Here is a 144,179-nt window from a genome sequence, read left to right as displayed (position 1 = left end):
AAAATGTTGTTATTATTATTCTTTATACAGTCTGGTATTGGTCTAACAAGCTGGTACAGTTAGTTGTCACGGTGTATTAAATATAATATTACTACCTATATACCTAGTTATATTATATCAATGCTGGTGTATTGGTGTTAAAGACTTTGTATTATACAAATAAGAATTTGCAGGGCTGGACATCAATAAGTTAAAAAGTTTATTTTATTTTATTATTTCTTTTTTATTTAACTAGTTACTTTTGGATTTTCATTAACTTAGGCACTAAATTTATTTTATAACTCGACATCACTTAACTTAACTTAACGAATGATTGTACATTCGAAGAAATAAGTTATGTTAATTTATTTTATTTTTAATTGTATTACATTAAACACTATATATTCTCCTATCACTTCTCAATAATAATACTCGAATGCTCTGCATACATCAGAAGATATTCAACATATTTTTAAGGTGAGTGGTATGGACAGTTATTTTGCCAAAACATACCAATCGTTTGTCCATCATACTGGTAGATCTAGTAATGCGATACAGTGGCAGATCCAATAGGGAAAGGGGCATTCAGATCAGATCACTTTTTGCAATTTCCGAGCCGAGGCTGTGGCTTGTACGCGCCTGTATGGGATTACTCCACTATTTCTTTTAGATACTGTCACACACACTAATGATCACTTACCACGCCCACATTTACAAGAGCCACATGCATGCAATTTGAAAATTCCCCATTTTTAACTTTTTAAAAACAGTTCCTAACACCGATCCAATCAAATATGTGGTTCAAAACAAATTCAGTTTTCTGGGCTGTCGTTTTTTATTTGAATTTAAATATAGGTTTTTTATGTGGACGTGTATAAATTGTAGATAGTCGTCAATACAATATATTTGTTTTTTTGTATATGGCGTCCGTACGCCTTTTTGGCAGAATTTCTATTGGGCACAAGTAGGTTTCTGCAATTGGGGGATGGCGGTCTCGCAGTTTAGAAAGTCTAGAAACCTAACCTACCAAGAGACATTATTTAATATAATATAGGTGGGAATATTTAAAGCTGTAAATTTTTAACACGTTGTCATGCCAGTGAAGCATGATTTGCTGAGGTGACATTAATATTTTGCTTTATAACACCGCCGTACGCGTAGGTAAAGTTTTTACAAATATAGTAATATCAACGTTTGGGTAGCTAAACTGATTAGTTCTTAACATCCGGTATTGAATATCTGATCGTGTAATTTATATATTATACTTATGTATAATTCATATTATGAAGTTTTTTTATTAAATTATTTAAATAGTGTTCAAAAATGATTTTAGGATATTTTCTGTGACCCATTACAGAAATAATTATTTTTTTGCGAAATGATTTTTAATTGTTAATGTTAGTAAGAATTTTTTTTGTGAAATATTTTTTAATTAATAACTTATTATAGAGTATAGACCAATCTCAATAGTAGTAATTTTAGCTAAAATCATTGAAAAAATAATTAAAAATCAACTATTAGAATACTTGGAAAGAGATAAAATAATATTTACTGGACATACGGGTTTAGAAAAAATTAGGAACAGAAGACTCATTTCATTCTTGGACTTGGAAAAAGCATTTATTTTTTAAAAAGTATAGTTACCATAATAATTAATAACAAATAAATCATATATTCAATAAACAAATATATTATTCATTCAGAAACAATATCATTTTTGTGCAATATTCATCAATCCATTATCATACAATAATTGTTAAGACTCAATAACCGTTCACCTATACTATCTTAAATCGTGTCTTACACATCATACATAACATTATACTGTAGCAGGGAGTGGCGCAGTTCTATACCTTGCGCCACGCGAGGAGGCATCCGGCAGCAGACCAAAACTCGTCTTTTTTTTGCGCATCCCCACCATATAACCAGATCACCACCTGTCGTTTCGGCGGCAGGTGTGTACCATATACCAGTGGCCGCATGGAGGGGGAAATTTGGCCTCGAGACGATGGAGCGCCGTCATTTGGATGTGCGTGCAGGATGCATTCTCTCGTGGCGTGGAGTATATAAAAATGTAATAGTAAAAGTTTTCAAGTCTGTCTACCGTCCCAAGTTCAGTTGTAGAACATATCGAAATAATAGGTACCTAGTGAAAGTTCTAAGCTTTTCAAAATCAAATATTTGTTTTGCGCTAGTAAACGATCTCGGCATAAAAATACTATTTTTATCAAAAAAAGGGGGCTTAGGTTTATCACGAAAACCAGTATTTTAACAATACGTAGACATTTGTGACATAGATATTTTCCAGCTAATCTATACCAATTATTATGTTACTTAAGAGGATGTGAGGCAGACAGTTATTTTAGTCAAAACATACCAATATTTTGTTCATTATACTGACCTAGTAATGCCATAATACTTTTTAAAACGGATTTAAATTTGTTATTACCTCTACTAGAGATCGGTTATTCCACTTTTCCCAATTTCACCCCCAATTTTGAGTATAGCCATTCCGCAATCTATTTATTATTATATTATACAGTACATTATTTTACATCATTCATCGAAACAATAAACGTATTATAGAAGCCAGTAGGTATACAATAAAAGGTATTTTTAATTTATTTTAATTTATTTGTTTTGTGAATGATTCATTATGAGTACCTATCAACAACTATACGATTATGTATTAAACTTATTATAATGATGACATTATAATTTTTTAGTTATGTGGAGTACCATAAACATTTTAAGTTACGTATTATTTGAATATAAATTATTAATGTATAATATTACTTCGACATTTGGCTGAAAATAAAACAATAGATTTTTATTAGTTATTATTGTCTATTTACTACAAAATACAAATTACAATATAATAATTTTCACATAATAATGAACTATAAAAAATTTAACCATCCACCCGATTATTTTGTATAACTAGGAACATCATTCAATTTTTAAACAACTACATTATAAAATATTATGTTCTAAAGAATCAACAATTTTAAATAAATCTTATAAGATTATATAGAAAGAACAATGTATGTTATTGTTGATATTATTGATTAATTGTTGCTTGACTGGACTAAAATAATATTTCTGCAATATGTCAAACAAATTATATGAGTCATACAATTTATAAATATAATAATATACAGCTGGATACTAAAATTAATTTAATTCAAAAAAATATTCAATTTTATTCAAAATCTCTAGGTAACCAGGGATCTTTTGGTACGAACGTCTCTTGAGGTGGCGTGTTGGGTTCTCGGGAAAAGTAGGTACGTTATGATAGGTAGGAGACTTAAAGCTTAGGTTTGTATTGTAGTTTGGAGGAAAACCTGTATAATGTATATATCAGGGCTTGAAACCAAAAATATTTTTGAAGATTTCGATTTCAACTATCGATATTTATTTTTTTTAATTTTGATTTCAGTTTCGTATATTGGTAATTTTTTTGTTTTGTTTTTGATTTTGAATATCGGTTTTATTTTTTCCGATTTCAATTTCGGTTTCGATTTTTAGTATGATTTTTTAAGTTTTGTTTGCGGTTTCGGTATCGATTTCAGATTTTAACGGTTTAACCAGTGTTCAAAATCGGTATCCAATATCAGTTTCAAGTCCTGTGTAATATAGTTTGGCTATTTGATCAATTAATTGAATTTTAAAAGAATGTTTGAATTTCTGCTGATATATATCAACACAATACACAGATATAATAAAAATATTATAATCATATTATAACAATAAATAATTTCATACCTTGTACTATATTAATGGTGCCTGAAGTCACTCGCATAACCCAAATTGCTGCACTTAAAATTGTAAACGATATTAAACTATTATTCTTAAAAGAAATCATTTTTATTTAATATAAGAAAATAATGAAAATAATGAAAATAATGAAAATAATGTGAACGTTGAACAATAAATAAAATAAAAGAACGTTTCTCGATTTCTCCTATAAACGAACTGTTCCTAATCCATAGCTCATAAGCACAAAATAATTAATAATGTTCACAAAAAGTCGTTATTTAACACAAATAGAATAATATTATTTTCCCTGTTGTTGCACGGTGTTCCACGCATTTATTATTTTTTTAACGCCTGAGTAAATAATTTGTATACGGTACATGCAGTTGTCACATAGACGGGAAATGAATGTGGGGCACTAATTTATCACAGTAAAACAAAAAATAATAATAGTATAAAATATATTAGAAGCTATAAACTACTAAACTAAGTACTAATGACTTGAAATTCTAATAATACTAGCTGTGTCCCTCATACTCCACCCCCGTGGGTATTTGTTTACAAATAGTGGAGCTGTTGCTCGTGCAGTCGTGCATAAGATTTGTTTATTTTATAAAATGAGTATATAAATATGAGTTATATTTCGGTAAAGGTAAATAAATAAACAATAAATGAATAAACCAGTAAGGTAGGCGGACTGGTGGGTAATTACAAAATTACCTTTAAATTAAGCCCATAGCCTGGTCGACGATGTACTCTTTCATTAAGAAAAAACATCATGAAAATCGGATGAGTAATTTCAGAGTAGGTACATTAGACACAAAGATTTCATTTTCACATATATATTTAGCACGTAAATATATGAATATAGAAGTATATATTTAGATTCTTGAATTTACTTCTCAGAACAATTCATATGTAAACGCTGATAAAACACAAACAAAAGAAAAAAGTCAGGTTGCAGGTAGCTTGAAACCCACAGGTTCTATAGATACTATCGCGGTCGGTCACGGGAATACCCGAAATACCCTATGCAATTATACGTAAATAGAATAGCTTTATTTTTTAATTTTTATACGTAATTTATATAACTTTATACTCATTTATCCTTTAGTAAAAAGTACACTTCCTTTCATGTGGACTCTTTTCGTTGTCAAGCATTTTTTTATTTTACTGTTGTCAAATATTTATAAACAAACGTTGTCAATTTTAGATGGTCTCTTACTTCGTGAAATTGTTATGAAAAATATGATTCACAGTCCATGTAGAGATTGGTGCAAAAAAAAAACCGAACAAGTTGAAAGCATTTTCCAAAACCTATTTAAAATGTAACTGTGATTGATGAATATGGTTATCCTACATATCGTCGCAGAAAAACTGATGGTCATGATCATCCTCACGGTGGAACAGCCGATAATCAGTATGTTGTCCCTTACAATCCCATATTGCTGAAAAGGTTCAGTTGTCATATAAATACATAAATAGTGTCTACTATTAAATCTGTTAAATATTTATATAAATATGTATATAAAAGATATGAGATGCTGCGTCGGTCATAATCACTCATGAAACCGAAGGTAATAAAAGCTTTGTAAATCATGACGAAATTCAAAATCATATAAAAATATGATAAGTCAACCCTATTGAAGGATGCAATCAAATTTTAGGCAAGCCCTTACAGAAAAAAAGCCATTAGATCATGCGCTTGCCAGTACATTTACCAAATCAACAATCTGTTATCATTAGTTAGGAAGCCACAGACGATTATATAATGAATTCATAAGAAAAAAACTATGCTTATGGAATATTTTAATTTAAATCTACGTGATTAAGAAGCGCGATAGGTACGTATGCTGGGATTCCATCACATTAAGTTTTTAAAAAAGAATCTAATAGTTCGAAAAGATCACGGCAAATACGTACGCAATAATTTAATGTCATTGGACGGATGTATTCAATAAGTCCAAGTCAAACTGAATTGTATCATCTTCGTTTGTTGTTATTAATAGTTAAAGGTACTACGAGTTTCAAAGATTTAAGGACTGACTTCAATAAAATCTGTTGTACATTTCATGGAGCATGTTTAGAACTAGGCCTTACTGAAGACGATGGAGAATGAAAACGTGCGATGACCAAAGGTAAAATATGGATGATATGATGCCATGACAATTAAGATGTTTATTTGCAAGTATTTTAATTCAATGTCACCCATATAGTCTGGGAGAACTATGGGAAAAGTTTAAAGATCCTCTATCACAAGATTTTCAAAGAAATCATTCTGTTTCAAATTCTCATTGGAAAGCTTACCATGAAATAAATAATTTACTGCCTCACAATAGGCGTGACATCAGCGACTTTCCCAGTACGCCATCATTGACTGACTATGAAATGAGTGATGGTAATCCAAATATGGACAAAATACTCCTTCAACTTTACCAAGAAATTAGACAGCGTCACTATATGCAGTTAAAACAAAGCAAAAAGATATTGCTAATATAATTTTAGAGATCGTTTCAGTGGAGGATAGATCTAAATATCCCAGTTCATGTTTTTACATGGATCGACCTGGTGGATCAGGGAAAACTTTTGTTTACACGACTCATTACATGTCATTTACAAGTGTTTCGGCAATATCGCTTCCTAATGGAATAACTGTACATAATGTGTTTGGATTGCCTGTTCCGCTTTTTTCGGACTCCACGTCACATATCAAAATTCAATCTACAGAAGCTAAAGAATTAACAAACTATGGTTTTATAATTTGGGACTAAGGTCCGATGGCGCCAAAATACTTTATGGAAGTAGGCGATAGAACTTTCAGATATTTCATGAATAATGATTTGCCGTTTGGCGGGAAAGTTATATGGATTACTGGTGATTTCAGACAATTATTATCTGTCAAGATTAATGCTACACGTAGTGAGTTGGTAAACCTATTGTAAGAGTTTGGTAGATTTTACCCTACCAAAAACTACCCACGACCAAAGGGGAATACTTTGGTCGAGACCTGTGAGCCGCACCGCGTGAGACCCGAGGGTCAAGTCGGTGGAGCTCACAGGCTTTGTTACACGCATGGGCTAATGAAAGCCCAAGATTTATGGGGGGAAATAAGTTAAAATAAAATAAATAATACGAATGCTTTTTTTACGGGTAATCAGGTGAGTGTATTGTACACAAATAAAATAGTTATTAATTTATAAGGTGGCGCACGGCAAATACACGAAATATAAGGTGGCACATGGCATATACAATTTAAATAAATATAATATAAAGAACGAAACATAGGGACATTTTTCCCGGCCCACAGGAGGCTACACACAGTATCAATCACAGTGTGCCCTCACGGGGTTACCGGGAAAATGTACAGGTGGTTTGTTTAAACCGGGGAAAAATTACAGAGGGGCCCGCGTCTTGCAATGCCTAATATTTTGACAAATATTAAACATATTTTTCTATTAAGAAAATGCACGTCCGACGTGTTACTAGTTGGCAAAAAAAAAACGTCTGTTCGGTTTGCCGTGGGCAAAAGTAGTAAGTGGTCGGTGGCCAAGCAGTCAGGCCGTTGCTGAACTTGGTGTTGGGTCTTGATGGAGTGGGGCAGGTCAGTGTCGTAAGTTTGCGAGAATTCATACAGTAATTGGGATATAGAGACAGTATTGCCTGCGGGCCGTGCCGGCGGACGCGATGTGACCTGTGAGCAGCACCGCGTGAGACCCGAGTCAAATCGGTGGAACTCACAGGCTTTGATACACGCATGGGGTATTGAAACTCCAAGATTTATTTTGGGGAAAGGGTGGATGAATAAAGATATAATAAGTTATAATTTTAAGGTAATCACGTGGGTGTATTTTACATAAGTTCAATAATAAATAATCGAATAATAACATTTTCAGACTTTCGTTACAAAATACAGTATAAGGTGGCACATGGCAAATATAATATAAGTATAAGATGGCACATGGCAATTACAATAAGTATAAGAATTTTCAGCACATTTTGTCCGGCCCACTGGAGGCGGCACACCATATTATTCATGGTGTATCCTCATGGGGTTACCGGGAAAATGTATGTGTGGAGGCTCGTTACAGCTGGGATGTTTCATACCAAGGGGAATGGGGATAAAAAAAGAAGGACCCACGTCTTGCGACGCCTCTAAATCGTGCATTGAAAGGGGGGACCAAGGGGAAAATATAATTATGATACATGGACGTGACTGCTGCTGACTATATCGACGTGGGTGACGGATACTTCGCCCGAACATCGGGCCTGTAGTCGTGTCTCAGCCCATCATGTTGTTGTAGAACAGCACGTAGATATTCATGTACAGGTGTCGTTGAACCGATTCAGGGCCGTGGAGCGAAAAACTGGCCACGAGGTGATGTATTGCCAAAAAAATAATATTTCGGAGGCCGATCGGGAAGACGTCCGCTTCACGGGCCGTGCGAAAAGTAAAAAAATGAATAGACAGTGAGACGTGAATACGCCGTCAGGCCGCTTTTCTGGTCGGAGCTTTCTTGCCGTGGGTTGTCATGGTGGGGTGTATCAGTGTGACAGTGTCGTGTTGATGCGGGATTTGTTACATTATTAGTGTATCGAGACAGTATTGCCTGCAGCCGTGACAAACGCGCTGGAGGCGACGGGTGGCGGACAACCGCGGCACGTCGACGACGGACACTGCATGATGAAGGGGGAATGGGGAACAATTATTGCTTAACACTGTGGTCATTAGTGCATTAGCGCGTGATATCTACGTTTTATTACTAATGTTTATAATAATAAAAGTGCGTTGACTTGTCAACAACGTTAGCAATATGTCTGTTCGGGAATAATATTATAATAAATAAGGCTAAAAATTCCGTGACGTTACAATGTATACTTAAATAAACTTAAAGAATGAATATACCAAAACGAACATACTCGGGTGTTAAAATTCAAACGCAATTAAAATATATTACACAATATAATATAATCTTAGGTAACCATACATTCCTTAACGATTACATCATTTAAAAAAACAACACATCTCTACAATAAGCAATTAACAGCAGGAGACGGACTAAAAGATGACCATATATGGGTATAAAGAAATAATAAAGATAAAAGAACATTACGCCACACTAATACATTATTACGCAACCGGCATTCCATCGCATTAAAAAACAGCATATGATATTTACACCTATATATGCGCACTTTACAACTTCCGGTCAAACAACCAAATATCAGTGTAAAAACTATGCGCAACAAGTAAAATACGATGGCAACTAACATGCAAAACACCATTATCGTACCAATATTTCCAAAAAACCATCGACAATCTGCAAAAACACAACATGAATGCAGGCGCATGCGCAGCTTACATAACAAACTTATAGCTTCCTTATATAAACGCAGGCTCTGGACATTCATAATGTTATCAATTATAAGCGGCCATTTTTTTGGAGGAAGTTAATATCAACATTATTTTGTGATAATATTGTTTTGATTTTTATTAGTTGTTTATTCTGTGTTATAACGGTCGACTTTTTGAATTTGTAGTGTATTGACTCGAGATTTAAGTTTAAAACCAATTAATTTATCCAGCTTAACTATTTTCACTGAATAAATTGTATTGGCTATCATGTTGCTCGTATGTGTTGTTAAAAATTGCAGAAATGCCAAAAGTACAACAAAGGAAAAAAATTGCAACCTATTTAGAATACCCAAAGATTTGGATCGGTAAGTATAATGGATTTATAAGATATTCAACTGCATTTGAAAATGATATGTAATACAACAATATAGTTTAATTTTCAATTACCCACGGGCCATGAATAATATTTTTAAATTTAAACAAAATAACTAAAAACGTTATTCTTCGCTTAAATATCTAATTTTGTCATCATTTGAATATATATAATAAGCATATAGGGAATGTTGTATGAATCTTGTTTTACATTTTCTACCCTTAACTATTAAAATTGAACATTTTATATATTTTTAACTACAAAATCACAAAATAACATTATAAACAACAAATAAAGAAAATCTTTAAATGAGAATACGTTAGATTAAAGATAAATAACTAATGTCGAAAAAATGTCAACATCAAACACTCATAAAAAACTAATTTCACTCTCATTTTTTTATTGTTTAACATAAAAACTTATGGAGAATCATGTATTAAATTTTAAAACCTTATATATAGAGAAAGATTTTTATGAATTTTTATCTCAAATTTATTTGCATATTTTAGTAATTTTAACGAATTATGTCCAAAATCAAACTTCTTAAAACGCCTTAAAAAAATATTGTAGATTGACACTCAAAATTTTTTAAATTTAAAATTTAACAACAAATTATGAGAAATCTTGTATTACATTTCAAGATTTTAAACATAGCAAAAAAATGTTTATCAACATCAATTTTTTAAAAAAAACTAATAAAAATTTAAATTATCTTATGTATATGTATAAATAGCTTAAAAAGAGTGAAAATGTTTGAACAATTGTATGGCGTATAAAAAATGTTTATATAAACATTTTTGGTAAACATGTTATGTACCTATCTATTGTTATTTTCGAATAACCCCAAAAATCAAAATTAATTTTGTCAAAAACTAGTTTATCGTAAAAATGTCTGTTTTTCCTTAATATTTTAGATTCATAGCAATGCCAAACTACTGTCCCATACACGCCGGAACAGAACGGGCAGGTTGAACGTGAAAACAGAACAATCGTAGAAGCAGCCCGTACATTCGGTACATACAATACTAACACATATGTTACAAATCGAGAGTATGCAGACCTGGACTTACTCTACAAAAACTCTGGCCTGCATCAAGTTATCGCCTCATCGATGGACAACTTTCATTGCGAATCGAATAAGTCAACTGCAAGAATTCACACCATCATCTATCTGGAGGTATGTTCCAACAGCTGACAACACTGTGGATTGTGCATCACGAGGACTGTACCCTTCGGAGTTACTTCAGCACTCCCTTTGATGGACAGGACCAAGTTGACTTTCCCAGGACCCCTCAACATGGCCACCAATGAAAATTCAAATGTATGCTGATGGAACCAATGTTGAAGAACGTAAACCCATTCTGGAGGTAACCAACAATGTGCACATATTTAATAAACTTCTGCATCGTCTCTCATCTTTGCCAAAAATAATACATGTTGTGGCGTATTGCCAAAGGGTTTTCAGAAAATTTATATTAACTACTATCAATTTGTCTCCATCTGAACAAGTACAGGCACTACAACTTATTATTCAATCAGTTAAAAAACAAATATTCTCTTACGAATAGGGACATTCTTTTGTGTAGATTATGCAGGTCCTATAATGTTTAAGTCTTCCACGACTCGCAGAGATGTGCGAAGTCAGGCCTATATTTTCCTTTTTGTGTGTATGACGACAAAGGCATTACATTTCGAGTTATAGTTCTGACTTACGTTAGAAACATTTCTCATAGCCTTCTGTCGGTTCATTTCACGACGAGGGCTGGTTGAACAAATGCACAGTGATTGGAACAAATTTCGGAGGCGCAGCCAACCTATTCCAATTCACGCATTCCAAGGAGTTTCAAGACAAATGTCATACCTATCTAATGTCTCGTAATATAACTGGCACTTTAACCCTCCTTCCACAACTAAATTTGAAAGACTTTGGGAAGCTGTTGTCGAATCAATAAAAACCTTATTGTATCGAACGCTTAAGCTTCGACGGCTGAAGTATGAAGAATTATCTACTCTTTTGAGTCACATTGAAGCCACCCTGAACTTTCGTCCACTAGGCGCCAAAAGTGCAGATCCATCTGATTTCGAAGCTCTCACTCCGAGCCACTTTCTTACACTCATGTCCAGTACTGCCCATGTGGAACCTAACTTGGTCAATGTTCCACTGTCCAATTTCCAACGTTGGAGAATGATCAAGGACATCCATTCTCATTTTTGGAAATTGAATACTTGCAAACGCTTCAAAATCGTACAAAATGAACAACCCATAACCCAAATTCGAAAATGCACACTTTAGTCTTCAACAGGAAACCAACAGCTCTCCTCTTATGGAAATTCGGACGGATTCTTCAATTACATCCCGGAGAGGATGGGATTGCAAGAGTCGCCACCGTCCAAACAGCGACTGGGATCCTGAAGAAACTTGTCATTAAGCTCTGTCCACTTCCAGTATGTTAAACGCTGGATGCATTTAAGGGGGACAGTATGTTCATGCTGCTGTCGTCAACATTTCTGTCACTACATCTGTAAATGTGACAACGAACAGCACGCACAATGGACAACTCTTTTTTCCCCGCTCTTCGCCGTCGCATTCCTACGCATCACACACATGATCCACTCTATACAAACGTATTTCTAATGTCTTTGCTAAATCAATGTAAACACCGTCATAGTTTATATATTTTTTATTTTGTTTCTTTTTACATTGTGTTAACACAACCAAAATAGTTCGTATTATAATACTGTATTATTATTGCTCTAGGTGTACTGGAGATGCTCGCTATTAAGGCAGCCCCCAAGTTTCGTGCATATTCATTTTTATATACACGTTAAATTTTTTTAATCATTGTCGTCATCAATATGATGACACAATAATCATTGTAATTTTCTCTGGTTTCGCGGATACTGTATCTGCAGATCATTTATTCAACGACTACCAATAAATCATATATCGTTTAAAATTCGGTGAGTACTTATTTATTTGGTTCCGTTTATAACACCTATCATCTCTGTTAGATAGTTCAGACTGACTATAGTCAATAAGAATTGAGCGTAAGGTGATCATTTCAATATAATCTGCGTCATTTTTGGCATCATTCTTCATTAGCGTAAGTCCACCGTTGTGTAAGAGGCCGCCCAGGTTGTCCAGGTGGATCGGCCAACCATATATACCTCCACCTCAGTCACTGATGCGTAGATATTCTGGATCGTTCAATGGATATCGTGACAACTGGACATACTTCCATAGCATAAGTTAGTTGTAAGATTATATCCAATTGTTGTGAGCTCTGTGGTCATTGCACTATACCGATCCAATCACAGAGATACCCCCTCCATATATATATATATGCCTATCCGTGACTCCTTCAATCTTTCAAAATACTTTCAATCACAAGTTCAATCGATTACCCTACAGATGCGCAGGTAGATTTGTCCCCATAACTTTAAAATAGAAGTTCGAATGATTAGAAAATTCTGTAAATGAGTTTCCAAATTATTGCAAACTATTTGCAAAATATTAACACTGAACAGAGATCGATCGGACATTGTTGGGGTGGGTTACGTGAAGTTGCCCCCTCCACATTTTTAAAAAATTCCCAATGCTAAAGTTAAAGTATACAAATTCTAAAAATAGATTTGAAAATTACGGCAATGAATTTGTACAGGTTTTAAATTGTTCGGACAATGTTTGGGGGCCAACTATTCTGACACAAAAAGTATTACTGGCACCCGCAAATTGATTTTGGATTTTACGAGTGATGGGAGGGTGTATACATTTTGAATTTGTGGTTACAAATTGGTAAAAATTGTTTAACAATGACTGAAGTGGTTTTTGAGTTGAATTTCAATTTGTAATTTCATCTCTATTTTAATATTAATACTTTATTACAAACGCATCCACATAAAAATTATACCTGTGTGCAAAACCTCATTAAATAATATAAATTAATAATATTTAGTTATTAATTATTATTTAGTACTTATCAGATAGACATTTATTGTTCTTTTTTTTTTAAAGACGATAAACTTCAACGAAATATTTACTACATAGAAATATTGTATTAAGTATAAACACTTAAGTCTATAACTTAGTTTTTCTATGATAAAAAAGAAAGTATGCTAGCAAAGTATAAAACAAAATTAAATTAACTTCCAACTTTTAACTAATATTGATATACATAATGCATATATTAACTTCAATGGTTTTAAAAAAAATCATTTGATTCCCCAGCCTTGCTAATCTGTATAGATAATAGATAATTATTAACTAATAAATCTTTTAAAAATTATTAAAAGATACCTATATTAATTAGTTTCCAGTTTTGTGAATGTATTCGACTTCAAGGATGTTTTTAAAAAACTTACTCTTGAAAACAATTTTCACAAAAAAAAATCTTAATTTCAGAAATTTAAAAATGTGATGAATTTGTATATTTTATGCTACTCCGATACTTTTAAATTATTAAATAATTTAATAACTAAAAATAGTTTTAATTTTATTAAAAATTGTTTTGTATTTTTAGAGAAATATAACAATTATATACTTAAGGTTACTTTAGTAATGTAAATACACACTTTTGAAGATACTTTCCTTACAGCTATAATAATTTATGAATACAACTTTAAAATGGAAACAAATACCATCAAAAATAGATTGGGAATTATTGAGATAATAGCCATAAATTATCTCGAACAAGAATACATCAACATTTAAATTTTTTTAGTTATGTGTAATATTATAAATATTTTAAGTTAAGTATTATTTGAAAATAAAATATGAATTCAACATTTGCCTGAAAATAAAACAATAGATTTTTATTAGTTATTCTTGTCTATTTACTACAAAATACAAATTACGATATAATAATTTTCACATAATAATGGACCATAAAAAATTTAACCATCCACCCCATTGTTTGTATAATTAGGAACATCATTGCATTTTTAAACAACTATATTATAAATTATGTTCTAAGATTATATATAGAAAGGAAGTTGTTGATAATATTAATTCATTGTTGATTGACTAAATCAAAATAATATTTCTGCAATATGCCAAACAAATTATATGAGTCATACAATTTATAAGAATATATTAATATACTTCAGTTAAATATAGAGGTAGGTACTTAAATTTAGTTACAATAATTTAATTTACAGAAAATGTAATGTCTTATCTTAAACCAAAAAAATATCCATTTTTTTTTAAATCATTAGGTAACCAGATATCTTTTGGTAGGTATAACAAATTTCATTACATACATCATAATATTGTATACAATTAAAATATAATAAATAGCATACATTTTGTTTTTATCTAAAGTTACATATTATCTCATAATATGTACGTGGTGATAGGTGGGAGACTTATGGGTTAGGATGGTGTTGTAGTTTGGAGTAAAATCTGTTATAATAACAGGGCTTGAAACCGATATTTTTTATTAACATTTCGATTTCGGTTTCGGTTTTATATATCGGTATTTATTTTTTCTGATTTAATTTTTGGTTTTGAATACTGGTTTTATTTTTTCCAATTTCAATTTCAGTTTTAATTACCAGTGTTAATTTTTTTAAATTTTGTTTTCGATTTCGGTATCGATTTCGGATATTAACAGTTTTAACCAGTATTCAATATCGGTCTCCTATATCAATTTCAAGCCCTGTATAATATAGGTTGACTAAATAACTATTATAATACAAATATTAAAATCATAATATATCAATTAATAGTTACAAGCGTTGTGCATCAGTTAAATTTGAAGTCATTGGCATAACCCAAATTACTACACTTAAGATTGTAAACGCTATTAAACTATTCTTAAAAAAAATCATTTTGATTTAATATAAGAAAATAATGAAAATAATGTGAACGTTGAGCAATAAATTAAATAAAAGAACGTTTCTCGATTTCTCCTATAGGTTATAAATTAACTGCTCCTAATCCATACCTCATCAGCACAAAATAATTAATAATGTTCACAATAAATCGTCTATTTATTTAACAAAAAAAAGAATAATATTATTTTCCCTGTTGATGCACAATGTTCCACACGTTTATTATTTTTTTTACGCCTGAGTAAATAATGTGTATTTAAAATTAAATTCAACACATGGCTCGATACAGTTGTCACATAGACGGAAAATTAATGTGGGGCACTAATTTATCACAGTAAAACAAAAAAATAATAGTACTATAAAATATTTTGGTATCTATAAACTACTTAACTAGATACTAAACACTTGAAATTATAATAATACTAGCTGCGTCCCGCGTGCTCCGCCCCCATGGATAGTTGTTTATAAATAGTGGATCTGTTGCTCGTGCAGTCGTGCACTCGAGCATAAGATTTGTTTATTTTATAAATATATATGAGTTATATTTCAGTCAAGGTATGAATAAACCAGTAAGGTAGTCGAGCCACACACCGGTGGATAATTACAAAATTACCTTGAAATTAAGCATATAGCCTATAGGTCGACGATGTACTCTTTCATTTAAAAAAAATCATAAAAATCGAATGAGTAGTTTCAGAGTACATTCGACACAAAGATTCCATTTTCACATATATATAGCGTATATTTAGCACGTAAATATATGAATATAAAAATATATATATATTATTTAGGTTGTTGAATTTTACTTCTCGGGACAATTCAAATGTTAAACGCCGATAAAACGCCTGAGTAAATAATGTGTATTTAACATTAAATGCATGGCTCGATACAGTAGCATTATACAGATAAGTAATGGGGGGCCCTACTTTATCATAGTAAAAATCATAGTAAAAAATAATACTATAAAATAATTTGGTGGCTAGTTTTAAACTACTGAAGTAGGAACTTACTACTTGAAAATATAATAATATATTTTAAAAGAAAATAACGTAATACAAATAAGGAATTATAAAGTATAGCATATCTGCATAAATCATGTAGGTACCTCTATGCTTATATTATTTTTACTTCAATTGCTCCTAAAATATTACATATTTATTTTTTTTTTAATTGACAAAATATATACAAAGATCAACGGGACAAGGACGTTAAGATGAATTATGAGCTATGTTCAATGTATACATTATCATATGTCATCAAACATTTCAAAGGAACATCTCACAAACAGTTATACGATTATTCTATTAAGTTATTTTAGAAAATCCAAATGCATTATAACATAAATTATACTATTTAATAAATAATAATAAAGAATACTTTGAATTCGTTATAATTGTCCTATTATAACTATCAAACTCAAGTCTCACGCTGTATTTCAAGCTATTTTTCAGTTAGTTATGACTTATGACTTTATGGTGTACTATAAGATTCCTATTTGGGTCCCCTGTTATTCATCTTAATTTTAATTAATGAGTTTTCCATTATTTTTGATAACACGGAAGATATATTTGCATTTGCAGACGACGCAAAAATATTTTCTACAATATTAATTCTCCATTATGATGGTTTAAATTTACAAACAAATTTGGATAATTTTATTGAAATTGGAAATTCGTAATTTGTAAATTAAGTATTGTTTATTATTAATATGTTTTTATTTATTTAAATGATTGTCTCATTGTTACTATTATTATTTAAATGTAGTCTTATTATTAATATTTTGTATCTGTTATTTTCTTTATTTTTTTACATACATTTTTAACGGAGGTGATAGTAACCCTACACCTGCAGCATCCCTCACGCTTTTTGTACAATCGAGTTTTTTACTCCAAATTGGTATACCGATCATCTATTCATATTCATTTTATTTTCAAAAATTCAGTTATTTTACACCTCTCGGAACAGCTAAATGGTTTTCAATGAGTGATTATACTAAGTGGCGTATTTAGGATTTTGCTGCCATGGGTGCACATTTTTTTTAATGCCCATTTCCCATCCCTAGGGTTTTTTTTTGGTGGCTATTTTTCTCACCCATGAAAAACTTACAACACATGTGATATGGTAGTAGTATCATGCAGTATAAAAATCTATTGAGTGCCCCAGAATGTTGAATATCGTGGGTACTTTCAGTAGCAACAAATAACAAAATAATCAAAGCAAATTTAAAAATAAATATATTAATTTTTTTTATCAATTTATAAAATTGTGAACACATTAAAAATTAATATTTCTTGAGAAGGACATCGATAATAGCCACATAATGAAATATGGCCAAAATAAACATTAAATCCATGGTGAAAATCAATATAAATATTTATGGAAATCGACCAAATCGTCAAATGATAATAATTTATAATTCATAATTTAAAAAAATATCATGTATCTAGTCATTTTTTTTGAGTTACACCAAACAATCAAAATTAATTTTGTCAAAAACTTGTGTCTTGCTTAAAAAATTTCCGTTTTTCTTTAATTTTTTTTTTTTTGTTTCCCTCGACGCTTTTGAATAATACTGTGATAATCTTTAAATTACCAACTAGATTCATTTTTCCACTAGAACAGATACTGATGTTGAAAATTGAAGCATTATTAATTCAACTATTGATCGTGTATATGTTACAGTAAATTATGTTAAACATCAAAATAACGTTATTTTCTAGCAAATGACAATAGTTACCTAGCAAACTAGTAATTATCATGGTTTATTATTTTTTTGGTTTGATTATCGATAATTTCTACACACGATGGAAAATGTTGTCATATAATGTTATCTTAATGGTTTTAATGGTTTTAGATAGTACTTCGGACCAGGGGTAGGACACTTCTCGGCGGCGGGCTGATAATAGAGAATCAACCACTGCAGGTCCGCAGTAGGGGCATGTATCTGGGAAAATATGAAATCTTAACGTTTTCATTTTTGGTAGCACTGAATTTGCCATGATACGACGTTTTATTGTTATCTCAATTATATTAACGTATTGGAATTTTTAAAAATAATTCTATATTAATAGTTAATACCACTTTTTATTTATTTTTGTAATTTAATTGTATCAATATGAATGAAATACCTGAACATGTATTCACATAGTCGGACATGTTATTTTATTTCAAATTTTTTAAAATCTATGGTAAGTAGTAACATAATTAAGGTACCTAAAAATAAAAAAAATTGTATTTATAATATTGTAATAAATATTTGTATTTATATTCAAATACTTAGTGAGTAATCGCAAAGGGCATTTTTATACTAGTATTTTAAAAGTATTTTTAATACTGCTTTATTCCAATACTAGTATTAACTATTAGTTGTGTCCGGATGTCCGGTGAAGAGTTAACTCATTGTTTAAAAGCAATTAAATTAAAATAGTACATTTTATCGTATAAAAGTATGCCATATTTATTTTTCGTATATTAATGGTCAAACTGTTAAATGAACTGGCCCTACTGCGGACCTGCAGTGACTGACTCAAGCCTTCGTCCTATGCTGCCTGTATAAATTTTTATCAGTGTCCATTCTGATTGTTATATTCTGTGCTTCGGACTAAGATATTTTCTAAGGTAAACGGTCACTTTGTACGGTCCATTGTTCAAAATGTATAACGCGGACACTTTGTACGGTCGGGTAAAAAGGTACATTGCAGAACGCGGACACTTTTTACTATTATATACATAAAGTATATATATTATAAATATAAGTTATAAACCAAAGTTAGCAAGTAAATAATACTATATATTATATATAACAAATTTTACTAAGTTTTTGGACGGTTTTGTGAGCAATACAATTGGATGAATGTGGCAATAGACTTCATAAGAGACAAAAATCCTATACTGCTGGCAATAATAAACTATTAAATTTATGTAACAAACATAAAAAAAGGAAATAACAAATATGGAATTTTTAAATTCCATATATTATACATGTAGTTTTTAAAGATTTTTTTAAATATTAAAGAATGGAAATTTTATATTTTATAGATCGTTAATTTTGACGAATTATTTCCATATTATAGGTAAAAAAATATATTTTATTTGTCATTATGACATATTTATACTGTACACATTTTTAATTTGCTTTAAACTAATATCTAATATTATAATACAATTAAGATTTATAATAATATTATTGTTTGTTTAATTTTTTTGATCATTATTAATATACGATGAAACAATTTACTTTTTATTTTTAGTTTTTCTATTTTAATAATTTACATTATAATTTATAATATTATATATACTTACTACTTAGGTATATAACTTATATTTATGATATATATACTTTATGTATATAATAGTACAAAGTGTCCGCGTTCTTCAATGTACCTTTTTACCCGACCGTACAAAGTGTCCGCATTTCGCACTTTTAATGCTCGACCGTACAAAGTGACCTAGAACCATTTTCTAATACCTACAATATCTTAGACCTGTTTCTAACAACTAGTTATGTTTATAAATAAGGTTAGTGGGGCTTACTAGTAGAGGACTCTATTGTTACTATTTTAGATAATATTTTTGTCAGTCTTTCACGGTACGCATCGGATCGACATCGTTATATCGTTAAATATTCTTAAGACATTGTGTTAATTTTCTTTAAGTTGTATAATTAATAAAATTCAATATGGATGAACTTGAAATGGAAAATAAATTTAACAATATTATATATGATATAGTTAAAAAAACGTAGCGATAATAACTCATTTCTAACCATTGATGAGTACAATATTCGTATTGAACAATTAAAACATTCAACATTTGTGTTTAAAACGCCAGGAGAAAAAAGTCTATGAAAGATTATCGATTAGTACGTAAATATGATATTTTAACAATAAATAATAAAAAGCGTCTTATTAAACCTATAAATAGCGATAGTGCGATACTCTATTACTTTATAATTGACGAGTTATTCAATATTTTGCATTCCACTCATTCTACTATTGGTCATGGTGGAAGATGTAAGATGGATTCTGAATTAAAATCAAATTATTGCAATATCACGAACGAAACTATTATGGCATATTTAAATCTATGCACACATTGTCAAAAAAAGTCATCTAATCCTAAAAGAGGCTTACTTTCGAAACCTATTTTACATTCTACTTTTAATTCAAGAGCTCGAATCGATTTAATTGATATGCAATCACAAAATATTAATGGATTCCGCTTAATTTTAAATTATCAAGACCATCTTACAAAATTCGTGTTTCTCAGAGCTTTAACGAGTAAACGTGTGGAAGAGATTGCACACAATTTGTTGGATATGTATACAACTTTCGGGGCACCGGCCATTCTACAATCAAACAATGGCCGAGCATTTGTTAATTCGATAATTAATGAGCTTCATTCCATGTGGTCAGATGTAAAAATAGTACATGGCAAACCTAGACACAACCAAAGCCAAGGGTCTGTAGAGAGAGCTAACCACGACGTCGAAGACATGCTAGCAACATGGATGGCACAAAATGTATGCAAAGATTGGCCTTCGGGGTTAAAGTTTATACAATTTCAAAAAAACCGTGCATTGCATTCAGGTATTAATATTATTTTGTAATATTTAATATCGTTAAATATTTTTTTTTTATTGAATTCAATGTTATAGGCATTGGAAGATCTCCTTACGAAGCAACGTTTGGATGCAAAGCAAGAGTTTGATTAGCATCAGTTGGCATTTCAGTGGACGAAATTTGTAATTCAAGTATGAATGAAGATATTGAAAAAATAATGCTACAGCCCGAAAATAATGAGGACAATGAAATCATTCTCTCGAAATTCCTTGGTTTGCTAATTTTTTTTTAATTTTTAATTTAATTTAATTTTAAAATTTATTTTTTGGACATTACAAACAAATATTAAAAATAGGATGGTTAAATTTTGATTCCAAAAAAATTCAAAAATATGCAAAGTAAAACTCTTTATTGCTCGTTCAAAAAAAAACTAAACATCTTAAAAACGTTTACAAAACTTGAACTATACAGGTGTAACAAAAGAAAAGAGTTTAAAATATTGATTATAATTTGTAACAAACGTTATTGCATTAGTCTTTCTGTTACACCCTGTATACTATATAGTAAAATTGAGTAATAAATAATAATTATAATTTGTTCTACACCCAACCTCTACATTTAGAGGATTTTATAATTATTTTAAATATTATGTTTTATTTTAGTTAACGAACGTCAAGAAAATATTACAAATGAAAGAAATAATTCAATTTAATGTTTAAAAAAGCAAGCCGAAAAGATGATGACACAAACAAACAAAAAATATCAAGAGTTGGAAGTCGGAACAACTGTTCGTATTTCCATACCTGACGTTGACAAAACACGTGAATCCCCATGAAATTTATTAGCAGTTATTTCTAATGTTGACAACGGTTTTTATAAATTATGTAAGTAAAATAAAATACAAAATTTAAATTTATAGGTATTTTGGTATTCGTGTATTTATATTTGAATAAGGTACCGAAAATGTTTTCTTAAACACAAGTATAAGATATCTCAACTTGTGCCATGCAAAGAAATTTTGCTTGATCTCAAACCTCTGCTTGAATCATCTAAAGAAAAAGAAATAACACTTCAAGAAGCAGCATGATGTAATAGTCTTATGGACACACAAGGCTATCAAAGATGGTACTGTAAGATGAAGTGTAAAACAAATAAATGTACCTGTCAAGTAGTTGGGAAATTATGCAATTCAAAATGCCATGGCTCATTATCACGTGAAAATAAATAATAACAAATAATAATACAAAAATGTAAATACAATTAACTACAATGATTAGCTAATATTGTTTGGAATTAACGTTAATCCTTAGTAATTTTAAACAATGTAAAATATTCATTATTATCTATTAACGTTAATTGGTAGTTAATAACGTTGATATAAATTTAACGTATTTTACTGTAACATTTATAAACACACACACAATTCGTGCGTGTAAGTATTTAGTACGCACGCCAGAAGTGAATACGTAGAGGAAATTCTATAGCGGTAACCGTTGGAAAGTTTGATAACGGAGAAATTCCGACTGTAAGTTATAAGTTATAATATTGGTTTCGTGGAAATATATATTTCATGCGATTTATATTTGTCTTAGCAAATAACCTAAGAATTTATTTTATATTTCGTATCTAGGTTATTCCCCGCATTAGTTATTATTTTAAAATTAAAAAGGTTCCTAGGTATTAAATGTTGACTAAAATGACTTTTCAATTCTATATCTACAACGATCAACACACATTTTTATAATGTGTTAATTGTAAATAACATGAAACGATTATTTTTCAAACGCGATCCCTGGTAAGAATCAACATGCGGCAGGTGTTTATGTAATTCAAACAGATGTATAATCGTTATTATACGTGGCCTAATATACAGTAGGTTGAATTAATTTTAGTAAGACAAAAATGCATTTGAAAAATATGTCAATGGTTGTTTTAAAATATATAAATATACTTAAAAAGTTTCAAGTACCTAAAAATAATATTTTTAAATTACATGCAATTAACTAAAATCGATATTCTTCGTTTATTCCCCGTAGTTAGGTAATACCACTAATAATTAAATACCTATTAAAGTATTACCAATTACCATAGAACACAGTGTTCCATGTTGTAACTTGTAATTATTTTTCCTTAAAATTAATTTATTATTCCATGCTTATCAATAATGTTTACGATAGTATTATCGGTGTTATTTGTTTGATACTTATAGATATTAAATACTATAATCAAGCTGATTTTTATATAAAATATAAATTATAGTAATTATTCAAAAGTATAGAAAACTGTGCTTAGGCGACCCTTAAATTGGTTTTAAGTAACACTTATATGATTGTGCATACGAGTACCTAACAATATAATAAAGTTGCAGTGTATGCATATGAAATAATAAATAATAATTTACAAGATGTTACGAACAAGCTGTGCAAAGGAAATTAATAATATTTAATGTATACAGACTGGACCTGCTGTTTTTCTCCCATCTAACAACACTAGGTAATAACATTCATAAACCATAATTTTTTTTTATCATTTTAAATAAAATACTAACACTAGGTATAAAAATACTAGTTAGTTCATATTTATTTAATCGTTGTCCACTCAATTTACAATTCTGAATAAACTATACTAACACATTTAAATAATATTTTGAACAGGTAAATATTACATTACCTATGATAAATAAATTGGCTTTGAAATAGTTTTATTCATGACCAATTGTCCCACATTTTATAATAATTTTCAGTGATGCCGAACACTATAATAAATATTCAACTAGCTATTTTAACTTAAATGGGCGATTGGTTAGTGCGTAAAAATAATGATTTATATTTTGTGCGTATTAATGATCTTAATCCTAATTTTAGGACTTCAGCGTCACTGTTAATATTGTGAACCATTATAAAATTTTACTTTCATTTATAAGCCCAGGACTATGAAAATCTATTCCAAAATGATGATACAGTTAAATCAAAATTGTCGTTTTGCAGTTTTGCAAAATATGAGTAAAGATATAACATGTATTCAAAAAATTGAAACCAACTTTCCAATAACCCCAGACTTAAAACAAAAGTAAAATTTTTAAAATGCTGTTAATAATATTTTAACTCGGATTTAGTACAAATTACTATTCAAAGACAACACCAATCATTGACAGAAATAGTTTATATTGAGCAATTACTTAGTAGTCATTTATATATGTATAATAATAATTAATCACATACTTACTTACTATTTTTTAATTTTTTTTTTGCTTTACGCAATTTACACAATTTGTGTAGGTATGTGTATTAAACACAACATACATTTATCTTTTAAGTTGTAATGATTGATGTTGTCACCTCACTTAAATCAATTATAAAATAGCATACAAATTATAAAACATTAACACTAGCAATATTTTTAGTTTTCAATAAATATCATTGGTAATGTGCAGTTAGTTGTCCAAATAGATTTTTTCCACTTCTTGCAATTATTAACTTGATTACACCTAAAAAATTTATTTGTCATTATAATAATTAAATAATATTACAATTAAACAAATTTATACTTACTTAATTTATTTTGTAGTCATATTTAAATCCAATATGTGAAGCAATATTCTTATTTTTCACTTTTACCAAAATATTGGTATTTTTAAATGTAATTGGAAATAGTAGTATGAATATCATTTTAACATAGAGGATCTTCCAAATTATATGTGATAGTAGATTTCACTGTGGTATATTCAAATTGCGATTTGGAATCATCATATATTATGTGTATGAATCATTTTATAATCACTTTTTGTTATGAATTAAAAAGTGGGGATCAAATCATCTGTCTAAGTATGTTTGTAGTGAATATAAATAATCTAGGACTATCTATGTACCAAATTGAAATAACGAAATAAACAAAACTCAATAACTGGCTGAAACATCTTAGTTGTTAGTAATATTTCTATGTAGTGCTATGCTACTTGATTATATAACAAGGCATTTATTATCCACTAGGTTACAGCGAACCATACGCTATACATTTAAACAACAATTATAGATGTATAAATGATTAAACTGAAATCAAAATGTTTTAACTTAATGATATATTGTATTATTTATTTAATTGTAGAAACTACTAACTAGTAAAACTTACCAACAATTTGTACATAATATTATTTATATTATGTACCTACTCACCAAGTATCCAATTGTCATGTGATTAACCAATTTAGGTACTTTCTTTTTTAATTAAATTATTAAATAAAATACAATATGTGGTAGATAAGAAAAAATATATTCAAGAACCTTGTATAATGTATATATTAAACTTGAACTTAATTATAACATAAAAAGTGCATTATTAAAATTTAAACACTTAAAAATGATATATATTAAAAAGTAAAACTTTATTAACATTAACGACTCGATTCTAGCCAATTCAATAATTATTCAATCGTATAATCACATTGTGCTTATAATCTTATAAGTTTATAACATAACCGTTTATCAGATACTCAACGTATTGCCATGTGCTTCACGATAACCAAGTATTGGGTATACTTCATATCATGTAACCATGAACAATGATATCTATAATCGTGCATAGAACAATACAAATAACAGTTGATGTGAAAATAGTCATTGTAGTGAGTAGGTACAACGATTATCATTTATCACCGATATACCTTGTGGTTGAACAATATCGAATTTATTACTTATAGCTTCTGGTCTTAGTAACTGATAAGTATTATTATGACCCGTGCCGTAAACACCTTCAATGGGGTGATCTACATATGCGAACCCTGCCAAATTGGCATTATAAAATACATTTAGGGGCCCAACTTACGTTTACAGTAGGTACTTACTGAATTGATCTAAAAAATGTAATATTTTTTAACCTAGGGCATACAAATTCTAATTTTCGCGGTAGGTATAACACATTTATACACAAACACCTCCCAAAACACCCCAACTTTGAGGAGTTATATCTCGTCAACGGATTAACGAAAAATGAAAATTCAAACGTGATAATTCATAAGAAAAAAAGCCTTACTAAATTATGAAATTTTTAGTATGGGTTGCCATTTGAAAATCAAAAGTTGATGGTGGTTTACCTAATAAATATAAGGGTGAAAATATTAAAAAAAATTATATAATTCTAGAACAGCGTAGATCTAAAATTTTGAAAAAAAAAAAATTTGAAAAAAGTGAATACTTTTTGAGATAATGAGTGTTTTACGCTTAATCAATCACCCTGTATAATATTATATTTGTATTATTATAGTTATGCCTATATGGGCTTACAGCTCTATCAGCTGCCTATATTATATTATATATTTAATTCGGTTTGGCCATATGTGCTGTACATATATTATTATAATCATTTATACATTTGTGTTACTGTGATTTGGTTCTATATTTTGTACCACTAATTATTATTGAAATCGTGTATTATACAGCAGCTCGCTTACCAGTAACCGTTTTTTATTATAAGTTTAATTGTTATACACATCCACAAACATATACACATTTCTACACAAATGCAAATAATTGCACAAAATGCATGACATAGCGGACAGTCCCGACCACTACTGTTCAATCTAATACACCACTACATACCCAGCCTTAGGACTTAGGTGTAAGTGGGATAAAAAGAAGAAGTCGGTGTCCAGGCGCACGTATTAGTGTATGCTCCCGGCGCATACAGATTGTATAAATATTATATAGTACTACTAGCTGACCCTGTGCACTTCGTTGCCCTTAAAAAATGACAACCTTTTAAAAAAATTGTGATTGTTAAAATCCTTTTGGATGTAACTCGCAGCAGTAAGTGCAATCCAGCCACCCTGGTAGGCAATCCGACTACTTCTCTTGTTCAGTCACCAGTGTCCCATCATCTTCTCTGAGAAAGTTCTCTCGTTTCTTATATCCTCCTCTTGCTGTGTTTATCTTCTGATACAGTAGTCGTACATTCAGGGGCGGATTTACCCATAGGCCACCAAGACACGTGCCTAGGGCGCAATATTTTTTGTGGCGAAATTTTTAGTTGATTTTCACTTTTTATTTTTTCATAATTTCATAATTATATTTACGTAAATTTATATTTTATATTAATTTTTTTTTTGTATTCAACTTGCATGAAACTGGATAATGGCTCACGAAATCACGTCCCAGAACGTTTTAATTTATAAGCTATAATAACCTTGCCATTTGAGTTTAATCCTACGACCGGCGTGCGCTGCGCCGTGTCACCACCGCTAGAGGTTCGACATCAACATCGGCTTCTTTGTTTTATTCGGTTTGTTATATTGCACTATGCTATCAAAATGTATAGTTCTTAACTGTTCATTTAGTCTATTTTAAAAACACCACCTTTTCTCTTCAGCCTTTAACTTGGACATATCATATCGACTATCCAGTTCAAGACTGCAACAACATCTTGTGTGGGAACATTGTACATTTTACTACCAAACCTCTTTCCCAACTTTCGCATTCAGATCACCAAGTACAATTTGAGTTCTTCTCCTGGGTATAGTATTTAGCGTGGTTATTACATCTTCGAAAAAAAGGACCTTCTCCTCTTATTGTTTATCTTCTGTAGGTGCGTGTAAGTTAACGAAACTAATTTCGAACCACTGCATCGACAAAGTTAAAACTGATATTCTAGGATTTACATCTTTGAAGGCTTTTATTGATGGGATTAAGCTCTTATCTACCGCGAAACCTGTACCAAATTGGCGTTGATTATTACACTTCCCATAGACCTTTGTCATGTCCTCAATATCCATTGATCCTGTCTCATTCCATCTGATTTCCTGTAGGGCTACCACTCTAAGTCTATACCTCTCAATTTCAGATACAACACCCTGTGCGTCTCCCGTCTTAAAAAGGGTGCAAACGTCGAATGTTCCAAAATCTAAACCATTTTTCCAATTTCCAATCGTTTTTCCATTATCTTCACTTATCCAAGGCAAATTTGAAAGTACCTGAACAACAGTTTTTTTACAAAGCAGGGCTGTTAGCTCTACGCTAAACCCCCAACCTGGAGGACCAGAATACCCCAACCACTTAAGGTCAGGGTACGGCTATTGCAGAGTACTCATTAAGGTACCCTGGGCGATGGGAGCGCCAATTTCCCTACGCCGAAGGAAATCTGTAATTAAATCAGATTAAAAGTATGCTTAAGTTAGGTACAAACCTATTGTAAACCACTGTGTGGCGGGGAGTATAAGACCATTCCCCCGGGGGTTGTTACACCTTTAGCCATATTTCTCGAGGGCGGCTACTTCACGCCTTAGTGACGCGGTCGCGGTTGACGTCAGGGCACCCTGGCGCCAGACTGGCGGTCCCCCGCCGGCTACTCTCGTACGAGGTAGATCGTTGGGTCTCGCTGATCCGCGTCGGCGAGCGCTGGATTAGACCCAGTCAAATTCCTCCCCTTCTACTAAAGCGCTACTTCCACAGTCTCCGCGAGGCCATCCACATAAGTCACGGGCGCGCGGCCGGACGCACGCCACAAAGCTCAATGGGCACTGGTACCGTTCGGGCGTTAGCAATGTCGGGTTTTCAGTGGGGCTCTCCCATCGACCCGCGGAATGAGATTGAAGGATCCATCATCCAGAGTACTCACAACGACTCTTTTCCCACTAGCATCGGCATCGGGACAGTTCTTACGCTGCCGCGGTTTGACCTTTTTTGAGTGGTACGGTTTTCTTTTGCCGGGTGCCGTGTCCGTACCGAATGCTCGGGTTTCGGTGCTTGTCGGTGGGTGTCCCCCAGCCGGACTTCAATCTTGCACGCATTCGTACACGAGTTGGTCGGGCCCGTGTGCTCTCAGTCAGGTTCATGCTAGAAGCGCCAGCGCGCCCGCGGAGGTCCGCGCATGCTTCGCCCACCGTGAGCTGGCGCCTCTCGCCCAAGCCCACTGGTTTGTCGCAGGTGGTATGGTACCCCCACTCGGGTAGTTTTTTTTTTTTACAAACCTATATTGAGATTGACTATTTATCTAAATATCTTGCAAATAGTTTATTTTAAATCACGATTATTAAATAATTCTTTAAGAATTTCAACTGATAAATGCATACTTTGCATGCGATGCCTACCAATCTAGGGAACTTATGGTTCAAATTTCAAGTTATAAAAGTTAGTTATAAGAAACAATTATTTAGCTCTTATAAATTAAACCAATATCAATTATATCAATTAAAATTATTAATGCATATTTTACTAAACTTTTGAGGCCAATAGTTAATAAACTAGCGAACCAAAATTGATGATTTGACTATCAAAATTTAACGAAAAAAAAGCTTTGCCAAAATCCATTAAAAAATATAGTAGTTACCATTTGAAAAATAAAGTTGATTTTACTATTGGTACAACTGCGTATTTAAAAATTTTGAAATTGTTGTAAAAAAATTGCCTATTGAAAATAAAGAACCACGTCTTTTTTCGTTTTAATGAAATTCTATATCATTTATCCATAATCGTTGAAAACCCCAGCGTACAATGACATAAAATATACTCTGTATATTGTATAATAATAATGTATATATTATTACAAATCTTTTTTATTTATTATTAAACAATTATTATCAAGTATAATAGAGAAAATCGTAATAAACATTTTCCAGACTTAATGGAATACGTCACGCAAGTCTGAATTTGTTATACGACAAAAATTGCCACTATGGCGTCTTGCTGGCATTTTTAATGACATAAACAATTAGAAAATATTCGAATAAAAACAAATAATATGGGTTGCTATGGGTTATAGGGTTTGAGAATAATATTTCTTTATTATTTTTTTTTTATTTGAATATTTTCTATTTGTTTGTGTCTATAGAAATCATTAATAAACAAAAAATTCTATCGTAAATCTCAAAACTCCTGTTTGAGCACCTCCCGGGGGTGATCGATTTCCTTTTTAAATAAGCCTAAAACGTATTCTCAGACCTACAAAATATACACAGAAATTTTGATCAAAATCGGTCGAGCCGATTTGGAGGAGTTCAAGCACTAACACTGTGATACGAAAATTGTATATATTAGATTATAAAAAATATTTTAACAAAAAAAAAATTAACAATTAGTTTTATTTATGTATATGTCTACATATATACTTTCAGATTCTGAGCGGAGCGAGGAAGCAAGTGGTTTTACAATAGTGTTTATTTTTTTTTTCTACACAAAATAGAAACCACAGAAGTGCTTCGATTTCAACATATAGCACCTTATCTTTTAGCAAATTAGATCGAGATGGAACTTTAGAGAGGTTATTTCTTTTTCTCAATAGTTATTTAATGCCACGGGAAAAACTACTGACAAATTACAAAAAACCGCTTAAAATGGGATTTTGATTTCTAACGATTTATTTATCACCGTAGCAATAAATAAAAAATTATAATATTATAATATAACCAGATTGACAAACCGCTTGAGCTCAGAATCGTTTTCCTTATACAGTTATATTATATCATTGAATTCAAGTTTAATACAATCCATTATACATTGACCCACTTGCAACATACTGTACAGCAGAGCAACATTCACTTACCCGCTTTTTTTTTTTATATAACTGCTTGAATAAAAATATAGTCACACAGGCTACAGTATTGTTTTAAAAATATACCAGGCAACAGTCACACAAGTAACAAGACGCTTTTTAACATCGTAATTAATCCACTCAACGTAAATAACTACAAATTCTGAGTTGTGTTTTTTCAAAAAAAATAAATAATGTCATTCATAAAAAAATGATGAAATTAAATTTTTTGTACCTCTAAAGATAACAGTTTTTTTAAAATAATCTAGCTCCGATTGTAGGCATTGATAATATACAAAACTCACCTGTCTAAATATTGTAATAGCTACTACCTACCATTAAGAATCTTTTTGTGTACAATAAAATATACAGTCTACTATATCGTAACAGAGTCATAATCGAACTATCATTCAAATTATGAACAGTAGATTGCATATAATAATCTAGTAAGATATAGATAAACCAATTCGGAGTTTACAAATCGTATATTTCATAATTATTTTTTTTAGACTTAATTAAATACAGTATACATATATTTTACTAGATATTCAGTAACCATAAATGTATATAAGATCAGCAATATAATGTTAATATAATGTTATTAGAATACATTTATTAATTTAAAGTGAGCTGCTAATAAATAGCAATATTAATGATAAATATAGAAGGAAAGAGGGAAATTGTGTTACAATGAAGCTGTTGAGCAAATTTGTAATACAATTGTAATGTGTGAGGGATAATTATTACAAATGACTTAGTTCAATACAATAACATAAATGAGAAATAATAGGTTAAAAAAGGGGAAACAAATAAAATTGATTTTTATTCCCCCCATCATGAGTGCAATAATTAGTACGATAAAAATCTATAATAATATGTATGACATATCGTTAAAATTCAAAATATTTTTGGGCCCGTAAAATAGTGAATACTTCTTAGCTCAAATGTTTTAATGCAACCATGTTGGGAGAACAAAAACTTAACAATATAATTAGAACGAAGTTAATAATATATAGATTAATATTAGACAAACTAAATAGACAAAATGTTGAAACGTTACTCCGTTATAACGGTATACAAACCTACAAAATAAGCTGATTGTTTACAATCACAGAAGATTTTTCTGTTACTTGGATTACCTGCAAAAGCAATTGATATTAGATTTGTTGATTGCGTTCATTAGATTGTCCAATGAAAAACTCGTAGATATCGATTATATAGCTACATATAACCTTGTAACGGAGTACATTAGGAATAGCATACAAACATTGACAAAACACTTTAACCACACCAAAAACACAGAGAAACCATGATATACAAAATAAATGAATGTCAAGTGAAACCTAATTTAACGTGTATGAAGGCGTATGTAGTTGATGTGATTTTGAAATAACAAACTTAGACTAATAGCACCAACCACATGCAGTGCACAAACAGAGACGTCTGGCATAAATACCAGTTCATTTAAATTGGACGATTTATCAATGCAAGGACATCTTGTGAGTCAACGTTCAGCGTTCAAAATCAGCAATTCCAACAGTACCAGGCGTTTCATTTCCATCTCGACAGGATCTTACGCAATAAGTACGGTTTGAATTTTTCCTGACCACGAAGCAAGTGACACCGAAGGCGTAAAGAGTCGGGACTCGTGTTTTCCACCCACAACCGTACAATGCGCACGATTGTTCGTATCGTTACTATCCATCTATAACTACAAGAATAAAGAAAAATGTTCTACGCCACAGTTTCGAACCGAATCATCCTCCTTCTCGATAGGTTACAACCAAACGACCAACATCATCGGCACCTCCACCTCACATGATGGTCAACAATCAAAAATAAAACTAATTACTTTCCCCATTAGCCTCTGAATTCATGTCGTCCACTTCAGACGTGACCCTCGGTGACAGAATACTTAATCAAGCTGATTTACTAAGCTCACCTTCAACTTCCTCCCAACTTCAATCTTCAGCAGAATCACCACCAACCACTGACCACAACTCCAACCTGAAAGAAACAAATTCCAGCCGTTCTTCTTGTGAACCACCTTAAGTCTTTCAACCTGCCAAGCTTAACACCAAATTTGGTCAAAATCCAATGCATTGACCCTGTCATGTTCACAATCGTCTAAAAGTACTTGCCAGGCAGAATTTTTAACGGTTCTCAGTCATATGGAAAAAAAACATTAGAATAAGTAATCAAGGGCCTGCCCACCATTTCCTCTGATCTTTAACTCATTGAATCACTGAAAAACTCTTATCCAAAAATTACGAAACTTCTGCTGCCCGTAAATTTGTCAAATTTGGATGAAAACTATCTCTAACATCCCGGCCAGCAAGTTGGGAGGTTAGAAGTTGAAGCCTATAAAGCAACCAACCCTGCCTATAGTGCTTTAATACCAATGATTAAGCCATTCAAGCATCTATTGCGGATTCACCCCTAGGTGCGTTAAATATGCTGGATGCCAATTCGAAAAAGACTACAAAAAGACTCTTAAACGGTCTTCCAAGTGCATCAATAGCGAAGGATCTCAAACAGTAAACTAAAAACAATTTTCAGAATTCTTTAAGTGAAGAGCCGCAAAATTATCATCTCTACCCAACAATAAACTCCAGATACTTCAATCAACCCACCCCCTTCAATCTCCAGCAACCAACACTACTTTTACGAGGGACATAGATCAAATCAGATCTTATTCATATGCTATCGACGTTGGCTCCCAGTTATCTAAATTAACTAACCAATTTGTTGATCCAGGTGTCATTTAAATGCATACAAGTCTGCCCTAAGACCTCTCAGCCGTCACTGCCAACATCAAAGACGCTCTTATCTTTACACTTACTGCTCTCATCCCCCTTCTTCTATCTTATAATGTCTGACACCAGAATTACGTTTTGGAACTCTCAAAGCGTTACTCGGAAGCGCCTTGAACTCCTCGAAATAGTTTAAAGGAAAAATCTCGACATCATCCTTTTGAACAAGACCCACCTGTCTTCAAACCGTGAATTAAACTCCTGAACTTCATCATATACTGCTCCAATAAACCACCAGTAAACGGCCGATCTATAGCGGGAGACACAGTTGTCTTAGTTAATAAAATTTGTATGCACTATTACATCAAGACCAATGCAACATCCATCACTAATAATATGCCAATCCAAGTCAAAACAAAATATGAGGAATTTATTCTTGTTGCTGTGTACAAAATCCCAAGCATTTGCATCCTAACGGAAGACTTAGATACCGTTCTAAACTCAAGCAAAAATATTATAATATCAGGTGACCTTCATGCCAAAAGCCAAGCGTGGAATAGCAAGTCCACCAATACTTCAGTAAGCTCATTCAGATGCATTAACTGAATACTCAGCTCTACAGTTTTAGCTCCATCGTCGCAAATCCAACATACCTAAACCATAGTCCTAACATCCTCGACATTGCCATAATAAAGGCAGATATTCTTGCTATCTACTGGAACATCTCCCAAGTCAGCTCTCATTCCCTTCTTAATATTCACCACCACTCTTCTCATTTGTCTCCACCAACACTATTTGAGACGGCGCGGTCACAGCGGACCGGCGTCCGGAAAACAACGCGTTCGGTTTCAGTATCACGTTTTATCCTTTATTTTCATAAAATATAATTTATATACTAACGGGGGGCAGCTAGGTTCACGGGTGCGACGGCCGGCCTAAATAGATGGACCGTCGCTGTGAGAGCTCTGTGCGACCGGCAGTTATTTACAATAACGGGAATGTTTTGGTGGTATTGGCGTTTCACAATACCGTCGTGTGGGCGGGGTCGATATATCACTGCGCGTGACTCGCAGGAAGTGGCTACAATGATATATCGTACCCGGGTTTTGACACAACTCGATCCAGTGATCAGTGGGGGGACGAGGGGAGGTACGTTGACTTCTGATCGATGGATCAAGTGGTGGCTTGTGTCGGTCGTCAACACTCGCTGACTACGGAGTTCCTGATACCATGCGTGGCAGGCGTCTTGGTATCGTCGGCGTGTATGCAGACGGTTAATCATGCACTACTTCGGTGACTACTGGCTGCGACCCTGGTATTTCAGGCATGCTGGTGGATCGTGGTTAACACTCTGGGCGTGTCGCGTGATCCTGGATCGGCTCGTGATGTGTTACGGCGGACTCTTGACGTCGGGCCGTATATGGTGGTTGTCGTCGGCAGGCGGCGTCGGGTGACTTAGGCGATTCCATCTTGTATCAAACTAACGGCTGGTTCTCGTCGTTCTGATATTCTGCTGCTCGGTAAGTCGTCGCTAGTTCGTAGGCAGCTGTTTCATCAGGTCTTCAGGTCTTCGTTCCTTCTGGTTACTGTGATATTGTAGATATGAAAGTTGACGAAAGACTGGTTTAGTGTGCGAGACTACGTCCGGTATATATAGTGCTTTCCGTACCCAATAGTAAACCGTGTACATCCGCCATGTGCGGTTGTGTTGTATTCGGTACGGAAAGTGACATTTACTCGCATTGCTTTGGGGTTGTGTGTGCGGAGTTGGTGTCGTTCGTTTCGTGACCGTCTCCCCTACATGTAGTCCTCGAAATTATGTGTATGGGACAACTTGAGGCTCTTTAATAAGGGTTCAAAGTTGTCCTAGTCGTTTGTGCGGTCGTATTGCTCCACGATTGGTGGTCCTGAAAAGGACCGTTTTTGTATTGTGCGTTGGTGTACTGTTACATATTATATGTCACCGACTGGCTAAAATATGAAATGGATATGAATTCCAAGCCCTTTTTTCTGCCTGCACTATCCACAGAGAACAAAATAAAACCAGCTATCCAACCACTCACTGATATTGTCTCTGACATTGTTAAAATTAATTCTGTAATGTGTGTTATACATAAACCGACTAATAGGAAATCATATCTTCCGTTGGCGATCCAATACCAAGTTACTAAAAAAACTATTTGGCAGAGTACGAGGAACCAAGACATCAAGACGATATTCAACTACCCATCTTGGTTGATCAATAACCTCCTCCGATCAAACCACGAAGAATAATGGTCTAAATTCCTTCGTTCAATAAACGTCGGTCCACATGGGCGATAATGAAGGATGCGACCCGCACGCTTGTAAATTATTAAAATAATTATTTGTTTACATCAAAACCCAATTTAAATACAATTTTCAATTATTTCTTAGAACTGGTAAGATCCGAAAAACGTATTGTTTATTAAAATGGGTTCCGGTTCTAAGCACTGTAAATTATGAATTCCAAACAAGGTTCCGGTTCTTAGATTTTATCCAGGAACCAGTTCTTTAGGTTCCATTTGTAGTCCCTGGACTTCTTATACCCCCTCACCATCAAGAAGTTCTGCCATAATATCAATACCGGAGAATGTAAGAATGTAATGCCATGGAAATAATATTTTTACGGTTTTTATGCTAAGGTTTTATTTAGATTGAATTTAAGTGATACAACTTGTCAAATATAAATTATATACATAGGTTTTATATTATCATGGAAGAAAGATGTATAGAGATACATTTGTCCATGATTATTTTCTTTTTACATACATTTATGACATGATAAAGACTAAATGCGTATTATATAGATTCTATACTCTATTCAACTTAAGACCCATCGACGGCGGCGGTCATCTACCGCACTTGTTACCTCAGTCCACGTACACTACCAACGATCGACGACGGACGACGAACGATGAGTTGCAGGTGCATGTAGTCAAATAATATACAATACATTGTAAGTCAACCGTTCACGTTAGTTGTCAAGGATGAACTAATATGACACTCTAACTGGCAACGTGTTCGAGGTGTGTGCTCATTATGAGGCCACGCCCCCTGCTCAAAAGTTGGCCTACCGTTGTGTAGCAGGCATACGACGTGCGTGCGCTTTGGTATCATTAAATATTTAAAGTTTAACGTTTCTGAAGTCAGGTAAGAAGTTTCACATCAATAAATTTGCTATAAAAAAAATACAAACTACACTTACTTTTGGTACCTAAAAATAAAATAAATAAATATATTATTAAATTAATATCTATTATTTTTATGGGAAATCTTCTATACAATTTTTTTATGTTATCTTGGTATAAATTTCCCCCTTGTATATATAGTCTATGCCTGCAAGTTTACCAACTTTTTAGAGTATGGTGAAAACGTAGTTCTATAGTTTTAAGTCGTGAAACACCACGGGTGTATACGTAGTGAACTGTAATGCCGCAACGTGTTCACCATACTATGTGTGCAAAAAAAGTGTGTAAACTTACGGTAAAAAGAGTATAATAGAGTCGAAGCTGAATTTTATATTTTAAGAATATTAATTGATAGACGTATTGATACTCTCACTCAACTCTCCAAAATACATTTTAAAACCATATTTTCCAAAGCAGAACTGATAACGTACCTTTTAAATCTGGAATAAAATAAAAACTGTAGTTATTATTTATAAAATATTTATAATTTTTTTTTCTGCTATAAAGTCAAAGGTTGGACTAAAAATTATAAACACGAATTATAAGACCGATATTGAAATTTAATTATGGTAAAAATAGTGCTGACTGCCAGGGATCCGTATAACACCTCACCATACTTTTTTTTTGTAACGTCGTCCATCGGTAACATACCGCTAATCACTATCTCAAGTACCCGTTAGCATAGGCGCAAATTAACTACACAATTTGGGGGGGACTCAAGCCTCCTATAGTACTAATAACTAGATTTTGAACTGGGGGGACTTGACAGACATTTGGGGAGCCTAAGTATACCCAAGCCCACTATTTGCGCCGATGCCTGTGAGTGGTAGGCCTATATTATTATAATTAGTTAGTGGCATAATTTCAGTTTTTAATAGAAGGGTGAAAAAGTGTTGACTAGTCCAAATGAGTAATTTAAAAAACAACTACTTGCAAGTACATATTAATATTTTATGTTTTCTTTTTCTTTCATAGAACACATACGTACAAAGGTACATACCAACTTTCGTGCATATCAACTCATGCGTATAAATATAAATATGTTCAAACTATTAATTAGTAATTACCAATTTATTATTTTTTTATAATCAGACAGGGGCAAATGCCCACCTTGCCACACCACTGATTAATGATTACAGCCAATGGACACAAGATACCGCAAGAACCACAGGAAAATAAAAATCTAATTAAAAATTACATTTTGTTTTCTTAAATATTGTAATCTATTCGACTTTTCCGTAAATTAATATTACGTTTTGATAAGCACTCTGATCTATTTGCCCTAATCCAATTTGAAATAAATTCCCGCCCACCAAGAATCTGTATAACACCTAAAATAATTTTTTTTGTACCTTCGTCCATCATCGGCTACCGCTAATCGCTATCCCAGGTAACCGTGAGTGGTAGGCCTATATTGTGGTAATTAGTCAGTGGCGTAATTTCAGTTTTTAATAGAAGGGGGCAAACGTTTTGACTAGCCCAAATGAGTAACTTAAAAAACAACTGCTCGCAAATACATGTTAATATTTTATGTTCATTTTCATTTTCCTTCATAGAACACATACATACATGAGTACATAACAACATTCATGCACATCCACACATGCATATAAATATAAATATATTCAAACTATTAATTAGTGATAACCAATTTATCATCATAATAATTATTATTTAGTACCTACTTAATTTAATATTTTCCTATGAATAATAAATATAGGCAAGTGTTTGCTCTAATATATTATAATACTAGTTAATCAAAAACCACCGAGCACCAGTTGTATAACTGTATTAAGAATTAGAACATTATTGTTAATAACCAATAAGGTTTTATTAAATCACTATTTGCATGAATAAAATAACACTACAGATAACTAAAGCCAATCATTTATCACCCATTGTTTTAATTTGTATTGGATTCACCAATATAGTGTCGTGTTGTGGCAGGAGGAGATTTGCCTATTTCAATTTAATACACACATGTCACTATGGATCTGTGTACCCCTGTTTAGATCCCCTGATTCGCTGGATCACTGTCCTATTTCGGCATCTTGAGTCAACACCAATTACCCTAATTATTATTTTGTATTTAACTATCGTAATTTATTCAATATAAACATCAGTTGTTGCAGCATTCAAAGTTCAAATACTATGTTATAAGTTTATGAACCTCTGTTTGACATTGATTATTTAGATACTACATAGATTTACTATTATAGTATTTAAAATCAATTTTAATTTTTAATATACACTATTATTTATTACACTTACATTTCATGTAATCTTGTAATAATCCTGTAAAAAAAAAACTACATTGTAACAGTTTTGGACTATTGGACTATTGAGGTTCGATTTATCTACATAAGCATGTAGACCTAAGTCAGTTACTCTTTGGTTTAATATTCAATAGATTCAACAAATTATTCATCAGGGGAAACATTTTAATTGAATCTCCACATTGATTTGAAATGTACAAGGCATATCTAACTTATGTCAGTATACGTATACTTTCTCAGTAATCTATATACTTAAAATTAATGTTTGTGTGTTTTCGTGTGTGAAAAAGAGATTTGGTGCAGAGATAGATTAGACCTCTGGGAAGAAGATAGGCTAATTTAAAAAAGTTTAAATTCCAACCGTGCAGAAAATGGTCCATCGAAACTGTGGTTCAAACTTGAGACATTCTGTACTAAAATACATAGAAGTGCCATTGCGCCAACAGGCTTATCGCTTTAATAACAATTATTATTATTAAAAACCAATTGTTGGTTGGAATTTACCCTTTTTAAATTCCTATACCTGGTCTTCTTCCTAAATGTCTTATCTATTTCTGTACCAAATTTCATCGCTATTGGCCCAGCTGTTTAGGAATGCATAAAGGACACACACACACACAAACATTAATTTTTATACACATAGATTATTATAGTATATGTTATTGGAAAAGTATTCTGTAACGAGTATTTTACTTGGCCCGATTCATAAAATATATTCTACTCTATACACTTATAGTGTGTACACTTTATGACCTACTGTAATAAATATATAAAATAAAAAATGTTCACATCATAGAATATTAGGTTATAAACTGCGTCAAACAAGGAATGATATTAAATATTTAGATTTAGTATTAATAAGTATTCTGAGCGGAGCGAGGAATCTAGTGGTATTACAATGGTGTTTATTATTTTTTTTTTATATCCTGTATACAAAATTTCTACCAGAAGCAGTGCTTCAATTTCAACATATAGTACTTAATCTTTTAGAAAATTGGATCAAGATGGTATTTTAAAGAGGTCATTTTTCGATTTTCTCAATAGTTATTTAATGCCACGGGAAAAACTACTAATAAATTACGAAAAACCGCTGAAAAAGGGATTGTAATTGCTAACGCTTTGTTTAACACCGTAGCAACGAATAAAAAATTATAATATTATAATATTAATTTAACTTAAAGGCCATAATAAATAATAACAATTTAAAGAATCCAGACTGATAAACCGTCTCCGCTCAGAATCGTTTTTCTTATACAATGATATTATATCATTGAATTCAAGTTTAATACAATCCATTATACATTGACTCACTTGTAACCTACTGTACAGCAGAGCGACATCCACTTACTCGCTTTTTTATATATTTCAAAGTTTTATAATATAAATATTATTGATTTATGTTGTATTTTTTACACTGATCAAAATATTGAATAATTGATTAGTTTTTACTTTTTATTTTATTTTATAGTTTATATCAGTTAATGTAATTTGAATATTATGAAAAGCATGTTTCAATTATTAATATGGTAAAAAATTAAACTTAACGATTATAAAAACATTTTACATTAAATTAAATTAAATTGAATAAATACGTACTATACGCTACTTCGGCTATAAAAATATAAACAATAATAATTATTATTTTATTTTAAATTGACTTACCCTAAATTATTAGATACGAAATGATAAAAATTTAGAGAAAATTTAATGGAATTTTTAATAATACGATTGATAAAACTCGATTTTTTTTCCAACGTTGCCAAATTTAATAATTTTTATCGAACGATAGGTTGAGCTTAAAATTGGAGCATTTTGAAATTAAAATTTATTCGGAAAAGAATCTGAAAATAGCTACGGTAGGAGTAACAATAGATAACAGGGTAAAAAAAGAAATACCATTAAAACAAATAGACAAAATATTGATTATTCATAATATTTAATAAATATATGTGGTATACAGAAAATAAAAATTCAAGTAATTTATTAAATTATTTAGAGATGGCTGGCTTACGCTACTCTGCTATAAATGATATATAGATAACTCACTACATATTAATTGAATTGTTTGTATTATTTTTATTATTGATTTTAAGCATCGGCAACTATAGCCATTAGTTATATTCCATTTTGTGGGGAAGTCAATGTGACGCGCCAGGTATGGTGTTGTGCAGTAGCTGTGCATTGCCAGTCACTGATGAGTTATGATGTGGTTTTAAATAAAGACATCACGTTGTTTTATGGTTACAAAATAATGTCGTATTATTGACGTACACAAACGTAACCATAACGGAATTGCGACCCGGAGGATGTCCCGATGAGTGTAAATTGTAGGGTCCGACAACGGCATGTGTAAAAAAATATAATTTGATATTTTCACGGAAGAACAGTGCATCATCGGATGGTATGAAACGGAGTTAATAGTCGATGTCAACGACCAGTACTAGTAAAGCACGACTTGGTCCCCTGTCTCAACTTGCGTTAGGTTAGGTTAGGCTAACCTAACCTAACCTAGGTAACCTAACCTAACCTAACCTAAGGATAACCTAACGTAACCTAACCATGATCGGTCATGGTGGGAGAGTCAACAGTGCCTGTTGCATTGGTTCCATGCAGAGGTGATTGACAGAGAAGTAGACTGGTCGCTATCGTACTAGTACATAATACTCGCGTTATTAGTGTGGGTGCATAGAAACTTCGCCAGTGACAAAAGTCCGGTTAAATTGAGTTCATGTAAACTCCGCCGGTAAAAAAATCAAGTAACAGTATACACTATACAATTAATATAATATACAGATTATTAGTAGAGAAATATCATTTAGTTTCACATAAGTAAGGCCTTAATACTGGCGCAGTTTCCATATACCCATTACAGGTAATAAAATAAAACTACCTAGTGGATTTTACATTGACCTTTTCATTACCTTTTTATCTAACCGATATTCTGGCGGAGTTTACAAACGCCCCTTAGTGTACCGCATCAACGGTTGTTTGAGAATCGCGTGTGTATGCGGGTCGAGGATTCGTCTCAAAAGCCCGGGTACCTAACCCATCCGAGAGCTATCGGTGCCAGACGATGCTTGACCACAGCACACATTAGTGACTGGCACTGACTGCGACCAAGAACTACGCCACACCGGGTCCCTGTTTTAAGTTTATAATAAACTATTATTATAACCATGAATGTTGATTCTAAATGTATGTCAAACTCAGTATTACAAACTTCTTGTTTTTCTATATTTTATTAGGTGGAAAGAACCCACGTATTTTTATAAGATTATTATTATTAACTTATGACTTCTTTCAAGAATAATTTTATTACGCATTTTATTTATATAAACATTACTGAATCTTTCGACTAATGATATGGCAACGTTGTATGTAAATTCGTTCTCAATCGTTATGGTATTTTGGGTTAGCTAAGTAAGATTATTGTTAATTTTTCAGTGTTTTCAAGCGTTCAAACAGAAGATATAACTTTCGATACCAAAATAAGCTAACGCTTTTAAAATATGCAATTAATTTGATTAATTTGAAATTGGTCAAAATATTAAAAAAAAATACATTTTAAAAATGTTGGTTTATTTGTATAGTTTATGAACCCATAGACACTGCAGGGTAACAATCAACATGTTATAAAGGCGCTTAGGTAATAAATAATAAAAGTTAAGTACAATATTGGGTGACAAGCTCCCTAATTGATTCATACCTGTAATACTACTGGATACCTGGGTAAAACGAGGACTAGGGGTAAGATGGGATACCGTTGTATCTCGGAAACTATTGGGTTTTTGGAATAAATGTTGGTCACATTATAATATAATTATTATATTATTTGATGTCGACCAATAATTCAAGTGATATGGTGCACGGATGCTTTGAATTTAACGGCAATATGCAATGTAATATTTTGGGTACATCAAATAATGAATAAGTAATTAAAGAATTGTTTATTCTTAATATTACTCTTGTATAACTTTTAATGGCTAGTCTTGTTAGATTTCGATTAATGTGACTTTGGAAGAGTTTATCCTTATTTTAAGAATAATAAACACGTTAAATTAAAATATTACTATTTGGGATAAAACGGGAAAAATACAATGGGCCAAGATGAACCATGTCTTATGACTATACCTATATGTTGTTATTTATATTTTTTTTAAGTTTTTAATTCAGATTTATGTTTATCCTTTTGTATGAATATACCTAGTCTACTAAAGTAAATGTTTTATGAGCTAATACAACTATAGGTATCATCAATTAGAAATAATATATTAATATATTACGAAACTTATAGGTGTCCCATCTTACCCAGGTTTGAGGATGGTTACAAAAGTTATGAGATACAAATTAGATAGATTGAATAAAATTGCAAAATTAAACATATAAAAAATAATATTAAAACATTTAAGACACGTACATTTTTTATCTAGAAATAAAATAATTAACATATTATTTTATAAATGTCTAATATTGTACCTAATGATTCAGTCTAAGAATTAATATATTATATTATCTAATATTTTCTCTAATATATTTTATAATTTATTCCAGAACTTACAACGTACCTTCTGAATCTGGAATAAAATAAAAACTGTAATAATTAATTACAAAATATTCTTATTTTTTTCTGCTATAAGGTCAAAGGTTGAACTAAAAATTATAAACAAGTAGTTAGAGATAATTAGCTAACATTTTTTTTTTTTAAGGAATCCTGAAAATTAAATATAAGTCCTTAAAAATCACATCAACTATCTAAATTATATTTAATATAATATATACAAAAAACATTGTTGTCTCTAACTCTATACACATGTATGATTCGTCTGATATAATATCCTATAAAGTAAAATTATTACTAAAAATAAAAATAACTTACCGTATAGATCTGTAAGAAATAAAATATACGGTAATAATTTATAACGATAATTATACAATGTTCATAAAATATTATGATTTAAGATGAAAACCTAGTGATTTATTTTAAAAGATCTCAATAAATCGAAAACAAATATTTCAGTACCTAGTTTTACTATTACTTTGAAATGTAATAGTTTTTGGTCGAATAAAAAACAAATTTAAATTTGATCTTAATTTGTATTGTAAATTTCTAACCTGTTTAAGAAATATGAAATTTAAAATAAAATCATTTTGAATAGGTTAGGTTAGTTTAGTATTCATACTCAAAATCTATGCACTTATCAAATATACTGAAAATAATACTGAAATTGTAATGAAAAGCCAAGTCAGGAAAATATAATCATAGCTACACACAATTTACCATAATTTATAGCTTTTATAACATCAAACGAGTGTTCCAGATTTAAAAACTTATTTATATAATTACTAATTGATGATAAAAACAAATTTTAGAAAAAAAAACCAATTATTTATGTTAATAATATACTAAGAAACTTTCAAACAAAAACGAGTTATAAAGATCAATAATATAAAAAACATAAAAAACATTGTTAATACCTTTAGCTGTATAATAAGGAAAAAATAATAGTAATCATATTATTAATATCATATCACTTTATTTGTCTAAAAATTTTAAATCAAAGGCCCAAGAAGAAATAAGTACTGTTAATTATTAACCCAATAAATATTATTGTTGAAATATACTTAACATAAATTGAATTAATAATAATAAACTATCAATGATTAATCATCATAATAAACTAATAACAATAATATCTACTATATTACTATATACTAATATTACCTTTTTACTCAAATATTTTATAAAACTATGTGGATATGAGCTTTTAAGTTATCCAAGTATAAAAAATTTCGTGGGCTTGGAACCAAAAGATATGCTATTTAAAAATATAAAATTCTTCATGAGTGCATTTTATAGCTTGTATAACTGTATTATAGATTATAAGTTATAACACTGTTGTTTACAACCAATAAGGTTCTATTAGATCACTATTAACATAGACAAAATAACACTATAGATAGGCAACGCCAATCATTTATCCCTCATTATTTTAATTTGTATTGGATTATCTAAAACAGTGTCGCGTTTTGGCAGGTGGAGATTTTCTCCCGTCTCTATACTATTGTCTCTAGTAACTATGAGCCACTATAATAATAGTGAGTTAAATCCAAATTAAAAAAGGTGGACAAGTGTTACATAAAATAAATCGTGCCTAATAATAATTAATTAGTATGTATCTATATTCTATAATATTTTCGAACTGCAATCAATACAATTTATAAGAAACCCTGCATTAAATTATAAAATAATTTACTGACTAAAATTTTTTATCAATATTAATATATTTTAAAAAAAATTTACAAGATTCGAAAATGTTTTATGATAATAACTAATCATTTCCAAAAGTGTCAAAATATTTTGAACATTTTACCATGAATAAGAAATGGCACATTCACATTTGGTGAACATTTAAAGTATTTACTATGATTAGTTTTTGAGTATTATCAAAAAAATAAAATCGGACTTGAGTAAAAATTGACATTTTTCCTTCATTTTTATTATTTTTCTCGATGATTTTGAAAATAACTGGGAATTTTCAATTTTGACCTCCCTAATGCACCAACTCTGAAAAGATGATAAATTTGAAATCGATAGCAATATCTCATATAAACAGGCATGTTAATAAAAAAAATTATTTAGCACCTTTTAGTTTCAAGCTCACAAATTTTCTTAATACAAATTTGAAATTTCACAGAAATAAAATCATTCAACTACATACAAACTACTTACCTAGTTGCACTAGAAAAAAAAAATAGTTGAATGTTATTGTTACTAATTTAAGTTATAAAATATGATAACTTATTGTTTATTATGATATTTTATCAACATTTAATTATATTTAATATAATATTATAGTTGGAGATTATTTATATAATTTACGAACTTATTGTTTTTAATTTAAACTATACAATTTGATTTTTATATAATAAGTACATTTACAGTAACTGGGATCAAAAATATATTTTATTATGTTACGCTCTGCTGTACATTAAGTGTCTAGAAATCCACTGTAATATATAATATGTTAAATTTGAATTTAATAATCAATGTTTACGATAAACGATTCTGAGTGAAAACACATGTCAGTCTATAACATTATCAAGTAAATAATATAATATTATAATTATGATTAAAGTTATATTTAATTTAAGTAATATTTACTATTAGGAATTAGTATTTAGTACTAAGGTAGGTTAAATTCTTTTTTTTAAATATACAATATATACAATATAATATGCACTCTAAAAGTCCCAAGTACCCACGAATAATATTTAAAATTACATAAATATAATTAAAATTGTTAATCGTGGTTTTAATAATATGTAAATTAGTCCAAATTTGAACTTGAAATTAATGTGAAAAATGTTTATACATTTTTTAGATTTTTTGTTACAATATCAATTATTTGTGAGAATCCTTGTTTTAAATTTTAAATTCTAAGCTATACAAATTTAATATTTTATACATTTTTAACTACAAAATTATTTGAACATTTTCGATATTTTGATAAATGTTGTCAAATATTAAACATTAAATACTTATAAATACAAATAATGCATATTATGAGTCTATAATATTTATCAACTGCTAATATAAAAATTTATAAGGACCATTGAATTACATTTTTAAGTTTTTTGACCAAACGAATACATTTTTAATAACATATTTTATAGAATATAATCTAAAAAAATGGAATATTTCTAAAGTCTTTATATAACTCAAAACGAGTCAAATAATTTTGAATAACAACAAAATAAGAAAATCGTTGTATGAGAAATTGTTAATGGTGAATATTATACGATGTCTAACTTCAAATGCTTAGAAAAATTAATTTGACTTTCGGGAAAATATTTTTTTTTTGTTAAATTTTGAAAAACTTAAAGCGACGCCCGTACCAATGTAATTTTGTACACAAAAATACACTATACGGGAATAATGATCCTGTTCTGTAGAATCAACCAAATTTGAAAATATTTGTTACTTATAGTGAGTAATATTCTGCAGACAACGTCGAATTCTGTTTTTGAATATTTTAATCTCAAACTATAAAATATGCCCCCCCTCCCAATATATTGGTATCAGGTTATATATGGTATCAGATTAGTTGAAATATATTATAATAAAATTTAGGTGGCAACTAAAATAAAAAATGTAATTTGAAAACTGGCACCGGGCTCTTTAAAATAATGTGGCACCAACAAGTACTGTTATAATTAAGATAACAATTAATTCCAAAAGTATAATAGGTAGTTGATGATATTAAATAAATAAAGATATAATGCTTATGAATATTATACTGCCTTGATAGGAACAACACTTTGCACAAGGCGACCTGGAATTAGTTTACTCGCCACTCAGGTCCAAAAGATAATACATACGTACTACATAAGTAGTGCATAAGTTTGACAATTATGCTGATCTATCTGTGTTCATAATGTCGACACACTACTTTTTTGTGCTAGTTGTGATATCGCCATTTACAGTTGTTTATTAATTATTGAAATATGTTAAATGTATTGTTACATCGACATTAAAACAGTTCATGTTACGTCCAAACATAGCAAATTTTACGCTCAGCAGATCACATTTAACTCCACCAGTTTAAAAATTAAAGTGAATTGACTTCTTATAAATATTAGTTAAATATTAGGTATTTATAAAAAGTAGATAAATAAATACAAAATAATACGTACGACTTCTTGCTGTGAACGATAATCTTTAATTAATTTATAAAATGATAACTGTATGTCAAAAATATTATTATATGTATATTATATTCATATATTTATATTATGAATAAAGTAAGGATACTAGATTTTTAATAAAAATGTCTTTCATTATTGTTATAAAATAATATTATTAACTTTAATAATTAATATGCCATATTGAATATGGATATATGGCTCATTTGAATCAAATAAATAAATACATAATAACCTCAAGGCTGGACATAAACGAATTAAAAGTCAAAATTAAGTTAAAACGTTAAGTTAATTGTATTTAAGTTGATTAACTCTTTACTTTTTTTTCCAATTCATTTTTAACTTAATAATTGTTACTTTTTTAAGATTAATGAGTTAACTTTAAGTTAATTTTATTCAAAAGTATATAAATTAAGTTCATTTTTGTCCCAAAAATGATAAAAAATTTTGAATGCGGTTTTAACTTTGATGTTATTTAAAAATTAACAACTTAATACATTAGTATATTATAATACTGTATTTATAACTGCATTAAAAAAAAAAACAATTTATTCAATGCTAAACGATTCACTGTAAATTTACATGTAATTAGAAATACCAATATACCATCCTATCCTATACTATAAAATTAAGAATTCATGGAAAATAGCTAACAGGAATTTCGTGGAGCAGAACATTAAACACCGCTCCATTTCTACGGTCCGCCTATATAAATAAATCAATAATTCAAACATACATTATAATAATTTAATAATAATAATGGTCAGAATACATTTAAAGTTTAAACAGTGTGTAGATACATCGAATTATACACGATTACATCGATATATACCGAATATATCAGTTATGTCACTCCGTGGACACACACTTTAGGTGTTGACGTTTTGAACGTTGTTGGCAACACAAACTGTGTGATAGGCTTTTCACTTATACCCGCTCGACGTCGGGTCTACAATCCACCGCCATTGCCTACCTGATTTGCTATAGCATATTGTCCGCTATCCGACGAAGTCGGATTGCCTACCGTGGCTAACTTGAAAGTTAATCAATTTTGACGTGTGATGACTGAATTGCTAGACACTCTAACATGCAGGTTTTCGAATTTTCATTTTTTTTGCACATCCAAAAATGCACTGGACATACTCGTGCCTACCTATGTGATTTGATGACTGATAGCTAGACAATCAAATACACCTATCGACTCTACACTTTTTAACAATTTTAACAACCAAAAGAAGCGGTCAAACGCCAGGAGATCCTGAAGATCGTGTCCAACCTATCCATTTATAACGTTCATGACGGATTGATAGACGCTATAAGTATTAAATATTCCCGCTAAAACGTCAAGCCTTATCTCCAATCCATATCACTAATCATTATCACAAATATTAAACTTTCATCTTACAACTCAGTTGTTACTGTTGCGAATTTTAAAATTCAAACGATTCTTATTCCAAAATCTGTACCCACTCTCAGCGAGTCCAACGGGCCCCCAATTTTCGCTTAGCTAGTAAATATATAAAACAACTAGATAGCTGACTAGTAATACAGCTTCATAAGATCTATGAATGCAGCCATATGTCAAGAGGGCAAAATTCAATTGATTACTCAATGTAATATTTAATTTATGACATGAGTCATCAATTATATGTTAACACCCAAATAATGATTAATGATAGTTAAAAATCACAGAATAATCTTATAATCATTGACTATCATAATAGGTTAATGGTTGTTGCCATAAAACAATATTATATTCCATGACATGGTTATAACTGTCATGGATTAATCAATCGTATTTTGCCCTCTTGACATATTGGTTCTAGACTTCAATATACTCTTAAAGACGCAATCTAGTTGTTTTATGTATCTATGAAAGATTCAAATATACAATGTTAACTAGGTAATTAAAAACAACGAATCAAACGTTTGTTATCAATAATAGGTGTTTCAAAACCCTAAAGTTGAATTGCATATTTGAAATGTTATTGCATTTTGACAAATTAAAAAATTAAAAATATAACAATAAACATAAAATATACTCGCCTATACCGACTGCAAAAAAAAAATAATATATAATATATGATTGTTATTAATAATATATGTTACAGTTATAGTGTTAAATCAGTTAGTTTATGGAATACCTAAAACATGTACCTAGTAATGTATGTATATTATAATTTATTGTAATTTATCTAACGTTCCTGTGGCTCACATCGTTAAGAGGTCGCTACACAGATATTTGTTGTCTCCGTTTCACAATCATTGTATAACATAGCGAATTTACTATGTTACACGGTGTTCCACGAGATAATTTGTTCCCTTTGGAGACATTTTGTTCCGTTTTTGGATTATTTGTTCTTCTATGGAGACATTTTGATCCTTTTTAATATTTTAACAAAAATAAAGTAGGATTTTTCGTTTCTTTAATTAAAAATCAAAAACTGAACAAAATATCCTAAAACGGAACAAAATGTCTAGTGTGACATTTTGTTCTACAGGGATATTTTGTTCCGTTTTGTGAATGATTTGATCCTTTCTAAAAAATGAATAGCAGAACAAAAAATCCTAAAACGGAACAAAATTACAAAGTGTGACATTTTGTTCCGCGGCGATATTTTATTCCCTTCGTAGGACTTTTTATTCAGTTTTGTGAATAATTTAATCCTTTTATAAAATTTAATAGCAGAACAAAATATTACAGTGGAGGTCAGAGGCAGTCTCAGGAATATTCGACGGAGGAAAGGGATTGAAAAAAAAATAAGTAATATGAAAGTAATTAACTCTGAAAGTATTCAAAACACTAAATAAGTTTAAATTCGAATACTATACCAATCATATGCTAACACGTTTAAGTCGTAAGTATTTAGTCACGTCTTTAGTCACCGCTCGTTATTAGTGTACCTACATCAAACAATTATATATAGTGGTTAAAATGTCACTCCCTATAAGCGAGTGTAAAATATTACAAAAACAAATTGGTAAATACTTAATAGTACAATTTTTACTTTTAATTAAATTGTATTTATTTTTACTTTTTAGGAGCATTAATTGTTTACATTTTTTAATTTGATTATATACATTTTTAGTTTTGTAGAAATAATAAAATATTATCCTATATTACAGTAGAGGTCAGAGGCATACTCAGGAATATTCAATGGAGGAAAGGGGGTTGAAAAAAAATATATATTTCATGTTGTGCTCAATTGGTGTATACATTTTATTAATAAATATAGAGTAGGACTGAGTACGAACATAAACGTAACTAGGGTTAAAATTCTGTGGGGGGATACAGCGTACCTAGCAAAACTATCTATTTAAAATAACCCATATAGGCTCATAATATTATCTAAATCAATAAGGGATCTTTTATTTTTGGTTGTGGGGGGGGGGGGGTACTAAATCGTAGTCAGTGTGCTAAGCACCCCTTAGTTGCACCACTGACTAAGTACTTGGTAGTTTTGCAAGATAATAGGAGTACTATTAAGACAGACATAAACCTTATTTTAACAAAACATAATATATTGTTATACATGGACGACACATTGTCTGGAGTTTTAAGTGAATAATAATTATATAAACCAAAATAAATGTTGTTTTAATATATTAATGTTTGTGTTTAGGCTACTATATTACTATAGTAAGCTAAGAATCTAAAAAAATATTGTTTATTGGCACACAAAATCGTTATAATGTAATATGTTGAAGAGCTGCTAATAAACAAACAACTCTACCTAAACATATGTTTTTTTTTGATTTGGACCAAAGGCAACTAGTATGGATATGACATATGCGGACGCAATAGCTGAAGGTTTCAAATGAAGTGCAAAAATACTTGGTCTTACATTCAATACATTTATTATAAATACGTATTTAAATTGTACATTAAATAAACACATAAAAAGAACAATAGTCAATAATACTAGAACTTTAAATATTAAATACCTTGTAAGAATTTGGAGTTTTGGCACCACCAAAAACTACCCATGACCAAAGGGGAACACTTTGGTCGTGACCTATATGAGCCGCACCACGTGTGACCCGAGGGCCAAGTCGGTGGAACTCATAGGTTTTGTTACACGCATTAAAAAATAAATTTTAAAGATTTATATAAAGATTGTATTAATTGAGAATAAGAATAAATTAGGTAATCATGTGATTGTATTTTACATGGTTATATAGTAATATATGTAAAACAAAATAATAATAATCAATTTGGCACATGGCAATGGCAATAAAATTATGGAATTTTGTCATTTTTTCCGGCCCACGGGAAGCGACGCAACATATCGATTTTCCCTCACAGGGTTACCGGAAAAATCATGTGTGAGAATAAAAAATGTAGGGACCTGCGTCTTGCGATGCCTCAACAATATACGTGCTTGTGTAGGGAGGGGGACAGGGGAAGAGACAAAATCAATATATTACGATATTTGACAACGACCGACAATTTGTGCTGTGCCTTGAATGGAGATTCCATGTCTGGTCTGCTTGGCCACCAGCGGCCCATCGTTGAAGCTTAGGCCATCATGGCGGTGTTTTCACGAAAAAAGAAACAGATTCAAAACGACGGCGTTCGTGGTCAGTTAGTCACGAGGTTTTTTCTGTCGATGGTCTCGGAGACGTAACGTGTGAAAAGGTCGTCGGTTGAAAAAATGAAAAGACGTGTAGATACAACATTTCCATACAAAAATAATAATATTATCAATGAATTTTGATTCAGATTATTCCACCTATTGAAAAAAAAAACCCTTTACTTCAAAATTATAAATTAATTATCTTTTTTTCTCATTTAGATTGTATTTATACTATGACAAAATACATGTATAAATTGTAGATACGTATGGTATTACCAGGTGTAGTAGCTAAAAATGGCTTGTTAATATCAATAAAAAAAACTACATAATATATTTATTTTATACCCAATTTTTTTTCTGCTACTTAAAATAATTAAATGGCTAACTGTCCATTGGATTTCCATACTCTGTGGATTTTGATGTGAAAAATCTGTATACAACATTTTTACAAGATGTCTCTCATTTTGCGATGAATGTATTAATATTATGTATTGATTAATTAGCTTATTATTTTTTATTATTTTTTGTTTGTGTCATCACCTTTTATCAGTGGCGACTCTCCTATAGGGGAATAGTAAGTTCCTACACGAGAGTAGCAGGTAAACAATTACATACGTTAGTTCCTACACGGACATAATATGTAAGTTCCTACACGGTAAAAACCAGGACGTATATTAGTTCCTACACGGCGGAAAAAGGTACATATGTAAGTTCCTACACGACGGAAAAGGTTAAATATGTATATACGAATTAAAAAAAATTAGTATATGATGATTAAAAAATATAATAAAAATCGCATAATGCAAAATTTTATATTTTTTAAGGTTTATTTCTATAACTTAAATTTAACATAATCGTATTGGTTAATTTTGTTTGATGTATAATCTGAATTTTTTTCATTTATGCCACAGCACCAACAGGCGTATCGTTTTAATAATACTTGGTCCAGTCGTAACTAATATACACTCAAATATACTTAATTTAAAGCAAAACGTATAACTCAAATTTTTATCACCAACATCCTACATATTTTTAAAATTATTGAAATTCTCAAACGTATTCATGTAAATACATATTATATTAAAATAAGAACCACAATTAGTCACGAAATACCAAAAATCAGTAAAAAAAATACGCTGAAAAAGAAGATTTCATAAATGAACAAATTTTAGATTATACAACGAACAAAATTAATCAATACGATTATGTTAAGTTTTTAAGTTATAGAAATAAACCTCATAAAATATAAAATTTCGTATTATGCGAATTTTTATATTTTTTTAATCACCATATTATTATATTATATTTATTTGTGAAAATGCTCTATAATGATCTTTATTATATTTTTTAATCATAATATATTTATTTTTTTAAATTCATATATACTTTATATTATATTATATAAATTACTTTATTCACAATAATATCATCAAATATACTTGGTAAAATCATAGGCTGACTGACCGTTTTCGCTCAGAATCGTTTTTCTTATACAATGATATTATATCATTGAATTCAAATTTAACACCATCTATGACAATGACCCACTTGTAACCTACTATACAGCAGAGCGACATCCACTAACCTAACCCACCTTTATTTAGTTGCATAGTATAAAATAGTAAATTAAATAAAAATTATCTTAATTTATTGTAGATTTTGTGGGGAATAATGTGATTTTTTTATATTATTATTATAATTTTTTGTGTGTTTGGCATCTTCTTTTAGGACAATAAAAATGCATCAATTTTCTTCAACAGTACCTTTTCTAGTTGGAAAGCGAATATAGTTCTGTACTTAGGGGGTTAAAAAGTAATCAGTAATAGTTAGGAAAAACAAACAAATTAATAAAGAACTGAGATTTTTACGCAAAACCAGTTATCAAAAAAACTTTGTACCTTACTCTTAAAAAATACTCTTACATGCTTCACTTTTTCACAGAATGTTTACATTAGCATTTTTCTATACACCATATAATTTTCAAAATATTTTTACTTGTTTTGAGATGTTTACGGACATTTCCAGTTTTAATTTTTTTAGTTTTTTTTTCTTTAACGTCAATAAAAATTTATTTGATTGTCAAAAAGTCTCAAAATGTAATAGAATGCCAGCTTAACTGACCTATTGTATTAGTAATAACAATATAAATATAATATAAAATATACTAGGCTAACAAAGCTTAATGATTTTCAATTTTCAATTTTTCAGCCCCTTAAAATATGGATTTTTTTTCAAAAATTCCATGAAATAATTGCATTAGGTACATATTTTTTTTTTTTTTTTTAATTTTTTATTTACAATCTGTTACATAAAATGAACAATAAGTAAAATAGATAAGTGAATAAAAGTGGCTTGAGGAAAGGACAGATTTAAGATGCCTTCCAGTGAAGACACTTTGTCAGCTATTTATATACATTTCTATAAGTTAACAATAAAGTTATAAATAAAATTAGGCAATTAACTAAATTAATAGGTCCCGACACCACCGCCTTTTTAGTCTTTTCCTAGGATTGTCGGGTATGTTTGCTGACGCAAGTCCTTTGATTAGGGGATTATCATGGTTTTTAGCAGATAAGTTAAATCGTCTATAAAAAGTTCTAGCTACATCGCAGACGGGTGATATGGCAAGATCGTTATGTAAGGTCTGGTTGGACACGTAAAAAGGTGCTTTAGTTATAGCTCGGAGCGTTTTGGATTGGAAGCGTTGAATACGGTTAGTGTTTGAAATTTTTGCAGGGCTCCGTAATTGAATGGCTAAGATCAAGTGTAGTATCTGTTCTTATCAGCTTAACATCTGGTACATCACCTATATGGTGGTTCATATGTTAAACTATTTTTTTCAAATTTGGTGGAGAATAGGAGCTTGCTCCTGCTCCACCGTGGGTTGGCCTGGAGTTGCACTAGGTACATATAAATATTTATTTTGGGCAAATCTGATTTTAAAACAAAAAAAATGATTCATAAAGAACATAATTTAGAAGCTTATAAAAGTAACCATTTTTTCAAAGTTACAACTTACAATGAACATCAGGAATTAGGCTGCGTACGAGTTGATTCCTGGGTCATCAAGAGGTATATATAAGTGTTGATTCCCTGGTCATTATATATTATTTTCAATATTTAGTCAAATATTCAGCCTATTAGCCTAACTCAAGAAACACTACGAGTAGGTTGGCAGACAAGTTTCTCAAAAATGTTGTTCTCTTTAGTTTTTTTATATTTTGAAAACCATTTAATTTTTTTCTGAAAAATTATTAGTAAAAAAATTTAGTAAGTAAAAAATTATTTAAAACATTTAGTAATAAGGTAAAAATGTATTATTAAAAAAATTTAGTAATTTGTTAAGAATGTATAACACATTGCTTTTAAAAATTGGTATCTGGTAATGAGATTACCAGTACACCGTGACATATAATGACCCGGGAATCAACTAATACATAAAGTAGGTCTCGGGAATCAACTCACCTACTGCGAGAAATTATGTTTAATTCACTACCGCCTTTAATAGTTTTTATAGTTATGCAAACATTGCAAACAAAAATATATTTTATTTTTCATAAGTATTGACATGTGCGTGCGTGTGCGAGTATTGCGATATACAATGATTCTCGAAAACACACTTTAATGTTAATTTACTAATTACTACTCACACATAGACATAGCCCAAATGTTGATGTCATAGTAATTGCCTAAATATTACTCCTTATAACACGATACGCTGGAGCTTTATTTTGGTTTATTTAATTATTATTCACTTACAATTCCAGTCATCCATATGCAACAATATAGTTTGTTGAAATAAGGTATATATTTGTCTTAATAATACCCCCCTTGTCTTGCAAAACTACCAAGTACTTATCTAAAATTGCCAAACAGTTACGAGAACAAAATGTGTCTTATTATACCCAGTGTGCATCGAATACATTTTCTTCAGGTAAATTACTAGTCTTATTTCATAGTGTACAATAATAAAAAACTAGAAAATAATAGTTAGGTAATAAATAGTTATAAAATATCTAATATTCCCTAAGCCCTTCTTATTGCCCTATAGGTACTTATATATAGTACCTAATTATATACTAGGTATATTATATTTATATCGTTGACCTTAATTAAAAAGTAAAACCTTATACTTGCGGTAAAATACAGGACAAAAGCGCATACTTTTAGTAGGTTAAAACCGCTCAATTTCTTTAATTATTGTATCCAAAAACCACACATTAATGATTTTGACCCCAAAAACATCTTTGCTATAATACTTTATAATATACCTAATATGTAAATGTTTAAATTATTATTTATTCAAACCAAAAAATGTATACATATAATATAATCCTAAAAATAAATACAATTTAGTTAAAAGTAAAATATTTTACTATTAAGTATTTACCAACTTGTTTTTATTTTTCAATTGGACGGTCAATATTTTACACTCCCTTATGGGACTTACATTTTAACCACTATGTATAATTTTTAATATAGGTACACCAATAACGAGCGGCGACTAAAGACGTGACTAAATATTTACGACTTAAACATGTTAGCATATGATTGGTATAGTATTCGAATTTAAGCTTATTTAGTTTTTAGAATACTTTCAGAGTATATTATGACTTTCATATTACATATTTTTTTCAACCCCCTTCTCTCCATTATATATTCATGAGAATGCCTCTGACCTCCACTGTAATATTTTGTTCTGCTATTAAATTTTATAAAAGGATTAAATTATTCACAAAACGGGACAAAAAGTACACCGATAGGAACAAAATATCCCCGTGGAACGAAATTTCGCACTAGGACATTTTGTTCCGTTTTAAGATTTTTTGTTCTGCGATTGATTGTTTTGAAAAATGAACAAAATTTCCACAAAAAGGAACAAAATATCACCTTACCAAAAACATTTAAAATAACAGCAATTGAAATTTTCATTTTACATTTTATGAAAAGAACTTCTCATGCCTACTTAAAAAAAGACTTTACGAACAAAATGTAACTATTCTAATGTTCCTGATCTTTGATTTTCAATATCTATATTCTATTTATCTATCTATAAATGGACATTAAAATTATCAGAGTAATGTATTAATATTTAATACCTAATATAATACAGTCTTATAATGTCACACTGATCACAGAATAAAATAAAATACCTATTACATTTTAATTATATGAAAAGAACAAAAATTAACGTACCAATCCAATCTTGAAAAAAGTATAATAATAATAAATTAATTACAATAGAAAAAAGTTGTATAATTTGGATTACATTAGTGAAAATGCGACTGGTAGCAGCCAACGCGCTTCACCGAGCCACAAAAAAAAATACTTTAGCACATATCATATATAATATACAATAGGTACAACAAAAATCACAAAAATTACTTACCAAATATTGTCGCTAGATTAAAAAACAAATAGGTGTTGTAAAGTTTTTATTTTATTTAAAACTTGTTAAACATAATATAAAAAAGATGGTCAAGTAGACAACGCTCTGCAGTACAGTGTAACCTGGAGTCAACAGGTGCGGTTCTAGGACTCAGTTTTCGTATTGGCAACAGTACATTAATTATATAATAGTTATAATTAGGTCTTAACTGCGAATAACATCCATAACATTCTTTATGAAATTGTTACGCTTATAGTCTCAACATCTCGACAAATACTTTATTAATTCATAATTCATAATATTAGCAGTAGGTACATAAATAGCTTAAAATCTTTAAAATATTGATTATAATCGGTATTTTAAAGATTTTAAATAATATAATAACAAGTAGACAAGTTGGTACCGCTCTGCTATATAGTAGTCATCGAGCATAACATTGTAATCGATAAGTTATATTTCAGTTCAATGCTAAATTATTGCATACGAAAAATAATTCTGAGCGGAGACGTGTTTTTTTAGGTTACCCCGGATCAAAAAATGTTATTAAAGTAATTTATTTATACAATATTCAATAGCATTTGAAAATATCATTGTGCATACCTATACAATATAATAATATACACTAAGTTTCAATCACCCACGAGCTACAATTAATATTTTTGAACTTCAGCGAAATAACTAAAAACGTTATTCTTTGCTTAAATATCTAATTTTGTCAACATTTGAACTGATATTATAAGCATATTATAGGGAATCTTGTATTAAAATTTCAATCAACGAATAAATCGGTGCATTCAAATTACATGCTTAAAGTGTGCACATCACTACATAAGTACATGAAAAATAAACTTGTGAATGCTCGGCATACAGTTCAAACAGACCCTAAAAGGTGCCATGCAATTCGTGCTTTTTTTTTGGCATGCAAAAAAATCATTGACATTAACTATAGTCACATAGTTATTATTAACTATATATAAATACGAAATAGCTACAATAAAAAAAAAAAAAAAATACAAACTTTGTAAAGTTGCTAGATAAACAAAAAATGTAGTTTTTTTATATTAATAATATTTGATTTAATTTGTTACTAAACGTAATATTAATAAAGTTGGCAAATGGAAACTACTCTGCTGTACAGTACTACAATGGGTGTCTAGAAGAGTCGCTGTAACTAATGTATTCAGTTGTATGGATACTTTGATATATATTTGATTCAATGATATAAAATCATTCTATATCAAATTCCCAGTAGTCTTTAAAATCACCGGAAAAAAAAAAAATAAGGTTAAATCTGTTTTCGACAAAATTAATTTTAGGTTTTGGTGTAACTCTTCAAAATTGCCGTACATGCATACAATTTTCAATGAATGCTTATATTAGCAATTTCAATATTCCATTTTATACCATTGAATTTAACACATCTATTACAGTGACATCTCTAGACACTTAATTTACAGAACGCTCTTCTATCCACTTAATATGGTATTTATTTTTAGTTTTTACAACCAATAAATAGATGTATTTTTCAAATAAAAATCACCCTAAAGTGGCTAATAGAAGAATTTGTACTGTTCCAAAACACGAAATTAAAAAAAAATATGTATATTAATGTGAATGATACTTCCTCACTCCTATCAGAATCTAAAACTTTTAAAGATACGTTCCACACAAAAAAACATTATAATATAGGTAAGTAGTAACTTGTTTATACAGTCAACTCGCGGTATAACGAATTTCAAGGGACCGAGAAAAAAATTCGTTATATCGAAAGTTCGTTACATCGAAATTCGTTATATCAAGAGAATATACCAATTGAATTCGTTATAACGAGAATAAAAATAAAAATTCAAAATTTTATTATTCGTATACATATGTATAAAATATATGAGTCATATAAGTATATACATATTTATTGTTTAATTTCAATATAAATGTATGTAATAATATTTCTAATAAAAATATGTTATAATAATAATATGTACATATAATAAATCGCTATACATGTGTGCATTTATTTTTTAAAAAAATCAGATATTTTTGATTGTTTGCAACTGCTTGAGTTTACCTTATCAATAGTATTGTCCAGATTTAAAATGCTAGAAAACACATTGTCGTCAATATAAAACGGTACCGATATGTTACATAGTATGTTATGTACATTTTGCGTGGAGCCACTAATCGACATAAGTCTTATCTTAATTGCGATACTGTACTTGAGTGTACTATCGCATGATAATCATCAGAAAAACTTCGTAATCTATTATGTGGTAATAGCAACATACTTATTTTTATATATTTTTCATAGAGTTATACACTAGAGACATGTATCTTATCTTAATTAAAATTAAAAATTCGTAATAGAAAGCTCCAAATTTATAAAAATTCGTTACATCGCGAGAGTTTTGATCAAAAACGCTTCGCTACATCGAGGGGACCAAAATACATTACATTTGTTCGTTATACCGCGATATTTTCAAGGGACCGGTAGTTTTATTCGTTATATCAAGATTTTCGTTATATCGAATTTCGTTATATCGCGAGTTGACTGTATATAAAATGTAAATTAATAATACGTACGAAATGATTCTGTAAACGATAATTTTTAATCAATTTATAACTAATTATAATAATATTTATATATTTTCCATATGTAGATTATGATTAATAGATAAATTATGTGGAGATCACCAAATGGACAACGCATAAACCAATTATGCGTATATGGAGGAACTTTAATTTAGATTGCTCAATGTACAACACTGCAAGAAAAAAGGCCTCAAGGGTGTCCAAGGATAAGATGGAAGAACCAAATCAAGTAGGATACAAAAATGATTGCCTCAAAAGCTGATTGGCATGTTATAGCGATGGAGAGTCACATAAATAGAGTAGCATAAAATGTCTTTGACTGTATGATCTCAATGGCCGGTTGAAAGAGAGAGAAGAAATAAATTATATCATCATGAATGTAATATAATTGAACGTGTCAAGAATTTTCTCATACTTAAAGAAATACTTTACAAACAAAATGTATTCCCAATGTTTCTGATCTTTAATTAAAATGTCAATTTGACTATAAATGGACATTGAAGCTAATGTACGAAAGAATTAATATTTAATACTATAGTACAATCTTTAAATCTCACACCGAATAAAATACACATTTAATTTTAATAATATAATAATATAATAATAAAACAAAAAAGTACGCACTAAAATAACCTTGATAAAAAAATATAAATTGCTATAGAAAATATTTATATAATTTTGATAATATCATTAATTGATATAGGTACCTAGGTATACTATAATAAAACGTATCACATAATGTACCTATTTAAGTAGTACTATAGGTAACACACAAATACGCAATAGGTACATAAAAAATACAAAACTACGTACTTTTAAATGTATCTAGATAATCAAAAAAAAAATAGGTGTGATTAAGTTTTTATTTTTATATTAATTGGAATACAACCTATTAACCATAGAATGAAAAAGGTGGGCAAGTAGACTCTGTTTTGATGTATAGTATGGGTGTCTAGGTAGGAGACCGCTGTTACGAATGAGTTAAATTTGGATTTGTTATAAATCATTATAATATATAGGTTAATTAAGCCCCAAAATTACTAAATAGATTCACTTTTCTACCAGAAAGCGTAAGAACTTAAGTAAAAAATCAAAGCTCTTTTACTGTCCCAAAAGTTGAGGACAGTCACAAAAAAACACACACACACATCATCATTGTAAAATCGATCTTTTCAGTTTCTAAAAATAGTATTCATTTAAGTTTATTACTATCATAATTTATAAAAAGATAGAAATAATATTTAGCTTACAATATAATAAGTGTTAATTAATTTGAGAGAGAAGAGAAAACTATATTTTAGCTATGCCACGTAAGCCACCATAACTTAAGAAATTATGAAACACGTAAAAATATAATAAACATTTAACTTACAAGGGTTACCTATGAAAAGTTAGAAATAATATTAAGTTGACAACATTATAAGTATTAACAGATTTGAGATAGAATACAAAAGTATATTTTAGGTATACCACTCCATAGTCCATAACTTATGGAAGTATGAAACATAATAATATGAAAATATAATAAACATTTAACTTACAAGGGTCACCTATAAAAAGTTAGATATAATATTTAGTTGACAACATCATTAGGTAAGTACCATTCACAATACCTACATAACTACAAATATAATTGATTATGATTTTATAGAGGTTGAGATACGTACGTTTCTTCAGCCTCCCCCCTACCCAATATCGAATTTCAAATTTTTTTTTGATTAAATATTTAGCGTGCAATTAGCGTGAATAGGCGTGACTGGTTTTGAAATTTGCTTAGCACTAGGTCAAGTTTAAAAATATAAACAAAGTGGGAGGGGGCTGTAGAAACGTTTCTACAACCCCTCCTCATCCGAATTTTGAACTTTAAGAACTTTTTTATGTCTCAATATTTAGCATACAATTGGCGTGGATTTGCGTGACCTATTTTGAAACCGTAAACCAAATACCCCAAGTATCGTAGGCTTTGCCCCTTTATTGCCATTTCCCCGGCCCCCCTCAAACAGCAAAAGAATCTATTTCCCATTTTTTTTTTACGCCAATATTTAGCGTGCAATTAAAGTGAATTTGCGTTACATATTTCGAAACCGTAAACCCAAATATTACGCTAAATATTGGCGTAAAAAAATGGAAAATAGATTTTTTGCTGTTTGAAAGGGGCAAATACATTAGAATTTCTGTTAAAAAATAAAATAAAATTTTTATTATATTATTATATACTAATATATACATGTACTATGCATAAATATATGTATTAAATTTAATATATAATAAATTATTATATACAATTTAGTTTATTTATTTTATATATATTATTATATTCATATAATCATAAATAATATAAAAAAATGTATTTATTTAATGTATGAAAAATGTACAGCTTGTTTTATTGGACATTATTGAATAACTTTCAAACTTTGTTGGGCATTATTTTCACAGGTATAAAAATTTCTAGTTGCGCTGCCAAGTCACACCAGCAACGCAACTACTTGTTGGGATATAATTTTTGTACTACACATCTCTATTTTTTGGACACTGTTGGACAACTTTCAGAATTTGTTAGACTTTACTTCCACCAGGGGGCCAAATTACAATTAAAAAAAATTCTAATAGAATAATTATCTGAAAAGGATAAAAAAGCTGCTGATTAAAAAAAATTTTAGTTAAATTAATAAACTCCAGTAGAAAAAAAACTAAACATCAAAAACCAGAAACCTAAATAGGATATAAAAAGAGTTGAATAAACAATTGATATTTAATAAAAACATGAATATTAATGAAAGGAGCCTAGATAAATTTAAAAAAATATCTTTATAGGATAAAAAATCAGCAGAATAAACAATTTATATTAATAAAAAAACAGTTTGAATGAAAAATAATATAATAAAAAACTAATTTCAATAAAAAAGGGTCATTAAATTTTAAAAAACCAACAAATCAAGCAGGACATTTTTAATACCAGTGAAATTTTGATAACGTAAAGTTGTGCTGTTTGCAGCACAACTTTGGAAAAGCTCTACCGGCTAAAATAATGTCTAACAAATTTTCAGAGTGATCCAACAATATCAAACAAATCAAGCTGGACATTTTTCATAAGGGTGAAATTTCACTTCGGGGGGCTTGAGAAATGACCAAAAAATGTTAACGCCCCTGGTAAATGGTGTTTTGAATGCAGGGTTTCAAAATAGGTCACCCAAATCCACGCCAATCAACGCTAAATATTGGCGTAAAAAAAATGCGAAATAGAATTTTTTTGTCGTTTGGTGTTGGGGAACTGGAGAAATTTCTAAAAAATGGTAACGCTCCTGGTACTTGGTGTTTTGAATGCAGGGTTTCAAAATAGGTCCACGATACTTGGGGCTTTGGGTTTACGGTTTCGAAATAGGTCACACAAATTCACGCCAATCGCACGATAAATATTGGCTTAAAAAAAATTCGAAAAAAAATTTTTTTGTTGTTGTTTTGGGGGGGCTGGAGAAACAAAAAAATGGTTACGCCCCGGGTACTTGAGGTTTTGATTGCAGAGTTTCAAAATAGGTCATGCAAATCTACGCCAATTGCACGCTAAATATTGAGACACAAAAAAGTCCTTAAAGTTTAAAATTCGGATGAGGAGGGGCTTTAGAACCTTTCTACAGCCCCCCCCCCCCTACTTTGTTTACATTTTTAAACTTGACCTAGTGCTAAGCAAATTTCAAAACCAGTCACGCCAATTCACTCTAATTGCACGCTAAATATTTAACAAAAAAAAATTTGAAATTCAATTATGGGGGGGGGGGGGCTGGAGAAACGTACGTGGTGACATCAATAAACTAGCATATAACTAATTTACAAACTAACATAACATTTTCAAGGATATTTAATTATATTATATAGTACTATGTCTTTTCTTTTAGTTATATTGTAGGCTGTAGTTGTTTACCAAAAATATATCGCAAATGTTATACCTAATTATATACCTACAGTTATTATAATACAATTCAATACAGGGCCACGTGAGACAAAGGTGAATGAGTTTAATTAAACTAAAGAGATTCAAACCAGTATTTGTTTAACTGTATTTACAGACATCTAAACTTACCAAAATATTTTTAAGTATTTATTTTTCTATGATTTGCTGATTAAATAATAAACACGATTCCCGAATGACTTATGAAAAAATATTATTTGGAAACCCGGAACTACAAAACTGCATACGTTTTACCATCTATGTAATGTTTTGATAACAAAAATAACTCGTTAAAAAATAATAAATTTATTTATAAATACTTTTCTGTGTTAGGCTCAAATAATATCCAAGTCAGCCATTCACGATTCCGCATTACAAGATTCCACATATAACTTTTCATTTAGACAATTCCACACAAAACTAATTTGCGACGTTGCCGATTGTATTAAAAAAATTATTTTAAACATAAAAATGGTTGATATTAATATTACATATCAGTTATATTATAACCTTCGACCATTTAAGATTATAACATTATTTTGGATTTTCCCCAAATACTAGCTTATTTCCACCAGAATTGTGGGCAGAAAAGCCTTCAATGAATCCAAGGTAAAATTAATTTTTTTAATAAAAATAAATCATAATTAAAATAGTTACTTACACTTTTTATTAGACAACAAATGGTTCAGAAAGTTTTCATCACACACAACGGCCAATTTTATCACCCTCACCCACATATTTATTTAGTTATAATAGTATTGATAGATTATGGAATTTCAGTCGGAAACCGAAACTAAAATCAGATCAATATTACTTTATATAATGATCGGAAAATATTGAACGCGAAAGAAAAAGGACGTATGGAATTCACCATCAATGCATACAATAAGTATGAAACAAATCAAATTGATATCATTTAATTTTTATCACAAGTTGTTCCTCGATATCAAAGGAAAAAATTGTAAGTAGTTTAACTACTTATTTTAATTATTTTAACTAATTTGACTATTTTTGTATTTATTTATTTTTACTTCAACAATAGTGTATATATATTTAATATGTATGCATACAAATCAAATAACAACACGACAGAATTGAAATACATTTTTCTATAAAATTTATTTTTAATTATTAATTGTTTTATTTAATATTATTATTATAATTATTTTTCCTCGTAACTAGATACGTCGCAACAATTTTTATGCAGAATCGTGTAAAATTTGGGTTTAATAAAAAAAATCTTTTGTAATAACTAAGAAAATGTGCCGAATCGGGTAGGTAATGAAGGATATTGTGCGGAATCGTGTGCCGCCCATCCAAGTATTATATAAAAGTACAACAGCTTAAATTTAACGTTAAGATCGTAAAATCAATGATTATAATTATGTCTATATACTTCAAAAAAGGATGTAACAGGTTATTTATAATCATACAATTTATATATCTGATAATTACAATTAACTTACCAGTATATGCGAGTAAGAAGTCTAGAACCACTATTAGATTTTAAAATTATCCATATTAATAAATATACAACTACGATTAAGTAGCATAAACAATTGATTATTTTAATGGTTCACTTATCTCTAATTGTCCAATCATGGGCCACTAAATATTGTATTAAAAACTAATAGCTAATAATTTATTGGTTTATTAAATATTTAGTGATTTTTATTCTTCATACATTCCGGTATTGGTCTAACAAGCTGGTGCAGTTAGGTTTCACGGTGTATTAACTATGTATTAAATATAAAATAATTACCTATATAGTTATATATCAATGATGGTGACTGGTGTAGTGGTGTTAAAGACTTTGTATAATACAAATAATAGTTTGCAAGGCTGGGCATCAACGAGTTAAAAAATTAGTTTATTTTATTTTAACTTTTTGATTTAACTAGTTACTTTAGGATTTTTAATAAGTTAGCTATTAACTTAGGTAAGTACTAAATTAATTTTTTAACTTAACGTGCAATTAACGAATTAATTTTATATTGTAAGAAATAAGTTACGTTCATTTATTTCGTTTTGAATTTTATTACATTAAACTGGGGTTGACGGTATTTTCGGTATACTATATACTATATACCGGTATTTCAAAATTATTTTGGTAAACAGTATACTGTAAAAAACCATCTAAACGTACCTATAGATGTTGATAGCCAGTAGGTAGGGACAGTTTAAAAAAATCCAATTGTTTTACTAGTTACTTACTTATGTTTTTCAAAAAATTGAAGCAGAGTACAAGAATTTACATAAATTAACTTAATTTTAAGTATAAAATAATTATTAGTGCAAGTTTTAGTGCGATTTTCTAGTATCAATGGCAATAAGATAAATTATAATAATACTAGCTGATCCCGTGCACTTCGTTGCCCGTTAAATGTATCAACTCTATAAGACTCAAACTTTGTTCAATTCATTATTTAATATTTGGTGTATGGTGTTCAAAATGTATCTTAATTTTTCCGTTGCCCCGAATAAAAATTCTGGTTTGCAGCAGTACATTATCAAATAGGCAATCTACCTGCGGTTAGGTTTTTATAGTTAGATATTATATTAAAATTTATATTTAAAAAGAAAAGCAAATAGTTTTTTTTTTTATTACTATTATTATATAACTTAAAAATCCATAGGTAATCGCTTATAGACGCAAAATAATAATACTGATTGAATATGTATATGTACAATAACAAATCGTCGATGTATATAATAAATGTTTTGTTTGTTCTCGTGGCACCAAATTGAAACGATTCACAATAATTTTGGATTGAAATTTCTAGAACGAATCATTTTATACGACGTCACTCATGGTAACCATTTATAAACAAAAATTTCCATCTGAAATCTCAAAACTCCTGTTTGAGCACATCCCGGGGTTGGTCCTCTCCCTTTTTAAATTAGCCTTTCTTTTAAATTGGACCAAATTACACACAGTGTAAAAATTTCATCAAGATCGGTCCAGTAGTTTCGGAGTTTATCCCGGACAAACACGTGACACGAGATTTTTATATATTTAAAAAGATATACTAGCTGGGGTTTCCGGTCTTCGCTCGGGCTGTCATTCGATTATCTATGTTTTTTTTTATACTGTAAAACTTGGATCCACGTTTACAATAAATAGATTTTAAGGACAATCATCAAAAACCACAGAACTTCTGTTTGACACCGTGTTTCGACCAGGGTCAGTTATATGTGGCATGTTCAAGAGGGGTTATCAAGAGTGTTGATCCGAAAAATCTAACTATGAACAAGTGAATCAGACGGGTAGTTATCAAGATTACGAGTGCGGAAATAAGCAAAATTCTTTTTAATTTAATATAATATATTTATTTATAAGCGACATTCATTATTTAGATTCTGAGTGGAACGATGAATGTATTGATTTTACAATGATGTATGTTATTTTTCTTTATTTTTTTAATTAATTTTTTTTGTGTGTGTCTGTGTACACGAAAAGTAACCGAAATAATGCTTCGATTTTCAACTTCAGTATCTTGTTTGATGGGAAAGTGAATATTGTGGGTGCATTGGGGAATTCAAAATTTAAAATTCCTAATAGTTTTAAAAAGTGCCGGGAAAAACAACATAAAATTTAAGGAAAACCGGGAATTTTTACGCAAAACCTATTTTGGTTTTTGGTGTACCTAACTCTAAAACAAATGACTGTAAATACATGAAATTTTGACTGGTTGATTATATTTGCATTTTCTATGCATGATCAAATTTTCAAAATATTTTGATTTGTTTTGAACTGTTTAGGACCATTTTCAGTTTCCAATTTTATTTATCTTTTTTTCTATGAATGTAAATAAAACTTTATTTGATTGGTAAAAAAGCTTGAAAATGTATGCAAGGCTGCTCTATATTGTTACAATGACATTTGAAAAATATTAAAAAAACCTTAGTCACAGTTTTTTCTATAAGCATTTAAAGTTCAAATCTTGACAAAATAATGAAAAATCACGGAAATTAGCAAATAATTTTGAGAATTCATAAAAATTGTTCTTTTTAAATCTAAGATTTGAAAATATAATACAATATTATTCATAAGTTTGACACCCATATCAAAAAAAAAAAGGGGGATAAGTGGATGTCGCTCTGCTGTACAGTAGGTTACAAGTGGGTCACTGTAATGGATGGTGTTAAATTTGAATTCAATGATATAATATCATTGTATAAGAAAAACGATTCTGAGCGAAAACAGTCAGTCAGCCTATGATTTTACCAAGTATATTTGATGATATTATTGTGAATAAAGTAATTTATATATAACCTATTTACTCGGAGCCTTGTTTTAAATTTTCAATCTTTAGCCATAAAAGTTAAACATTTTATACATTTTTAACCACAAAATAATTAATAAATTATAAATTTGATAAATGTTGTCAAAATTTGAACTTTAAATGATTATAAAAAAAAATTGTGCCTATGTATTTTTAATATTTTTCAACTGCTATTAGAACGATATATCAGGAGCCTTATATTAAATTTTCACGCTTTTTTTCCAACAAATAAAAATTTATTGATATTTATAGAAAAAAAAACTAAAAAAATTGAAAACTGACAATGTCCGTAAACAGCTCAAAAAGAGTCAAAATATTTTCAACATTTTATGGTGTATAGAAAATGCTAATATAAACATTCAGTAAAATTTTCAAGTATCTACAGTCATTCGTTTTTTAATTACAATAAAATAAGAAAATTGTTACATGAGAAATCGAGTAAATATCAAATGTTGTAAAAATATAAATTTCAGACGCTCATAAAAATTTAATTTAAGTTTCTTCTAGACATTTTTTTTTTGATAAAGGTAGACAAACTTATGAGTAATCTTATATTACATTTTCAAATCTTAGATTTAAAAAGAAAAATTTTTATGAATTCTCAACTCAAAATAATTTGATAATTTTCGTAATTTTTCCGTATTTTGTCAAAATTTGAACTTTTTAATGCTTCTAAATAAAAACTGTGACAAAGGATTTTAAATTTTTTTCATCTGCCTTTGAAAAAATTACCTAAGAGCCTTCTATTAAATTTTCAAGCTTTTTTACTCAACAGATAAAATTTTATTGATATTTATAGAAAAAAAAAACTAAAAAAATTGAAAACTGACAATATCCGTAAACACCTCAAAATCAGTAAAAATAAGTCAAAACGTTATGGTGTATAGAAAATGCTAATATAAACATTCAGTCAAAATTGCATGTCCCTACGGTCATTTGTTTTAGAGTTACACCAAAAACCAAAATCGATTTTCTGGAAAACAGATTTTGCGTAAAAATTCCCGTTTTTCCTTAATTTTTCTTTTGTTTTTCACGTCGCTTTTGAAAACTATTGGGAAATTTTTACTTTTGACCCCCCCAAAGTACCAACTAGATTCACTTTCCTATCAGAAAAGTAACTGTTGAAGAAAATCCAAGCACTTTTACTGTCCTAAAAGGTGATGACAGACACAAAAATAAAAAAAAAAATAAAAAAATAAAAAAAAAAACACACATCATTGTAGAATCAATACATTCATCGCTTCGCTCAGAATCTAAAATGTCTACAAGCAAATTAAATTAAATTTTTATGAGCGTTTGAAGTTCATATTTTTATAATATTGGATATATTTACTCGATTTCTCATGTACCGGTTTTGTTATTTTATTGTTATTCAAAAACGAATGACTATAAATACATAAAAATTTTACTAGAAGTTTATATTTTCGTTTTCTATACACTATAAAAATTTTGAAAATATTTTGACTCTTTTTGAACTGTTTACGAACATTGGTAGTTTTCAATTTTTTTAGTTTTTTTTTTTGTATTCATATCAATAAAATTGTAATTGTTATGTAAAAATGCGTGAAAATACAAGTCGCTTGATATATTGTTACAATAGCAGTTGAAAAATATTAAAAATACGTAGGCTCAATTTTTTTTAACATTGTAAAATTCAAATTTTGACAAAATTTATCAAATTTAAAATTTAATAATTATTTTGTAGTTAAAAATTTATAAAATGTTCAACTTTTATAGCTTAGGATTGATAATTTAAAAAAATGTTCCACTTGGATAGGTTAATATATAAATTACTTTATTCACAATAATATCATCAAATATACTTGGTAGTATCATAGGCTGACTGACCGTTTTCGCTCAGAATCGTTTTTCTTATACAATGATATTATAGCATTGAATTCAAATTTTGCACCATCCATTACAGTGACCCACTTGTGACATACTATACAGCAGAGTGACACCCACTTGCCCGCCTTTTTTTTTGTTAATTTTTCCTATAACATTTATTTCAAATCTTTAGGTATTTAAATATTATATTGAATTACAATTTATCTACTATACGTTATACTTAATTTATAAAAGTTTTTCTCGGAACCTCCGTTTTGTACAAATAGGTAGATTTATAGTTACAAATGATTATACAAATTAAAACATAAATTACGTTCTCTGCCTATCACCTAACCATGCGCAGGTAGAATTGTTCCCATAACTTTAAAATGGAAGTTGCGAGTGATTTGAAAATTCTGAAAATAAGTTTGCACATTATACTCTCGGACCTACATCAGAATGTGACTGTGGAAATACGATACAAACAATTGAACATATTGTTGAAGAATGTCCAAGGGGATTATTCAGCAAAGGCATGAACAACCTCCATATGGCCACACAAGAAGCAATTGAGTGAATCTAAAAATTGGACATCCAAATCTAAGACTAAACAATCTCTATCTGCACCAAATTCTATAAATATAAACTTAAATATATATATTAAAACTATTTTTATCCTTTGTTATTGTTATTTCATTATTCTATACTTTCACTTATGACTGATTTATGTTTTATGTTTTCACTAGCCCTCCGAGCGTGTTTTTGTCAAGCGATAATTAAAAATAAATTACCATAACATTTGCCTGAAAATAAAACAATATATTTTTACTAGCCATTCTTGTCGGGTCTAGGCCAAAATAGCGAAACAATTTACCGCGAATGTAAAAATCGCGAATCGATAATAGCGTAAATAAAAACAGCGAATTTTGAAATAAGCGATAATGCATAATAACGAAACTTAAAATTATATATCATTTTAAATATCTCGCAGGGAAATAATCTTAGGACAAAACCCTATGCAGGTAGGTCACAATAATATCGTTATACCTACTGATATCGTCAATATGCTATCTTAATTATTATTTAACTTATACATATAATTAAATTACTAATGAGAATAAGAACTTCATAAAACGTATAGCATATAATTTGTCACTGAATGTCTAAATATAATTATTTTATTTAAAATTATTATTATTGCTACTATAAATACTTATTATTAGAACTTAACGATATTATAATTATAATGAATGTATTCAAAAAATATATAAGAGACAAATAAACACTAAATATAATGATTTTTCATTTATATTCCATGATCACTCCATATTTTATTGTATGCTTTACTTTTTTAAATTTATTAATCTCATTTATAAACTATTTTTATCCATTTTTTATTGTAACAAATATGTTTGATTTTTACACTGTGTCATATAAGCAACCCGACAGACAGATGTTTCTCTTTTCGCTATTACGTATTTTCGCTCTTTTTTACAATTCGCTATTTTTATTTACGCTATTATTAATTCGCGATTTTTTCATTCGCGGTAATTGTTTCGCTATTTTGGCCGGATACCATTCTTGTCTATTTTCTACAAAATACAAATTACGATATAATAATTTTCTCATAATAATGGACTAGAAAAAATTAACCATCCATCCCATTGTTTTGTATTACTAGGAATATCGTTCAATTTTTAAATATTTTTATATTATAAATTATGTTCTAAGGTTATATAGAAAGAACAATTATATTATTGTTGATAATATTAGTTCATTATTGTTTGACTAAACCAAAATAATATTTCTGCAATACCTATGTCAAACAAATTACATGAATTTCTACAATATGTAAAAATATATTAATATACTTCAGCATCCATTCAGTTTATACTAATTGAATGTACAGAAAATGTAATGTTTTCTCTTAAATCAAAAAAATATCCAATTTTTTAAAAAAACTTTAGGTAACCTGCAGGTATCTTTTGGTAGGCACAACAAATGTTACTGCATAGGTACATCATAATATTGTATACAATTAAAATATAATAAATTGCATACATTTTGTTTTTCTCTAAGGTTATAATAACCTAATAATATTTGGTTTTATATTTTTATTTTTATTAAGAAAATTTACAATCTGTAATAAATTACCTATATACAATAAGTAAATGCGATGGTTGTACATAAACATAACATACATATATATTATTCATATATTCATATTATACATAGCATAAAATAACATATGACAGCACATGATGAGTCATTCAGCGATGGAACCCTTTGTTTCATCGTGAGAGGAGTGTAGGTAAAATATATATACCAGACTCGAGTGCTAAAAGCATACTAACTTTATTATATCGGCAAAATACCGAATGGCCAAACGAGAGATAACATATCATAATTACATAACCATTATTATAGATAGCAGTTATAGCTATTAGCTATGTAACATCTCCCTTTTTTTTATATAAACAAAACAGATTATACATTAAGCTTACAAATAATACATAATCCATAATATAAATTATAAATTGAGATTACAAATGTGAAATAATACGTGATATAAATTATAAATTAAGCTTAGTTGGAGGTACAATATGTCGCTTACGTATCCAACTAGGCTTCGAAACAACGCTATTATCTTTGAACAAATTATACCTGAGCTGTTTACCTGCAGGCCTTAAATGTACAATATTTCGTCGTTTATTATTACCTGTGTCATATCTGTCTGTATGATCACGTCTTTTGTGTTATCATAGTTTCTAGGTACAGAGGGACTAGCAATTAATGTTTTAAGTTTATTTACAAACTCATTATTCTTTTTAAGAAGGTCTCTTAGTGGCTTAGTCAACATTGCCAGGTTAGGAATAAAATTTCCGACATAATTAACCATACCTAAAAACCTTTGCAAATCTTTTATAATTGTTGGTACCTCATACTCGAAAATAGATTTAATGCGATCACTATCTAGTTTCATGCCTTCATATGAATATATATGTCCAAGGTAATTAACTTTATCTACCTTATATTGAATTTTGTTTTTATTAAATTTAATATTATTTTTCATAGCTAAATCCAAAACCTGTTTTAATGCACAATCATGTTGAGCCTCAGTATCACCAAAAATTAAAATATCATCAAGATATATAAATACATTTTCAATACCTCCGAACACTTTTTTGACATATTTCAGCTGCATTATTTATTCCAAAGGGAAGTCTATTGAAACAAAAAATACCAAACATAGTACCAAACGTGCATAATTTAGAACTCTCTAAATTTAATTTTATTTGCCAAAAACCATTGATCAAATCAAAAACAGAAAAAACCCTTTCATTTTTCAGTTTCGACGATAATTCTGATAATGTAGGGATTACACAATATTCACGAATTATATTTTCATTTAAACCGCGTGGATCAAGACATAATCTCAAACTTTCATTTTTCTTTCCATCTATCACTAGTCTATTTACCCACTCGGTCGGTTCATTTATTTCTCTAATTATTTTTTCTGACACTAATCGATCTAATTCACATTTCAACTTATCTTGGATATTAATAGGAATACTCTATGCGGAACATTTGTAACAGGTATTGCATTAGGCTTCAATTGTATGCTATATTCATCAGGAAAGTTACCAAGACCTGTAAAACCGTGTAATAATTCTCAAGTACATCATTAAGACTTAATATCTTATCAACATTTTCTACTTTATTTATTAGCCCTAAATGTATACAGCTATGTAGATCTAATATTACCTTGCAATGATTTTCAAAAATTACAAAATTTAAAATATATTCTTTTTCTCTTAATTTTACTTTTAAATCAACTGTAAAATATATATTAATATTACAACCACCATATGCCTGTACATTTATCGGTTGCCTGTTAACTACTAAATTTTTAAAAGAACAATTATTTTTAATCAAATTAAAATCATTTAGAGTCAATAGATTAACATTAGAGCCAGTATCTAGCTTAAAATTAATACTTTTATTTTCAACAAGAATAGTCTCACACCAGGAAACAGCAAAAGTATTCATTGTATATACCGTGGAACAAAAAAAAAATATCATTACTCAGTCCATCAACGTTTTCAACAAATGAAATCTCAGATTTACAAACACTTTGAAAATGATTAATATTATTACATTTCAAACATGTTTTACCAAATGCAGGGTATTTGCCTTTGCCGTGCATAAAATTACAAAATGTACATAATTTATCAGACCGATTACAATTATTATTCATTTTTTTATTATTTACAAAAAAGTTACTGTTATTTTTGAAAACTTGCTGTGATTCCTCTTGTTGGCTATATCCTTTTGCCTGTCGTTGATTCGTTTGAAATTGACCACGATGTCCGTTGTTCTGGATGTAGTGATGTTGAGCTTGATATGTACGCTTACCACCACGTACTTTAGAATGAACTGCATTTACTTCATTTTGTTTTTCACCAATATCCTTCATTTGATTGAGTTCTCTTCGTTGGATTTCAGCAATACGAAGGGTTTCTATTGCAGTTTCAAGAGTAACATTAGCTTGCTTGATTAACTTGTCGCGAGTTTCACCATCTCTCGTATCAAGAACAATCTTGTCACGTAAAATTGTCTTCATGAGAATTAAATTCACAATCTTTAATCAAACCACTATACGCTGACAGAAACTCCTCAATCGACTCATTTTCTTTTTGAGATCGTTTATAAAATATATACCTGGAGTGTAGAATATTTTTTTTTTGGTTTGCAATAATCTTGAAACATTTTAAGCACTTGATCAATTTTCTTATTGTCTTCGGCATTTTCAAATGTGAGTGTTATACCACTTTAGGCCCTCTTTACCAACAAGGTTAAGAAAAATGGCCACCTGACGTTTGTTAGACGCTGTCGTTAGACCAGCCGCCTCAATGTAAATCTCGAACGCTTCACGAAAACGCGCCAATTTTCTGCCAAATTACCCGTTAAAACCAACGCATCTGGCTTATTGTACTCCATGGTTCAACAACAATTCAAAATTCAAAAATACACAATACACAATTTTCAGATCCTATTAGACTGCGCCATGTTTCATCGTGGAGGAGTGTAGGTAAAATATATGTACTAAACTCGAGTGCTAAAAGCATACTAACTTAGTTACATAGCTAATAGCAATAACTGCTATCTATAATAAAGGTTATGTAATTATGATATGTTTTCTCTCGTTTGGCCATTCGGTATTTTGCCGATATAATAAAGTTAGTATGCTTTTAGCACTCGAGTCTAGTACATACATTTTACCTATTTTCAAAGTAATTAATTTATTTAATCATTTTAACATAATATTGATTTAATAGATCTCGACCAATATTAGGTATTGATTTTTTTCAGTATCGGTTTCGGATTTTAACGGTTTTAACTGGTATTCAAAATTGGTACCAATATCGGTTTTAACCCCTGTATAATATAGTTTTGCTAGTTGGTCAATTAATTAAAAGAATTAAATAATTAAGGCTTATAAATATCAACACAATAAACAATTATATTACAAATATTATAATCATATAAGTAGTATATATTTGTATGTTGTAAGAGTTTGGAGTTTTTACGCTACCAAAAACTACCCACGACCAAAGGGGAACACTTTGTTCGAGACCTATGAGCCGCACCGCGTGTGATCCGAGGGCCAAGTCGGTGGAACTCATAGGTTTTGTTACACGCATTAAAAAATGAATTTTAAAGATTTAATAAAGGTTGTATTAATTGAGAATAAGAATAAGTTAGGTAATCATGTGATTGTATTTTACATGGTTATATAATAAAATAGGTGAAGAAAATAATAATAATCAATTTGGCACATGGCAATGGCAATACAATTATGAAATTGTGCCATTTTTTCCCAGGCCACGGGAGGTGACGCAACATAATATGATATTATCATTCATGATGTGCCCTCACAGGGTTACCGGGAAAAATCATGTGTGAGCGGGCTCGCGACCGCCGAGATTACATCTGGAGGGGAATAAAAAATGTAGGGACCTGCGTCTTGCGACGCCTCAACAATATACGTGCTTGTTCAGGGGGGATAAGGAAAGAAACAAAATTAATATATTACGACACACAACTGCGATGTGGTTGACTGATAACGTGGACTGCTGCATTAGCTTCACCCGCCTTGGGCCCGTAATCGTTGTCCTTAGCCCATCATTTTGTTGGTGCAGACCAAGAAAAAATCAACTCGGCGTAGTATGGTTTGTCGTGCCGGATATCACGAGGTTCCTTCGGAGGATAGTTGACAACGTCGGTATAATGTCTGGAGTAGCGACGTCTGGTCGGTAGGCCGTTGAAAAAAGAATTGAAAAGACAGCGGCGCCGGAGTCCAGCCGTTGGTCTCGACAGAGCTTTTCGTCGTCTCTCGAAGTGTTGTCGTTTTAACATTTAATTACAATATTTTCGGCAGAGTACAGCTTGCTCTGTAGCCCGTACCGGCGGACGTGACAAAAGCACCGATGGCAGGCGGGTGGCGGACTCGTCAACGACGGACACTGCGCGATGTGGGTGGTCGGGGGACAAGGTGTTACACTGTTACATAACTCTGTTGTGGCTTCATTTGTGTACACGCAATAACTTATTTATAATATGGTGTACTGGTAGCTAAAATAACTGTAGACAGGTATGCTCGCGGTGCGTATTTTTATAATAATGATGCCTAAAATTCTGTGACGTTACAATGTTCACAGCCAGCTTTTCCACCGTGGCAACAATTTTTCAATGGGGAATGTCTGCCTTAGAGCACTCCGATTTACCGTGTAACACAATACAGAGATTACACACTGATTGTCCACCAAATTTCGCCTCACACAAAAATATTTGCTGTGTACCAAATTTTTTACCAAACCTTATTGTAAAAAAATCTATTATTTCAAATTGTGTGTTCTTTACTTGAAATAATACCGTGGAAAAGCTGGCTGTGAACATACAAATATATGTTGCTCATATACCTATAACAATAAATTTTGTCATACTTTGTGCTGCAGTTCTGGTAGTTGAAGTCACTGGCATAACCCAAATTGCTACACTTAAAATTGTAAACGCTATTAAACTATTCTTAAAAAAAAACATTTTGATTTAATATAAGAAAATAATGAAAATAATGTGAACGTTGAACCTTAACTAAAATAAAATAACGTTTATCGATTTTTCTTATAAACAAACTGCTCCTAATCTGTAGCTTTTCAGCACGAAATAAATAATAATTTTCACAATAAGTTGTCTATTTATTTAACACAAAAAAGAATAATATTATTTTCCATTTGTTGCAAAATGTTCCACATGTTTAGTATTTTTTTAACACCTGAGTAAATAATGTGTATTACACATTACATTCAATGCATGGCTCGATACAGTGGCATAGACAGAAAATGAATGTGGGGCCCTAATTGGCTAATTCGTCATACTAAAAATAAAAAATAATAATGCTATAAAATAATTTGTTGGCTTTAAGCTACTAACTTAGGTACTAACTAATTGAAAATATAATAATATATTTTAAAAGGAAATAGCGTAATACAAATAAGGAGTTATAAGATTTAGCAAATCTGCATATATCATGTAGGTACCTATGCGTTATATTATTTTTACTTCAATTGCTCCTAAAAAATTACCTATTTTTTTTTTTAATTGACAAAATATATACAAAGATCGACGGGACAAGGACGTTAAGATGGATTATGAACTATGTTCAATGTATACATTATAGATAAATATTTCATCAAACATTTCAAAGTGAACATCACAAAGACGTATGGAGTTATAAGATTATTCTGTTAAATTATTCTATAAAATACAAACTGCATTATAACAAGAAATATATTGTTTAATAAATTATAATAAAAAATACTTTTTATTTGTTATGGTCCTATTATAACTGTTAAACTCAAGCGGTTAAAGTTTTACACTGTATTTTAAGTTAATTCTCAGTTAGTTATGACTTATGGTGTACCATTAGCAGTGTTGGGATTTAGGTTGCTAGATAAATTCGTCGGTAAAAAAAGATAAAATATCCATTTTATTGTCTTTGAAAAATAGCTTACTAATTAATTGTCCGTACCTACATAGTTATATTGTAGTCTCAGAAAAAAATATGATGTAATAATTATTATTATTTAATATATTATTCGTATATAATACTATTTTTGTGTTGTTACAATGTTACCTACACTTGGTATAACATTCCTTACACCAAAATGTGCATTATAAAATATGTTCTGCTGTGTATACAGCTGCATGTTCATTGTTCTTATACATTTCTAAGGTTATCGGAAAAATAAAAATTATTTTTATCACACAATCGAAATTAATATTCGGGTTGGGTAGTAACATAACGCAAATTACAAATGACTGTAACGCAATAATTTTTTTAGTAATGCAGCAGTAATTTCATTACATTTTACTTAAAGAAACGCAATTATAACAAAATTACTTTTTAAAAGTAATTTCTTTGAAGTAGGTAACGCACTAACGCGTTCTTTTCCACGTTATTAACATAATAGTTTTGAATTTATTACAAAAACAAGCCGATAGGATATTTCAGAAAAATTAAAAATCAATTGTATTTATTTTTGATTCCGATAATAGTTAACAATATTATTAAACATTCCAGGAATAAATGTTATTACTTTATTAGCATTTAGTAGAAAAAAATAGTTCGGTTTAAAAATAAAATGTAATTAAAATTAATTTTAACTTATAACTATATTATAGCCATATAGGTGAGATGATTATACATTTTATTTTGTACATAATAATTGAATCATATGAATTGAATATGGTTACAAAATGTTAAAAAAAGTAACGTTATTTGTAACACACTAAAGTAATGTAAAATAATAAAAATAATTTTAGGTAACGCAAATGTAATTTCAATAAAAATATTTGAAGTAACGAGTAACGTAATTTCATTACTTTTTAAAAGTAATTTACCCAACACTAAATTTTGGTTATGATTTTATTTTCGATTATTTCTATTTCTCCTAATGGATAGTTGTACCTTTGCAAGAAACCATTTAATTATTTTTTTGCTAATAAGTTTTATATTACATAGCCCGATAGCCGCAATTATTTAGTATGTTTAGCGCAGAACGCCGGTGTCGACACAAAATCTAAAATACTATTTATTTAAACCAAGTGGCTGTCGATATTTATACCTAGTCCTATCCAGTTAAGGAGTAGATGGTTGGCTATTCCCTTTACACGATCCGGTGTTGAGAACCGGGTTGTTGGACTGATATAAATAAAGTTATATTTTACAGGTCCTAGAAACTTATGACATACGTTCATAAACTAACACAGTCGAACAAGACTTAGCAACGTATATAATAATTTATTAAATGTCTAAAATAGTTATATTATTATACAGTACACTAAACCTGAGTAACCCTGTTGTTGAGGGTAGTTTATTGAAGATCACAGGAGTAGCAGAATACGAGTTGACACAAAATTGATTTATTACGATTTATCTATCAGGTAGATTATTATGCGCTTTAGTATGTAGATATGACTGCAATGACTGCAGACCTCTGTAGTCTCTACTTCGCGATTCTAAGTCGACTGATGACTATGCAAATGATGTATAGGCTCGTACTTTACGTTCCTATATTCTGTCTATCTGAGCAAATTCGCTGAGTGCGACATAAATTACGAGTCAGTAATCTGTAAATCATTACAGTTACCCCCTTCGCCATTTAAAATCTGTCCTCAGATTTACATTCAAAATAAAGTAAAGTAAACAAATTAAAAACTGTTACAGGTATGTTAGTAAATGTTTAGTATTGTAAACACGTGATTACGCCTTGGTTATTTTCGACGATGAACATCTATTCCGTTATTCTCGGTGAATGAAACCTTGTCGGAACGGGCGGTTCCATTTTTCTCCAAAAACGAGATACCGTTTTCCTCCACTGTTCATTTTCCACCACACAAAAAAAGGTTGGTTTCCATTTTCCTCCAAATTATTTTCGACTAAAGTTATATCTACTTTCCTCCAATATTTTAGCAAATATTTTTGTTGTAGTATTACGTTCCGTTTTATAAAAATAGAGTAAAGCTATGATCACATTTTGCGCTTATTGGTTGATGATTACATTCTGGTATCAGCTATCGATTAAGCCTAATAAGGATACGTACATATAACATGGATTTCTTTAGGCTGAAATGTCCAATAATTATAAAAAAATATAATATTATAATCAATTTATTTTTTTTTTTTTTGCTATGTACAAACTATTTATAGGTAGGTATTAACTATTTTATTATTTTATTTGTATTAAACATAATAACCTGACAAAAAATTTTTTTTGCTATACATAAATTATTTATTTAACTATTTTATTTGTATTAAACATAATAGGTGCCTGACAAAATTTTTTTTTTTGTTATACATAAATTATTTGTATTAACTATTTCATTATTTTATTAATTATTTATTGGAGGAAAATATGGACAGTGGTGGAAAATGGTATCTTGTTTTTAGAGGAAAATAGCACGGCCGTCGGATTATCCCTCTCTTACTTTCTCAGGATATATCACGGCTATATTAATTGTATCCTTTATATCAAAGATTTTGTCATGTCTTGTATTAAAATTTATTTTATTTTGCAATAAATAAAAATGAATAAATAACATGTATAATGTATATTAAACACATATTTATATTATATTATAGGCGCCCTGACGTCAACCCGTCGGAGGGACGCGACCGCGTCACAAATGCGTGAAGTAGCCGCCCTCGAGAAATATGGCTAAAGGTGTAACAACCCCCGAGGGAATGGTCTTATACTCCCCGTCACACAGTGGTCTACAATTATATATTATATAAGTACATCACACACGTGTAAAAATTATACATTATAAGAATTATATTTATAATCGTTTACATATGCAATGAAAAACGTTGCCAAAAATTGAATATGTTTACAATGTTTTAATGATAAAAACGACATGCTTAAAATTGTTTCTATAGATTTGGATATTACAATATAATATAATATCACAAGTGGCTCTCAGGTTTACATAAACTAGTTAATCAGGGACGATCTCAAAAAAACCATGGGGGGTGTAATCTTCAAAATTGCAGACTAGAATAAATTTAAACTTCAAAATTTTTGTTAACTATTAAGTTATTTTTGGTTACAATTTATATTTTCTTTACTACCTTATGTTTCAATTTTTAGTTTGATCTAAATTTGAAGTTGAAACTTAGAAATACCTAACTTATTATTTTTTTACTATACAAAAAATATACAGAGTGTATCTTATGACATTATACGCAGGCTTTTTTTAACAATTATGGATCGATGATAGGAAGTTTCGTTAAAACAAAAAAGACCCGTGTTTCTTCATTTTTAACAGGTAATTTTTTATAACATTTTCAACACGCAGTTGTACCAATAATAAAATTGACTTTATTTTTTCAAATGGTAACCATTATATTTTTTGATGGATTCCGGTAAAGCTTTTTTTCTGAACATTTCGACAGTCATTTTGGTTAGCTAGGTTATTAACTATGGTCCTCTGAAGTTTAGTATAATATGCATTAATACTTTTAACTGAAATACCTCATTTAGGTACAAGAGCTAAATAATTTTTTCTTATATAACTACTAAACTACCTTTTTATATACTTAAATAGTTAAATCGGTAATCTAAAATGCTCAAAAAAAAAAAAAAAAATTTTTGGCAACGTAACCTACTATACCTACTTACTTAAATATTTTTTTTTTTGAAAACTATCGGACGCGTTGAAAAATATATTTTGGCGATAACATGGACCCCCAATGTACCGTTCCCCCGTGCCCCCCTTTAATCCAGGCTTGCAGACTGTTGTCAACAGTTGTACAGACATCAAACACACACATTATTTACGATACAAGATAATCGGTACCTAATCATCATCTGTTGATTTATATTATATATTAGCTCTCCGAGCGTCACTGGGGGAGACCCCCAAACCCCCAGAGGCTCTACTGTACTCACATTTGCATGTTGCTCGTTGTTCAAAGAGAGAAGACAAATGGTGCACTGACTGACATATTTTTAATTTTTAGGTAATACAATTTTGCTGAGCAAGAATCCAATTTTAATAACACAGACGGCCTCGACATTATAAATAATTAAATTGCAAAGAAGCACATAACTAGTTTGGACTTTGGTATCTTTTCTGAAGAGGAATTGAATATAGTTGGACGCATTTAACAGGTAAAAATTGAAAGTTCCCAGTTGTTTTCAAATACGTCGGGAAAAACAAAAAGATAATTGAGGAAAAATGGTTATTTTAACGCAACACCAATTTTTGACAATTATTATTGATTTTGTTTTATTGGAGTAACTAAAAAAAATAACTATAGATACGTGATTTGTTCACCGAATGTTCCTATAAGTATTTTCTATACACCATACAATTTTTAAAACCATTTTACTCTTTTTGAGCTAATTATGGGGATAAGACATTAAAATTTTTTCGATTAGTTTTGTTTTTAAAATTACCGTCCATAAAAAGTTCTTTGCTATGTCAAAGAGTTTGAAAATGTAATTCAGGGATCCTTATAGTTTCTATGATATATTCTGTTCTAAGATATAAAAGATACAAAGCCACCATTTTTCATAAGCGCATTTAAAGTTCACTTTTTGACAAAATTCATCAACAATTTGCAAATTATTTTTTAGTTATAAATGTATAAAATGTTCAATTGTATATTTAGCTTGTGCTTGTACTATGCAATATGATTTTATTAAATCTGTTTTTTTTTTTGTCAATCAATGGTTATTGCAAAGTTAATTATAAAATTAAATCTTTATTAAAAAATACTCTGCTCAAAAATTAAAATATTTACTTTCCTACCCCACTTACTAAAATCATTGTATCACATATTTGATTATTATAATGTTTTTAGAGTTTACACACATATTTTGCCCGTGTCTTATTCTAAACAATTGAATCAAAAGCCACCTCCAGCTGTCATCACACATATCATTTGTGAAGTCGTAACTAATGTACAAGATTTTTTGACAAACGCGTCACCTGTCAGAATGGTCGGCATGAGCATGAGCTGTGAAAAGATATGTATTGAAGATATTGCTGATAGGCTGTTAAAAGTATCGGGGTGTCCTACAACTGTACGTACATTTATTGATCATAGTAAAATTAATCATCAAATTTAATTAAATATGTAAATTATAGGTTTACTGGTCGTCAAACCCGCTCCCACACAAGGAACTTACTTCTCAACGAGGAACAACAAACTTCTTTGAAAGAAAACCAAGCGAACACCAATTACATTCAGTTGCACTCTGAATCGTATTTGTGAATAAAATTATTTGTCAATGACTTATTCGTCATTATAAGAATACTTTATTTTAAAAATGTAATGTATTTCAATTCTAAATAAATTATACTATCATACTTTTCATATTTGTCGTATTTATAGTTTAATTATTGTGATGCGTATAATTTAGAAATATAATATGACTAATGTGTTGTAATTTGTTGTTTTACTTGTAGCAGTTATTTACACATACTAAATAAGAAATTCTTAGTAAGTGAGAAGAAATAAATTATAATATAAGATAAGATATAACTGTAGGCATATTAAACAATGAATACATTTTGTTTTTTATGTCTATGGATGTAACAGGAGCTTAAACTAAATCTTATGATTAATATGTTGCCCTAAACTTTTTAACTTAAGTTTTACCGTATTTTATTTACATTTTATTATGATTAGAGCGCAGATTTGTATGCGTTTGCATATTCATGGTATGATCACAGAATTTGTTTCATGGCCATAACGATTTAAACTATGAAACTTTTGGGCAGCATATTTCGACAATTAACTCGTTATTTTTCATTTTCATGACTTATTTTACGATTTTAATTGCATATTTCTGTTTTTTTTCTTTTTTTTTAGACATTTTGGAATTAATCATTATTGCGATATTGACAAAAGAAACTTGCTTGGGTACACGCATTGCTTTCTTATACCACATGATTCTTTTTTTCCATATGAGATAAAGAAATCTAATTTATATACATACATTTGTTTCATGTCATTCTGATTCTAAATAAATCAATTTTTTTATTGGTTGTTTGCAATTATTTCCGTTGTGACATTTTAATTTTGTATATTATATTTATTGTGAAATGGTAATAAAAAAAAATTATTTTAATTAATAATAAATTAGAAACACGATCCTTGGTAATGCATGCCAGTAGTTACAGCTCTTAAATATTTTATTTGGGTCATGGGTAGAAAAACAGGAAATTAGAATATATAGTATATATTCAATTTTCGAATAAAAAATAACTCTGGTTCCAACTTTTTTAGGTTTTTTTTCTATGAATGTCAATACAATTTTATAAAAGGCTCGAAAATTGATTTTAATGTATTGTTGCTATGATATTTGAAATATATTAAGAATCCATAGTCACAGTTTTTCTTTTATAAGCATTTAAAGTTCGATTTTGACAAAATTTATCATATTTAAGATTAAAAATGATTTTGTAGTTAATAATGAATAAAATGTTCAAATTTTATAGCTAAGGATGGAAAACTTACAACAAGGCTCCAGGTAAGTATGTTATTGTCTAACCAAAAAATCTCAAAAATATAAATCACAGATTTTTTTTTTTTATATATACCTAGTCATTTTATGTTCAAATTTGGAGGATATTATTCAATTATTATATTGAATTCAAATTTTAGACCATCCATTATTATACAGCTAGTGACCCACTTGAAACCTACTGAACAGCGGAGCGACATCCCTTACCAACATTTTTTCTTTATGAGATTAAAAAATCTAATTTTTATACAACGTACATTTGTTTCATGTCATTCCGATACTAAATAAATCAATATTTTACTGGTTTTTTTGCAGTTAATTCAGTTGTGACATTTTAATTTTGTATATTATATTTATTGTGAAATAGTAATAAAAAAAATTTAATTTAATTAATAATAAATTAAAAACACGATTCCTAGTAATGCACGGCAGTAGTTACAGCTCTGAAATATTTTGTTTCGGTCGAGAGTAGAATCTCTGGAATCGTATATATATGTATTCAATTTTCGAATAAAAATAGGTATACATTTTTATGAATTTCTAACTCGAAATAATTTTCAAATTTTCGTGATTTTTACGAAATTTGTCAAAATTCCAACTTCAGACGCTCATAAAAAAACTATTGTGGATTTGTGGTGGACTTTTTTTTAATTTCCACCAACTAAAACTTACGAGGAACGTTGTAGGCGTATTACATTCTCAAGTTATTGGACCGAGCGAAAACATTTTTATCGACAATCAAGAAAATTATGCCTACATAAACAGCTCAACACGAATCAAAATATTTTGAAAATGTTATGGTTATAAATTATTTTATAAACAATCGACGTAAATCGAATGTATCTAGGTAGGTACAGCAATTTATTTTAGAGTACTACCACTTACACGAAAAACCGAAACCGATTTTACGTAATAATTCCGGAAAGGATGAAAAGCGAAGCACTATTTCGACCACTTATCGTGCACAAAGACACAAAAATAAAAATGTATCACTCAGAGCGTAAATTTTCTATATGAGACTGAGAAGATAGTTCGCTCGTGTTACCTCTTAAATCGCTGGTCGTGGAGCGTTCACGAAGTTTCGGACTTCTTCAAAATTTAATGCCCGCCACCGACCGGCGAGAAGTAGATACCACCAATTGATAATCATTCTGACTTATCACTATGTACCACGAACTATGATAGTAATAATAAATAATAATTGTTATCAAATAAATAACAACATAATATTATTATTTTTTCGTTTGAATCACTCGCGAATTGCAATTATTTGAAATTTGAACAAAAATACAGACTACAGTCGTACAGAGTTCTGATAGTTGTATTCATACATTTTATTACAAAATCACCATGCATAAGTGTATTCTTTTTAGTAAAACATCTAAAGTATCGCCTAGCCACATTATGTTAATTTTAATTTGTAAGTATTATTTTCTAATTGTACTGATTATATTTCTTAATAATATGGAGTCGGTCTAATAAGCTAATTTGTTCACAAATATAGATCTCCAAAAAATGAAAATAGAAGGAAATAATAATGGCTAAACATCTCCGAATTAAATGATTTTCCCAATTTCTATCTGGCATAGTATCCGCGGTAATCATTTCACAATTAGTGAATGTAAACAATGCTCTAAAAACACAATCCAAAACCGTTTGCCTGGGATAGAGAAGTAAAATAAATTTTAGTAATTTACAGCGAAATTGGTAGTTGGTAAAATAATGAATGTTAATTGATGGACTATATTGTGGTGGTGGGGAGGGGGGGAGCCCAACATTTTTTACTTATTTTATATATGTTAGGGCTAAAGCCCTCGCCTAACTTTAAGGTCTAGTTACGCCTATGATGAAGGTACACAGGTCACAGACTATATTAAACTATTTCTTAACTATTTACTATAACTACCGCTATTAACTTTTTTCATATAGTGGTGTATAGGCATTAGAGTATTAGACATATTATATAGTACGCCATTTTATGTTTCTCAGAGAGTTCATTGATTAGGAATTAACTACATGCGGTTTGAACAACAGAATAAAGCATTTACCTACTATAATATTATATGGAGTGGTCTCTCTCGTATTTAACATAAGAAACGCGTAACTTCAGAAAACACTAATAATTAATACTTGAAACATTAAGATGATTTTCTTAATTAATATTTATAATAAGGATCAAACTATGAGTCTATAAATCATAAATAATTAACTACTAATATATTTTATAAATTATAAATTATTAAAAATTATTATAGGTATACTTAATTAAACATAAATTACTTTACATTGTTATTTATACTTATTTTGTAAAAACATTACATTTGATAGGTAGCTTTAACTTACACAAAAATCATTTCAATTTATGGTACCTATACCATTTACATTTGTCTTACTGAACACAATAAATGAAACATGAAGAATGCCCATAAAGAAGGAGCCGCCAGAAAATAACTTAAAGGTTGATACTCCTCCAATTTTTTCATAAAAAAATCCACCTATCAAACCACCTAGAGATATACCTAAACAAATAGAATTTATAAATATAATTAAATACACAGTGCAAAGATAATTTCAAACATGATTATTGATTATTTCTAAATAATATAATAAAATGTTTAATGATAAAAATTACCAATTCCTTAAACAATAAATTAACAGTTAACCTTAGTTAGCTTACAAAATTATTTACACTATACCTATTGAATTAGTTACAACAAATTACAAATATATTAAACTTAAATATTCAGAGATAAACAAAGGAAAGGAAATTAATAATTTTATGAATATACTTTAATAATATAACCTATTGTGGTAGGGGTTCCCTAATAGTATTATGTTTTATGTAGGTACCTACAATCTACATAGATTGTAAAATATTTAATTTATTGCTAGTAAGTTATAATGCTATGTGTCACTGATTGGGTAAGAGCTAAGAAGGAAAGTGTTTCAAAAACTTCATGAAGCAACTTTGGGTGGAAAATATAAACAATTTTGGATGGAAATGTTTATATAGTATTTTTAAGAAATTACATTGAATATTGATTAAATATACTTAGGTAGTATAATAGTATATTATAGTACTATCTATAATCAATGGTAATAGGTGATTAGGTTACTATTTTGAGGTAATATAATGAATTTTCATTTCTTCAATTACAAAATATTATTTATATGCATTGGTTATAACTTATAAGTAGTAGTATACCTATAGTATAATTAATGATATATTAAGTCAATCAAACTAAACACTGTATACACCAGGAACACCTTTTTTTAGTCAACATATTATATCGTAATATAAGTTAAAAACATAGGTATAGTCATAAACTTATATACGTGGAGATAAAAATATCCAACACACAGTTAAAGTGAATACAATAACTTAATAAATGGCATCAATATGATCTCGTAAATAGTCGCTTACACATACCTACACCTTCAAACAGTGCTCCAGAAAATCCTACCACAGTAGTAACAGCACTGGCAGGAGCAACGATTCTTGCGTATTCCATCAATACAGCGTGACACAATCCGAATGTGATACCGTTTGTGAATTCAACTGGCAGTATCCAAATTGGGTTGGTTATAATTGAGTACAGGTAGAATCTAATAGCAAAAGTGATAAGACCTAATGCCATGCATTGCGTATGACCAATTCGTTTGATAATCCAACCAGAAAAAAATAAAAACGGCATTTCACCGCCAATGCATTGAATTCCTATGGCTGAACCCTGTAATGTTTTTATCCACAATTGTTGTTCACTGTGGTACTTCTGAGTTAAATCCTCCATATACCTATAAAATAAGAAAGTTAAATTCAAGAAATATTTCCAATTTAATAGGCATAAATAAAACGAACTATATTTTATAGAATAGGCACAAAAATACAAAATATTATTATTTTGTTTATAACTTCACAACGTAGGAACTATGAATTTATGACATTAAAACCTATTATAATAATAATAAATAAGTTAACAGTTTTTTTTACAAAAAAAAAAAAATAAATAATTATTTAAAGTTAAATAGTTTAAAAATTTGCTATATTATTACCAAAAAAGGTAATTCCACACCATAGATGTACAAATACCCATTAGTATGATCCATACAAAAAATATCACAATATTCACATTAGTTAGTAATTTGAATACGTCTGATAGTGTATTTTTAGATCCAATTGTCTCAGTGATCTTCAATAAATCATGTAAACATTTCAAAAATGATTTATTATCGTATAGTTGGGTAATTGACAATGTAATATTATAATATTAATGTAATTGTATAATATTCCTAAATGTCTACGTCTACTTTCATAGTGTAGGTACAGACGGTACAGTAATGTACTAATCATTAGTGACTACAGTAATGTACCAATCATTAGTAAATATAGGTAATGTATTAAATACAATTGTAAAGTAGGTATCTTAAGTATCTTACTTTTATTTTGTAAGCTACCACAAAATCACACATTACGATTATAAGACATAGATAGTAAATTGGAGAGTAGTTTTTGTGAATCTCACTATCACTAAAATAATCAACAAGTGCTCCACCAAATATCGAAAAAAGTCCCCAACTAATAGATCCCCAACACCTTTGTTTACCGAAATCTTCAAGTCTGGCACCTGAATAATACAACAATAATAGCATAAGATTAACAATATGTCATATTATATTTACATAGCTAAATATATCAATGTATATAATATAATTATGTATAATTTACCAATCCTACATCAAATGAAAATATACACTATATTTACTCTAAGTTTTTTTAAATCGTAACTAATTTTTTTTTTTGATTAATTAATAATTAACTAACTTTAAAATAAAGAAACAATCACCTAAAAGATCAAAGCAAATTGGGTCTTGAAGACTCCAAGTGATTGCTTGACCAATCCAAAATAAACTCATAACAATGAAATATTCCCAGAACTGATGTAAGTTCAAAATGCTCCCTTCCAACTTTGTCATAGTAGCTAATTTCATTATAACATCATTCGAGCAGTCGATCTCACATCGAGTACTCACTGGTTTTAGGCACTTGGGAAATAAAACCTGGTTTTCCTTGAATTGCACCGATTTTACTTGAAATCCGAAATTGTTTTCAATCTAACAATGCATATTATATAGTAAGAAAAAATAAAAATAACTTAAACGTCATGCAACATTATGATTTTTAGTAAAAAATAATAAAATATATTGTATAAAAAATTGATATTATATGAATTGTTCGACAAAGGTTGGTTTTTAATTGACTCTGTAACTACAATTTATAATATTAATAAACTTTTATTATAATATACAAATGTGTTTATATTTGTTTCGATCTATTATTACAGTGTGTCAGTGTGTGTAAAAAATCGGCTTCGGCTATATTTATAAAACACAAATAGTTTTAGGAATTTACCACCGGAGATCATTTACGTACCTAGGCAATGTTTGATGCAAATAACAATATAATATTTACAATTTACCTGATCTGTTATAATTTGGGACAAAGATACATTGAGATGTTCAAGTGTATTGTTTGTATCCGTGTTGTATTGAGGTATACAATAATCCATGCTCCAATGTTTACATATTTCATCCCGAAATGATTTATTAGGTTGACAAAATAACTGAAAATGATACATACAAAATGTATTATTTATTCATTTGTAAATTAAAATATTTTATTTATTTTAGAAAAAATTACAAAAAATACGTACATACATGCTAAAATACTGTTTTAAAATTATCCTATTATCTATTTTATTTTTATTTTACCAATTTATAACGTACTTGACATGTAATCGACTCAGAATTATTTTTTAAGAACTTAGATAGACTGGCATCGCATTCAGGCAACTGGCCCCCAACGTTTGAACAAACGTCCAACACTGTTGTGGTGTTACAACTTAAAACCGCAGCATTTTCCGTTGGTAGTTTTTGAATAAAGTTTAACGCAAATGCTGTTAAACCACAAGTCAAAACAAATGCTAAAAACATTATTCTTTTCACTCGAAATTTATCAACTATGAATCCAGTTAAAGGCTTGACTAAAAAGGATAAAATAGATAGATATGTGTAAAGATAACCAACTAACATCGGTGAATAGCCCATTTGTTTAGCTATGGTCGGAGAAAATCCTACGATAGAAGCAACACCTGAAAACCAAAGTTATAATTTAATCCATATAAACTTATACTTTCTATGTTAATAGGTTTATCGTAGAATATAAATTATAAGTATCTGAAACTCAAATGTAAAAAGGTGGGTAAGTGGATGTCACTCTACTGTACAGTAGGTTACAAGTGGATCACTGTAATGGATGGTGTTAAATTTGAATTCAATGATATAATATCATTGTATAAGACAACGATTCTGAGCGAAAACGGTCAGTCAGCCTATGATATTACTAAGTACATTTGATGATATTATTGTGAATAAAGTAATTTATAAATAACCTATTTACGTGAAGCCTTGTTTTCAATTTTCAATCCTTAGCTATAAAAGTTCAACATTTTATAAATTTTTAACTACAAAATAATTATTAAATTTTAAATTTGATAAATTTTGTCAACATTTGAAACTTTAAATGCTTATACAAAAAATTGTGCCTATGTATTTTTAATATTTTTCAACTGCTATTAGAACGATATATCAGGAACCTTATATTAAATTTTCACGCTTTTTTACCCAACAAATAAAATTTTATTGATATTTATAGAAAAAAAAAACTAAAAAAATTGAAAACTGGCAATGTCCGTAAACAGCTCAAAAAGAGTCAAATTATTTTCAAAATTTTATCGTGTATAGAAAATGCTAATATAAACATTCAGTGAAACATTCAAGTAGGTAGTCATACGTTTTTTAATTACAACAAAATAAGAAAATCGTTACATGAGATATCGAGTGAATATCAATTAGGAATATGAATTTAAATATATATATATATTTTAAAAATATGAATTTAAAACGCTCATAAAAATTTAATTTGACTTTCTTGTAGACATTTTTTTTTTTTTGATAAAGATAGACAAATAATGAGGAATCTTGCAATACATTTTTAAATTTTGGATTTAAATAGAAAATTTTTTATGAATTTCTAGTTCAAAATAATTTGGAAATTTTCTTAATTTCAAAAAAACAAAAAATTGTGACAATGGACTTTTAATTTTTTTCATCTGCCTTTGAAACAATATACTAGGAGCCTTCTATGAAATGTTCAAGTTTTTTAAACTTGCGTAGGTAAACAGTGTTTGAATTACTTCAATTCTTCCTTTCAGAAAGACCCCATTCGGACAGTTCAGCCTTCCTGCAAACACTACGTTTTAAGTATTTCTCTACCATATCAATTATCAATCATTTTTGTTAGGATACTCCCATCATGGGCACCATCATTTATAAGACGCCGATTTACCTTCCTATTTAAACATTTTTTTTTTTTTTCATGGTAGTGAAATTGCAGTCTGTTTCTATTATTATCTACGCTCACAGAGTCATAACTGAAATTGTTAGCTACATAATATACACTATTAAACTTGTATAATGTACATTCGTCATTCATACAGATTTAATTATATGACAATTCAAACCTACACATGAAAAAACTTACCCTCGTCATAATCCATTTGTTCTGGACTCGAAGATCTGTCACTTTCACCGCTTTCAAACAAATTTATCTCTTCCATTTGAGATACACGATACACGCCGTCCAGGACAAACATTATTTGACTACATACTCATACATTTTTTAATTACAACAAAATAAGAAAATCGTTACACGAGAAATCGAGTGAATATGAAATGTTGTAAAAATAAGAATTTCAAACGCTCATAAAAATTTAATTTGATTTTCTTGTAGACATTTTTTTTGATAAAGGTAGATAAACTTATGGATAATCTTGTATTACATTTTCAAATCTTAGATTAAAAAAGAAAAATTTTTATAAATTCTCAACTCACTATAATTTGTTAATTTTCGTGATTTTTCCGTATTTTGTCAAGATTTGAACTTTAAATGCTTATAAATAAAAACTGTGACTAAGGATTTTTAATATTTATCAAATGTCATTGTAACAATATAGTAGGAGCCTTGTATTAAATTTTCAAGCTTTTTTACTCAACAAATAACATTTTATTGATATTTGTAGAAAAAAAAACTAAAAAATTGAAAACTGACAATGTCCGTAAACAGCTCAAAATTAGTCAAAATATTTGGAAAATGTTATGGTGTATAGAAAATGCTGATATAAACATTCAGTCAAAATTTCATGTACCTACGGTCATTTGTTTTAGAGGTACACCAAAAACCAAAATCAATTTTCTCGAAAACTCGAAAATTTGCGTAAAAATTCCCGTTTTTTCTTAATTTTTCTTTTGTTTTTCATGTCGCTTTATTGTTGTGTCTGTCATTACCTTTTAGGACAGTAAAAATGCTTAGATTTTCTTCAATAGTATCTTTTCTGATAGGAAAGTGAATCTAGTTGATACTCTGAGGGGTCAAAAGTAAAAATATCCCAGTAGTTTTCAAAATAATTTGACTCTTTTTGAGCTGTTTACGGACATTGTCAGTTTTCAATTTTTTTAGTTTTTTTTCTATAAATATCAATAAAATTTTATTTGTTGGGTAAAGAAGCGTGATATATAAAAGTTATAGGTTATATATAAATTAGTTTATTTACTTTAATATCATCAAATATACTTTATTTGAATTCAATGATATTTTATCATTGAATTCAAATTTGACACCATACATTACAGTGACCCACTTGTAAAATACTGTACAGCAGAGCGACATCCACTTACCCACCTTTTTACAACATTGGATATTCACTCGATATCTCATTTAATATCGATTCTGTTATATTGTTGTATTTCACAAGACAAATAACTGTAGATACATGGAAATTTTACTGAATGTTTATACTTTCATTTTCTATACACCATAAAATTTATTTTATATGTTTTGAGCTGTTTACAAGCAAATTACTTATATCAATTTTTTTTCCATAAATATCAAAAAAATATATTTGTTAGGCCAAAAAGCATGGAATTAAAATTTAATAATTATTTTGTATTTTTTTGTTTAACTTTAATGGCTAAGGATTGAAAATTTAATACAGGATTCCACGTAAATAGGTTATATATATAAATTACTTCATTCATAATAATATCACTAAATATACTTTATCCGAGTACCATTTAGGAACTATAAGAGTTGAAAAAATAGGCTATACACACGCTCCAAGTCAGAATGTAACTTTTATTGAAAACTGTCCAGTAGTTTCTTAGTCTATATTAACTTTGGATAAACCAACATACATTTTTTAATTATTTGAATAAATATGTAATTTAGCGGTAAATATAGGTGTATCTTTATTTTGGTCTACCTATGTACCTTAGTTCACGGGTAATTTTACGTCCATATCCCATGTTTTGTGAACTAATTCTACAGAGATGGATAATTCGCTTGTGGCAAATTATTGGATATTATAGTACTTTGTATAAATCGGACGTAATTCAAATTACTTTTTAAACTTTCCTGATAACTCAAAAAACTATAAGAAATTTTCACAAAATTGGTCAAGTAGTTTTTGATTAGGTACCAACTACCAGATATCTGGTACCTATATAAACTACAAACATATATTCAAGTATTCAACTCTCATATTTGTTTTAAGTTATAATTTCTTTATCTGAAACCATAATCGTGACGATTTGATGCATGCACCTCATCTGACCGAGTAACCAATAACAACTATTTATAAATAAAAACAAATTTTAAAATTCTACATCTTAAAATCCTTGTGTGAGCAGTGACCTACTGGGTCCAATTATAAATCTAAGCCACCCAGGGACCCACTCAAATAGAAATAAAATCGGTAGAGACGTTTAGGAGTTCAGTGACATACACAGTACCTACTACACGTATAGAAGAAGAATAAAATTATAAATATAAAGATAAACCTTTAATAAACAAATACATAAAAAAAGTTGGGCAAGTCGCACTGCTGTACAGATGGTTAAAACGATTCTGAGCGGAGATGGTTTGTCAGTGTGGATATTTTATATTATGTTTATACCTATTGTTATTACTTATTATATTAATACGGTAGCCAGTTCAATTAATATTACCAAATTACAATTTATCGACATTTATAGAAAAAAATACTAAAAAAATTGAAAATTGAAAATGTCCGTAAGCAGCTCGAAAACAGTCAAAATATTTTGAAAATTGTATCAAGAACAGGAATTCTTCTGTTGAAGAAAATTTAAGCATTTTTACTCGTTTAAAAGATAATGACAGACACAAATAAATTAAAAAAAAACATAATCATTGTTAAACCATTTTACATTCATCGGAGCCGCTCAATATCTAAAATATTATTGATTATTAAAAACCATATATTTTTTAATAATTATCATTTCAATATTGCTTTAGTACCTACATATTTTAACCTATTTTTGCCTCTTATAACTGGCCTCTTTTGACATGCATATAATTCCAGTCTTTACTCGTATAATATTATCTCAGATATAGCTAGCTACCAATAATATATATTCATATTTCATATTGCTCTATATTCAGTCTATAATTAAATTACAACATTTTTACATGTCATAGTAAATATAATATTAAAATATTTATTTATATATTGTTATACTTACCACCCAAATAAAGAAAATAGTGAAATTTCATTCTCAACATACGTTTATTTACCGAAAACATTTTTAACGGAGTTTGGAAATTGTTGAATTTGTTTAGCTTTTTATCCTTAGTTCCTGCAAACCTAAAAATTTAAAAGTATCAATAAAATAATAAATCTGACTAATAAAAAAAATTTAATTATTATTCAATAAGATTTAAATTTCAGCACACCTATTTATTATATATAAATTATAATATATACCTATCTACTATATTATGTATTAGGTAATGCATAATCCTTAAACAGATTGATTCACTAAGCATAATCACCCTCTTTTTTCTCCAAAGTAATATAGTTATTCAAAATCTGACTTTAAATTTTTAAATATAATATCCAATTTCCATATTTTTAAATTCTTTATATTTGTTTAACTATAGTTAAGTAGTATCCTGTAGAGTTACAGAATTCTCTTTTTTCAAATGAGAACTCACTTTCTGCTATAAATTATTTAGCGGATTATTTTTCTGAAAATAATATTGACGTATCAAAATCAAAATTCGAATGAGTATTTCGTTTTTGAGTTTTTCAACTTTGTACACTAAGGATAATACGTCCATCGAAATGGGTTTAGAATATAGTTATTGGGGCTATCGGCTATGGCGATTTAAACATTTCAGTGAATAATATTAATCGATAAATATTTATAATAATATGTATGAACTGTTACGGTTTAATAAATACTTGATCCAGTAATTACTAGGTACTACATTATTTATTTTATTTTTGTAAAATAATTGTTAAGGATTATTCGTAGTATAAACATTTTACTAACTGAGAAACTCCTCGTTCAAATAATTTAAAAAAGTAATCTATATTGTACCTACCGTATAGTATAGGTATTAAAAAAAATTGAGTTCTCATTTAAAAAATAGAAATTTCTTTCACCATAAAAAACTCCATAAGTATTATAGTAGGGCCTCGATAATCCGACACTTGTTACTCGTTAGTTACTCCCACAAGCTACAACCTCACTATACCTCAGCAATCCGATACTTTCTTTTCAAATTTTTTTTTCATATTTTTACCATTACATTTGTAATTTATGAATTGAATAATATACACACATAACCCTCAATAATCCAGCAAACCTTCTTAATCCGACAACCCTTGTTCCCATATAAGTTGGACTAGGTATAACGAGGTTCTGTGGTACAAACAAACTCAAGAATTGTGAATACCTACTTTGTAGACCAAAACACAAGGGGGCGTAATTAAAGGAGTGATGAGGGGGATATAGATCAACCCAGAGCCTTTATAATATATATGTACAAGAAAATTAGATTTTCGGAACAAATTCACTTTTGCTAGATTTGCTAGATATCCAGCATTTTTTTAAACTTTTTTTTCTTTCTACAACACATTAAATTTAAAAAAAAATGTCTGTTTTAATCAAAGAATCAAAGTATTATTTCTTTACACATCGTAATCAGTATACTATGACTATCTTGTTTTAACATACCTAATACCTATGTATGCAAAAACGATGGTGAAGTCAAAATTTCTTAATTTTAAAGTTATATAGGTAGCTAATTGAAATATAAAATATATAGTATTTTCATATACTGATATACACAGTACACACAACTTTATCTTGTCTATGTCAAAACCTCGACTTGTTATATAAAGCCATCTTTGATGGGTCACGGACTTAAAATAGCTAAAACATTAAAACTTAGTCTGACTGCCAAATTCTGCAGACTTCGTTTTCAGCATGCTTAACGTGTAGTTATAACACGTTAAAACAAAAAGTTTTCAGACATTGTATTAGACTTGAATAGTTGAGTTAAATGTACAACCAACAGAAATTAGAGGAGATAATATAGTTGTTGTGAATCGTGATAATAGAGAATATAGGGGGAAATATTTGTGCCCAACCTTCTATGAACTCCACGAGCCGCTACTGGTCTAAAGTTAATCGCAATATATAATATAATATTTAAATTGCATCATATTTCAAAATGAGCTTATACATACTTTTAATTTTTAAGTTAATTTAATTTTATTGTATTTCTTCAAATGCATTATGAAGTTCATACTACAGTAATATATAGCAATATTATTATGAAATAAGTGAATGAAGGGTGAAGGAAAAGAAGGAGATTGTGATAATTACTAAAATTATCTCGACATCATGTAGGTAGGTATAATGTATAAATGTATAATAGTGTAATACCAAATACTATAAACAACAGAAAATATAAGACCAACCCATTATACCTACATCAAAGCATAATAATATGTAAAACAATATATTAATACAAAAAATCAATTACATTTTAATCATGGGTAAAATTGTCTAGGAACTCACATTGTATACTTACTAAATTATAGATTCTGTTTAAGCAGTTTATTTTATAAATAAGTATACTATTTAAAATATTAAACTTAGTAATTACCTCTGTTTATTTTTCATAATCTGTAATGTACAAATTATTATTATTTTAAGTCGATATAATATAATAGGTACCATAATCATAACTAATGTCCATTTTTACTTTAATTACTTGATTAAAAAAAAAAAATAATAAGAAACAAACAACAGTCATAACATTATATTGATTAACAAACACTATCATAATTCAATAATAATTGTATAAAGTACATATAATATAGTATAATATGTTCTATGGTATCAGGCGGTAACATTTTCGAAGTTTCTCCACGGCATGGAGGTTTGTACATTCTGCGAATCGTGTCTTTTTTTCTCTCGTCACATTTGCTTACCTACTTATATATTTTATTTGAACAGATTGTGTAATGTTTAAAATACATAAAAAACGAGGGAATTAGTTATTACGGTGATTATTGATTGCCAACAAACACCAAGATTAGACGAAAAACACGACACGACTCGATGCTCGATGGAAAAAATACGACACGACACAAAATACACGAAGGAGCTGTGCAGGCGCCTGTAGTTTGGAATGTCAATATGTGATCAATTTATTTTTAGCGGTGCTTTTAAGTAACTAGGTATTTGTGTATTGACATTTAAATTATGTTTGTTACTAATTACAATTGAATACTTTTATCTTAAGTATACTGTCTTGGTCGTACATAGGTTCAATAATAAGCATTTTAAATACAACTAATATATTAGTTACAATAATATTATAACCTCGAATATAACGTGTTATTTTCATTATTCTCCTATGACCACATTATTTAGATATTAGGGCAGAGAGTAAGTTTTTTTAATTTTTTCAAGCATATTATTTATAATGATTTATTATTGAAAATAATTATAATACTAACTTGAAAAGTTCTTGCTATATCATATTATTGTATCAGGCTTCACATCATTATATTTTTTTAAACCTCTAGGTTAATACCTACCTACTGTAATAATGATTTTGAAAACATAAATATAAAATATTATTTTATAAAGTACGAATTTTTTGGCACCGATTCTCAATGTATTTTCATAACTCATAAGATATTTTGTTTAAAATATTAAGCCAGGTTCACAGCTTCGTTGTCTGCCGTTTCGTGCCGATTCGGCTTTTATCGTATACTGATTGGCCATGGTAACCAATAATCATGGTATAACTAACCATGATCTACGAGAAAATGTCCAGAGTTGGGTCAAGCTCATAAGGCCTATGCCCCAGTATGGTCAAACTCAATTTTTAGACACGAAACGACAGCCGATATATCTGTGAACGGTGAACCCGGTTTATAGCCGGTTAACTAAGCCAACTTTGATTTCTGTAAATAACGATCATGTGCATGAATCAAATAAAAATCTAATTTCTGCGACTAAAATAAAAAATCTAATGGTGTAAAAAGCTCAACTAACTAACGATTTACCTGCTCAAATTTTCGTGGAAGTGGTATCAAACGTACCCCGAAGTATACTCACTGAATTGCCAAAAGAAGAATATCTAAAAAGATACCACAAACCTACTTGTGGAAACGAAATAATTATTGAAGGTAAATAATATTGTACATTTTTAATTGATTTTTATTTAAATAAAGAAATTAAGAAAAACGTCTGCAAAATTTACGCATACAAATACAAGTGGGGAATATCGGTGTTTTAGATTTTTTAACAGCCGTAAGTCATAATATAAGAAAGAGGTGTACCTAATTATAATATTACATTTTTATAGCATTGTTATTATAATTATATAGGTACTTTAATTGTATTTATGATTGACTATTTATTATTGTATTATATTTTATTATTTTAGACTTGTATTAAATTAAATTAAATTATATTTAAATATGTGACTTAAGTAAGTAATTAACATTTTTTATGATATTTTATGACTTTTTATGTAATTTTAATGTATTTTTCAATACGATTTTACCATATTTATACTTAAATGTTTATATATTTTCATTCATTTTTATCGGGACTTTGTATTAAATTAAATTATATTTTAATATGTGATTTAAGTAAGTAATTAACATTTTTTATGGTATTACATGACTTTTTATGTATTTATATATTTATCGGGACTTTTTTTCCTAGTGTGGGACTTTTTTACCGGGGCTTTTTTTCCCGATTACCAGCGTGAACATTGTGACCAGCACGATCAAAAGTTGAATATATTCAACTCCACTGTATATTTACGGTATCGTGTTGGTCGACACAATCACATTTTTTTGTCACGCCTGCGCAGAAAGTTTGGTTTTCGATAGCGGTTGAGGCGTTGGAAAGCGTCATATTCCCGTCCAGCGGGCGGTAAAGTGGGAATCCCTAATAGTGCTGCGCGCACATTTCACTGAAATCTATACCACGGTCGTCGGTTCCTTACAAATTATTAGCTTTTGGTTACATCTCCTAACCATATTATAACCTCCATGCGTGACGCTTAAAATAAATAAAACCAAATCGTTTATTTCATGAAATATTGTTGTCGTAGAATTATAGTCTAGTTGTTGCATTACCTTAGATCCCTGCATTACCTTTGTCGTGATGGATAAATGCAGATGCGTGACAAAAAATGTCACCCACGACTGAAATAGCTCACTTCCCGCCCTTGCCACACAATATACTATTACAATCACATTTTGGTAAACCAATCAGAAAAAAGTATTTTACACGACATGACACAACACGGGCAGTTGTGAGCCCTCCTTAAGTTGAATTGTATTCAACATTTTACCGTGTAGTTATAAATGGTTACTAATGTATTAATATATTATGACATTATGAGGAAATTCTATAGCGGTAAACGTTGGAAAATATTGGCACTGTCTGTTTGCTAAACAGTGAAGTGAACGTTTGCAAATTTTGAAAACGCCATGATCCAGCGTTTTGTCTGTTTAGTTGCTATACCGTATTCCTACCGTGGTTGAGCTTGTTAATACATTTTCCACTTTCCGCTCTTTAAGGAGATTCTTATGGGCTATCTAGCTATTTATTATAATTAATACTTAACTTTACTTACTTTTCTATGATTTTAACTTAGGTTTATTGATCAAAGGTATCTACCTATGTTGATATTATTTAAAATTATAACATGGCTTTACCTATTATGTTTCGAAATATATACCACGGTTAATTTACATACCGCACCAAAAACTTACGAATTTCAAACTTTTCAACGTTTTAGCGTTCGTAAAACCGCTGCAAAACGTTTTCTGCTATAGAATTTCCTTATAGAAGGAATAGGTATACCGACTACCTGGTAAGTAGTCACCAGGAATTAACGTTTAGTATATCCATAAATTGGTATAACAATTGAGTAGAAATATACATAAATATAATATATTTTAATCAATTCAATGATATAAAATTATTTATTAGCTAAAATTTAAAATGCAAGTGCGGTTTATGAATGAACACCAATCAATCTTATACTAGGATTAGATGCAAAGATTTAATTAGACAAGTAGGTACCTAATATATTTTAAGTACTTTGGCTATATAATACCTATCTATGTTTATAAAACGCATATTATAGAATAATGTAGACACACTCTCTCGTACATTATGTAAAATTGTATTACCCATGTAAAACTATAACCACTTGAAGTAAAGATTTAAGAGTGTCCGACACACAAATACACAATATACAACGATAAGACATTTACAATTTACATTGGTTTTTTTTTTTTGTACAAACATGCTGAAGGTCTATAAATGTGTGATATATACAGAGTGTATATAGCAGGAAGACCTGACAAATAAAACAACTTTTGTTCTAATCAAAAAATAATATTTTTTCTATAAAATTGTTGATTCGTAAATATAACATTTTTATTTTTCATTACTTATATTCAAGGCTGGGCACTAACGAGTTAAAAAGTTAATTTAATTTAAACTTTTTAACTTAACTAGTTACTTTTGGCTTTTCATTAACTTAACTGTTAACTTACTAAATTTCTTTCTTAATTAACGTGAAATTAACGAGTTAATTTTTCATTTTAAGAAGTAAGTTAAGTTAATTTATTTTATTTTGTTTTTAATTTTATAATATTTCACTATTTTAGTCTATTTCGTTTTCATGTCAAAAAATATGTATCTTAAATTCTTCAAAGTTAAAAATTTATATCATTCGAATCTAACTTATATGGAAATACTGTATGAAGTATTAACACTATATCCTATAATTTAGTTTTGGGTTGGAAAAAAATTAAGTACGCTAGCGTTGTATAAACAAATTAACTTTTAACTTTTAACTTTTTGTTATTGATGCATATTAACTTAACTTGACTGAGTTAAAAAAAATCATTAACTTGCCCAGCCTTGCTTATATTTTTTATTGTAGCTTTGTTACTTTGATTGTAAAAGACAGGGTATGGCAACAGAATGATTTATTCGGGTTTTGGGTGTTTACTTGTATTCGGGTGTTCAAACAACAGAATAAAAAATTTAAACAAACGTTCCAGTGTTTATAACCGTTATTATTCGGATTAATATCGGTTAATGCGGGTGTTTAGTAGTTCAGAAAAAAACATAATTTTTTTAAATTTTTAATTGTTTAGTAACATATTGTTATCATTTAACAAATAATTAACTAAAAAATCGAACTAACCACATAGAATATAATATTATACAAAATGATATATCACATGAAGATTGTAAAATGAAAAATTATTCGGGTTTTGTTTAATTCGGGAGTTTTGAAAATAGAATCATTCGTGTTATATGGATTTCTGGTGTTTGATTTTTTAAGGGTTTTTAAGGGTGTTACATTTATCAAAGTCAAGCGTGGTTAATTTTTTATGATTTGTTAAAATGTTACATTTTTTTGAAGTAAGACTCATTAATTTGAAAAGTCATAACTTTTAGAAAAAATATTTAGATTCTAACAAGTACCTACAGGTTAGGTTATATCCATTTGAAAATTCACATAAAATGGTTAATAAAAGTTTATACTTTTTGAATTTAAAATGTATTTTACAACTGGATCAACTTTACTTAACAAAAATAATGATATTTCAAAAAATTATAAAAAATAAACTACCTGCATGACTTAAATAAATGTTTTTGCACTCAACATTTTTCTAAAAACCATATTTACAAAATGGCTATTTTGAATTTTCCAACGAAAATTTATGTCTGGTTTAAAATTTTTATTTTCAGTATTCAAAAATAAAAAATACCATGCATACGTGTATCGCAAGCGTTTATAAATTATAGAAAAAAATATTAAAAAATGTTGATTAGAACAAAAGTTATTTTATTTGTCACGTCTTCCTGTTACACTCTGTCACTCTGTATATCAATATGTAGGTAATGCACTAATCAGTGGCGTATTTACGGGAAGAGATCAAGGGCATTACCCCTCCACCCCCGTCATAAACCGTATATAATATGCAAAAGTTTTCGGAGTCCTAACTTAGGCCTCTAACTTTAAAGGCGGGGTACTGGATAAAATCATATCCCCACAATACAAAAACCTAAATATATACGCTACTGCAGACCCTAATACCTAAAATCAAAGTAGATGTAGATTTGTTTTAATTAAATATAGGTACCTACCTACCTACGAGATGGATAAATAATTACATTATAGCCTATAGGTAGTTATTATTTAGATGTGGATAATAGGCACGTTGAGTAGATAGGTATAGATAGGTATCTACATTATTTTAACATCTAACAATAATACACATAGTAAAATTCACTAAAATATAATAATGTTTAATAATAGCCTGATTAGTATAGGTAGGTAGATACCTACCAAAGTCTTAAAATATACGCTAGGTACTATATATTATACGCTTTAAAAAAATACTGATACAATTATGATTTATGATATTAGCGGTAAAGGTAGGTAAAGGCTGACCTTATTTAACTAGAACATAATTTGTCTAACTGGCGTATTGAATTCACTATTTTAATAAATAATATTATTTTACATACCTGCTTAGTTATGATATTGCGGCTTTAATTTTTTTTAGCTATACATATTAGTAAACAGGAACAAAAAAAGATAGGTATACTTGTAATTTTCATCATACCTGTAGATACCAATTCGTAAAATATTATAAAAATTACATTAATTATATTAACACAAACGAATCAAATCGTACACCAACCAGCAGGTACCTACCTAACACATACTACAACACTACTAAACTACAATTAAGTTTTTAAAATTCGTTGCCAGAAAGTTCTAAAATAGGATAGCGTTAATAGAGAGCGCTGGTATCGCCTAGATCACAATTATCTATCTAATAGGTAGAGTAAATACCTATCTACATATTATTATTTAATAATTAGGAATAATATTATATTATATTACCTATCTATATAAGTGCCTTTTTTTCCCCTGGTTCAACCGTGGACCGGGGACGGAACTATATAGTTACTTTCGCATTGCTTCGAAACAAAAATCTATAAGCGCTTGTAAGTATAGTACCTATATAAGATACAATAGTCACCCAAGTCATAAGACAAAACTCTTATTGTTTTATGCCTAAATCGGTCTGTATTCCATCAAATTCCAAACGATAAAAATATAATTAAAAAATATACAGGTACCAACCTATAAATATTCTTATTTATTGTGTCAGTGGTCAGTCATCGCATTTCGGAGCAGTATAAATGTTTCAATCTTCAACTTGACTACTTGAGTATCTTTTCTCGTTTCTGGTAGAAAAATGAAACTATCTGGTGTCAAAAGTAAAAGTAATAGTTTTCTTAATAATTGGTGAAAACCAAAAATAAAAAGCGGGAAAGTATAGGTAGTACTAGGTATAGGTACTAGGTACTTAACCACTTTACTATACAGTATAAGAGTCGAATGTACCTTGTCATCGATAAGTCACTGTAATATACGAGTTACATATGTGTTAAATTTGAATTCAATAATAAATCATTGCATACGAAAAATAATTCTGAGGCGCAGAGACGGTCTATCAAGTGTCAACATATTATATTATTAAGTATACTATACACGGTATACCTACCTATATAATACACCAAATTTCCCAGTGGCAAACTTTTTTTTTTACATGTGAGGTCAACACATATTTGGGACACCCATCACCTATAAAACCAAAAACCACATCTTTGACGGAGCTTCAAATCAAAAAATCAAAATTGTGAGAAAGTTGATTTCAAGTAGACTTGACGACGAATTCAAATATCTTTTCAGAATTCTTATCACTTCATTAGATCAATTGATATGTTTGGCAAAGGATCCGTCAAAAATCTTATGTTGCGCGTGTGTTAGACAAAAACAGAAAATCACGGTATGGAATCCCCTTAAAGTACTTAATACGGTAAGTTGAATTATTTTTTTCAGAAAACATTGCGTTTATTATATAACTAACAATTAATATTTTAATATTTAATTACCTATTATTATTTAGTAGGCAACTATATTATACTTTTATATTTTGTTTCTTTTAATTTTTGAGCCACAACCTTAGAACAGCGTGTGAATAAGTTAAATAAGTTAGTGGTATTATAAATACTAAATAGACAATAGCATACAATTAATTTAAATATTTTTTAAATTCCATTGTAATACATTGTGTACCTATAATATACAATAGAATATAATATTGTAATTAAAAGTTACAAATACTTTGTGAATATGTCAAGTATACGTGGTTATTCGTTATTAAATTACACAAAATATAAGAAAATCCGTTCCATGGAATTCGTTAATTTTCTGGTGGATATCTAATATCGAAATCAATTTTAACTTCAAACGGTTATAAACAATATATTTGACTTACAGGTAGATTAAAAATAAACTTTTTTTTATGTGAAAGGTAGGAAAACTTAAGAGGACGCCTAACCCACATTTAGCTTTGTTAGTTTTAAGCGTTAAATTGAATGGACCTATTACGAAACTTTATGGTAAGAAGTACTAAGAATATTGTATGTGTTCGTATGTTTGTTTTTTACAATTATTCAGTTTTTAAGTGAGTTATGAGCATTTTTAATTTACATTTATTATACACACTATAACTCACTTAAAAACCGAATTATCGTAAAAAAGCTACCAACAAAACAAAGGTTTTTACCATCAAGTTTCATAATAGGTCGATTCACACTAATTTTTAAGCTAACAGTTTAAAACTTGAATTTCTGAGCGTAAATTTGGTATGTTATGCTTTTGTAAGGCGGAGACAACACATGCTGGTCCTCTTAATTAGGAAAATCTTGTATTAAATTTTCAAATGTTAGCTATGAAAAGAAAAACTTTAATGAATTTAAAACTATTTGCAAACTTTAGTGATTTTGATAATTGTTGTCAAAATTCTAACTTCAGACGCTCAAACAATTGCCTTGTATTGTTTAAATTGTTTATGACTTATGAGAAATTTTGTAAACCTTCACCAGTCGAATTGAGTTTTGAAATTTTGAATTTTTTACATTTTTAACTACAAAATAGTTTTCGAATATTCGTAATTTTGACGATCATTATCAAAATTTGAACTTCAAATGCAGATAAAAAAAGGTGGATAAGTGGATGTCGCTCTGCTGTACAGTAGGTTACAAGTGGGTCACTGTAATGGATGGTGTTAAATTTGAATTCAATGATATAATATCATTGTATAAGAAAAACGATTCTGAGCGAAAACGGTCAGTCAGCCTATGATATTACCAAGTATATTTGATGATATTATTGTGAATAAAGTAATTTATATATAACCTATTTATGTGGAGCCTTGTTTTAAATTTTCAATCCTTAGCCATAAAAGTTAAACATTTTATAAATTTTTAACCACAAAATAATTAAAAAATTATAAATTTGATAAATGTTGTCAAAATTTGAACTTTAAATGCTTATAAAAAAAAAATTGTGCCTATGTATTTTTAATATTTTTCAACTGCTATTAGAACGATATATCAGGAGCCTTATATTAAATTTTCACGCTTTTTTACCCAACAAATAAAAATTTATTGATATTTATAGAAAAAAAACTAAAAATATTGAAAACTGACAATGTCCGTAAACAGCTCAAAAAGAGTCAAATTATTTTCAAAATTGTATGGTATATAGAAAAGGCTAATATAAACATTCTGTGAAATTTTCAAGTAGGTATCTACAGTCATTCGTTTTTTAATTACAATAAAATAAGAAAATTGTTACATGAGAAATCGAGTGAATATCAAATGTTGTAAAAATATAAATTTCAGACGCTCATAAAAATTTAATTTAAGTTTCTTGTAGACATTTTTGATAAAGGTAGACAAACTTATGAGTAATCTTATATTACATTTTCAAATCTTAGATTTAAAAAGAAAAATTTTTATGAATTCTCAACTCAAAATAATTTCCTATTTTTCGTGATTTTTCCGTATTTTGTCAAAATTTGAACCTTAATAGCTTATAAATAAAAACTGTGACTAAGGATTTTTAATTTTTTTCATCTGCCTTTGAAACAATAACCTAGGAGCCTTCTATTAAATTTTCAAGCTTTTTATTCAACAGATAAAATTTTATTGATATTTATAGAAAAAAAAACTAAAAAAATTGAAAACTGACAATGGCCGTTAACAGCTCAAAAAGAGTCAAAATATTTTGTAAATTTTATGGTGTATAGAAAATGCTAATATAAACATTCAGTCAAAATTTCATGTCCCTACGGTCATTTGTTTTAGAGTTACACCAAAAACCAAAATCGATTTTCTCGAAAACAGATTTTACGTAAAAATTCCCGTTTTTCCTTAATTTTTCTTTTGTTTTTCACGTCGCTTGTGAAAACTACTGGGAAATTTTTACTTTTGACCCCTCCTAAAGTACCAACTAGATTCACTTTCCTATCGGAAAAGTTACTATTGAAGAAAATCCAAGCACTTTTACTGTCCTAAAAGGTGATGACAGACACAAAAATTAAAAAAAAAATAAAAAAAAACACACATCATTGTAAAATCAATACATTTATCGCTTCGCTCAGAATCTAAAATTGTACCTATGTATCTTTAATATTTTTAAATAGCTATAATAACAACTTTTTAGAAACTTTGTACACAATTGTCAAGCTAGCTGTTGGACGTGGGTACTAAAAAATGTTTTAACGAAAAATCTAAAAAAAAATTTTAAATTGCGAATGACTAAAAACAGGACTTACAAACGTAATAATAATGTTATACCTATTTGACTAAAAACGATTGAAATTTGTAGACGTAATTATAACGGTAAGCGATAATCAAAAATAATTAAATACCGCAAAACAAAACATAACGATTAACAAAATACCTATATTATATTATATTTATATAATATCATTTAACAAAACATAATTTATAGAATATCATTAAACGAAAAATATCGCAAAACGTAATTTTTAGAATTTCATTGAACAAATAATAACGTAAAACGAAATAATTTAAAATCCATTTTTTTATTGGTTTTGTAAAAATATTTATTTCGTGCATACGGACATTAGAATTGATTGTATTATAGACAACGGCTAATTAATATGAGCGGCCGGAGTCGGCAGTCGAACAGCGCTCAGTTACGCACCGTTTACGCCGGGGCTATACACGGCGTATTCCGCCCAGTTTTCCGTCGAATTAATAATGCATTGGTTTATATCAGAGCAGCTAAACACGACGGACGTAATACGCCGGTCACGTTTGGTAAATATTTCAAGAATCTACGGTTATTCATTTTGAAATTACAACCAAAACGAGAAAACGTTATTTTACAAGTGAATATCCAATTTCATCGAAATAGGCATACCGTCATTGGAGGTGACTTGGAACTACGACGTGAGTCGTGAAATGAAACGATTTGGTTTGTGTGTAAACATAATATTATCAAGATATCTATGAGGGTATTTAATATAATTTAATTCTACCATTAGCTCCATTAAAAATATTATGTTTATCTTTTTTGTAATAATAAAATATCTTAGATCATATACAATGTATAAGTAAAATATGTTATCTTCAACCATGTGATTGGTGTTATCATTACTTCCAAAAGAAAATAGCCAATCATTTGTCATGATAACAACGTTTCATATATTTTGTATCATTGCTTTCCAAAGTGCTTCAGATCTTTGTGATAGAACTCGAGTTTATGGGTTTGTAATTTGTATATTTTTTTTATACATTGAAGTGTACTTCAAAAGAAGAATATTGCAATAACAAGTACACACAATTTTTTCCCGAAGCTTTAGTTTAGCTTCCAATTGATTTTTTTTTCTAAATGTGTGTTTGCATGCTTAATCTGATGGTAGGTACTTTCAAAGAAAGGTCGCTCTTACTTCATTTGGAAGTTATGGTCAAAAAACTTCAAATGTTCCATTATTTTTTTCTTTTGAAACTAGGTATGTAGTTTAGTATACTAAAGACGATAGTGAAGACATAACTTTGGGCTCGAACTTAGTTCTAAGTTACAGGCTTATGAAGTCAAGTGCAGTTGAGCGAGTGACCACGCTGGCAGTTAGTGTACTTAGAAAACAATATTGATGAAATCCAAGGTGGTTTTACACAACAAGTCGGGGGATATTTTCGATTTTAATGTCTGATCGAGTGACCACAATGGCAGTATAGGCATTTAAGGGTTATTATATAAGGTTAAGACCTCAATTAGCTAAAACTTCAAAACTAAGTCCGAGCCCCAAATTCTGATTTGACCAACATTTTTTTCATTAAAAAATTGGCTAAGTCCAAAAAAAAGGGGTGTCCGGTAATGTATAAAAGTTCCATACATTACATTGAAGAGGTACACTAACACTAGACACCTATTGTAACAGAGCATTAACTACTTGCCATATTTTTGTTTGAATCGAGAAAGTACTTATTGGATAAACAAAACGAACAATATTATCAAACTAGGATTAATATAATAATCATAGTTATTGGTCAAATTCTCCCTAACTTTAATAAAGAATATTTTCAATTCTTAAGTGTCTAATTAACAACGGCATAGGTAACTTAAAAGTTATAATTAATGAGTAGGTATACCATTAGAAGATAGAACTACATAATAGTAATTAGTAACATCTATTATCACTATAGGCAGCTTAATTTAAACATTCTGTTAGTGTAGTAACAACTGTAAATTGCATAAGTGAACTAAGAAATTATAAATTAGTAAAAATAACATACATTTTAATTAGGTTTGCTTAACAAAATATCTGTAACAGGGAATTTAACCATTTATTATATGTGAGTCTATGTAGACTGTTCCACATCCTGTAATACTGATACACTTTGAATTTCAATTCAATCAAAAGTTATTAATGTACTATGATTTTATTTCATTTTATTAAGTTTGGAGAAAATAAGTGGATATTTTGTAATGAAAGTAGTGGCTTATACAAATATTATATCGTAAATATTACAGAATTTATCATGCAATATGCATTCTTGCTTGTAGTTTGATTGCAATTATTTTTGAATAAATAAATTATACTTTTTCGAGTACTTTTTATATTATTATACATTATTTATAAAAACTGGTTTGATTTTGTTAAAAATAATGCATTGGATATTATTATTTGTTTTAATATAGATTAAGTGAATTGTTCTATACATAGTAGGTACATTTAAACACAACATTTAGATGTAATTTTTTTTTTAATAAAAAACAAATCAATTATATAACTAATACTAAAGAATAAAACATACCATAAATAAAATAGGTTTTCATACTGATGATTATAATCAATAATTGTGAAGAATCTTTGAATTACTCCATATCACCAAAATTATATCGTTAAGAACTTAAATAATATAGTAAATTACTTACCTATAATAATCAGAGGTAATAATTGATTAAAAATAAATACAAAATAATGATGTGTGTCTTTTTTAAATATCCCTGTAAATATGTTGTGCTTCAAGCGAAATACAGAATTTATCCATAGCACCATATTAAACCAAAACTAATAGTTACGTAAATATAATATTGAATACAAAAATACTGTAAGAACAAAAACCAAAGCTACACTGATACTTTTGGGTGAATATTGAATAATTTAAAAATAGAAAAAAGTTTTGTTATATAATCGACAAATTATAAAAAAATAATAAAATAAAGATCGATTCCTAGTAAATCTTAAAATATTGCATGTACAACTTTAGTGTAACTGACAAATTATATAATTATCCTGGTGTAATATGATTGATATCAAGATAATATAATAAAATGAATTAAAATAATGATACTAAGAAAGCAAAATTAAGTTTAACTAGGAATACGTAATTTCATGGTTAAACTAATAAAAATTAATTAATTATTTTAAATAATAAGAACTGAGAAGCAAGTTTTGATTATAAATAAGCAATACTAATATTTGTAAGTTAAATATTTCCTAATTCGGTAGAATTTTGGTTATATTAAAAAGTATTTTAAATAATTCCCAAAAAATATTATGCTCAATTCATACCATTTGTCATTTTGTTTTATATACTAGAAGTTTCAATAATTTTAATATTCACCCATTCCATTAATAATTACTTAAAATCAAAATAAAGTATTATACTAGGTATAAGTGGCTGTAAATTAAGTATTTCTTTTTTTGTTTTTTGAAGTAAAAACGAGATGGAACAATAAAGTAGGAACGTTGAAAAAAAATAAATTTAATTATCAATCAGCATATGAATAGCTTCATTTGGACTGGCGTATTCAGTTGAGCCGCTAATAAAACCTGAAAAATATAACAAAATTCATAACTGTTAAATTAAAATAGCTGATAAGAGTAATAATTTGGTTTATTTTTTTTGTTTGGACTTGTAAAATCTATAATTTTATAATTTAATTGAAATTAATTTATTGTAAGAATGATAATTGAAAAATTAACAAACTAAGTAAATGTGATCAAAACATCTATACTTTATAATATGATGATTCCCTATAAAATATATTAATTAAATTGGTGAAGTAATGTAAATTAAATTACACCTTCACAGGTTTCACCACTTTTAAATTTAAATAATAATAGGATATGTATAATTAGTGTTGATTAAAAGATAAGTTTGAAAAAATAAAAAAAAAAAATTTTATAAATTGTATAAAAATCTTACTCGATTATAGAGGCTGTTGATATTATAAAATTTTAATATTTGCTGTGATGGTATAAATATACAAACATTAAATTCATCTTCTTGGTATAAAATAAAACATTCTTTATCTTTTGATATATAAAATAAATAAATGAAAAATAAGGCATAAATAATGAAAATGAAAATATTTAAAGTATTGATCATTTTACTACATATTATAGGAAGCGAGTTTTATGTATAAAATTAAAAAATATAAGATGCGCTATTTATGGTAAAATTTTTTTAATTCAAAATATTATTCCTAATTTAAATAGTTTTTTTATGGGAAATAGAACAAAACATGATAACTAAACTATATCTATTTTAAGTTTAAAAATAATTTTTTCTAGTTCATCAATACTACTGTAGAAGTTTATCAAAACTGCAATTAACTATGCACAAAAAAATCTCAAACACAGAAACAAATTCAAATAATTAAGTGCGTACTATGAATATTTGATAAAACTTTAATATTAACAGTGTTGGGTAGTGACGTAACGAAAATAACGTGTTGCAATAATTGTAATATTATGTTATGTGATTTTCTTGGACATATTTCCAAATAATAAAAATGTAATAGAAATGTTATTTTTGATAAATAGTTCCTAAAATTTTAGTCATGAAAAATAATAATATTCAAAATATATAGGTACAATGGATGAATATTATATTAAATTTTTACTTGTCACAGTTCGGTTTTTAATATTTTGGACAACATATTTACAGACAGTATAGGTACTTTACATAATTAACTTTTAAAACTAATTTTCATTTTGACAATATCTTATTAAATTATATGTAAACACTATTTGTACTTATAATTATGAATAATTATCCAAATGATAAGAAATTTGAGAAATTACCTGTGTACCGTTTTTTTTTTGTAATGAAAAAAAACAAATTTACTTTTCCTATTCAAAAGTAAAGTGATTTCATTAAAATATTATTTGAATGGCAAGTAAAGGAAGATAATTACTTTTTAAAAGGAACCCAACACTCAATATTTGACATCCATAGCATTCAATATTATAATAAAATCAATAAAAATAATATATTTAAAACAATGTATTATACATAGCTTTAAATAATATAAAAACACAACTCAAAACATAAATGCAACTTAACTAAATAAACCCTTGAGCTACCTGTTTCTTTAAAATGGGATGTTGTTTTGTACTTCTTCTAAATTGTAACCTAATAATATGATAGATGTAAATATTTGGACACATTTTTTTTAACTAATCACAAATAAAATTACGTTTAAAGGTCTAAACAATATTTAAAACATTTGAAATAATTTTAAAATGTACTATTAAATGATAAATATCAATATAACGTGTTAATTAAAGGTCATACTAAATATTTTTAAGAAAATTAATATGAATTTGTTTTTTAGTAGACAAAAATATTATAAATAATAGTGATACAAATTTTTGGAAAATTTCAAATTTTGAACCTTAAAATGTGCACATGAAAGCTTACTTGTTTTCAAATAACCTTTAGATTATAAATTTAGCTTTTTAATTATATACATTTTCATTAAAAATAAAAAAATTAGTATAAATACTAATGATACAAAAATATTCACGAATAGGTAATTCATTAGTTTAAATAAATATAATATTGTTGGCAATAATGTAACTTTTAGTACAATATATTAAATTGCAGTTAGAAATCTTATGTATTTACTTTAAATAACATACAAATTTATTGTGAAATTGTGTTTTATGTTTATAGTACAAGAGAATAATTTTCAAAAAATAACAAATACACTAATTAGTAATTACTAATTACAATGTCTGGAAAAATCACATTATATGATTTTAAACTTTAGCTGGCTTTCATTCAGCTGATTTTAAAGTAAGTATCATAGGAACTTGACATTTTAAATAGATTACAATATTAATCTTTACTCAAGTATGTAATCTAAAATTGGTATTTCTAGTATAAAAATTTGTTTAAAAAAAACATAAAGTTCTACAAATTTGAATATTTTCCAAGATTACAATTTTCCTATTATAAAAAAAAAAATTATGAATCAAATTAAAGGTAATTTCATAGCAATATGTAGTTTTACTTTTAACTTGCAATAAATTGTTCATACCTGCCTATTAGTAGTACTTATCCGTTATATCGACTACCAGGCCGATTACCAATTCGGTTATCTGGACTGTACTAACAATACTAACAAAAGATTGGTCACCACTGGTCTAGATAATAGATAAGTGTCTGGTTGAAGTCACAGCATCTCACAGTAGTCGAAAAGAAGGATAAGTACCCCATTAGTTTATTAAATTAAGATTTACTTACTTGGCAGGCCCAATTTTCTATTTGCTTTCAGAACTTTTTGACATAACAAATGAATTACACACATTAATGCAGCACCATATGCAAATAATCTGAACGTTTGAGCTCCACCATATTTGTCGTATAAACAGCCACCTATTAGACTACCCAAAGACACACCTATGATAGAAATTGAACATTATTAATTATTCTATATTTATACTTTTAACAAAAGATTAAAATAGTTACCTATGCCTTCAAAAACTCCACCAACAAGTCCTATCATAGTACTTTCGCTACCGGGTAGAGCAAGTATACTAGCATAAGACATGAGTACAGCATATGCCAATCCAAAAGTAATTCCATTAGTTAACTCAATAACGAGTACCCAAATTGGATTTATAAGAACAGAATAAGCAAAAAATCTAAATGCAAAAACTCCCAAAACAAGAGACATACAGTTCAAGTGTCCCAAACGTTTCATAATCCAGCCTGACCAGAAAAAGAATGGAACTTCACCTCCAAAACATTGAACTCCTGATACTAAACCTTGCAGTGTTTTAATCCAACGTTGAGTATTACACTCATTCATAGAAGCTACATCTTCAATGTACCTAAAATAAGTGAAAGTACAACATTAAACTATAAAATATTATGTACATTTACACTAATTTATAATTAAATGATAATCATAGATATTTTATTCCCAAATTCCCAAACATTGAATGTGATATTTTTTATTTCACGAATTAGGTAGGCTAAAATGTGGTATGTTATGAATTAAATAATAATAAAATATAAATGCTATACAATTAAATTAACTATTACAGTATTATCTAATTGCCTATGTATCTAATATTTATGTATATGTTATTGTACATTAATGCTATACAATTAATTACTTACCAAAAAAGATATTGCCAAATCATTCCAGTGCAAATTCCAACTACTATTGCCCAAATAAGAAATCCTAGTACCTTGACTTCCACTAACAGTTTTCCAAAATCTTTACATATATTAGTTGATATTTTTGTTTCTGTCACCTTTAATATGAAGTTTTTAATAAATATAATATGTTAAATATCAATTATTATGGTTTTAAAATTTGATTGAAAAAATAATTACTTTAAGTTTTGATGCAACAACAAAGTTGCCAAGTAGTACCAGTAAACATAAATAGTATATTGGTAAATAGTTTTTATTTACTTCACTGGAACTAAAAATATCTAAGAGCCATCCAGCAAATATTGAAAAAATTCCCCATCCAATAGCACCCCAGCATCTTTGTTTTCCATATAGATTAGGCTTGTTACCTATTATTAATTAAATACATAACAATTTAAAGTTGTAGATATTATATAAAATGTATTAATTCAAACCTTACCTAGTTGATCGAAGCAAATAGAATCACCAAGACTATAAATAATCGCTTGACAAACCCAAAACAGACTAACTAACAAAAAAAATATCCAGAAATGACTTAATTCCAAGACACTGCCTTTATACTTTTGGGGGGTTATTAAATCCATTATGACTTCAGAGTTACATTGTACTTGGCATTGTGATCTTAAGCTTCTATTACAAACTGGTGTGTGATTAACTACTTCAGAATAATTAAAATAGAAACTTGCATATGATATTCGGAAGTAAAAACAATTATCAACCTATAAATATATGTTTATCAGAACCAAGATTAGAACATACATTTGTATACTTACATTAACAGAATGGTTCATTTCTAACGTTGCAGATAAGTAAACATAATCATCATTATAATAATTTTTATTTGATCTTTGTCTAATTATTTGTGAAGTGTTTGGTTCATAATATTCAATAGCATTAACAATAGACGAATTTGATAATTGGCAATAGTCTTTAAATCCCCAATTTGAGCACATTTCACTACGAAAATGAACACTGTTCTCACATTTTAACTATAATCAAATAGGAAATCAATGCAACATTCAATAAACAAGCAAATAATAAAAAAAATTAAATTTGAACATTAATATTTACATCGCAACCAAATTTACCGCCATTAACATCATTAACTCGTTTAGAGGAACACTTCGACAAAGGTACATTATCCTCGGAACAAACATTTAAATATGTGGCAGAATTGCAATTTAGTTCTACTGAAGAGTCCAAAGGTATTGAAGGTACAAACATCAGTGAAAATGCTGTTAGGCCGGATAATAATATGAACGCTAAGAATATTAATTTCTTAACCCGGAAATGGTCCACAATTGCACCAATTATGGGTTTTATTATTAAACTTAAAATTGGTAAAATACTATAGATTGTACCAACTACAATCGTAGAATATCCCAATTGTTTCGCAATTGTTGGTAAAAAAGATGTCATTGGAGCAACACCTGTAAAAAAATTGAAAAAAACTATAGGTAGGTACTGAATTACAAATTAAAGACAATTAATTTGGCGAAATAGATTTAACAGGTTAAAGGAAACCAAATGCAGTTTAGTACAAATGCTCATTTCACACATTTTTTTTCAAAATGTGTGTTTAGAAGTATTGAATTTAAAAATGTATGAACAATTCTTAATGTTTTTTACATTGGAAGTTTTAATAAAATAAAATAGAAGTTTTTTTTTTTAAATGAGTATTCATATTTTTTTTTTTATATTAATTGTTATTTAAAAGTAAAAATAACTCGCAACAGGTGAAAATCTTGTAATTAACAAGATATTAAGTTGTATTAGTTTAATTTAATAAGTAAGTATGATGGTGCAAATTTCATTATTCCATCATATTCAACGTAAAAAAACATTATCATAATATTTATTTATTTTTTCAAACACGTTCAGACATTAGATTCATTGCCTTAAAATAAACATTTGGAAAAATTATAATAATTAAAAAAATGAGCTAGGTACTAAACTGTATTTATGCCATATAAATTATATGTATTGTACCTACATAGTGTATATCTAATGTATATAAATACAATATTAAATTATAGTATTATACATCACAGTCCAGTGTTTGGAAAGAACGTTGTTCACGTTCATATTTAGTGAACAATACGTGAACATAAGTTGTTTTTTTTCAAATAGAATGTGAATGTGAACGACGTTTATATATTGAATGAATTTGAACGATTTTTAAGACGTTTTATTTAATAAATATTAATTGACAATACTATTATGATATTATATAATATATTACGAATTACAAAAATAAAATACATTCAATTCTAGTGGGTACGCCCGAACATAAAACAACAATAATATTATGATTTCCACGATTTTGTATTTGTATTCATATACAAAATATGAATGCGTTCATTTAATAATTAAATAATTCATATTTTCAATGAATGTGAACGTGTTAATTTGAAAAAATACGAATTTGAATGTGAACGTGAACGAATTCATTTTTTTAGTAAACGTTCCAAACACTGCATCACACTGATAAATATACTAATATTATTAGTAAATTATAGTATAAACTATATAGTAATTAATAATTATCAATTAGTAATTACAATATTAATCCATGATAGTTACATATTATTTAAAATAAATATTTTCTTAGATATTATAGATATATAATTATATATTCATATTACTATAATCTATGTCCTATACTATATAAATTCTATATATAATTAATATAATTAATATAATATATTATAATAGTTTTTTAGATTCTGAGTGGAACGATGAATGTAACAATTATACAGTGTGTTTTTTTAAATTTTTTTTTGTCAGACATCACCTTTTAGGACAATAAAAGTGCTTGGATTTTCTTCAACAGTACATTTTCTGATAGAAAAGTGAATCTAGTTGGTACTTTGGGGGGTCAAAAGTATTTTTCTAGTAGTTTTCAAAAGCGCCGTGAAAAACAAAAGAAAAATTATGAAAAAACACGAATTTGTACACAAAATCTGTTTTTGAAAAAATCGGTTTTGGTTTTTGATGTAACTCTAAAACAAATGAACATATATACATAACATTTTCACTGGTTGTTTATATTTGCAGTTTATATACACGATAAAATTTTAAAAATATTTTGATTTGTTGTAATGGTTATAAAATATAAACTATATAAAAAAAAAAATTAAAATTTGTTATAGGCGCTGCGCACCTCCGTGTGACAGTCAAGTAGCGTTGCGCGCAAGCACATAAACGTAAAATCGCAAACTTTGGAAGGCCATTAAATTTAAAACAATAGTTTCCGTTAAAAAAAATCAAGAAGTTTGAAAAAAAAGTTGAAAATTGTGAGGGGGTTGGCAAATTGCATTTTAGCCCGATATACATATATTGTATTGTGGAAAATAAACATTCACACTTTTTATTGTATACTTCAGTAGATTTCATATTTGAGTACAGGCAGCTAGTACAGCAGAGCGACAACCGCATACCCACCTTTTATAAATTAATTTTATGATTCACAATATAATACAAACCACAGATAAAGTATTATCTATGATACAAGCGTATAATATACACAAGCCGACCTGCGTTTTTTGCCGCCTAGGAAAACGCGGTGTATTATGCCCGTTGTGTATAGCTGCTCCGATTTAAACCAATGCGTTTTTAATTCGACGGAAAACGCGGGGGAATTCTGTCGAATTAAAAACGCATTGGTTTAAACTTTAAATCGGAGCTGCTATACACGACGGGCGTAATACTGTTATGAATTGGTATTATTAAACATAGGAAATATGCAAGGATGTAGTAATTAGTAAACAAATAAGAAATGTAGTATTTAGAAAACAAATAGAATTATGAAATTAAATTATGATTGTAAATTAGTGTAGACAGGTACAATCCGAAACTGCGTGTAAGCACTTTTTATATAGGAGGGATTGTCCTAGATAAGTTTAGATATAAGGAACCAAAAGATGGAAAGACAATTAGTGGAGATTGGACAGAGATTGTCTGTATATGTTCAACTCAATAAACTTCATAACTAAAAAGACGTGTTTTTGTTCATTTATTTAATAAATCTATATTCAAACTCTACAAGTACGAGGCTACGGACGACAACCGACTTGTAACATTGGTGGCAGCGGATCAAAAGAACCATTAATTCGAACGAGACACATCAGCCGCGGCGGAAGACGCAAGCCACGCCGGCGTGTATAGCCCGGCCCTAATAGTAGTGAAAACACGATCCTCCGAGGCCCCTGCACGGATTAATATACTATTAATATATATTTATCCGTAGGCCCGAGCTGCCGCGATTGCCTCGAATTTTTTTTTATATTTTCTTATCAAAATAATATTATCAATTATTGAACAAATACAATTCTATAGCTGCTGATATCGCACGCGCAAACAATTTATAGAGAACGATATCAGAACGTTATCACAGAATAATTATCATACCACGACATAAGATAGTATTATCTACGGCCGTCGGGTCGTGAGCAATGAGCATACCACATGGACGAGCCAGGATAATAAAATATAACAATTTATTATTTAAGGTTATCATAACAACTATTTGATTCGTATTTCTCAACCTAAACAATACGTCTTACTTGTAAAATATTTTAATATTGTTATTATACAATATACTCTAAAGTATTAGTTGTGTCTTGTGTACTGAAAAAACTGCGAAACAATGCCTAAGTCAAAGAGAGATAAAAAAAGTAAGTTATTCTGTTGTAATAAGCGAAAATGTTATTAAGAGGAAGCGGGCATTTGTTGTCGTAAGTTTTACAAGTGCCTAACATAGCAATTTTTACGCTCAGCAGATTACGTTTAGCTCCGTTAGTTTAAAAATTATAGTGAATTGACCTCTTATAAAATTTAAAGGTAATATTGTTATCTAGGGCGTCTTATAGATTTTCCATTATGGTTCAATTTTAAAGCGAGTTACGAGTGTCTTAAAATTGTAAATTGTACATATTAAAATACTCATAACTCGCTTTGAAATTGAAATACATTGAAAAGCCCTTAAGACGCCCTAGATAATAATCTTACCTTTACATTTTATAAGAGGTCAATTCACTATAATTTTTAAACTAACGGAGCTAAACGTGATCTGCTGATCGTAGAATTTGCTATGTTACGCACTTATAAGACGGAGACAACACATTTTTGTGTAACGTCCTCTTAAAGGTTCATAAAAAAATTGAACTATTCCAAATCATAATTCACACGCATATTATAATTTGTATTTAATAAAATAATTACAATACTAAATTATAATAGGTGTTAATGTTATTTCAAAGTATGCTTTACCTTATATTCAAAATGAAATAGAATTCATAAATTGTATTAAGTGAATTTTAAAACAAATAAACAATTATTTTTTTATGAACATACTTTATGAAAATTCTAGATTATCTTAGTTCAATACCTATGTATTGAATTAATAATTAATTATTATTCACTATATTTTAATCAAAATTATGTTATGGATTTTGTTTTTTATATTCGATTGAATAGTATAATAGGTAAATAGGTATTTATTTTAATGTCAAATGTTTTGTGTTTTACCTTAGTTTCATTAACCAAGACAAGCAAATTGGGTTCTAAATTGAAACAATCTGTAATGGAAAATCTCCGTGAGGCTGTTAACAAATATGAACACATATTTGTATTTCATACTGATAACATGCGAAATGGTAAATTAAAAGATGTGCGAAATGAATGGAAAGATAGCAGGTAATCCCTATACCTACCTAAATTATAATTAGGTATTTTTTTTAATCTGTAATTTTTTTATACAATGTCTTAGGTTCTTTTTTGGTAAAAATAAAGTGATGTCATACGCTCTGGGAAAATCAGCTCAAGATGAAATTCAAACTAATTTACATAAATTAGCTCTTCAAATTGAAGGACAGTGTGGATTATTATTTACAAACCGACCAGTTGATGATGTTATAGAGTAAGTATACCTATTTTATTTTATTATTTTTAATTAAATCTACCTATTACTTATTAGTATTTCATATTTAATATGCATCTAATGTTTAGGTGGTTTGATAACTACTCAGAGCCAGAATTTCCCAGGGCGGGTATCAGAGCTGCATACACAGTAACATTAGATGAAGGCCCTCTACCAGACACATTTATCCATTCAATGGAACCTTCATTAAGACAGCTTGGTTTACCGACAAGTTTACAGCGCGGTGTTATACAAGTTCTAAAAAGTCATACAATATGTAAAGAAGGAAGCGTTATCACACCCGAACAGTCTAGACTACTTGTAAATAACACCTCAGAATTTATAAAAATCATACTAGTTATTAATATATATATATTTTTTTTAGAAACTTTTTGGACATAAAATGGCAGAATTCAAAATAGTTTTAAGGTATGTTTGGTCCAAAGATGGACAATTTCGACCTTTGCTTGATGAGTAACAAATTGCAGACAGTAAAATCGTAAACTAATTTCATTGATAAGATTATAAAAAAATTTACTTGGATAATTATCAAATATACTCAGTTTTTTTAAGCATTCAATTATAATTTTTGTTTTAATTCTCCTAAGTTTGAATCTAATAGAAAACAAAATATCTATGTTATACAATTGTGCTACTTCTATACAATTGTGTTAACTGTATAATATTTATTTATAAAAGAAGGTCATGATAAATATTTGACACTTGTTGTTTATAAATTAAATCTCATTAATTAAACATTGAAATATTAATTGTAAAATAGAAATATATGTAATATACTGAATGCAACATAAAAATTGTAGGACTGTCAATACTCAATATATGTAATATGATTAGTATGTACTCAGAATCTAAAATGATACATCCAAACTGTTATATTTTGGTTATTCTGCAAGCCAATGTTCAAATTTCAAGAAATAATAGAATACTACTCTTGTAAGGTAATAATTTTATTTTATGTGTATAAGAGGACGTGATACTTTCATGTGTTGTATCTGTCTTACAAGTGCGTAACATAGAAAATTGTACGATCAGCAGAACACGCCTAGCTCTGTTTAAAAATTTGAGTGAATTTTGACCTCTTATAAAATTTAAAGGTAAGATTATTATCTAGGCCAACGTTTTTTAAGCTGTAAACACTTCAACCTTCCGCAAAACTTCAATGCTTTTATCAAAATTTTAAATCGATCTCTATGGTTAAATATTAGTGCATTTCAAACGATGAATATTATCAATTGTCACAAAAGGCCGTGTTGGCACTTTAACCATGTACATGTGCGAAACGGGGTTCACCAACTATGTATCAACAAAAATAAAATATTGCAACAGACTTGATGCAAAACCTAATGTGAGAATACAATTTTCATAAATAAAGTCCAATATTAAAAATATTTGTAATAATAAAAAGTAAATTCACTCATCTTATTAAAATTAAAATTTAGAAGTCCTGTTATTGTCTGTTATTTAAAATATTTTAGATTCTGAGTGGAACGATGAATGTATTGATTTTACAATTATGTGTTTTTTTTTTTTATTTTTGTGTCTGTCATCACTTTTTAGGACAGTAAAAGTGCTTGGATTTTCTTCAACAGTAAATTTTCTGATAGGAAAGTGAATCTAGTTGGTACTTTGGGGGGGGTCAAAAGTATTTTCCCAGTAGTTTTCAAAAGCAACGTGAAAAACAAAAGAAAAATTAAGGAAAAACGGGAATTTCTACGCAAAATCTGTTTTCAAGAAAATCGATTTTGGTTTTTGGTGTAACTCTAAAACAAATGACCGTAGGTACATGACATTTTCACTGAACATTTATATTAGCATTTTCTATACACCATAACATTTTGGATTTTTCCATTTTTTTTAGTTTTTTTTTCTATAAATATCAATAAAATTTTATCTGTTGAGTAAAAAAGCTTGAAAATTTAATAGAAGGCTCATAGGCTATTGCTTCAAAGGCAGATGAAAAAAATTAAAAATCCTTAGTCACAGTTTTTATTTATAAGTATTTAAAGTTCAAATTTTGACAAAATACGGAAAAATCGCGAAAATTAGCAAATTATTTTAAGTTGAGAGTTCATAAAAATTTTTCTTTTTAAATCTAAGATTTGAAAATGTAATATAAGATTACTCATAAGTTTGTCTACCTTTATCAAAAAAAAAAAATGTCTACAAGAAAATAAAATAAAATTTTTATGAGCGTTTGAAATTCATATTTTTACAACATTTGATATTCACTCGATATCTCATGTAACAATTTTCTTATTTTGTTGTAATTAAAAAACGTATGACTGTAGATACTTGAAAATTTCACTGAATGTTTGTATTAGCATTTTCTATACATGATAAAATTTTGAAAATAATTTGACTCTTTTTGAGCTGTTTACGGACATTGTCAGTTTTCAATTTTTTTAGTTTTTGTGTATAAATATCAATAAAATTTTATTTGTTGGGTAAAAAAGCGTGAAAATTTAATATAAGGCTCCTGGTATATCGTTCTAACAGCAGTTGAAAAATATTAAAAATACATAGGGACAATATTTTTTATAAGCATTTAAAGTTCAAATGTTGACAAAAATTATCAAATTTAAAATTTAATAATTATTTTGTAGTTAAAAATGTATAAAATGTTAGAGAGCAGACATCCACTTACCCACCTTTTTTTGAATTAAATACAGAATAGCGAGTACACATTATTATTCATTATTCGTTTGGTCCGTTACTCCAACAATATACATTATCTAAACACCAATAGGAATTTTGAGAATATCTGATTTTTATCATGAAGGGGGCTAATAACAGTTTTTAGAGATTAAATTACCTTTTTTAATTGCAACATCGTTGTACAAACAATTGAATGTTAAAAATTGTAGACATTTCAAATAATAATAATAAAAAAAAGGCGGGTAAGTGGATGTCGCTCTGCTGTACAGTAGGTTACAAGTAGGTCATTGTAATGGATGGTGTTAAATTTGAATTCAACAATATAATATAATTGTATAAGTAAAACGATTTTGAGCGAAAACGGTCAGTCAGCCTATGATATTACCAAGTATATTTGATGATATTATTGTGAATAAAGTAATTTATATATTTACCTATTTATGTGGACCCTTGTTCAAAATTTTAAATCATTAGCTATAAAAGTGGAACATTTTATAAATTTTTAACTAGAAAATAATTATTAAATTATAAATTTGATAAATTTTGTCAAAATGTAAACTTTAAATGTTTATAAAAAAATATTGTGCCTATGTATTTTTAATATTTTTCAACTGCTATTGTAACATTATATTATATTATATTAGCCTTGCATTAAATTTTCACGCTTTTTTACCCAACAAATAAAATTTTATTGATATTTATAGAAAAATAAACTAAAAAAATTGAAAACTGTCAATGTCCGTAAACAGTTCAAAAAGAGTCAAAATATTTTCAAAATTGTATGGTGTATAGAAAATGAAAATATAAACATTCAGTAAAATGTTCATGTATCTACAGTTATTCGTTTTTGAATAACAACAAAATAGCAAAATCGTTACATGAGAAATCAAGAGAATATCAAATGTTGTAAAAATATGAATTTCAAACGCTCATAAAAATTTAATTTGACTTTCTTGTGGACATTTTTTTTTTAATAAAGTTAGACAAACTTATGGATAATCTTGTATTACATTTTCAAATCTTAGAATCTTAGTAAATTTTTTATGAATTATCATCTCAAAATAATTTGCTAATTTTTGTGATTTTTCCGTATTTTGTCAAGATTTGAACTTTAAATGCTTAGAAATAAAAACTGTGGCTAAAGATTTTTAATGTTTTTCAAATATCATAGTAACAATATAGAAGGAGCCTTTAAATGCTTAGAAATAAAAATTGTGCCTATGTATTTTAATATTCTTCAACTGCTATTGTAACATTATATTAGGAGCCTTGTATTAAAGTTTCAAGCTTTTTTACCCAACAAATAAAGTTTTATTGACATCCATAGCAAAAAATACTAATAAAATTTGAAACTGAAAATGTTCCTAAACAATTCAAAACAAATAAATATATTTTTAAAATTTTATGTGTATAGAAAATGCAAATATAAACAACCAGTGAAAATTTTATGTATATATGTTCATTTGTTTTAGAGTTACATCAAAAACCAAAATTCATTTTCTCAAAAACAGATTTTGCGTAAAAGTTCCCGGTTTTCCTTAATTTTTCTTTTGTTTTTCATGTTACTTTTGAAAACTACAGGGAAATGTTTACTTTTGACCCCCCAAGTACCAACTAGATTAACTTTCCTATCAGAAAAGATACTGTTGAAGAAAATCTAAGCATTTTTACTGTCTTAAAATATGATGACAGACACAAAAATAAAAAAAATTTAAAAAAAAACACATCATTGTAAATTCAATACATTCATTGTTTCACTCAGGTTAGTAAAAATTAAAAATTGTTTCTTCTTAGATAATTTTGTTCATAATTTAACACAATTTTTATATAATATGTGTTGGTTTTTTTCAATATATTAATTTTTCAAAGGGCTATGAGTGTAAAATATTAATATTTAAAAATGCTCATAGTTAATTCACTTAAAAATTAAAACATTCTAAAACGCCAACAAGAGAACATATATAATGTTCTTATATTTAAGTTTGATAATAGGTCAATTCACTGTATAAACATTATAGCTAATAGCGCAAAATTGGAAATGCTGGTATTAATATATCAAATTGCATTTTGATATATTATGCATTAGTAAGATGGAGACAACACATGTGTAAGTGCATCATAACATAGTTAAAAACTTAACAGACTTTTTTTCAATATTTGAGTGCATAGTTTCTAGTGTATTGGCTGTTCCGTGTTTCTGCGCTTTATAAGATTATATCAGTATTTTACACTAATTAAAATTTACAATAAACATTAAACACTATGATAATGACATAATTGTTTGAAGAAATCATTGATTATCATCAAAACTAACTTCCTTACACTAATATTATTATAATGACGTCATACCCTCAGGTGTTGTCACCGTCTAACAAACACACAACATACATTTTTAAATTAAAATATGTTGTTTCAAAACTAAAATATCAATAATAGCTTTAGATTATATTCTTATCTTTAAGTTTTAGAATAAGCCAATTCACTATAATATTAAACATAACAATAGAAAATGTGCTACATTCTGCATGTAAAGTGTAATTTATTTAACAATAATGTATTAATTTTCACTATTTCGAAAAATAATCATGTTTTAAAAAATATTCTTTTGGATAAAATGTTAGAATTATAAAAACTTAGTCATTATTTTAAAATTTTTTTAATGCCAATTTATTTTAAATTTCATATTCTAAAGCAGAATATTTTTCATAAAATGTTGATTTATCTATAAAAATTAAATTTTAAACAAGTATTTAATAAGTTATAGTTTGGATAAGCACAAAAGAATCCCTGAAAAATGTTACTACCCCCATCTAAACGTAAACTACTTGTAAAAATTAAGTTGTTTGAAAGTAAGTTTTAATATGTTTCAACAATTGCAGAAAAATATTTTTCTTTGAAATATTATTTAAAAATGATTGTTTTTTAAAAAAAATTTTGTTTTGTTATCTTTTTAAATTATAAAAACGAATTATCTTTGAGATAATGAAAATAATAATTACCTTGTACATTCATAAATATTTTAGACTTTATCAATATCAGAAAAATAGCTAACCATACAAGAACCTTGTAAAAAATGTTATCATTATGAAATATTTTATGATTTACTTCTTTAAATGTTATCGACAATTTTATTTTTTATGTAAGGCATAATGAACTTTAAATCATGCACAAATATACATCAATCTTAGTCTCTCGCATCAGTAATAAGGTTCTAGTACTTCCTGGGTCATTGCCCATTGATTAATCAGAAAAAAAACCGACACTTCTATAAATTGATACAAAAATGACTCAACACTTAACAGTCATTCAATTTGTAAGGTATTATGGTATTACTATTGTGATAAAGGTCTACAAACAATGCATATTGGCTGTACAAATACAAATAGTAAATACATTTATCATTAATTTGTTTGAGAAAAATGTATTTTATTTCATATTAGTATATTACACAATCGCAATTTGAAAAAAATACTAGAGTTAAATATGTACCTAATCAGTATAAAAATGATTATTAATGATTTAGGTAGTTAAGAATTGAGATAATACTTATATAAAATTAAGGTACATAGTATGACATGCTTATATGTAAAGAACGGATTTTCCATATAATGCATATTTATATTTTTATAAGCAATTACATGCAGTAAACAGGTTTTCATCAATCATCATACTTAATTAAAAATATTACAAATTTTTATTTTGCATATTTTAGGTACAAGTGCATATTTTACATAAAAACGCATGTTTTTGCATAATATGTATAGTGTATACACTATGTATACATTTAATTTTATAATTGTATGTACAATTATTATACATAAAAAATTTCAAATTGACCACCATGTTAAGTTATTTTCACTCTGAAAAAAATTAGAAAACTCCCACTTCTAAACAACATTTGTCAATCAACAGTCAACATTAGTTGAAAATCAATTTTTCCAAGACCTTTGTTCAGCTTTGATAGCTTCTAACATTCTACTGCATAAATTATAAAATACCAATTTCAAATCTTTTTTGGAAAAATATTCTCATCTACATATACCTGATAAAAGTACCCTAAGGAAGAATTATGTAATTGTTACACAGATGTTTTTAAAAAATATGAGAAAATACAGGAAGTTTATTCATATATTTTTGTATCGATGAAACTACTGACCCACGAGGCAAATATATTTCAAACTTTATTGTTGGAAAATTAAATGTTGATTCACCATCAAAATCGTATCTTTTAGCATCTAAAGTTTTTGAAAAAACAAATAATAATACCATAACAAAATTTGTAAATGATTGTCTTAGAGTATTATGGCCAGAGGGCAGAGGGAGGTAATGACGAAAAAGTTTTATTAATGTTATCCAATGCAGCCCCATATATGGTTAAGGCTGCTAACAATTTAAAATCATTTTATTCCAATCTTATTCATGTGACTTGTGCTGCTCATGGTATTCATCAGATCACAGAAAAGATTATGGATATTTTTCATGAAATAAACGATTTAATTAACAACAGAAAAAAGATATTTTTAAAAGCTCCTAATAGAATTAAATGATATCATGAAATGTTACCTAATAAACTTTGCATAATAAATGATAAATTACATAATTTACCTAGATCTTTTAGTAAATATACCCTGGCTCATGGCTTCACTACAGGATATGCCTACAGATGATTGATTCAGGTCGGGCGATCTAGGAGTATTTTTTGACCGCCACCTGACGAAAATGGGTCGTCGCCAAATATATTTCTTATGTTGAACAGAGTATAGACAATAATTATTTTTGTACTTATAAACTTGAAGATATAGTAATTTTTGAGTAAATTGAATAATGCAAAATAATAATTGTTTGCTTTTATTTTATTGCATTTTTAATAGTTTAGCTCAGAATCTTTTCTTTTTTTGTTGTGTATTTAAAATTTTGAAATATATATTAAATACAATTATCAAAAAAGTAGTTATCTAAATTAGATAAACTCCACTATTAAATAAATTTCATTTTTTTTTTTGTAATAAATTATATAGGAAGTAACTAGTATTTATTATTGAATAATCATATTAGGTTCCCCTTCTAATCAACTAATTATAATGTATATTACTGAATCATTATGTAGTTGTACTACGAAATGTAAGTCATACAAATTAGGTAATTAGGTCAGGTTATGAAATTGACTATGTTCAACTATTAACAATACAATAATAATGAATGGATTGTTTTAAGAAATATCCTTAAGATTATTTGTTATGAAATGCTAACACTTACCTCCCATAAACAGAAAGTAGTGCACTTTCATTGGTAACATTTTTACATCTACTTGGATTAATGGCATCTTGTAATAATTATTTTCTCAAAATTGATAACTAAAAATACAACATGAATATCCATAAGTTTTATCTGTTTGATACCTAATTAACTGTTTACAGAATTAAACATACTATACCTTTATACTTAGTTCTTTTAGTCCAATATTATATTATTAGTAGTAAGATTATCATCCAATAGATATACTAAACAACAAAAAAAAATAAAACATAGAATGTAAATTATTAAGTGGTTAATTATTTAGTAAGACAAATTATCTCTCACTCATATAATATGGCTTCATTATCCTTTCAATTTTCTAATAACTAATTATGTAGGTTTAATTAATAAAATAGTTTGAAATTGACATAAAAAATCATAAACTAAATATTTAACAATAACAGTTTAACTCGAATCAGGTTTAATATTATGTTTAATGAACGATTTAAAACATTAGTGAAAAGTAATTAAAAACAATTAGTAGTAATCTAAGAAAACAATCAACGCTAATAATTTAAGTTGAAATATTCGTCAACAACACAGATTGGTCTGGTTAATGCTTATAGTTTATACTACATAATTTTTTTTGGAATGAAATAATGAGTGGTGATAGCTGATAGTATATGATAATCGATTTGATAAAAAAAAAATGCAGTGATTATAGGCGTGTTTTCGCGGTGGTAACCACAGTGGGTTATAAACGGTCCTGCAGCGGGTCGCCAAAGTGGTAACGAAAGCAAAAGATTTGCCGTTTACTGATACCAACGGAATACTGAATAGATAAGATTTCATTGACAAAGTAAACAGTTCGTGCTGCAAACTGCAAAGTAAATTGTAAACATGACAAATATATAATATTATATTATTATATAATATATATATATTTTGTCATGATTGTAAATTATAAATTTACCTATAACTAACATGACTATTATAATATTATAATTAAATAATATAATACGATAATATACAGTCATACATATAGCCTAGTTAATTGTTATACGAATATTCGCAATGAAATAGTTAATGTTAATTATATAATGTATTCGGCAAAACGTCGTGAAAAGTATTGTTTATAATATTTATAACTAGAGAGCGGAGAGAAGAAATGCGGACGACAATCGACATGATTCCGGCGTTGAGGAAGAGCATATTATTTAAGAATATTTATTTTAAAAATACCTAGTTTGGTAAGTACCATAAAAATAATGGTAGGGATACTTATATAATTTAATATAGATGTTAATAAAAATAATATAACCGTTTTTATTTGTCTTATAGTAGAATATTCGAATACCTATGACACATTCACAATTGAATTCAAAATAATTTTCAAAAATAATGAATAATTATTTAAAAGGTAACCGTATAAAAAAATTGAAATTGTTAAGGTTCAATCGGGTTCAATTTACGATAAAGAAATGTTAGTTTGTTATTATCGGATATCGTAGAGGTCTTATTAACTATAATTAATCAACTGTTATATTTATTCTTATTTTTAGTCAAATAATGTTTGTCCTGGACGGCGTGCATCTCAAATGGAAGAGATAAATTTGTTTGAAATCGGTGAAAGTGACAGATCTTCGAGTCCAGAACAGATGGATTATGACGAGGGTAAGTTTTTTCATGTGTAGGTTTGAATTGTCATATTATTAAATCTGTATGAATGACAAATGTACATTATACAAGTTTAATAGTGTATATTATGTAGCTAACAATTTCAGTTATGACTCTGTGAGCGTAGATAATAATAGAAACAGACTGCACTTTCACTACCATGTAGTAATCTGATTTGATGTTATTTGCATGGGTATAACAGATTAGAAAATACGTAGTTTAAATAAAATGCATATTTTCCAAATCGGTGGACAGGGACTTTACCACTAGATTACTCCCTATGGGGTCACTTCAAAACGGTTGTGTATGTCAATCCACCTACGTGTCTTCTTGATTTGAAAAACAAAATAATATTGCAGCACGTACCTAATCAAATTATTTCTGCTATTAACCGAAAATTTTTAATTTGTATTGAATGTTGTTTACAGCACCATGGTGCACAGTTTAAACAATTTGTTAGATAAATAAAACTTTTAGGAATAAAAAAAAAATCAATGTTTCTATTTTTATTTTACGTATTTATTATTAATTATTATTAACTACGTATTTTATAATCTGTTATACCCATGAAAATAACATAAAAGCAGATTACTATAACTCAGCCATTTTTTAACTTAGAAAAGAAATTCAACCACTGAAATTCATTAAAAATTACACAAAAAATAATTTGTTGTCAAAAATATGTCGTGCCATTTAAAAAAAAAAAATTATCGTGCACATGCGCAAAATTAAATGTCACAAAAATAGTCTAATTATTTGAAAATGTGTATAATAATGTTTATTAGTTAGCCAAAAAAGCAGAATTGAAATATAAGAAGCCTGTACATAGTTATTGAGTGTTTCCACTTATCGTGATCACACCGTATATAAATTACTTTATTCACAATAATATCATCAAATATACCTAGTAATATTATACGCTATCTGACCGTCTTTGCTCAGAATCGTTTTTTCTTATACATTGATATTTTATCATTGAATTCAAATTTAACACCATCCATAACAATGACCTACTTGTAACCTACTGTACAGCAGAGCGATATCCACTTGCCCACCTTTTTAAATTTAGTTTACTTTTAAATATGTGTTTTTTATATTTAAGACGATAAAAATATCAGAAATTCAAGATAACGTTTAGTTTACAAATATTAATAAATCTTTAAAGTGATATTTTTATTAAATGGCGCGTCATGGCTATTTAAATATAAAATAAAAATTCAAATATATCATTTTTAATATTTAAAATACTAAATATTATATTGAAATTTTGATACTTGAATCGTCTTAAACACATAAAACCACACATTTATATTATGTAAATTAAATTTCAAAAATAAAAATTTTAGGTTTGTATATTGTTGTGTGAAGCGAGAAACTTTTACACATATAAGATAAGCAATTACGATGAGCCGGGCCAAGGACCAGGCCAATGACGTCACTCGTCTTTTTTCAATTGCTCATAACTTATTGAATAATGTGAGTAGAAACATAAAACCTATACCATTATTCTAAGAATTGAACATTCTTTCATATTAAAAAACTTCAATTATGACATTTATATGTAACTGGTGTGCTAAACTTATGTAGTACACCATGGATTTTGATTATAAACCAAAAGTAGTTACCTTTATTAAGTTATTAGGTATCCATTATCCACTCATTTGCAGATTTTGAAGCTGATGGCAGAAGAGTTAAAAATGACGCAGACTTGTTCTATGTGGTAATATTTCAATTTGTTTCTTTATGTAATCGATTAACCCTTACATGACCTGTATGGTTTTTCCAAAAATACGATAATGATAAGATATTTGAAAGGTACAATAATTGGAGCTGCAGACCACAGTGAATTTATATTGGGCTCATCGGATAATCACCCAATTAATGTAATTGTCAAACATAAGGATCGGAAACCTATGACAAGGTAGTATTTGGTTGTAGTAGATATCTAATGTGGTAAAATTTGTTCATTGTGAAAATATAATTCATATTTTGTTACAGACTGTCATTTTTTAAGAATGTTTTCCTGGCAATCAATGTGCTACATGTCTCCTCTAAGGCGAGAAGCATGAGTTGCTTACCAGCAACAAGTGACGATTCATCAGTGACGAGAAAAAAACATCTATAAGGATGAATGGAATTAAATTGCCTGATTATTGAATCAGGCTTGGTTAACTCATCCTATCTCGAGGCTGGCACTATAAGTGTCTACTATTATGGGACAGTTTATGGACTGAAGGGTGGTAACTTGTGTTCTGTAATGAGAAAAATTACAGAAGTTGGATTTCTTTCTTTGTTGTCCATTGCATACAGGTATAGTGAAATGTTTACCGAAAAAATATTATCCATTTTAGCATAAACAATTAAAATATTAAACAATATTATGGTGAATTTACTTATATATAATTAGCAAGGAACTTCATGCATTTGCATATTCAAAATCTGATTTGATACAAATTAGTCTCGTATGGCATTGCCCTCTGAGGTTCTGCTTATCAAGCACAGTATACTATCATATTACAGACCACATTAAATTCATTAATGTACTTATTCAACAAACCATAGTTTCACTATACTATTTTACTATAAAAAAAATTAAAAATATTTGATCTTACTTCACTTATTATTTGTTTGTACACTAGTATTTAAACATAAGAATACTATTACTTCGCCATATACTCATAGTTATAACACACTATTGAAACTAGTGAATGAAAATTTGGTATGTTGTACGTGTGTAAGATAATTACGATAAACAAAATACAACTATAATATGCTGAATTAAAAAAAAAAATAATAAATAATAATACAACTATCATTTTTTTGTTGCAGAATACCTTAGGTACAAAAGAACAAGCTGACATAGTTGCTACAGTTATTGCAAATTTAAATTGATATTGAGTTTTACTTTGACAAAATGAATGATATTGATGTTTAAAAAGAACATGCTCAAGAATAAGTATAATTGCCAATAGGAATTAAAGTAATTAACTAGAACTTAATATTTATTAGAACAAAACTAATAAAATTAAATTAAAAGCATATAATTATAGAAATATATCACTTTTATTTCGAGATTTCTCACTGGGGCTCAGTATTCATATTTTGTTGTATTCTGGACCGCCCCATGGTGGCGATGTGACTATAACGTTACCCTTTATCTAATTTGCCAGTTTGAAAAAATCTCCAACAACAAACTCAATCTTCTCAAGTACGCCATAAATCGTGGCATTTTGCTTGACCATCACTATCTTGTCTACGTCAATATCTACAGCAATGACTATTACAAATAGAAAATATTACAATTATTAGAAGCCAAAGATAAAAGGTACCTACTTAATGTACTATTAAAAAATAATACAATATATAGGTAGGTACATTATAGACAATTATTACATTTCCGTAATTACAATTTACAATTAAGTAGAAATAATATGTTCACATTTTATTTTCACGTAAACGGTTTTATTTATTTTTAGTGCAAAAAATATTACAGTACCTTTGTCGAACAGTCGGGCTAGCTGGATTATATTTCCGCCGGCGCCGCAAAACGGGTCCACGGCCACTTTCACCCGGTCACATTTTTCTGCCATATGGTAATGTCACTGAGTCTCTCGGGAAAGCTCACTATAAAACCAAACATACGATTATAATATATATCTTTTTTATTTTTAACATGATATGATACATAATATATAATATTTAAATGTTTTTTTATACATGCCCTCGTCCATCAGAATACCTTGGTCGAATTTCGAAAATAAGGCATGTCTCTTTTTCCAATATTTATATGTGCTTGGTCTATGGGCAATATAAAAAAACATTATTTAATTTCTAATTATAACTATGAGTAAATGCACGTACGTGGTGTCCTCGCGGCTGACGGCTTCACGACGCTGTAGATCGGCATTTAAATAAATTATATTGTGGGAATACACATTCAAACTTCAAACTAAAATCTCCAAAATCTTAAACAGAAAAACTATTTAAAATATTTAGTTCATTAAAGAAGGATTATTCAAGGGGTACCAGATTGTCAATGTTTAAAAAATTTGACAAGAGTTAAAATCATAAAAAATTGAAGGGAGGTATTGGCGCCGGCAGACAAATGCAATTTAAAAAACCAAAAAAAAATTAGAAAAAGTACTTCCGAAGGAAAACACAATACGAAGTTTAAACTAAAATGCTCAGATTCTTAAACAGAAAAAACTATTCAAACTAATAATAGGTAGTTCATTAAAGAAGGATTATTCAAAGGGTACCAGATTGTCCATGTTTAAAAAATTTGGCTAGAGTTAAAATCATAAAAAAAAATGAAGGGAAGTGTTGGCGCCTGCAGGCAAATGCATTTTAGAAAACAAAAAAAAATTTAAATAAATTATATTGTGGGAATGCACATTGTAATGATATGCTCACACACCATTATAATAAACTAAAATTTTACAGAATAATAAACAACGGCCAGACTGTCGCTTGTAGAAATCGGTCGCATCAAATAAAACCATTGACAACGACAACTAATAATTCGACACGCACTCATAACAATATTACGTAGGATGAGTGTGACCTTATTTTATGCTGACGCCAAAGAATAATCTAGTTCCCAGGCCCACAAGAAGTTAGTGACAAAGCCACCCTCCACTCTCTGGTCAGCATTCTCGCGTCCGTCCCTTAAACCAGTGCATGAGCACCAACCACTGCAGTAACAACCTCTCAAGTACCAAAGAAAACCGATTTCAACGAGCGACAACTGGACTTCTTATGCAAGCAATAATCAGTGCGTTCGTTAATTCAATCTGTGTATTTGAAGTAGTACTTTATTTTATCTAAAACCAAAAACTCTTAAAATATTGTCTACGAACAACTGCGAATCAGGTAAGGCATATGATATAATATTTCATGTTGATTGCAGTCAATACGTTCTATGTGCTTTTTTCCATAAAATTATATTGTACGGTGTATTTGTTATAATTCTCGAATACACTATCTCGAGAGCCCTCCGAACACCTGGAGGAAAGTAATAGCGTAACTTTACTATTCTAACTTGTACCATTTTAAATTTATTATCGACAGGAGTCGTATTTATATTTTGTTATATGTTATCTAATTTTACGTTATTACAAAGTGGCGCCCAACACAAGTTCAGTTTATTCAGATAAATAAACTGAGAATTGATCAAATACATTTTACAAAATTATATTCGTTATATAAGATTATAATATTTTAATATTAATTTTAAGAATTAATAAAAAAAATTATATTATTAATACAAAAAAATATTAAAAATAAAACTTAGAAAACAATAATAACAAAAAGTGATTTATTTATTAATAAAACATACTAATTTACGATTTACGGTTTAACATAGGTATCATCATTTATTGTAAAAACAAAACCAATTAATTTATATTCATTAAAATAAAAAAATTTTACTTATTTAGTAATAAATATATTAATTAAATCTATTAAATTAGCTGCAAAAATATTACAATTAAATAATGGTACATTATTTATTATAAAACTATTTTTTAAAAATAATAAAAATAGGTAATTAAATATGGGAGACAATAAAAAACCTTACTTTGAACCCGGGAAATTCACGGGAAATAATTTTGAAAACGTCGATTCTTTCCTAAAAAATTATCAAAGAGCTGCACTTATTAACGGATGGTCCGAATCTGAAAAAAGTCTATATATTCCCGTATTTTTAGAAGGCACTGCTCTCATATTTTATGACAATATTATGGATACCGTTGAAAACATTAATTGGTCCGATCTAGAAAAAAAATTTAGACTAGAATTTGAACCCATTGCCCAAACTCATATGCTTCGAATAATGCTTGAAAAACGCAAACAGAAACCGGATGAACAAAGTGTGTCTTAAGCCGGATTCCCACGACTGGTGTACTTGTCAAATGTGCCAATAATTGTAAATTTGACCAGTGCACGATTAGGGTGTTCACACAACTGGTGTACTTGACAAGTAGGCCAATACTTGAGCACTTGTACAAGTAGCCAAGTACACTGTTCCCACAGCTGGCTGTTATAGCAAATATTGGTGGTGGGGGCCACATTTTAATAATAATTTAAAATTTTATTTTTTATAATACTTTTTTGTTTTTGTGAATTTTAAGTTAGAAATTTGTAGTCATAATCGTTGTGTGGTAAAGGCCTACTAAATAGTTAATTATTTAAATTTAAATTTAATCAATAATTTACCATGATAAGTAGTGCTCGAGTTGGGGGAGTCGGGGTACGTAGGGGGGTGGAATATCCCAACTAATTTTTCGGAAATGTAAGCTTACTCCTACTATTATTTTTAAGGGAAACGTAGGGGGCTTCAGGACACTTCATTATTCTGTATTTTTATCAAAATGCGCAAGATACAATCAGAATTTTTCTTATGGAATATCGAATATGGATTATTTCATGACTACGGAATACGGATCTATAAATTAGTTAATATTAACCAATTATTAGTAAACTATTATCTATTAATCAATTTACTTTTATTATCCTTTTGAGTTTTTTTATTATTTATACTATAATATAGTATATAGAGTGATATTACCTATGTCTTATATTAACTTGTATTTTTTTTTTTAAATGATAATTTATAAATATTTTTCATATGATTTCAAAAGGGTATTAGGGGTGTGTGGGGGCAATGGGGCATAGCCTCCGTGGCTCAATAACGTTTAAAAAGTGATGGGGTCTTTCTTTTTTGAAAAGTAAACAGTCCTCCTACTTTAATTTTGCCAAGTCAAGCACTCATGATAAGTGACAACGACAAAACACTAGTGTGTTCTTCGCATAAATTGTTATGTGTGGTAAACATTAAAAAAATGTCAGATGTCCAAAGAAGAGAAGGTGGTGGATGACGACAATTCATCAAATTCGTATCAAGTAGCTGCGTTGTGTTTTATATCTAATTTATATCTATATAGCTACCTAAATATGTAATAGAATATTAAATAGCCAAATAGGTATTTATGTATTCCTTACTCAAAAAAAGTTGTACTATCCAGGTATATTATGAGTTAAAACTGTTTACAGTTTTCATTCACCTATATTCTACATAGATACTATTAATTAATTAACTTATACTTATATTTTGTTTTTAATTATTTACAACATATGTCCATCTCCATTTAATACTTAAACATTATAACAGTATTATAGCAACCATACAAATATAAACTATTGTGCATAGATGATTTACTCTTATTCATGCATGTGAGTAGGTACTACGATCTACGGATCCACAATAATGCATTGTACCTACAGTGTAGCTACTAAGTATTCAAGTTAAATAGGTACTTATATTATTAATAATATGTAACTACATCCAAATTTGAACTTAAAATATCAATCAAAAAACTGTTTATATATTTTTTAGTTTTTTAAGTTACAGAATGAACTATATATACGTGGAGCCTATTGTTTAAAATGTCAATCCTTAAAGTTATAAAAATAAATTCAACTTTTGAAATTTAAATGCTTATAAACATTTTTTTTATGCATTTTTAACTCAAAATAATTGGTATATATATTTGATTTTTACGAATTTTGACAAAATTCGAACTTCAGACGCTTATAAAAAATGACTGTAGGTATTTACGCTTTTTTTAAATTCTTAACTTACGAGAAGCCTTGTATTACATTTTTAAGTTTTTTGACAGTGCAAACATTTTTTTATTGACATTATTTAAAAAAACTAATAATAAACAATAATTGAATATGCATAGGCATAATATGGAAATAGTTCAACATAAGTCATTAATTTTGAAAGGTTTTTATGGATAATAATCTATGAAAATTTCATGTATCTACGGTTATTTTTTATAGAGTTACTCCAAAATCCAAAATCGATTTAAACTGATTTTGCGTAAAAATACCCTTTTTTCCGGTGCTTTTTGGAAACTAGATAGGTACTTGGAGTTATAAATGTTGACCTCACGAATGCACCAACTAGACTAATTTTCACACTGGAAAAGATACTGAAGTTGAAAATAGAAGCATTATTTCGATCACTTATCATGTACACAGACAAGAAATATATTTTTTAAAATCACCCACACATCATTATAAAATCATTACATTCATCGATTTGCTCAGAATCTAAAAATATATGGTCATATATAACTTTCTCTTCAAAAATTCACCAAATGGGTTATTTGATATCAAATATAAGGGAGGACAGATTATTCCTAGTTGGTACGCAGGTGGTTACCACGCAGTTAGGTACCTATATTATGATACCAAAATAAAATTATTATTTTTTATTCATTTAATTTGTATATTACCTATCATATATTATTTGCATATGATACATTGTACCCATTCATAATAAAACGTAAATAAGTATACGTAGGTCATATAAAATATGTAGTACCTACGTAAAATTCCAACAAAAAACGCTAATCGATCTCAAACATGTGCATTGTGCATAATATAAACATTGTCAACTATATAAACAAAAAAAAATTCTAACAATTGTTAATACATTAATGTACAATGAAAAAATATTATATTACTTGAATTATTAATACCTACTATAACTTTGGCGTTTCTGGACCAAAGTTATCATGCTACTGTTTTTACTGGTCTACACGAACCAGTCGTGTGATCAGTGGTACAAGTATATTGGCTGTTCCTTTCACTTGTGTCACATTTACCGACAATCATCGGGAACGGCACCAGCGACAAATAATTGTACAAGTATGCCGATCCGACGGCATGGCAAGTAACCACCAGTACCAAATATTGGCCAAGTACACCAGTCGTGGGAATGCGGCTTTACATTAATGAATTAGAGTCATTGTGTAGGCGAATTGACAAAGATATGTCACACGGAGAAATGGTACGAAGTATAATGAAAGGCTTAAAACCCACAATATTGAGATGTATAGGAATATTAGGAAATGAAACACTTGATGAACTTAAAAATAACGTTCGCAAATATGAACTTATAGAGTTTATGACAGCAGATAGTATAGATAAAAACCCATATGAAATTGAAACAGAGATAATTGAAAATAAAATCCAGCAAATAAATACAAACTACCACTGTTGAGCCCAGATAACAAAAATAATATCTAGATAAGATAAAGATAATTTCGTTAACAAATATCTAGATTTAGATTCAGATGATCATTTTTACTTTTATCTAGATAAAGATAAAGATACATATTTTTTTATCTAGATATCATAATAGATATTTTTATTTTTTGTTTAAAATGCGCAAAAAATAAATATATTGCTTAATTATTTTATACAAATCCTTTTAGTATCTTACTATTTTATGACCATTAATTTTAATAAACAAATTTTTCTATGCAATTCCTTATTTTAATTGTCAAACAATGATTTATTTCTGTGTACCTACTTTTTTACTTCAACTCAAACCGAATATGGAAATACTGTAAGACTTATTAATTTTTTTCAATCATCACTAATTGGTAACTTATGTTATATTTTTTAAGAAGTCAAAACTCCAAACGCTATACCCACAATTATTATCCTAATTTAATAAATAATAATTGCATGCAAATATCATTAGGACGACATCCACTTCAAAATAGAATTACATGTAATAAATTAGAAAAAAAAACAATATTGGTAAAAACATTCTTAAATGTTTTACAGCTAATATGGAAGTATACACAAATACGTTCAACGTTGAGCAACGTCCGCGAGTGAATGTTAGCAATTGAATAAGAATATAATATTATTGTTTTCGAGATATACCAAATATTATTATGTTCTGAGCTATTTATATCCGATTTACTCTCCGGACACCGCCTCACTATCCAAAAATCAAGATAATATTATTATTATAACGCGAAGTTGTGAACGTCTAGCGGGACAGTGCCGAATTCCGCAGACTATACTATACTATAATTTATAATCATATAGGTACTATAATTATATAGAGTATAGGATATTTCCATTACGAGTTCACCAAATAATGTGCGCTGCTGGACGAGGGTTTTACACTTTTACGTAATAACAATATTATTTAGATTTATATAAATAGACAGGAACGATATTATTTCATTGAAACCATTTCTACAAAACAGTAATCAACATTACACGAGAAACGTAATAATAAATGACAAAACACATTCGTATGAATATTATATTATTATAAATTATAATATTGTGATTTTATAGTATTAGATTGTTATTATCAATACAATTACTGCTATGAAAAAAAATAAATATATTCATTTTAATTCAGAAATAGTGTAATAATATTTTATTTGATCAATGATAAGATAAAATTAAAAATTAAAAGTACCAAACTAACAACATAACAACAAATCAATCGAAACTAAAAATTATTTATTTACAGTTTATCTTAGATGACAATCAGATACCTAATATTTTACTTATCTAGATGAGATAAAGATGCTGTAGTTTTATCTAGATACATTTATCTAGATACTGCTGAACACTGCAAACTACAAACTAAAAACCAACGAAAATAGTAAATTACGTGAGGAAATAGAAAATTTAAAAGAAACTATAGGTCAGTTAAAACTATCTCAGATAAACGATGATAATAATTATCAAAACAATTTTACTAAATACGACCCAATTTTGAGATATAACGAAAATAACAGTAATTATATCAATAATAATAATAATTCAGCACACACAAAACAATGCTCGATATGCTCTAAGAATAACCACACTGAATATGAATGTTACTTTAAAAACAAAACTAATATAATATTATGTCAATTATGCAATAAATTTGGACATTCCGCGATCACTTGTCGTTCAAGTTCAACTAACAACAAGCCAAAAAAATTAAATACAAGGTTAAATTCTTCTGATAATTGCTCATCTGTAAATACAGAAATACGGAAACAAAATATAAATAAAATTAACTGTACACCCGATGCTATTTATATTGAAGCTTAATTTAATAATATTACCTTACCAATAACAATTGACACGGGGACAAACATATGTTGTATTAGACAAGAACTACTACCCAGTAATTATATAATAACGCCGAGTACACTACAGCTATCAGGACCAGATAATGAACTACTATGCGTGGTAGGTATAACCAAAATTAAAATCAAAATCGACAATAACTATTTCAATATTGACGCTCACGTAGTAAAAAAATTAAGCAGCGCAATCTTACTTGGAAATGACTTTTTGATCAAAAATAATGCCCTGATCGATTTCAAAGACAGTAACATTATTTTAAATAATAATATAAATATCCAATTAAAAATCAACAATAATATAAACGCGCTCAATAGTATAGATAATACCAACAATATTATAGAATTAACAGGTAGCATATTTAATTGCCCAGATAACTTCGCTATAGCACACTGTATATCTGCAGATCTCAAAATGAATAAGGGGATAACAAATTTATTATCCAAAGTATACGGTGATACTTAACCACAACTTGCATTACAAGAAATAAATGTGGGGAACACAATACCTATAATCCACAACTATAAAACTATATTTCACTTAATAACAAAAAATTTACACTATCACAAGCCCAAATATAAGGATCTAAAATCTTCAATTCACAATCTAAAACTTGAAGCTACAAAACTAAATATTTCAAAAATTGCAATACCCTGCACCTTAGTTTCACAAATAGACAAATTAAATTGGTCTATAATAAGACAATTAATATACTCCGAATTTCAAAATACTAACATTAAAATACATATATACTATAAAGATGAACAAAAAATAACACACAATTGGAAATCAAAAGAACACATTAACATAATAAATAACATTCTTACATTTTTTAATGACAATAATAAAAATAAAACTCATGGTACAACCTAAAAATCAAGCCAATAATATATGTCCTATATTCAAACCAGGAGAAAACGTCCTCGACGATGGGAATCGTGGTTTGTATACCGTTAAAACAAAAATGTCCAATAAAATTCCCAACAATATAATAAAATTCACATACGAGAAATACAGACACTCGATTCATTGATACACAATATAAAACTTAAAGTTACGGTAAACGATGGTAAAAACACAACGATTAAAATAAACAAAATACAAATAACTTCGATCGAAAATCATACAAAAAGAAATAAAGAATTAAGAAAATACCCTAACAAACCAATTGATATACAAACAAAAAAAGGTGGATAAGTGGATGTCGCTCTGCTGTACAGTAGGTTACAAGTGGGTCACTGTAATGGATGGTGTTAAATTTGAATTCAATGATATAATATCATTGTATAAGAAAAACGATTCTGAGCGAAAACGGTCAGTCAGCCTATGATATTACCAAGTATATTTGATGAGATTATTGTGAATAAAGTAATTTATAAATAACCTATTTACGTGGAGCCTTGTTTTCAATTTTCAATCCTTAGCTATAAAAGTTGAACATTTTATAAATTTTTAACTACAAAATAATTATTAAATTATAAATTTGATAAATTCTGTCCAAATTTGATCTTTAAATGCTTATAAAAAAAAACTGTGCCTATGTATTTTCAATATTTTTCAACTGCTATTGTAAAAATATATCAGGAGTCTTGTATTAAATTTTTACACTTTTTGGCCCAACAGATAAAACTTTATTGATATTTATAGAAAAAAAAACTAAAAAAATTGAAAACTGAAAATGCCCGTAAACAGCTCAAAAAGTGTCAAAATATTTTCAAAATTGTATGGTGTATAGGAAATGCTAATATAAACATTCAGTGAAATTTTCATGTATCTACAGTTATTCGTTTTTGAATTACAAGAAAATAAGGAAATCGGTACATGAGAAATCGAGTGAATATCTAATGTTGTAAAAATATGAATTTAAAACGCTCATAAAAATTTAATTTGACTTTCTTGTAGAAATTTTTTTTTTGATAAAGTTAGACAAACTTATGAGGAATCTTGTATTAGATTTTAAAATCTTAGATTTAAAAAGAAAATTTTTTATGAATTTCTAACTCAAAATAATTTGCAAATTTTCGTGATTTTTCCGTATTTTTTCAAGATTTGAACTTTAAACGTGTATAAAAAAAAACTGTGACTAAGGATTTTTAATTTTTTTCATCTGCCTTTGAAACAATAACCTAGGAGCCTTCTATTAAATTTTCAAGCTTTTTTACCCAACAAATAAAATTTTATTGATATTTATAGAAAAAAAATTTTAAAAAACTGAAAACTGACAATGTCCGTAAACAGTTCAAAAAAAGTCAAATTATTTTCAAAATTGTATTGTGTATAGAAAATGCAAATATAAACAACCAGTGAAAATTTCATGCATCTACGGTCATTTGTTTTAGAGTTACACCAATAACCAAAATCGATTTTGTTAAAAATCGATTTTGCGTAAAAATTCCCGTTTTTCCTTAATTTTTCTTTTGTTTTTCACATCGCTTTTGAAAACTACTGGGAAATTAAAATTTTGACCTCCCCAATGCACCAACGATATTCACTTTCCCATCGAACAAGATACTGAAGTCGAAAATCGAAGCATTATTTCGACTACTTATCGTGTACACAGACACAAAAATAAAAAAATAAAAAAAAATAAAAAAAAAATAAAAAAAAAAATAAAAAAAAAATAAAAAAAAAAACACACATCATTGTAAAATCAATACATTCATCGTTTCACTCAGAATCTAAAAATAAATAATAAAAGGTCAAACAAATCAACATTCTTAAAAATACAAAAAACATTAATCTTTAATTCACAAATCACACGACACTTGTAAAATAAACCAATTAACAATAAAAATACTACCCTGACAAGTATCCAAACTATATATTATGAAAA

The 144,179-nt window shown here is 28.7% G+C and overlaps 4 protein-coding genes, 2 long non-coding RNA genes and 1 other non-coding gene across 29 annotated transcripts; 5 read left to right on the top strand and 2 right to left on the bottom strand.

The window, feature by feature from the left end:
* Positions 1-20,310: 20,310 nt before the first annotated feature.
* Positions 20,311-21,002, top strand: LOC132947773 (KRAB-A domain-containing protein 2-like). Its single transcript, XM_061018012.1, has 2 exons — positions 20,311-20,881; positions 20,950-21,002. The coding sequence occupies exons 1-2, from the start codon at positions 20,311-20,313 to the stop codon at positions 21,000-21,002; spliced, it is 624 nt and encodes a 207-aa protein (XP_060873995.1).
* A 33,610-nt stretch (positions 21,003-54,612) lies between these two features.
* On the top strand, positions 54,613-54,808 carry LOC132947976 (U2 spliceosomal RNA). Its single transcript, XR_009664973.1, has one exon. It is a non-coding gene; the product is annotated as a U2 spliceosomal RNA (small nuclear RNA).
* A 27,196-nt stretch (positions 54,809-82,004) lies between these two features.
* LOC132947298 (uncharacterized) lies at positions 82,005-83,371 on the top strand. Its single transcript, XR_009664885.1, has 3 exons — positions 82,005-82,158; positions 82,854-83,076; positions 83,141-83,371. It is a non-coding gene; the product is annotated as an uncharacterized LOC132947298 (long non-coding RNA).
* Positions 83,372-86,724: 3,353 nt separating this feature from the next.
* On the bottom strand, positions 86,725-103,737 carry LOC132947333 (major facilitator superfamily domain-containing protein 6-like). Of its 3 annotated transcripts, XM_061017595.1 has the most exons (10): positions 95,179-95,295; positions 94,959-95,099; positions 92,123-94,885; positions 90,307-90,671; positions 90,000-90,143; positions 89,367-89,634; positions 88,960-89,147; positions 88,576-88,712; positions 87,953-88,317; positions 86,725-87,041 (listed from the first exon to the last, which is right to left on the bottom strand). In XM_061017595.1, exons 3-10 carry the CDS (start codon positions 92,232-92,234, stop codon positions 86,878-86,880), a joined length of 1,743 nt encoding a protein of 580 aa, XP_060873578.1. In that variant the 5' UTR covers positions 92,235-94,885; positions 94,959-95,099; positions 95,179-95,295; the 3' UTR covers positions 86,725-86,877. The 3 variants fall into 3 exon arrangements, with proteins under 3 accessions (XP_060873578.1, XP_060873579.1, XP_060873577.1); XM_061017596.1 differs by lacking the exons at positions 92,123-94,885; positions 94,959-95,099 and adding an exon at positions 103,543-103,737 and having other exon boundaries at positions 95,179-95,300; XM_061017594.1 differs by having other exon boundaries at positions 92,123-95,099.
* A 6,293-nt stretch (positions 103,738-110,030) lies between these two features.
* On the bottom strand, positions 110,031-129,184 carry LOC132946096 (uncharacterized). 2 transcript variants are annotated; one of them, XM_061015930.1, is made up of 12 exons: positions 129,050-129,184; positions 128,904-128,970; positions 128,726-128,823; positions 115,945-116,303; positions 115,647-115,862; positions 115,313-115,592; positions 115,054-115,241; positions 114,835-114,971; positions 114,178-114,542; positions 113,953-114,108; positions 112,788-112,836; positions 110,031-111,248 (listed from the first exon to the last, which is right to left on the bottom strand). In XM_061015930.1, exons 3-11 carry the CDS (start codon positions 128,790-128,792, stop codon positions 112,796-112,798), a joined length of 1,809 nt encoding a protein of 602 aa, XP_060871913.1. In that variant the 5' UTR covers positions 128,793-128,823; positions 128,904-128,970; positions 129,050-129,184; the 3' UTR covers positions 110,031-111,248; positions 112,788-112,795. The 2 variants fall into 2 exon arrangements, with proteins under 2 accessions (XP_060871913.1, XP_060871912.1); XM_061015929.1 differs by lacking the exon at positions 112,788-112,836 and having other exon boundaries at positions 110,044-111,248.
* On the top strand, positions 119,381-121,373 carry LOC132946098 (mRNA turnover protein 4 homolog). The gene is made up of 5 exons (XM_061015931.1): positions 119,381-119,549; positions 120,408-120,570; positions 120,644-120,793; positions 120,883-121,114; positions 121,179-121,373. Exons 1-5 carry the CDS (start codon positions 119,522-119,524, stop codon positions 121,269-121,271), a joined length of 666 nt encoding a protein of 221 aa, XP_060871914.1. The 5' UTR covers positions 119,381-119,521; the 3' UTR covers positions 121,272-121,373.
* A 300-nt stretch (positions 129,185-129,484) lies between the features above and the next one.
* On the top strand, positions 129,485-135,543 carry LOC132946099 (uncharacterized). Of its 20 annotated transcripts, none has more exons than XR_009664658.1 (9): positions 129,485-129,591; positions 129,857-129,954; positions 130,046-130,124; positions 130,267-130,378; positions 131,728-131,857; positions 132,049-132,302; positions 132,380-132,691; positions 133,211-133,706; positions 133,858-135,543. It is a non-coding gene; the product is annotated as an uncharacterized LOC132946099 (long non-coding RNA). The 20 variants fall into 20 exon arrangements; XR_009664667.1 differs by having other exon boundaries at positions 129,570-129,954; positions 132,003-132,101; positions 132,186-132,302; XR_009664665.1 differs by having other exon boundaries at positions 129,572-129,954; positions 132,024-132,101; positions 132,186-132,302.
* The last annotated feature ends 8,636 nt before the right edge of the window (positions 135,544-144,179 follow it).

Source organism: Metopolophium dirhodum, chromosome 6 (assembly GCF_019925205.1).
Source record: "Metopolophium dirhodum isolate CAU chromosome 6, ASM1992520v1, whole genome shotgun sequence".
In the NCBI taxonomy this organism is placed as follows: Eukaryota; Metazoa; Arthropoda; class Insecta; order Hemiptera; family Aphididae; genus Metopolophium; species Metopolophium dirhodum.
The sequence above is the reverse complement of the archived record's forward strand: the minus strand, read 5'-3'. Positions and strand labels throughout refer to the sequence as shown.

Bases quoted from the DNA above. Each gene is read 5' to 3' on its own strand.
- LOC132947333 (XM_061017594.1), bottom strand. From the start codon at position 92,234: ATGTTTGTCCTGGACGGCGTGTATCGTGTATCTCAAATGGAAGAGATA. The intron at 90,672-92,122 runs GTAAGTTTTTTC...TTTGGTTTTCAG, and splicing joins ACAAATGGATTATGACGAGG to GTGTTGCTTCTATCGTAGGA. The intron at 88,713-88,959 runs GTAAGATACTTA...GATTTATTGAAG, and splicing joins TGGTAGCTTACAAAATAAAA to ATCACTGAGACAATTGGATC.
- LOC132947773 (XM_061018012.1), top strand. From the start codon at position 20,311: ATGGATTCTGAATTAAAATCAAATTATTGCAATATCACGAACGAAACT. The intron at 20,882-20,949 runs GTATTAATATTA...TCAATGTTATAG, and splicing joins AAACCGTGCATTGCATTCAG to GCATTGGAAGATCTCCTTAC.
- LOC132946096 (XM_061015929.1), bottom strand. From the start codon at position 128,792: ATGCCATTAATCCAAGTAGATGTAAAAATGTTACCAATGAAAGTGCAC. The intron at 115,593-115,646 runs GTAAGTATACAA...ATATATTTATAG, and splicing joins AAATGAACCATTCTGTTAAT to GTTGATAATTGTTTTTACTT. The intron at 114,543-114,834 runs GTAAGTAATTAA...CACTTATTTTAG, and splicing joins ATTTGGCAATATCTTTTTTG to GTACATTGAAGATGTAGCTT.
- LOC132946098 (XM_061015931.1), top strand. From the start codon at position 119,522: ATGCCTAAGTCAAAGAGAGATAAAAAAA. The intron at 119,550-120,407 runs GTAAGTTATTCT...GTTTTACCTTAG, and splicing joins GTCAAAGAGAGATAAAAAAA to TTTCATTAACCAAGACAAGC. The intron at 121,115-121,178 runs GTAAATAACACC...TATTTTTTTTAG, and splicing joins CCGAACAGTCTAGACTACTT to AAACTTTTTGGACATAAAAT.